Genomic DNA, 144179 nt, shown 5'->3' with positions numbered 1-144179 from the left:
ATGAAGAACAAGCCATGAGCACAGTAAAAAGTTCAAAGTTTCTCAAATGTCCCACATCTCACGTAGACGGGAGAAGGAAGAAAAACTCTCCCTGCCATGCCCGACCGCAGTCCGACTCTGAGTCATCCGAAAACTTCGAGCCTCTGATCAGCCCTCTGACACCAAGTACTGAGCACCATCTCTATCCGAACGATTCGACCTCAGTCTCGGTCGCCAGCAGCAGGCAAAGCCGGGGATTTTGGGGCCTTCCCTCTGGAAGATTCTCGATCGCCCGGTAACAGCGACAGTGAACCGGCATTTCAGAAATTTCTCCAGATGTTCCTCTGTGCCTTCACGTCTGTCTCCATCAAATCAGAATTGTCCATGGCCCCCAATTAAGATAAAACTTAAGCAAGAGAAAATCTGCAGGTGCTGAAGTAAAGAGCTGGGAAGTAAATTGGTAAAAGAGACAGAAGGCCGTGGAAAAAAGAAAAGGTGGGAGGAGCACCAGAGGGTGGCAATAGGCAGCCAAGGAGATAAGGTGAGAGGGAAAAGGGGATGGAAAATGGTGAAGCGGTGGGGGGGGGGGGGAAGTCTTTGGGGCATTACCAGAAGTTCAAGAAATCGATGATCATGCCATTAGGTTGGAAGGTACCCAAATGGATTATAAGGTGTTGTTCCACCAACCTAATTGTGGCTTCATCATGACAGTGGAGGAGGCTATGGATCAACCTATCGGAATGGGGATGGGGAGTGGAATTAAAATGGGTGGCCACGAGGTGAAACCGCTTTTTCAGGCAGAGGGAGTGTAGGTGCTTGGCAAAGTGGTCTCCCCATCTACGTCAGGTCCCACAAGTATACAGGAGGCCATACCGGGAGCACTGGAGGCAGTACATGACCCCAACAGGCTCACATGTGAAGTGTCACCTCAACTGGACAGACTGTTTAGGCGGTGAGGGAGGCGGTGTAGGGGCAAGTGTAGCACTTGTTCCGCTTGCAGGGATAAGTGCTGGGAAGATCAGTAAGCAGTTCTTCATCCTCAAACATATTCAGTAAAGAGAAAAAGAGTCAAAGGTAACATGAGAACTCCAGAAGAGAACATAGAATTTACTCCTAGAACTTAAAACAAATAAGACATCTGGAAGAAACGGCTGGTTGGCTGAACTGTAGTTGGCTCTTTGGACTTGAATCAGTCCAATATATTATGATGCCTCAAATCGGCAGTATGTCATTATCCCTGAGGGAGGAATATCATTCCCCTCCTCTACCTGCAGAAGGAGGAGAGGCAATAAATCACTAAAGAACCACTGTTGCAAGATGTGCCCAGAGTATTAGAAACTGAGTGAAGTATTTTTCAGAGCTGGTAATTCATCAGGGTCGATGGTTCTGTAACCTGCAGGAAGATCGCTGACAATTTTGCATTCCTATGATTGTCCAGCTACAGGATAGGGCGGTGGTCATTTACCAGGTCACTTTTAATCAGAAGAAAGCTTTTAATGTGGAATGCTCTCCAAGGTGGTGTCTGGGAAGGGAATCTATCCTTGGATATGACTGTTCTGTACAAATATTGCTAGCACAGTCCTAATCAATGGATGGGAAACAGAAAGCTTCCTGATCAAATCTGGAGATGGAGGATACTGGCCTCTTCACTATTTCAGCTATATCTTGTATAATGTCTATGATTGGAGCCCAGTACGAAGGATACAGGCATAAAAAGTGTGATAATCCCAGACATTCTCTGTACATGGGCAACATTACAGTTTTATGCTCTGAACCACCTGTAACCAATCTGAACAGGCCTCAGTGAGCAGAGTAAATGCCAGCAAAAGCAAGGCCACACTCTTTGTGAAACGATCTGTCTGATCATCCATTCCCTTCATTATCAGGTCCGGTTGCCTGAAGGTACCAGGACTGGGTTTGGAGGAGTGTGGCGCTTTCAAGAAAAGGCTGGAGCAAATAGATCAGGTAAAGAAATAAACTGGAATCCTGGTAACAACACTTGCTTTCAATATTGAGAAAGAATTAGATGATCGGTATGCTGTGCACACAGTGAAGGTTCGATACACAACCCACTCCTGCACCTCTGCTGTCACCAAGGCTTTGTCATATTTATCTGGAGCTCAAAATGCATTGTATTAGTAGAGACACAGTATACAAATCTCCCTGGAGAGGGGAAATAATGTGTCCAAACTGGTCGTCCATCTGAGGAATACCTTTGAATGTGGCTTCATCAAGTTGAGTGTATCTCAAGCACCAAGATCGCTGAGGCTCTGAGATCCCCAATGTTATAAAGGATGAGTCTGATCCCGTGGTTGTAAAACATCCCTCAATACATTGTGCTGCACTACCTGTCTCACACAGAAACATGACCCCGTAAGAATAGTTTCAATTGCAACTCAGTCAGGCAGAAGTCCAAACAAAATGTCAACAAAGCCTTACCGCAAAGGGAGATGATGGCTCCAGCTGAATGCTTTCCTCAGCAGAATATTATCATCATCTGGCAGAGTGCTTCATCACTTTTGCTACCAGGATGTTGATTGGCTGGAAGTGAGAAAGGGTTCTGTCAGACCTTAAATGTACTACTGACCTTTCTATGAAGCACATTGCTCTCAAAACCTCTTCACTGGAGATGAGACCATCATCCATCTTCTGGATTGTGCGTTTACCAAGAAGCTCTGGGAAGCAAAACATCTTGAACAGACGCATACAGGACTCTTCCCAGGGGTGTACAATTAAGAACTGGCATCCTGCCATTGTTTAGCAATTGGATGAGCTTTACTTGTGCTGAAAATGCTACCTTACATTATGTGCATTTTCAAATTTTAATAAATAAAAAATAGCTTTGAAGAAAAGGTCGCTGATCTGCTGCTCAGCTCAGTGGTGAGTCAAGCAGCAGAGTGAGAGATCGGGTCCATTAGCATCTGACCTCCATCTTGTCTGAGACTTTGGTGAACATACGTGCAAGTCTGACATGACCTGAGCCATGAGGGACTAACGGTGGCCTGTTCTCTATATGATGACAGTCAGCTCGATTCAGACTTCAAATATCATTAGCATTAATATTCCTGAGTTAGGAAAAATAGGACTGAGACATCTGAAGCCTGGACACTACAAATTGATCTCTGCAAAATTGATCTCTGGTTGTCAAATGAACAGACTTGAATATAAACCCATTATTCTATTTGCTGTAAAATAGCTCTTGGTTAAGCATAACAGGGGTTCAAAGATTAATTTTATCCTTACAAATCAATGTGAAAAAAGCAAATCTTTGAAATATAAAACAAACCCAAGAAAATATCTTTTTAAACATTGGAACATTTTGAAAAAATCCAGAAGGTTACATGTACATAGTCATCTGAAATAAAAAGAAGGAAAATTTAACATGTCTGATAGTGACTGACCTTTGGAACACATGCAGAAATACAAATTTCACAGACCTAATGAAGTATCTCTGTGATAATCACTAATCTGATCACTTTTTCAACAGTGCACAACTGTGTTTTTCCAGTATTCCCTGTCAATATTTGTACTTTCTTGTTTGGTTTAACTATTTTTGACTGATTTCTTGCTATTATTCATGAGGCAACATTCCATGGAAATCAGACCCCATGGAACTTCTCTTAAATAACAGAAAGAAGAAACATTTCCGGCACGGTCTCCTTATATTGTCTTGGCCATCTGCCACCAAACCATTTGAATTTAGCCTAGTGTTTTCTCTTTTGTAAGACATGTTCTCTCCTCTCCCCAGTGTAAATTTTCTCTCCTGTGAAGGTAGATTAGCTATAAAGGAATAAATATAGACTATATATTGTTGATAAGATTTTTGAATTTCTAATCAAGATTGGCATCCTCTTAATTAATTAGGGCTGCACAGTAGCGTAGTGGTTAGCACAACACGTTATAGTACCAGCAACCCAGGCTCATTTCCTGCCATTGTATGTAAGAAGTTTGTACGTTCGCTCTGTGACCGCGTGTTCTTCCTCTGGTGCTCCAGATACCTCCCACAGTCCAAAGATGTACCAGTTGGTAGGTTAATTGGTTTTTATAACTTGTCCCATGATAAGGCTAGGGTTAAATCGGGTTATACTGGGCGCCAGGCTCGAAGAGCCGGAAGGGCCTATTCTGCGCTGTATCTCAATAAATTTGAACTCTTACATTTCCTGTTAGCAAAGTGAGAAAAAGGAAAGTACTTTGCAATCCTAAACTAGCAATTGTACTGTGGCCATTACACAAAAGCTAATGATATGTGACAAAGGAGAACTACACACAAATTATTCACTCCTTAAATTAACAAATATTATGTCAACATTGGGTGACGGGAGCTACTCGTGCAGAACTCAATGCTGTCCTTAATCAAAAAGGAGTTAGCGCAACATCAGAGTATCAATGGATATTTTCATTTGGGGTAGGAAATTAAATACAAACATGAGGGAAAGCAAATGAAGTTGATAATCTCTGACCCCTATCAATGTATTTCCTTGTTAATAAACCAAAATTTAACTAAACAGCCTTACTAACCCTCTATGATTTCTCCCTCCATAAACCTGTAACTTTCTGTAGGCAGCCCTTCATCACTACAAATATTAGTGCTATTCTAATTGTGGCCTCTTGATCATCCCCTAAATTTAACCACTGTATATTGGCAATCAAAACTTCAACTGCCAATTTTTTATGACGTGAAATAAAAACACAAAATGCTGGAAACATTCATCAAGTCAGGCAGCATCTGTGGAAAGAGAAACGGAGCTAACGTTTCTGATGTGGGATTCCTAACCCAACCTGAAACATTAATTCCGTTTCTTTTTCCACAGACACGTCCTCAAGTTGCTAAGAGATTCTGGCATTGTTTTTTGGTTTTTATTTCAAATTTTAGGTATTTCTAGCATCTACTATATAAGCTAATATATGGCCACACTCAATCAGTTCTTCTTCTTAAACCCATCACCCCAAGTGGGACAGCTGATAGATACTTCCTCTCCCAAGGATGGAGTTTTTGGAGCTCCTGCTGGCTCTCCTGTAGCTCTAGGTTTTATGAGATGGATTTGTTAGCCCATTCCTGACCCTTCTTCTTTCACAGCCGGGCTTGGGACTGTCCATGGCAGGGTTACACTCAGTTACTTGTACATTGTGTCTTACAGGATAGCTTTAAAATTTATATTTATTGTGTGTTCTTTATGCTTATTGTGCTTTTATGCTGCCTCGGATCTGGAGTAACAATCATTTTGTTCTCCTTTACACCTGTGTACCAAAGAATGACAATAAACAATCTTGAATCTGGAATCTGCAGTTTCTTTTTGTTGATGTTCATTTAACCTAAGGTCTGAAATTGGCTCATTCAGTCCTTCTAGCCCTCGTTTCACCTCCCTCCTTTTTTAAGGTCTGCTCCTGTGTGGAACTTTTGATGATCTACCATAAAATGTGCTCTGATGTGAAATTTTGCTCCTGTGAAGCTTCTTCAAACATTTTTGTTACATCAAAAACAATATAATTACATTTTTACTGCTCTTATTAAGAGGAAATAAAATATACATCGAGTGGCATTCAAATTAAGAGATCACATATCAAATTTGGTGGTATGCCAAATAATCATATAATCATAATAACAAACAAGGTTGGTAAGTGAAAAGAGGTGCTAATAAAATAAAAACAGGAATGATGGGTTTTTGCATCAGTTGAGAAGGGGCAGTGAGTGAAAGGTCTTTTCTCCATCATTGGGGATGGGGTGGGATGTACATTGGTGGGATCTACATTATTAAGAAAGATTGAAACCAGGAGCACTTGAGAAAAACAATAGACCTGTAAGTGAAATGTGTGATTTGTACAGAGAGAGAGAAAAATATATAAGTCACTTTGAATTCAAAATATTCACAAAGAGGGAAAAAATATTCATGCAGGCTGACAAATCATTTTCAAGTATCGTGAAAAATTTAGCTTTTCCTAAATGACATTGTGCTTATGCTGTTAAAGTGGGCATTACTTCCCCTTTAGCACCAGCTCATTTAACAACATGCGGGCAAAGATTACTAAAATTATAAGATTATGGTTCAGAGCAGCTGAATTAGGGCACAGTATTAAGGAATAGAAGTGTTCAGATTGGAACATAGTCCAGAAGGTCTTGATCAGAGAATAAGGCTTTGTCAGAAAAATCTATGAAAAGATGTTTATTTGATTTTTATTCATGCTAATTCAGTGTTATATTGCAATTTTCATACCAATGCTCCAATATATTCAATAAGAAGTTTTTATGTTGACTGCCAGTATATTATTTCTACTTGTATTGAGATCCACTGAAACAAAGTTGGTGATAAAAGGTATGAGCTTTTGAGCAAAGCCCATCCTCTGGGCATATTGGATTCAAGATTGTTTAATGTTGTTTCCAGTACACAAGTGTAATGGAGAATGAAATAACTGTTACTCCGCACAACAAAATACAATAAGATAAAGAACACAATAATAAAAACACAATAACTATAAATACATAAGGTAGCTTACATACAGAGATTGATTGCATGTCTCTGAGGTGATACCAGGCACAGAGAGTGTCTGCACAATAGATGATAATAAGGATACTTTACACACCATGGACAGCTGCAGACCTATTGACAGTTTTGCCTTTTGTGTGTTGTATGCAGAACTTTCAGTTTCAATCACAGAGAAACAATTAAAGATATCTCATTCTGCAAATTTACAATGGCTTGGTCTGTCATCCAGGCTACCTTGGTTACTAAGCTGCAAAATGAGAGTTCTAGTTGATTACTAGACAAACACCTGATTAGATGAATAGAGAAGCATATTTTCTCTACAACTGTTTTGAGATTTGCTTCTCACATGGTAAAAATACACTGAAATATGCAGTATTTAATCAACTTCTTATATAGAAGAACCAGAACTGATTATCAAAACATCCTGATCTTTAATGACTAGACTGGCTACCAGAAAATTAAATCACCAGGGATCCCAGCTCACCTCAAACAAGTAGATTTTTTACACCTGTTCAACGTGATGTTATTGTAGTACTTAGAAATTAGTTGAGAGAAAAGTCAGTCCTCTTGAATCACACAGTGTTCATTCTTTCCATCATACGTTCACCATGGTTACGGTTCAAGTTCAACTGAATACAAGTATACCCCCAAGTGAAGCAATGTTCCTCCAGACCAAGGTTCACAACACAGTACATATAACTCACTCACCACACTTAAGGTAAAATTGCCACAAATAAACTAACAAATAATAAGGTAATATTTATGACAAAAGTAAAAAAGTAAACAGTAAGTGTTACTATGCAATGAAACCTAGGTGGTGGGTGGCGAGTCAGTAGATTCACAACCTGGGGGAAGAAGCAGTTTCCCATCCTAACAGAGTGCACAAGCATTAGTCATTTCCTTCTTAGAGATACCATCAAGGCCAAGGACGACTTCTGTGGTGTTTTCTGGGTTCTGAAACAATTGAAGAATCTTAAATGAGATCAACAGACTCTGCCAAAGGCAGAGTAGGTGCAACTTGATGGGGCAGGTGTGCAGGTTGGTTGTAATATTGAAGGATAAATACCTTTGTAAGGATTAGCTTTATTTGTCACATGTACATTGAAATATTGAAGCATACAGTGAAATGCGCCATTTATGTCAAGGATGCGCTGGAGGCAGTCCGCAAGTGTTGATTGACATGTTTCCAGCACCAACCTAGCACGGCCACAACTAACTAACCCTGACTCGTAGACCTTTGGAATGTGGGAGGAAACCGAAGCACTGAAATAAAACCCAGAGGGTTATGGGGAGAACATATATACTCATTACAGGCAGCAGTGTGAATCGAACCTGGATCTTACAGCTGATACTGTAAGGCACCTCAGGGACTGCAGCGGTTCAAGAAGGCAGATCATCACCACCTTCTCAAGGTCAACCAGGGATGGGCAATAAGTGCCAGCCTAGCTGGCGAAGCCCACATCCCGTAAATGAATAGATTTTAAGAATGATAGTACTGAGCAACCCTTCCGCTCTTTGTGCGGCTGTGTGCTCCTGACGTAAAAACTTCAGTTGCTGAACACCCTCCTGAATGGCCCTTCTCCACTTTCCCTGAGGACATTTCACTCAGTTGGTGAGGATATTGCATTTTCTCAAGGAGATTTTCAGAACGAACTTGAAGCATTTTCTTTGCTTTCTTGTACGTTTCTTCACATGATGGAGCTCAGTGTAGAGTCCTCTTCATGAGTAGTTTGACAACATCTCAGCCCACTTCATCATCTACTACCAGGAAGGACAAGACTAATGATATCATCGGGACAGCTCTAGGCCTCTCTTCATGGAACTCCCCATCCTGGCATGCACACACAATTGCAATCCCATCATTGTTACTGACTTGTAGCTCTTTACCAACATTCCCTCTTATTTGTAATGACCAGCGTGTGCAAAAATCTTGTGCTCTGCAATTTTTTTCTGCCCAGTGACAACAAGATGTGCACACTGAATAATTTCTTCAATAAAAACAGTATGAATAAGCCAGTTCTAAAAATTGCAGACAAACCATCACAATCTTCATGCTGTCAACACCGCCGCATCAGAAACCGGTAAAGTAAATGTAATTATGTACAATTGTGAAATATACTTAACATGCCAATGAGGTAGAGGGGTGACAACCTTTTGTGCGCAGTTTAAATTCCTTCATTCACCAGTAGCAAAAGATGAGTGTGGGTGTACATGCACACAACTTAAAGGGAACATTGTCCTCAACCCACTGAAATTTGTCACATTAGTAGTACTTTTTCCACTGAGGCAAGGGGAGAAAAAAACCAGAGGACATGGGTTAAGGGTGAGGGGGGAAAAGTTTAAAGGGAACATTAGGGGGGGCTTCTTCACACAGAGAGTGGTGGGAGTATGGAATGAGCTGCCAGACGAGGTGGTAAATGTGGGTTTTTTTTATCATTTAAGAATAAATTGGACAGATACATGGATGGGAGGTGTATGGAGGGATATGGTCCGTGTGCAGGTCAGTGGGACTAGGCAGAAAATGGTTCAGCACAGCCAAGAAGGGCCAAAAGGCCTGTTTCTGTGCTGTAGTTTCTATGGCTTCTATGGTTTCTATGAGATGACTCACCATTATCAAGGATGTTAACTAACATGTTTTCCTTGCTAGAATTATTCACATTTCAAAAACTGGATAAAATAAGGATCAATTTGGTCTGAGTTACATGTTCTATTCCAGATACAACTCAATGGTTGACACAGCATCAATAGCAGATGTTTGATAAAAATTTGCTCTGTTGGTAGCATCCATTACGTCAAAGCACACCATCAATTATCTACAAGCACTGATGGAGTCCTACATTGCTGGAGATGCTGTAATTAAGATTGGCCAATAAGTTCTATTTGCCAATTTGTGTGGAGGGAACATGGATGAGAGTAGTATTCCTTCTAGATAATTTTCCCTTATTCATACGCTCTTCGTGGGCAGGGAATGAATGGCGTTTGCTTGAGGAGGTGGAAAATGAGGCTGTTGTCATCACCTGTCTACAGCTAGCTCATCAGAAACAAGAAAATGCAGCATGTGCAGATAAAAGTACCAAGGAAAATAAGACATTGTCCATTCCAAAAAAAAACACAGCAATTATTTACTTCCTGTCAACACCAGATCCTGCTCAGCCTGAGAGCATGACTTGAACTGTGCCTTTTTTCTCTCTTCAATTGAATCCCCGAGAAACAAACAAAAAGCATGAAACACAGCTGCCATGCTGTACCAAGTGAAGAAGATAACTTGTTTCTGGTGGAAGTGGAAGGGTTTTATTTGTTGGCTGGGATGTATATAAAGACCCAAAATGGTGATTTCTTATTTCTTCCTGTGGACGTGGTCTGACCTGCTGAGTGTTTCCAGCATTTTCTGCTTTTGTTTTTGTTTTTTAGACGTTCAGCAACTGCTGTTTTTTTAGTTACTTCAATTTCTTCGTTACTGCAAGACTTTTTTTAACAGCGAATTAGTCCCAACCATCATGTTCTTTCATGCAGCTTCAAACTAAGATAAGGTGATAAAAATGACAAGAATTAGTTTTGTGGTCCCCTGACCATCGTAACTCTAATAGATGATCAACAAATAACCTTCAGTTTAGGTTCTTGTCGATATTTTGCCAATAAAAACAGAGTAAACTGTATGAAATTCTGTGGAATTTTCCCACAAAAGTCCCAGACTGAAACCATCATGTTCCATTAAACTGTTTACATCACTATTCTGCTAATAATTCTACCAGTCAGAATTCTTTTCTTACCAAATAGTTAATGATTACAAGATCTGCAATTGGACATTCTCTTAGTGACAAAGCAGTACATGGTTCTGCTAACAATGTAATATGTAAGGAATGAAGTATAATTATGATGTATTATTGGTATTTGCAATTATTATTCAAGAACATGGTGTATGCTTAAAGAGCATTTAAATCATCAAATTTGTGAATAGTTGATGACATCTGTTCATAATGCTTAATGCCTATTTGTTAGATTTGCTATGGAGGAAAGAGGTAATTAAATCAGGTCACATTTTAGCTACGCCTAACAGTTCAAAAGGGCAAAAGGTGATTTCAGTGCTCATTTAATGGAATCTGTACAAGGATTGACCTTCTATTATTTCAGTAAGCTTGTCACATGTTCCCTAGTGAGGAGGGCTGAAATCCCATGTGGAACCCCATACAATGCAGGAATGTGAGTGAAGTGGCTGGAAGATGATGATGTATGAGGAAAGTCAAGTTCTGTAGAGTGGGAAATCCTATTGATGCCATGTACTGTATCTTATGTTATCTAATTTGGAACATTATGCTTTCCTTTAAGATGAGGTTGCCATCTATGTATTGCCTCAGTTTGAATCTGGACAGTCCAACATGATCCATCATGGGCAAATGAGCCATACATTCTTCTCTATTGCCTAGGACCACTTTTCAAAGACTCCATCGAGAAGGTATAGATCCCAATGGAAATCAGCACAAAGTCTGTGCTTGAATTTTCCTTTTGCCTCCATTGATTCCCACATGGAAAGCAGAATGAACACTGGGCCTATACCCTGTTTTGCTTCTTATTTTTCTTCAATCCATTCTCTCACAGCTGCCCCTAAAACCCCTCTGCATTGCCTCCAATCCCACATTAGCGGCAATTGTCTCAATGGCGAGCACTGCCTTGGAATGATGGAAGAAACTGGAGCATCTGGAAGAAGGCCATTGAGTCACAGGGAGAACTTCACACAGAGATCACCAGAAGTTACAATTAAACATACATCCTTGGGGCTATGAGCAGCTATGCTACTTGTAACAACTCAGTTCCACTATTGTCATGATAGACAAAATCTATCTATGTGTCCGTTTCTTGAAAATACTCAGTCACTGAGAGAACACAAAGTTTTGGATAGAGAATTCTTTATACTCAGGTAAAGAAATTCCTCACCACTTTGCTGGATGAGACAATAGTTACAACTGGTTACACCTGATTTCTGTAGACACCTGAAAACCCTGGAACAATACCACCTCAGAACCTTACGAGAAATTTTTGAGGATCATCTGGAAGGACAGATGCACTAACAGCAGCATACTGGAGGAGGCCAACATGAACAACATCTCCACCACGATAAAGCAACACCAACTCCGATGGATCGGTCATGTCATTCAGGTGCCTAACTCACCTCTTCCCAAATATATCCCTTGAAGGAAGTTCAAGAAACTCAGCATTACATCTAAAATCTGGAAAGACATTGCACTCAATAGATACACCTGCAGGAATTCTGTTCAAGCGGAAGCTACGCTACGTGAGAACGACCTTCGCTGTGCCACAGAGAACAAGCGGCAGCTGAGAAAGGAGAGACTGAACAACCAAAAGACCCAACCTCTAAACACAACCACCACTTGCTCTTGTCTAAACACAACCACCACTTGCTCTTGCCCACCTTGCAGCAGAATATGTAGACCCCAGAATGGCCTCTATAGCCACCTGCGGACCCACCCGTAGACAACCCTTACTCGACTCGAGTGATCACACTACTACTAGTTACATATGTTTCTAGAGACACTAGGTAGGAAGTGTTGGCACCTGGCCAAGTGGTTAAGTCGTCGGTCTAGTGATCTGAAGGTCACTAGTTCGAGCCTCAGCTGAGGCAGCGTGTTGTGTCCTTGAGTAAGGCACTTAACCACACATTGCTCTGCGACGACACTGGTGCCAAGCTGTATCGGCCCTAGTGCCCTTCCCTTGGACAACATCGGTGGTGTGGAGAGGGGAGACTTGCAGCATGGGCAACTGCTGGTCTTCCATACAACCTTGTGCAGGTCTGCGCCCTGGAAACCTTTCATGGTGCAAATCCATGGTCTCATGAGACTAACGGATGTCTAAACAAAAAGGTAGGGAAAAGTTTGTCCCAGCATCTAATTTCTTAAGCCCCTTAATAACTCTGGATGTTTCAACATGATCATCTCACATTCTGCTAGACTCTGTTTAAAAATAAACCAGCACAAAATGGTAAGAGTGAAAAAGATACATCTGCTTGGATTCCTCCAAATGCGTCGTGTTTGCCTGTTCATTTATTACTGAACAGCAGAGAAAATATTTGTAGAATACGAATTGGCAACGTTGTCATGCACATATCATACTTAACATGTATAAAATGTTGTTATCCATTATTTTAACAGAGTTTCAATTAACATGACAAGCAAAACTGAAAAGTTATTGCCAGGACAATCTAATCTTTAATACAAGGCATATCAACACAGTAGATAAGCATCCCACATTCGATACTTTAAACATTGAAGCACTAAATCTGCTCAGCATGAGTTTGTCTGAGTAAAGAAGCAGAACTTTAGCTATCATGCCCTGTAGTCTGTCTAGTGCTTTCTTTCTGGATACTCACATGCACATGTAAAATAATACAGGAAGATAAGGAGAAGCTAAACTGTATTGATGAAAATCAAGCACAATTTTAAAATGAATTATATCAAAGCAAGTGATTTTTTTAAAACTGGAGAATGAAAGAACTAGCATGAGAAAGAGATTTTATGTTAAAAGGTGACTTTTCTTCAGAATAAAAGGAGTTCTGTTGCAAAGATTCTATTGCTCTTCATTGGCCGTATTTGGTGCTAAAGAGGTGTTGAGTTGGTTCCATCATTTATTGCCAGGTATATTTTGTACTGCTGTCATACTTGCTCCATCTTGATACAGCTGCCACTCTGAGTGGCACCCAGGCACACTGGAAGAGTGGATAATGACTTCCGTCAGTATTGGAAACTGACTTGGCTCCAGATTTGCCAAACTGGAGCTTCATACTCCAGCTAACAAACTCCTGACCTCACACAGTCATTCATCATATGAAAGGCACAAAGGGGGTATTTCTAGGGATTCTTGTGGGGGTTGGAGGGAACTGCATTGTAGAACATCTCCACTTGGCCTACACTTGTGCCCTGACATTTCCACCCTCTGACTCCTGCACTGTTGTAATGAAAGTCATGCTTGAGGAAGAGCTCCATTTGGCATGTTGCAGCCAGCTAAAAATTTGCCACTCTCATTTATGCCTCTTCAAAACCATTTTACAACATGTCCTGATGAAGGGTCTCGGCCTGAAACGTCGACTGCACCTCTTCCTCGAGATGCTGCCTGGCCTGCTGCGTTCACCAGCAACTTTTATGTGTGTTGCTTGAATTTCCAGCATCTGCAGAATTCCTGTTGTTTACAACATGTTCGCTCTTTTTCTCTCTCCAAGTTGCTACCTGAAGAGCTGAGTATTATTTTTCTACTTGAAGCTCAGCCTCTGACAGATTCCTCCATTTTGTGGCAAAAATTCAACAAAAAATTTGGCTCTTTCTAAGATTGTTTAAGTTATTGGGTGTACTGAATGCTGGAGACTGTTAATTCCACATTAACCCTTTGTTCCCAGATACGAATTCTTTGTAAGGAGTGGGAGTAGAAGGAAGGAGAGAGAACCTCACATAATGTACAGGAGCTTGAAAGCCAAGACATCCTGATTTAAGGATAGCTCTTTTCCTACTGCTATTACACTTCTAAACCATTCACCACTCTCAGTTTGTGCATGCTTAATTCTATCCCTCTCATTATTCCATTATTGTCACTTCAGAACTTCTTTCTGAACGACTTCACACTGCACTGCAAGTTTAGCACCGTTCCTGTTTTGCACTCATTGTGGTGTTTGTTATTGCTGTTTAGTCTGTGAGCTGAATGTGAGCAAGGAGTGTTATTGCACCCTGGTGTATATGATATTAAACTAATCTGAATCTGATTCTCTTCCTTGCTTGGATTTTTTTTTCCTTGAAGACCTTTGGTGGATAAAGCAACATGAATTGGGTGTCCATTGTCCCTGCCTGCTCTTCCTCATGTCCGCAGACCTCGACTCCAGCCCGTCCCCTTTGGTTCAGTCCCTTCCCACCTACATCCGTGACACTTCTCATGCTCTCGATCTCCTCACTAACTTTCAAATTCCTGGCCCTGACCACCTTATTTTCACCATGGATGTCCAGTCCCTATACACTTCTATTCCCCATCAAGAAGGCCTCAAATCTCTCTGCTTTTATCTCAATAAAAGAACCAAACAGTTTCTTTCTGCCACCACCCTCCTCCGTCTGGTAGAACTAGTCCTCACCCTCAACAATTTCTCCTTCGGGTCCTCCCACTTTTTCCAGACTCGAGGAGTAGCCATGGGCTCCAGCTATGCCTGCCTTTTTGTTGGCTACATAGAACAGTCCAATGTTCCCCAACTCTTCCTCTGGTACATTGACAACTGCATTGGTGTTGCTTCCTGTATCCATGCCGAGCTCATCAATTTCATCAACTTTGCCTCCAACTTCCACCCTGCCCTTAAATTCACTTGGTCCACTTCTGACACCTCCCTCCTCTTTCTTGATCTCTCTGTCTCCACCTCTGGAAACAAACTGTCAACTTACATCTTTTATAAACCTACTGATTCCTACAGATATTTTAATATTTTAATTTTTCTGGCGGGAGGAGGCGATAGCAGCGTGCCGCGCGCGCAGTTCTCCAGTGAAAATGATATTGTATCCGTTAAATAGGGGCTGTGGAAAATTCTCATTTGATGGAGACAGACGTGAAAGCACAGAGGAACATCTGGAGAAATTTCTGAAACGCCAGTTCGCTGCCGTTGTTACTGCACGATTGAGAATCTTCCGGAGGGAAGGCCTCAAAATCCCTGGCTTTGTCTGCTGTTGGCCACCGAGACTGAGGTCGAATCGTTCAGATAGAGATGGTGCTCGGTGCTCGGTGTCAGAGGGCTGATCGGAGGCTCGAAGTTTTCGGACAACTCAGAGTCGCTCTGTGGTCGGGCATGGCAGGGAGAGTTTTCTTCCTTCTCCTGTCTGTGTGAGATGTGGGACTTTTGAGAAACTTTGAACTCTTTTACTGTGCCATGGACTGTTCTTCATCAAGTTATGGTATTGTTGCACTGTTGTAACTATATGTTATAATTATGTGGTTTTGTTAGTTTTTTTCAGTCTTGGTCTGTCCTGTGTTTTGTGATATCACACCAGAGGAATATTATATCATTTCTTAATGCATACATTACTAAATGACAATAAAAGAGGACTGCGTGTCCTCATAATCTAATCTAATATACATCTTCCTGCCCTGGCCGCTGTAAAAATGCTATTCCCTTTTCTCAGTTCCTTTGTCTTCACTGCATCTATTCCCAGGATGTGGCTTTCTTACCAAGGTATCAGAAATGTCCTCCTTCTTAAAAGAACAGAGTTTCCCATTCTCCACCATTGATGCTGCCTTCACCTGCATTTCCTCCATTTCCCAGATATTTCTGCTCACTCCATCTTCTCGCCACCTTAACAATGACAGAGTTCCTCTTGGATTGAGCGGACGAGACCAATGGAAGGTCCAACGGTCAAGAAGGCGGTCTCTGTAAGCGTCGTGGAATGCATAGAGTAAGACAAGACACCAGAAGATGTCCTGGTCATCCACTGCGCCTAGTCCCATCTCCAGCCGTCTCAACTCCTGTCTTGCCACTGGATCTAGATGAGAATTGGGAAGAGAGATTGAGACTGACACTGCGCAACTCTCTCTCACTTAAATCCAAATCAAGTGCTAGTCTCGGCACCATCATAAGCCGGCTGGTGGCGAAGTGACATCAGCGCTGGACTCCAGGAGCAAATGTTCCCAAGTTCGAATCCAGTCGAGCCGCTCCCAGGCACGCTTTCCATCCGTGCTGGGTTGAGTGTCAAGCTAGCAACTCGACCTCGTAAGAAGTACTAATGGTGTCGAGGTCTTCATCGATGATGATGGACGAACCTTGTCCTTACGTACCATCCCATGAGTCTCTGCATCTAAAACGTCATCCCCTGCAACTTCCACCATCTCCAAAGGAATCCTACCACTAAACACTTCATTACAGGTCCCCTCACTCTCTGCTTTCTGTAGGGATTGATCCCTCTGTGATTCTCTTGTCCATTCATCCCTCCCCACTAACCTCCTCCCAGCACTTATCCCTGCAAGCAGCCAAAGTGCTACAAATGCCCATTTCACCTCCTCCCTCACCTCCATTCAAGGTTCCAAACAGTTCCTCCAGGTGAGGCAACACTTCACCAGTGAACCTGCTGGGATAGTCTATTGTACCCAGTGGTCCCAATGTGGCCTATATTGGTGAGACCCATTGTAAATTGGGGAACTTCTTCGTCGAGCACCTCCACTTCATCTGCCAAAGGGCAACTTCCCGGTGGCCAAACATTTTAATTCTGACTCCCTTTCGTGTTCTGACATGGTGTTCTACGGCCTTCTCTTGTGCCATGATGAGGCTGGCCTCTGGGAAGAGGAGCAGCACCTCATATTCTGTCTGGCTAGCCTCCAACCTGATGGGATGAATATCAATTTCTCCTTCTGGTGAAAAAAATCTTCCCCCTCCCTCCTCTTTTTTTCTATTCCCCACTCTGGCCTCTTACCTCTTCTCACCTGCCTGGGCCCCCTGGTGCCCGTCCTCCTTCCCTTTCTCTCCTACGGTGCACTCTCTTCTCCTATGAGATTCCTTCTTCTCCAGTCCTTGAACTTTCCCACCTGCCTGGTTTCACCTATCACCTTCAGCTAGCCTCTTCACACCTTTTTATTCTGGTTTCTTCCCCCTTTCTTTCCAGTCATGAAGAAGGGTCTAGGCCCAAAATGGCAAACGTTTATTCATTTCCATAGATACTGCTTGGCCCCCACTGAGTTCCTCAAATATTTTGCATGTGTTGCTTTGAAATTTCAACGTTTGTGGAATTTCTTAGGTTTATGTATTGGGGGAAATTCTTCCTTAATTAAGCATCCCCTCTCTGAAATCTGTCATATACTTCAACCAACCTTACATGGGGAAAAATAGCTATCATAGCAAAGAACTTTTGTTACCTTCAAACTTGTAAATGGAAATATCTGAAGAGTTTTACATTCACTATTATGTAAGTCAAGCCCCTGATGTATTGTATCCCCAGAAAGCTGGATGCTTTACTTCCTCTCCGCTCTTTCTGGAGAATTAAACATCTTCATCCCCACTACACAAGATACTGGAGGAACTCAGAAGGCCAGGCAGCATCTAGGAAAAGAGTACAGTCAACGTTTCAGTCCAAAATGTTGACTGTACTCTTTTCCTAGATGTTGCCTGGCCTGCTGAGTTCCTCCAGCATTTTGTGTGTGCTGCTTGGATTTCCAGCATTTGCAAATTTTCTCCTCTTTATCCTCACTTGCTGGAGAGGAATGAACTCCTATGTTACAGAATTAGAAGCTTCTTCGTGGGTGCACACACTTGCAAGATGTGTCTTTCATAGCTGAGTAGCTGGTAAGGTGGTGAGTTATGAATGTAAAGTTTGCAGCTATGTTAACTGCATGAGGGCTGACGGAATACAGCCAGAAATGTGGTCCGATAGATATTTTTAGCATGTGCAAGGGAGGAGTGTCATGAAATTTGTTGTTTTGTGGCAGCATTTCAGACCAAGACTGAAAAATCATAACAAATTACAATAGTAAATAAAGCATTAGACTAATAACTAGATGGTGTTTATAGCTTCATGGATTGTTCAGAATGCACATCTGCATTTTTTTTAGATTATGAGGACACGCAGTCCTCTTTTATTGTCATTTAGTAATGCATGCATTAAGAAATGATACAATGTTCCTCCAGGATGATATCACAGAAACACAGGACAAACAAGACTGAAAAATTGACAAAAACCACTTAATTATAACATATAGTTACAACAGTGCAAAGCAATACCGTAATTTGATAAGAACAGACCATGGGCACGGTAAAAAAAAGTCTCAAAGTCTCTCAGAAGTCCCATCATCTCACGCAGACAGAGAAGGAAGAAAAACTCTCCCTGCCATGAGCTTCCAGCCCCGCAAACTTGCCAATGCAGCGCCCTGGAAGCACCCGACCACAGCCGACTCTTGAGTCCGTCCGAAAACTTCGAGCCTCCGACCAGCCCTCCGAAACCGAGCACCATCTCTGCCGAGTGCTTCGACCCCAACCCCGGCAACAGGCAAAGCGCAAAGCCGAGGATTTGGGGCCTTCCCCTCCGGAGATTCTCAATCACACAGTAGCAGCGGCAGCGAAGCGGGCATCTCAGAAGTTTCTCCAGATGTTCTTCCGTGCTTCTCACGTCTGCCTCCATCAAATCAGGATTGTGCACGGCATCCTACTTACAAATATGATATCATTTCAGAGTGGCCGCGCATTGTGCCGCCATCTTCTCTTCCCCTAATCTACATTAGATAATAGAGAGAGACACCAACATACCTGTCGATCACTGGAGACGTATGTATTGGCAAATAGTGATGCCAGTCAGTGTGCAACACTAATTTGGTGCCAGTGCTACCGCATAGGTAAATGACATGCCACCACTGTGTTAAGATTCCACGATGGATCCTGTTGCAGGAAAGACCTTAACCTAGCTGCCTGAATGAGTTAGTGGGATCATTGTTTATTGTAGATATGTTACTCATTCACATACAAGGTAGGTTCATTGCCAGTACATATTACAACCCAATTTCCCTTTCTACAATGGCTTCATGGAATAAATTCCCTTATTGTCTTGCTAACCGCCGTGGATCCGATTGACAAAAGGATAAAAGACAATGCCAACCCACACTTGTAATTTCCAACATGACAAGCAGTGTACAAACATCAAATAACCACTCAGAAGTATTCCCGTAGCTCTACTCTTTTGTGTTGCTTTACCCATTCCAGCGGCTGCTAAGTGCTCAGTGTTGAAACCGACCTTGCATCTACCACTTGTGCTGGCAGCTCGTTCCACACTCTCACCACCCTCTGAGTGAAGAAGTTCCCCTCATGTTCCCCTTAAACGTTTCACCATTCACTCTTAACCCACGACCTCTAATTCTAGTCTCACGCAACCTCAGTGGAGAAAGCCGTTTGCATTTAGGCTATCTATACCCTTCATAGTTTTGTATATCTCTATCAAATCTCCACTCGGTCTTCTACTTTCTACGCAATAAAGTCCTAACCTATTCAAACTTTCCCTATAGTTCAGTCCAGTCCCTGCAACATCCTTGTCATTATTTTCTCCACTTTTTTAAGCTTTTTTACATCTTCCCTGTAGGTAGGTGACCAAAACTGTACACAATACTCCAACACCAACAATGCACCGCTGTCTTTTAATATCTCAGCTCCTGCACTCAATATATTGATTTATGAAGGCCAATGTGCCAAAAGGTTTCTTTATGATCCTATTTACCTGTGATGCCATTTTCAAGGAATTATTGATCTGTATTCCCAGATTCCTCTGTTATACCACTCACCGTGTTCAAAGTTCAAAGTGAATTTATTATCTAAGTACCTACTGTATGTGTCACCATACACAACCCTGAAATTCATTGTCTTGTGGGCATACTCAATAAATACATAGAATAATACCCATAACAGAATCAACGAAAGACAACACTGACTTGGGCATTTAACCAGTCTGCCAAAGACAAAAGACCATAAAAATACAAAAAAAAAGATAGATAAATAAATAAATAGATAGATAAATATTGAGAACATGAAATGAAGAGTCCTTGGAAGTGAGTGCATAGGTTGTAGGAACATTTTAATGATGGGGCAAGTGAATCTGAGTGAAGTTATCTCCATTGATTCAAGGGCCTGGTAGCTGAGGGGTAATAACTGTTCCTGAACCTGGTGATGTGAGTTCTGAGGCTCCTGTACCTCCTTCCTGATGGCAGCAAGAAGCGAGCATGTCCTGGGTGGTGGGGTCTCTGATGATGGATGCTGCTTTCCCGCGACAATGCTTCGTGTAGATGTGCCCAACAGTGGGGAGAGCTTTACCCATGAGGGACTGGGCCGTAACCACTATGTATTGTAGGATTTTCAGTTCAAGGGCATTGGTTTTTCCATACCAGGCTGTGATGCAGCCAGTTAATATAATCTCCACTGCACATCTATAGAAGTTTGTCAAAGTTTTAGATGTCATGCTGAATCTTTTCAAACTCCTAAGGAGATAGAGGCACTGCTGTGCTTTCTTCATAATTGCACTTACATGCTGGGCCCAGGTTAGGTCGTCTAAAATAATAACACCGATGAATTTAAAGTCCTGGCTCTCTCCACCTCTGGTCCTCTGATGAGGATTGGCTCATGGACCTCTGGTTTCCTTCTCCTGATGTCAGTAATCAGCTCCTTGGTCTTGCTGACACAGAGTAAGATGTTGTTATAGCACCACTCAGCCAGATTTTCAATCTCCCTCCTCTATGCTGATCATCACCACCTTTGATTCAGCCCCTGGGGTTTATCCACATTAATTTTTTGCTGCCGCTGTTACTGTGTGATCCGCAATCTCCGGAGGGGAAGGCCCCGAGTCCTCGGCTTTGCTTGCTGCTCGGCAGCCGGGGTGGGGTCAAAGCGCTCGGCAGAGATGGTGCTCGGTGCTCGGTGTTGAAGGGCTGGTCAGAGGCTCGAAGTTTTCGGACGGACTCAGAGTTGGCTGTGGTCAGGTGCTTCCAATGCATCGACAGTTGTTGGTGCCTGGAGGTTTATGGCAGAGAGAGTCTCTCCCTTCTGCCGCCTGCTATCGGGGACTATCAGGAGTCAATCGGAACTTTGAGACTTTTTTTCTACCGTTCCCATGGTCTGCTCTTTATCAAATTATGGTATTGCTTTGCACTGCTGTAATTATATGTTATAATTATGTGGTCTTGTCAGTGTTAGTCTTTGGTTTGGCTTGTTTTTTTGTGATATCACTCTGGAGGAACATTGTATCATTTCTTAATGCATGCATGCATTTCTAAATGACAATAAACGAGGACTGAGTGTCCTCATAATCCAAAAATAAACTTTGCCTCAAGCCACCTCCTCCTCTGTAATCTGTAGTTGCTCAATGACCTCACTGCTATAGACTCTGTGTCCGTCTCCCAAGTAAATACAGATGCAAAATCCTTTAAGATCCCCTATCTCTCTCAGCTCAATGCATAGATGACCAATTTGATCTTCCAGAGGGACCGATTTTGTCCATTGCTATCCTTTTGCTCTTATTATATCTGTAGAAGCCCTTAGGATTCCCACTCACCTTGTCTGCTAGAGGACCTCATGACTTCTTTTTGCCCTCCTGATTTCTTAAGTGTTCTCTTGCATTTCTTATACTCTTCAAATACCTCATTCATTCCTGTCTGCCTATATCTGCTGTATATCTCCTTTTTCTTAATCAGGGCCTCAAACATCTCTTGAGAAAAGGTTTCCTGAACCTGTTATCAATGTCTTTTATACTGACAGGGACATATATAGTCCATACTCTCAAAATTTCACTTATGAAGGCCCCCCACTTACTACGCACACCTTTTCCTGAAAACAACCTGTTCCAGTTATCTCTTGCCAGATCCTGTGTTACAATCAAAGCTGGCTTTTCTCCAGTTTAGAACCTCAACCTGACGACCAGACCTATCTTTTTCCATAATTACCTGGAAACTAATGGCATCATGATCACAAGATGCAAAGTGTTCCCTACACAAACTCCTGACACCTGCCCTGTCTCATTCCCTAATAGCAGATCCAGTATTGCACTCTCTCTAGTTGGGCCTCTATGTACTGATTAAGGAAACTTTCCTGAACATATTTGACAAAATCTTTCCCATCCAGTCCTTTTACAGTATGGGAGTGCCAGTCAGTATATGGAAAGTTAAAATCACCCACAATCACAACCTTATGTTTCTTGCAACAGTCTGCGACCTGTCTACAAATTTGCTCCTCTAAATCCCACAGACTGTTGGGTGATCTATAATATAATCCCATTATCGTGGTCATACCTTTTTTATTCCTCAGTTCTACCCATAAAGCCTCACTAAACAAGCTCTCTAATCTGTACTGAATGAGTACTGCCATGGAATTTTCCCTAACCAGTAACGCCACCCCTCCCCTTGTAATCCCTGTTACTCTATTACGTCTAAAACAAAGGAACCATGGAACATTGAGCTGCCAGTCCTGCCGCTCCTGCAACCAAGACTCACTAATGGTTACAATGTCATAATTCCACATGCTGAGTTTATCCGCCTTTTCTACAACACTCCTTGTACTGAACATTAGTTCCACTATGCTGGACCTTCCAATTCCTGACTTTGTATGTAGTCTTAACAACATCTTATTCCAGAACCACTCTACTATCTGTACTGGCACTCTGGTTCCCATCCTCCTGCAACTCTTTTTTAAAACCTACACCCTGTACAGCACTAGCCAGACCTCCCGCTAGTTCCCCACCCCCAGTTCAGGTGCAAACGTTCCCTCTGTACAGGTCCCACCTTCCTGGAAGAGAGCCCAATGATTCAAAAATCTGAAGCCCTCCAACCTGCACCAACTCCATAGACATGTGTTAAACTTTATGACCTTCCTTTTTCTGGCCTCACTAGCATGTGGCATAGGTAGCAATCCTCATGTGACAACCCTGGAAGTCCCGTCCTTTAACTTAACACCCAACTCATTGAACTCACTTTGCAGGAGCTCGTCACCCCTCCTACCCATGTCATTGGTACTGATGTGGATCATGGCCTCTGTCTGCCTACTCTCCTACTTCAGGACTCTTGTGGACTTGATCTGAGGTGTCCCCCGACCGCGGCACTCAGGAGGCTACAAACCATCTGGGAATCTCGTTCTTGTCCACAGAGCCTCATTTCTGTTCCCTTAACCAACTGAGAAAATATGGTTGGCTTCAGAAGTGATGCAAAGGCCATGTAAGTCCTTCAAACTCTCAATGAGTCGCACCAATTCCTCCCTCGACACTACCCAGCCCCTTACTCTGAGAGTCTGCTAGGGAAGGTGAAGAAGCCTGGTGTCTGCAGGCCTAAGTCTGTGTCCACTGGAAACTGGAGTCTCTAGGCCTGCCCTGGTGTTCAAGGACTGTGCTAGTGCGTGAATGGGAGGGAGGCACAGGGGCTGTTTTTGCAGTTAATGTTTGTTGCTTGTGTTGTGAGTTGTTCTGTCGGGCATTATGGGCACACTATGTTGGTGCTGGAATGAGTGGCAACATTTGCAGGCCCCAGCACACCTTTGGGTGTGTTGGTCATTAAGGCAAACGATGCATTTCACTGTATGTAGGACAGAGGAGAAGATGGCAGTGCGACCGTTCCGAATGGTATAGAATGTGTTAACTAGGAGGCCATGCACAATCCTGATTTGATGGAGACAGCCGTGAGAAGCATGGAGGAACACCTGGAGAAACTTCTGAGATGCCCGCTTCGCTGCCGCTGCTACTGTGCGATCGAAAATCTCCGGAGGTGAAGGCCCCAGATCCTCGGCTTTGCCTATTGCTTGTTGCCAGGGCCGGAGTCGAAGCGCTTGGCAGAGATGGTGCTCAGTGCTCGGTGTTGGAGTGCTGGTCGGAGGCTCGAAGTTTTCGGACGGACTCGGAGTTGGCTGTGGTCGGATGCCTCCAGGATGCTGCATCGGCAAGTTGGCGGCGCTGGAGGTTTACCGTCTGCGTGAGATGATGGGACTTTCGAGAGACTTTGAGACTTTTACCATGCCCATTGTCTGTTCTTATCAAATTATGGTATTGCTTTGCACTGTTGTAACTATATGTTATAATTAAATGGTCTTTGTCAGTTTTTCAGTCTTGTTTGTCATGTGTTTCTGTGATATCATTCTGGAAAAACATTGTATCATTTCTTAATGCATGCATTACTAAATGACAATAAAAGAGGATTGTGTGTCCTCATAATCTAATCTAATCTGATGTTTCAATATATACAGGACAAATAAACCCAAATTGTGTATCTGCTCTGTGTTTCTTAATTTTATGTGCAAGCTATTTGTCAAAGATGAAAACATATCATTGTGATAACCCATTGTCCTTAGGTTGGCTGTCCCATAAAAATCTACTACTGAGTCCTCTGCAGCGGAAATTACATGCAAATTCAACCATGGGAGCGTGGTTAGTGCCTGAGCTGGTTTTTCTCCTTCTCCTCGGTTCGTGCTTCTCATATAATGAGCCTCAGCAGATCCTTCCTCTACTCCAACCACTGAAGTATGGAAAATGCCAGTATCAAGGATCTAGGATCAATTTTATTCACCATATACATTTACATGGGATTAGGAATTTGTTGTGGTGTGTTTGCAACAACATTCAACAATTATATAGGGTGGTGGGGTGGAGATACGTCTCTGGCAAAGGAGGTGTAAGGCACTCCTTCCCTCTGCTAGCCTGCAGGTCACGCTTGGGCAAGGTACAGCGCCTGCTTAGAACCACCGATCAGGGTCACGTGAAGCCATAGGAGCTGGTGGCGGATGGTCGTATGAGCAGTTGGGTCATATCACAAAACCTGTTTATGCTACCACTGATGCCAGGAAGACAATCTCCGAAGAATATTGATCTGAGGGGGTCAAGTAACAGTGCCTATTAGGAAATAGTGGTTCAGTTGAATTATTCCCAGTTTATGCCTGTACCTCAGCAGTTTTTGTGAGATGCAGTCAAATGTAGGGTTCAAAGTTTGACTCAATGAGCATTGTGGTACATTCCAGAAGGAGGCAATGGCAAACCACTCCTGTAGAAAAATTTGCCAAGAACAATCATGATCATGGAAAGACCAAAGACCATGATTATCCATGCCATATGACACAGCACACAATGAACAAATGAACGAGAATGATATAAAAAAGTTAGAGGTCAAAGTACAGATACGGAATTGAATGTGATGAATAAAATCAAATGTATCTGAGCTGGTGGGGGCAAGCATCAGTCCGATTGGCAGATGAACTTCTTCACTTTGTCACTGCTGAACAGCTACCAGGCCAAGTGCATTGGTTGATCAAATGAGAGACAGAAGGTACAAGAGTATGGCGAGCGGAGAAGGGGTAGAGATGGATTGAAAGTTAAATGCTCATATTGTCTGGACAAGTAGGATGTGAGGAGGTCAAGTATCAGTACATCAACAATGATCTTAACGACATTCATGGCCAAGATACAGTGTCTATTAGGAAATAGTGGTTCAGTTGAATTATTCCTAGTTTATGCCTGTACCTCAGTTTTTGTGAGATGCAGGCAAATGTGTGGTTCAAAGTTTGACTCAATGAGCATTGTGGTACATTCCAGATTAAGCTTGGGGAAAGTGACTGGATGTAACATCTTGCTTAAACTTCTTTTCCAGTGAAGGGATTTAAAAGGTTAGTTGCCAAACCAAAAAATAAACTTACACACGATACACTTCCCTTGAACTTTCTTTCTGGCTCTTTTGAAACACTTCAGAAGCTTCCGCAGATAATTTGTAGAATCCTGGGAAAAATAGTATCCATGGATAAAAATAGGCAGTCCTGCAATTTCCCCAAGGTTCCTGGGCCAATTGCCATCCTATTACTTTTAAAAACAAAGCCTCATCATGTTTTCTCTTCACTGGTCTTGAATCGTAAGTTCAATGTTTCACTTTACAAACTGATGATCAAGCTGTGAGACTAGTCGTCCAAACCGACATGGGAATTCATATTCTAGTAGACAAGGACATATTGGGAGAAATGACAGATGGTAGTTTGATTAACTGATATTTGAAGCTAGAAGAGAAATATAGCAAGGGAATGTTGACAATACAAACAGTTAAGTATGGCTTTTCACTTCATCCTGTTTCATTGTTTGCTGCTGCCTATGGAGGAGCTTAGATAGAAATTCTAAAACTACACTGAGGAGTAACACAGTATTTTTTTAAATCTGCTGCTTGGCAACAACAAAATGTAGTTAGAGACTTCTGTAATAGTGACAAGGGCCTCACAAACAGCAATAGAAGCATACATTGAATATTGCATCAAACCAGTTCACCTTATTGAGCCTCTTTGATTTTTTATTATTTGAGAGAATTGCCATTGATTTTTAACAAAGTGAACTAACCAGCTTCTCAGAAAATTTTATTAAAATTGAGAACATTCTAATAATATCAAAACATTTAAATCTTCTTTATCGGCAGAACTAGAAGGTATTATAACAAGAAATTTATGATGGAACATGCAAAACTTTTCCAGAATTTGGTGTCTAGAAAAAAATGTGTTTTCATTAAGGTGCCTGAATCTTACAGACACAGCTTTGTTGGTAGCTCACTCTCCCCATAAACCGACTTACTCTACAATCTGAACACAAACGTGAATACCATTGGAGTTGTTGTATTTTGTAACTCAAGTTCCAAGCTACATTTTCAAGAAACACACATAAAACTTGCTGGTGAACGCAGCAGGCCAGGCAGCATCTCTAGGAAGAGGTACAGTCGACATTTCGGGTCGCGACCCTTCGTTAGGACTGACTGAAAGAAGAGCTAGTAAGCGATTTGAAAGTGGAAAGGGGAGGGGGAGATCCAAAATGATAGGAGAAGACAGGAGGGGGAGGGATGGAGCCAAGAGCTGGACAGTTGATTGGCAAAAGGGATATGAGAGGATCATGGGACAGGAGGCCTAGGGAGAAAGAAAAGGGGGAGGGGGGAAAACCAGAGGATGGGCAAGGGGTATAGTCAGAGGGACAGAGGGAGAAAAAGGAGAGAGAGAAAAAGAATGTGTGTATATAAACAAATAACGGATGGGGTACGAGGGGGAGGTGGGGCATTAGCGGAAGTTTGAGAAGTCAATGTTCATGCCATCAGGTTGGAGGCTAGCCAGACGGAATATAAGGTGTTGTTCCTCCAACCTGAGTGTGGCTTCATCTCAGAGGAGGCCGTGGATAGACATGTCAGAATGGGAATGGGACGTGGAATTAAAATATGTGGCCACTGGGAGGTCCTGCTTTCTCTCGTGGACAGAGCGTAGGTGTTCAGCGAAACGATCTCCCAGTCTGTGTCGGGTCTCACCAATAAATAGAAGGCTACATCGGGATCACCGGATGCAGTATATCACCCCAGCTGACTTACAGGTGAAGTGTCGCCTCACCTGGAAGGACTGTCTGGGGCCCTGAACGGTAGTGAGGGAGGAAGTGTAAGGGCGTGTGTAGCACTTGTTCCGCTTACAAGGAAATGTGCTGAGAGGGAGATTGGTGGGACGGGATGGGGGGGACGAAGCCTCCAACCTGATGGCATGAATATTGACTTCTCAAACTTCCGCTAATGCCCTACCTCCCCCTCGTACCCCATCTGTTATTTATTTATATACACACATACTTTTTCTCTCTCTCCTTTTTCTCCCTCTGCCCCCCTCACTATACCCCTTGCCCATCCTCTGGTTTCCCCCCCTCCCCCTTTCTTTCTCCCTGGGCCTCCTGTCCCATGATCCTCTCATATCCCTTTTGCCAATCACCTGTCCAGCTCTTGGCTCCAGCCCACCCCCTCCTGTCTTCTCCTATCGTTTCGGATCTCCCCCTCCCCCTCCCACTTTCAACTCTCTTACTAGCTCTTCCTTCAGTTAGTCCTGATGAAGGGTCTCAACCTGAAACGTCTACTGTACCTCTTCCTAGAGATGCTGCCTGGCCTGCTGCGTTCACCAGCAACTTTTATGTGTGTTGCTTGAAATTCCAGCATCTGCAGATTTCCTCGTGTTTACATTTTCAAGAACTGTTTTGACAAGTGCAGAGGAATAATTCCAAGAATATTGGACAATACTCAAACTTGAATGAATATTTCTAAAACAGACAACCTTGCTAATGTCGTATTGCTGTTTATCATGTGTGCAAATTGGCACCAATTTTCCAGTAAGACTGGTTACACCTCAAAAGAACTCAGTTGACTGTAAATGAAGTTAGAATCTCCTGAAAGGATGTGAAAGGTGTCATATAAATAGAAAACTTCCTCTTTCTGTGGGAAGTCTGTATTTAGAAAGTTTGCATTTTCAAAACTTCAAACAAATCCCTTGATATTATAAATATTTTTCACATATGTAACACAGCAGTTGGGTAAGGTCATTGAAGACATACTTTGAATAAGTCTTGCGCAGAATTATCTCCATTTAATTTTCTAGTTGGTGAGCTTCTCATATATTTTAATGGCTTGAAGATATTAAGATTAGATATCCTGCTGATTGAAAAGGGGAGGACATCCTCATAGAAGTATCCTAGGCAATGAAGAAGGGTAAGCATCAGTTTTAGAAGAGACTTGAAAGCAAAGATAAATAATAAGAGAAACGTTGTCCTTTCCCAAACCTTCAGTCAAAGATCTATTCTGGATATGGATGCACAACCATAACCTACTACCCATATCATCAGCTGCTTAAATGTTTCTGAACAGAGATATTAAAATTTCATAAATCCTTCTGGTGTGTTTACATATATTTCCAGCTCAGTTTAAGATTAAAAATAACTGTAGATGCTGTAAGTTTGAAGTAAAAACAAAACAAAAAAAAAACCATGGTAACCTTAATTGGTCAGACAATGTCAGTGGAAAGAGAAACGGTTAATATTTTACGTCCTCCAACTTTAGATAATTTATTCCTTCTTTATATCTGTATCACAACTGGCCATTTCTGTCTTCCATTATTTTGGCTCAGTTTTTCTTACTCTTTCGTCATTGACTGACCTCCTTCATGTCCCAACAGTGCACAAATATACTTACTGTATACTGCCCCCATTAATTCATTTTCTCTTTCTCTCACCCATCTTCTACCTCACTGACACCGAACTTGTTTTCTCTTTCCTAGTTCTTGGACTGAAATGTTACCTGGTTCTTTTTTGGTACATGTTGCTTGACCTGCTAAGCAGTTCCAGCATTTTCTCTTTTATTAATGTTTTAAAGTGGTGAGATACAGAAAGCATCCCAGGGATGTACGTAAAGCAAAGAAAATTACTTCCATTTCCAATAAATAGCAGAAATGAACATACGATCTATAGGACCAAAAAACAGGTTTTTCAAAATTGCAATGTACAATATAAAATCAATAAAAATAGATCATTCATTCTTATCTGGTCAACATTTAACACAGAGAAGTTAACGTCCATTTTAGTAAGGGACCCGGTGTTTAAGAATTAACAAGTGATAGTGATGACAGGTAAATCGAATTGCTTGCCTTTTAGCTAATGTTCTTATAGAACATAGAACATAGAATAGTACAGCACAGTACAGGCCCTTCGGCCCACAATGTTGTGCCGACTCTCAAACCCTGCCTCCCATATAAGCCTCCACCTTAAATTCCTCCATACACCTGTCTAGTAGTCTCTTAAACTTCACTAGTGTATCTGCCTCCACCACCGACTCAGGCAGTGCATTCCACGCACCAACCGCTCTCTGAGTGAAAAACCTTCCTCTAATATCCCCCTTGAACTTCCCACCCCTTACCTTAAAGCCATGTCCTCTTGTATTGAGCAGTGGTGCCCTGGGGAAAAGGTGCTGGCTATCCACTCTATCGATCTCTTATTATCTTGTACACCTCTATCATGTCTCCTCTCATCCTCCTTCTCTCCAAAGAGTAAAGCCCTAGCTCCCTTAATCTCTGATCATAATCCATACTCTCTAAACCAGGCAGCATCCTGGTAAATCTCCTCTGTACCCTTTCCAATGCTTCCACATCCTTCCTATAGTGAAGCGACCAGAATTGGACACAGTACTCCAAGTGTGGCCTAATCAGAGTTCTATAGAGCTGCATCATTACATCGCGACTCTTAAACTCTATCCCTCGACTTATGAAAGCTAACACCCCATAAGCTTTCTTAACTACCCTATCCACCTGTGAGGCAACTTTCAGGGATCTGTGGACATGTACCCTCAGATCCCTCTGCTCCTCCACACTACCAAGTATCCTGCCATTTACTTTGTACTCTTCCTTGGAGTTTGTCCTTCTAATGTGTACCACCTCACACTTCTCCGGGTTGAACTCCGTCTGCCACTTCTCAGCCCACTTCTGCATCCTATCAATGTCTCCGCAATCTTTGACAATCCTCTACACTATCTACAACACCACCAACCTTTGTGTCGTTTGCAAACTTGCCAACCCACCCTTCTACCCCCACATCCAGGTCGTTAATAAAAATCACGAAAAGTAGAGATCCCAGAACAGATCCTTGTGGGACACCACTAGACACAATCCTTCAATTTGAATGTACTCCCTCCACCACGACCCTCTGCCTTCTGCAGGCAAGCCAATTCTGAATCCACCTGGCCAAACTTCCCTGGATCCCATGCCTTCTGACTTTATGAATAAGCCTACGGTGTGGAACCTTGTCAAATGTTAATAGAATCCATATAGATCACATCCACTGCACTACCCTCATCTATATGCTTGGTCACCTCCTCAAATAACTCTATCAGGCTTGTTAGACATGATCTGCCCTTCACAAAGCCATGCTGACTGTCCCTGATCAGACCATGATTCTCTAAATGCCCAGAGATCCTATCTCAGAGAATCTTTTCCAACAGCTTTCCCACCACAGACGTAAGGCTCACTGGTCTATAATTACCCAGACTATCCCTACTACCTTTTTTGAACAAGGGGACAACATTCGCCTCCCTCCAATCCTCCGGTACCATTCCTGTGGACAACGAGGACATAAAGATCCTAGCCAGAGGCTCAGCAATCTCTTCCCTCGCTTCGTGGAGCAGCCTGGGGAATATTCCATCAGGTTCCGGGGACTTATCCGTCCTAATGTATTTTAACAACTTCAACACCTCCTCTCCCTTAATATCAACATGCTCCAGAACATCAACCTCACTCATATTGTCCTCACTATCATCAAGTTCCCTCTTATTGGTGAATACTGAAGAGAAGTATTCGTTGAGGACCTCACTCACTTCCACAGTCTCCAGGCACATCTTCCCACCTTTATCTGTAATCGGTCCTACCTTCACTCCTGTCATCCTTTTTTTTCACATAATTGAAGAATGCCTTGGGGTTTTCCTTTACCCTACTCGCCAAAGCCTTCTCATGCCCCCTTCTTGCTCTTCTCAGCCCCTTCTTAAGCTCCTTTCTTGCTTCCCTATATTCCTCAACAGACCCATCTGATCCTTGCTTCCTAAACCTCATGTATGTTGCCTTCTTCCCCCTGACTAGATTTTCCACCTCACTTGTCACCCATGGTTCCTTCACCCTACCATTCTTTATCTTCCTCACCGGGACAAATTTATCCCTAACATCCTGCAAGAGATCTCTAAACGTCGACCACATGTCCATAGTACATTTCCCTGCAAAAACATCATCCCAATTCATACCCGCAAGTTCTAGCCTTATAGCCTCATAATTTTCCCTTCCCCAATTAAAAATGTTCCTGTCCTTTCTGATTCTATCCTTTTCCATGATAATGCTAAGGGCCAGGGAGCGGTGGTCACTGGCCCCCAGATGCTCACCCACTGAGAGATCTGTGACCTGACCCGGTTCATTACCTAGTACTAGATCTAGTATGGCATTCCCCCTAGTTGGCCTGTCCACATACTGTGACAGGAATCCATCCTGGACACACTTAACAAACTCTGCCCCATCTAAACCCTTGGAAATAATTAGGTGCCAATCAATATTAGGGAAGTTAAAGTCACCCATGATAACAACCCTGTTATTTTTGCACCTTTCCAAAATCTGCCTGCCAATCTTCTCTGTATCTCTGCTGCTACCAGGGGGCCTATAGAATAACCTCAATAGAGTAACTGCTCCCTTCCTGTTCTTTACTTCCACCCATACTGACTCAAAAGAGGATCCCGTTACATTACCCGCCCTTTCTGTAGCTGTAATAGTATCCCTGACCAGTAATGCCTCCACTCCTCCCCCTTTTCCACCCTTTCTATCCCTTTTAAAGCACTGAAATCCAGGAATATTGAGAATCCATTCCTGCCCTGGTGCCAGCCAAGTCTCTGTAATGGCCACTACATCATAATTCCATGTATGTATCCAAGCTCTCAGTTCATCACCTTTGTTCCTGATGCTTCTTGCATTGAGGTACACACATTTCAGCCCTTCTACCTTACTGTTTTTACACCGTTTATTCTGCTTCTCTTTCCTCAAAGCCTCTCTGTATGTTAGACCTGGCTTTACTCCATGCACTTCTTTCACTGCTCTATCGCTCTGGGTCCCATCCCCCTTGCAAATTAGTTTAAACCCTCCAGAACCATGCTAGCAAACCTCCCCCTCGAGTTCAGGTGCAACCCATCCAATCGGTACAGGTCCCACCTTCCCCAGAAGAGATCCCAATGATCCAAAAATCTAAAACTCAGCTCCCTACACCATCTCCTCAGCCACGCATTCAACTGCCATCTCCTCCAATTCTTACCATCACTGTCACGTAGCACTGGCAGCAATCCTGAGAACGCTACCCTTGAGGTCCTGTTCTTCAGCCTTCCGCCTAGTTCCCGAAACTCACTCTTCAGGACCTCATCCCTCTTCCTGCCTATGTCGTTGGTCCCAACATATATCACAACTTCTTTCCCTCTCGTACCAGGATGTCGTGCACCCAGTCAGAGACATCCCGGACCCTGGCACCCAGGAGGCAACAAACCATATGGGTGTCCTTCTCACGCCCACAAAATCTAATGTCTGCTACCTTGACTATAGAGTCTTCAATGACGACAGCTCTCCTTTTCTCTGTCCCACCCTTCTGCACCACCGGGTCAGACTCAGTGCCAGAGGCCCTGCCACCATGGCTCACACCTGGTCAGCCGTCCCCGTCAACAGTATCCAGGACGGTAAACTTATTATTCAGGGGAATGGCTACAGGGGTGCTCTGCACCATCTGTCTGCTCACCTTCGCTTTCCCCCTAATGTTCTTGTTGAAGCACTATTTGGCTTTCAGAATGTATACTGAAGCAGGTATACACTCTGTATGCCTGTACACCTGCTCTTTAATGGAAATTTCTAATCAGCTAATCAGATGGCAGGAACTCAATGCATAAAAGCATGCAGACATAGTCAAGATGTACAGTTATCCAGAGCAAACATCAGAATGGGGAAGAAATGTGATCTGAGTGGCTTTGACCGTGGAGTGATTATTGGTGGCAGATGGGATGGTCTGAGGATCTCAGAAACTGGCGACCTCCTGGCGTTTTCATGTACAACAGTCTCTGGAGTTTACAGAGAATGCTGCAAAAAAACAAAAGAAATCCAGTAGCAGCAGTTCTGTGGACAAAATGCTTTGTTAATAAGAGAGGACGGAGGAGAATGGCCAGACTGGTTCAAGTGGACAGGAAGATGACAGTAACTCAAATAACAAGTGTTACAACAGTGATGTCAGAAGCGCATCTCTGAATGCATAACACATAGAACTTGAAGTAGATGAGCTACAGCAGCAGGAGACCATGAACTTACACTCAGTGGCCACCGGTACAGTGGGTACCTTTTAAAGTGGCCACTGAGCGTATACCTTAACGTTTCAACTATATGGAATATATACATTAACTTGAAGTTACTACTCTTGGACAGAATGTAGCTGGTAAGCATTAAGATTGTTCAGCTTTTTTGCTGGAAGTCAAACTGTTAAAGGATTAAAATCATTAATCAAATCTGTGCGGAGTCCTAACATTGGTTTTATATTCTGCATATCTTTTTTTAAGAGAAGCCTTTTCAAGCAGACTGCTGTTTCTAACGAGAGCAGCAGGGTAATTTTATCATGATAAACACTGGTGGAAGGGAAGAATTATCTGGTCACAGTTGCTTGCAAGGAAACAAATCTTCCGCGTCATTAGAATTCAACAATAAAGAATTGTAGTCATTGTTGTGCTTTACTGTGATGTCTCATTGGCTACCTCAGAAATGGCATGGAAGCAAGTTATCCTCAATCGTAAGAAGTAGTTGTAAAGAGGGGAAAAATACATTTAAAGTGACAATTAAAATATTTTTAGTGCTCTAAACAACTCTTGAGGTAAAATTCAATTCAATGGATTGAAACAAAATATTGTTCAAGACAATATTTAACGAGTAAGCATTGACAAAGCAAGATCTACGATCTTGACAAGCTTAGAGTGAACACTAATCCTGTGTTTATACTCTAAAGTGCACATAAAAGATGTCGTGGCATAGGTTCGCAGAACAGCAAGATTGTGCTTGTTGAAGTAATTTCTCAGCCAAGAACTAAAAACATATTTTCTGGTCAGAGTACGTTTTGTGGAGATGATGTGTATAAATTATTGCTGACATTACAACATAAACTGTGGTCAAATCATCTGACTGAACACGTGCTCATGGTCCCTGGCCATGATGATGGCCAACAATGAAAATGCCAAACTCTCAGCTGAGTTCAGAAGGCTGACATCGCAGCATTGACCATCTTTCATTGGAATGTCATGTGACCAGTCCTTGTGCACCTATGATGTCACTTCCTTCATTTCACAGTGACTGTTGTGGTAGCCTTGCTGGGGTCTCTAATCTCTGATCTTTTTGGGGTTGTTTGTGGCCTCATGCCCAACTGAACAATCCAAAACAAGGACCTAGCTAAGAAACGTTCCAACATTAGTTGCTTGGGAGAAAGGAGCAGCTTAAAAAAAAACTTTCAAAAAATTGTCAAAATATCAGGACAGATTCTGTTGTCATTTGCGCAACTATCTTCACCTCATAAATTACTGGTTTTAGCAAGCAATAACATGGTCAATATTTATTAAATTCACTTAGTTATACCCTCGTACCCATCCTGGGAGCCAGAGAACTCAGGGAAGCCAGCACTGATGTTGGCTTGCTTATCTTTCCACCGTCTCTGGAAAAGTGTGTGGATAGTGTTGGTGGAAATCCCTGCCCATTTATCATCAACATATTACCTGCAGCACCAGAGTTCCTAACACACTAAACTACTGCTGTAATAAGGTAAGGAATGCCTACCATTCCATGCCCAGACTGCATTTTGGGAAATCTGATCACTTGCCTATCCTTCTCTTACCTGCATGCAGGTAGGGGTCAAAGTGCAAGGCTCCAGAGATTGTTTTTTTTTCTCTTGTATCCCGAAATGCCTATCATAAATAATTCATATATCAGTATCATATGGAAAGGCAGGAATCACTACTGCTGCATTCACCATAAGTCTGATGCTAAGTCTGAGGTCTTGATCTTCAAAAACCCTTTTCCTCAATCAACCAAAGGCAACGGTGGTGGTGGTAACTTTCATCATTAATGTCTGTCTTCATCAAAAGGAGCCCCTCAAAATCTGGGAGGTGATGCACATGATCTAGATCACATTGCTGGGGGGTAGTATGGTGCAGTAGGAGCCTGTTGATGTAGGAAATTGACTGTAAGACATATTTCTACATTTCAGCAAAATTATTGATGATGGATTGGAGCTCCAATTCTGCACCTGCACAAACTAACTCATCAGCATCTGAAGAAGGGTACTGTCCCAAAATGTCAGCTGCCTATTTATTTCCATAGATGCTGCCTCTCCTGCTGAGTTACTCCAGCATTTTGTGTGCATTACCAGCTAATTGCGTCTCAACCCCTTGGGACTGGGTAACCTTGGTTCTGGAGTGTAGTCACTGCAAGCTGAGCTGCTTCCCATTAATTCTAAGTTTTACTTCCAGTCTTGTGGGATGAGAAGGTGAGAAGTTGATAATGGCATGAAAATTTCAAAACGTGTTAGGCATCGATATGTCTTCTTTGATACTCGTTTTCACTGAAAGTGGTTCTTGTCGACCCATTAATAAACACAGTGACTCACATGCAGCTATGGAACAAACTTAAGATGAGGATGAATTTCTATGGGCAGCTGAATTTGAAGAGTCACTTTTGAATGGTGAAGCCACAGGCTTTGGTAAGGTATTAATTGCTGCCATTGCTGATATTCCCTGTACCATATCCACTGATTTTCCCATATCTATTTACCTGTTATACCTTTAAAAATACTCCAATAGCTCTATCAGACACAATCTTCTTTTAATTAATCCATGTTGACTTTGACCAATCTTGCTACTGCTCTGTTTTCAAGTCCTTTGCAAAAGATTTCAGCTCTTCACCCACTAATGATGTAAATTAGGCAGTCAGTAGTTCTCTCCTGCTTTACATAGTGGAGTTATGTTTGCTATCATCCATTATGTAGGAACTATTATATAATCTATGGAAGATGAATAGCAATACATCCACTATTTCCATGGTTACTACTTCCAGTGCTCTGGATTTCAGATTATCAAGTCTTGTGTATTTATTGGCTTTAAGTCCCATTGATTTCTCCAGCAATTCTTTTCACTAATACTAATCTCTTTTCCTTCTCAATAGTCTCTTGCCTTCTTCATGTTTCTAGGAAGTTACGTGCATCCTTTTTTGTGAAGACACAAGCAAAACATCTGTTCAATTACTCTGGCTTTTGAGCTTGTTACTGTACAGATATCTCTGGGTCTCTGTGTACAAGGCATTGGTGAGGCCAAGTTTGGAATATTGTGTACAGTTCTGGTCACCGAATTACAGGAAAAATGTTAACAAAATAGAGAGAGTACCGAGGGTATTTACTAGAATGTTACCTGGGTTTCAGCACCTAAGTTACAGAGAAAGGTTGAACAAGTTAGGTCTTTATTCTTTGGAGCGTAGAAGGTTGAGGGGGGAGATGATAGAGGTATTTAAAATTATGAGTGGGATAGATAGAGTTGACGTGGATAGGCTTTTTCCTTTGAGAGTAGGGGAGAATCAAACAAGAGGACATCAGTTGAGAGTTAAAGGGCAAAAGTTTAGGGGTAACACGAGGGGGAACTTCTTTACTTAGAGAGTGGTAGCTGTGTGGAACGAGCTTCCAGTAGAAGTGGTAGAGGCAGGTTTGATTTTGTCATTTATAAAAAAATTGGATAGCTATATGGACAGGAAAGGAATGGAGGGTTATGGGCTGAGTGCAGGTCGGTGGGACTAAGTGAGAGTAAGCGTTCGGCACGGACTAGAAGGGCCGAGATGGCCTGATTCCATGCTGTAATTGTTTATATATAGTTATATGGTCAGAGATATCCGTGTAGCCAAACAAAAAGGTAGAGACAATAGCTTCCATCTCATCTAGGAGATGACAGGGGAGACCATGGGATTTTGGTGGTCTGTCACCTCATGAATTAGGTGCTGACAATGCTTTGCATTGCTCTGTTCTCACTGTGATGGCCAGGATGCAGCCCTGAACCCCACATCTCAGTACTGAACAGCAGCACCAATTCCCCTAACTCACTCAACAATGGCTGTTGGAGACAGCATCTCCACTCTGGGACAATTCATTGTTGGATTTGTGCCAACTTCCTAGCTCAGCAGCAGGAAGGCTGGTAGAATGCAGGAGATTGTAACAGGAACAGAGGGATCTTGGGGTCCACGTGCATGGATCCCTCAAAGTTGTTGCGCAAGTTGATAGGGTAGTTGAAAAGGCTTATGGTGTGTTGGCCTTCATTAGTTGGGGGATTGAGTTCAAGAACAACAATGTAATGTTGCAGCCTTATAAAACTCTGATTAGGTCACACTTGGAGTATTGTGTTGAATTCTGGTCACCTTGTTTTAGAGAGGGTGCAGAGGACATTTACCAAGATGATGCCTGGATTAGAGAACATATCTTAAGATGATAAGTTGTGTGAGCTAAGGCTTTTCTCCTGGGAGTGAAGGAGGTTGAAAGCTGACTTGATAGAGATATAAAATCTAGTAGAATATCTAGCAGTTTTGTGAGCTGCCCACAAAACATCGCTGTGTGTCATCAGCACCATCTTGGAATTTCTTTGATCTATTGAGAATGAATCTGAGAGTACATACTTTGATAATAAATTTACTTTGAGGATTGAAGTTTTTGAACTTTTTACATAAAATGGTAAGAGGCATAGATAGAGAGGACAGCCAGCGCCTTCATTCCCAGAGTGGAAGTGGCTGCTGATACAAGAGGGCATAATTTTAGGTGGTTGGAGGAAAGTATGGGGTGGGGTGGGGTGGATGTCATGAGCGGGTTCTTTACATAGAGAGTGGTGGGTGCATGAAGCACACCACCAGGGGTGGTGATAAGCCAGATACTTTCAGGACATTGAAGAGAATCTAAGATGGGCAATTGGATGAAAGAAAGATGGAGGGCTAAGTAGAAAGGAGGGGTTAGGTGGATCTCGGGTAGGTTAAAAGGTCAGCAACAACAGTGAAGGGCCTGTACTGCGCTGTAATGTTTTATGTATGTTCTCACACAGAAGTGCTTAGATTTGCATCTGTATATTTATAACAATCCCTTTTAATACTGCTCCCATTAACACTCGCATTCCTGAAATAAATCCTGGATGCTTTACAATGCACCAGTGCTGTTTCTCTAGCTCCTGTTAACCACCATTGGGGAACAAAACAGTTAACTTTCAATGTCATTTGCATTCTAATCCAATAGCCCTTGGACTGTTCACGATGGCTCGAACAGCCAGAACTGAGCAAATAACTCCCTTGTTCCTGGCCTTCTCACATGTTTACTTTGGTCAAATGTTTTGTAGGCTTTGCCATGCTGTAAACATTGTTGAACATAATTTTATTCACATATATTTAAATTGCAATTCATACAGTAAATTTATATAACTGCAACTCTTACAATGGGTGATCCTACACAGTCAAATAATTGCACAGAAACATGATTAACAATGAATGAGAACACTAGAGGCTGTTGCTCATGGTAACTATGCTTCTAAAACTTACCTCTCCATTATTTTACCTCTGAGAGCTCAGCTTTCATGACTGAAGCCTCTTCACTCTTTGCTTCAGTTCTGGAGAAGAGTTCCTGGCCTGAAAAGTAAACTGGTTTCTTGTTCCACAGCTGCTGCTTGACTGACTAAGTTCTTTCCTCACTTCCGCTTGTGTTACAATTTTAGTCTCTTCAAAAAGAATAAAGAGGCTAATTAAAGAATTTATTATTACAGATAGAACAACGAAGTGCAGAAAAAGGGCTATTCATCCCATTATGTTTGTGTCAATTCTTTAAAAGAACAGCCTATTTGTCCAATTCAAGATCTTTTTCCATCTCACATTCAAAACATTTTCTTATGCCTTTATCTGAGTGTTATTACTTAATCTTTTTCTATCCATTATATTTCACAACAGATTTCGGCATAATTATTTTACCTGATCTTCAATTACAAGATTGGATACATAAAGTTAATACTTAAAAGTTAATGCAACACATCCATTGGTTCATGACAGTCCTTGTGTTCCTAGTAACTCATCCTTTTTAATACTCCAGAAATTTTATCTGTGTGGGTGTTATTTTGGCAGAGTTGTGACAGGGATAGAGTTCCAGCCATTTTGCAGAAAAGGGAGTTCTGACTATGTTTTGGGTAATTAGAGGTTAAGGGGAGAGAATTCTATCAATATTGAGCAGTAGATTTTGGTTTTATTCCCAGCCATGTGGGGAAATTAAATCTGAAATGCAACTGATAAGCAGCTTCAGATAATACATGTTTGCAGAGAACAGGCAGATCCACTGGGTTCACTGTGAAACTCAGGAATAGTGACTGATGGGTCTGAGGAAAAAAAAGCTGATTCTTTCTCCTTTTTAAACCATGTGCCTTCTTACGTGCCCTTTTAAACCACAGGAGCACATTCTGAGATTCCATTGATTATGGAGTTCACATGTCTAATGTCCTCAGGAGCTGGGATAATGCCAGCAGCGAGTAAAAGCCTTATGGTGGAGTTCTACCCCTTTGCTACTGGTGCATAGGATTCCTGGACTCTGGTTTGGCCTTGAATGCTTCCTATATATTGTACGAATATAAAAAGTTTGGAATAAAAAAAAACAAAGCAACAAATTAATCTTGGAATGATTGTGCATATTCTGCATGAATATTCCTTGCTGCCCAAAAGAAATCAATCGAAATGTATCTACACAATTCATCCTGGTCCTGCATCCCACCACAGTCAACAGTCAGGAGGACAGCAATCGTTATCCTCTGTAGAATATTTCAGCACGTCAGTCTGTCATTGTCAGATCTGACACCATCAGAAACCAGATTGGTCAAAGCTGAAAAATACGCTTCACACATCCTCTCAGTTACCTTCTTTTCTTTTAGCCATCTTCTCCCAAATTCCCAGTTCCGCCCTTTTGTGGCACTCTAAATCCTGCAAATATTGAACTTTTAATATTCTCAACTGGTATTGTATAGCCAGAAGTTGCCAGTAATTTGCATTTTAAATATAAATTAAATGATTCTTACTAACATTAACATTTTGACTTGCAAAATGAAGAAATCTGCAGTAAATTATTCACTATGCTTTTGGTCTGCACTGCAGAACAGTCTGTTGAATTTTTCCCTTCCCTACCAAACACGTTTTCTTAATCTGATTACATGCAAACTGCATTACTCATCAGTTTCTAAACTCCCTCAAAGCTCTTCATGCACCTGCCAAATTAATTCACCAAAGCATGCAACATCTTAGTAGCTTTGCATATAGTTAATTAATTTTTCCCCAAATGAAAAGCAGGAAATACTGGAGGCACTCAGCAAGTTAACCACCATCCGTGAAAAGTAAACCAGGGTTACTGTTTCAGACTGAACACCCTTGCAGGGGTTCCCGGCCGTTTTTATGCCATGGACCCCTACCTTTAACTGAGGAGTCCATGGACGCCAGAATGAGAACCCCTGCCTTATCGGAATAAGGAAAGAGGGAAAACACTAGTTTTAAGTTGTAGAGAGTGGAGGAGGGATGAAAGAAAGATGAAGGAAACATCTCTGTTATCAGGGATGAAGTCAGGAATAGCATGGCAACGAACAGTTGATGAAAGCCATTTGCTTGATATATTGGTGAAGGCAGTAAGAAAGAGAAAGAAAACGAAGGGAATATAAAAACTGTGTAATGCAGGGCAGAGAGAGAGAAAAAGAGAAATTTCCAGCTTGCTCGACTGTCAGTGGAGAGAGAATAAAATAATATTGCATGTTGATAATCAGAAGAGTGTTTCTAATACCTGAAACTATTGTCTTTGAGAATGAATTAGGAAGGCTGTAGTATGTCCAGACTGAAGAAGAGGTGCAGATCCTTGCACAGAAAGAGCATGAATAAGGCAATTGATTGCATTAGTTGTGGATTACAGGGTGCAATGCCGACACTACCTCAAGAAGTTGAACAGATTTATAGTCTTGGGTGGATTCAAATTGTAAAGGGTGGGATTTCAGTTAAAATACGCATAGGATTAGATGGAGTTGTACAAATATCTTGTTTAAGGTGTGACAGTCCAAGTGATAATTAGTCAAAAGCCTGTCAAGGACATGAAAGCAACCAGAACCATGAAGGGTGAATGAGGCAAAAGAGACAGAGTGGAGAGGAGTTTTCAAGATTCTCATTCAGTCATTATATACATGTTCTCCTTGAGTTTCCTGACCTTTTGTGAAAATGTCTGGACTAACAACATGACGACTAATTCTAACTTAACCTCTTACAATGGCTCAATGGCCTCGCTTCACAAAGTCAACAATATTTGTAATAGGGTGCCAGAATAGCTTTGTTACTCCTGCTCCTCCAACTTCATATCTGCTTAAAATCTGACCAATGATCCACACAGCTAAATACTCTTTTGTTCTTGAACCCTGCAAAGAGCATGTTTGTAATAAATGCTCTTAACATTTTGTTTTTTAATGAACGTTGTTGTCGTATCATCATCAGCTTCATCATCTACTAGAAAATCCACACTTCACTGAGGTTTCTTGAGATGATCACTCCACTGCCCTTAACACAATCATGTTAATTCCGCAACCATCATCGATTCCTCCTTCACTGTTGGGCACAAAGTCTAACTTTTCCAACTTTCCAAACTTTCTCTATGGACAAATTCACTTGTCACATGAGTGCCACTTACCTCTGGCCTTGTTGATATACAATGATTCTAATAAACTGAATTCAAAATCCTTCCCCTCCCTTACAAGTCAGCTTGTAATGGAAATTTCCTAAAGCTTCAATGAGGTGATTTCCTTCTCCTGGCTGTCTGCTTGTGTAAGATCCGTCTCCATCTTTGGAGACAGAATCTTGAGGAATCTCTGACTTACACTCAGCAACCTGATGTGTTATTAGTTCTGCCTTTGCTGGCAAAACTTCCTCAAGAGCTCTGCTTCTGATCAGCTCCCTTAACTCAGCCAATAATGCAAAACATCTGTTCTGATTCTCATTTGTTAAATGTCTCAGGAAATTTATTAAATTAATGATGCAATTTGTTGCTACAATGTTTAATGACCTTGAAATCCTTCAGAGGTTCCTTTGGTGTCTTGCCATGAACCACCAAGGCACCAATGAAAGTGTTATGAAAACAGTGCAAACAGCCAAGAAACAAACGTAAATGCTAGAAGTTATAAAAAAAAACATTTGAGAGTTCTAGCAACTGAGATAACAGAGTTGAAAGGAGAACCTATGGAATATCAGGATTTAGCAGGAGATCAGAACAACCCATGCAGAACACTCATAATTTAACATATACCAAAGTTCGACCATTTACAGATACAAACTGATAGCTAAAGATCAAACTTAAACTTATTTTGTATTTAGTGGAGCTTTTGGCCTAATTTTATTACACACGTCATTTGATGATTGGTGTTGGTATTAGAATTCTCCTGGGACACTGCTCATACTGCTATAAATACGTTCAGTGGCAACTTTATTAGGAACCTCCCGTACCTAATATCTTGGCCACTGATTGTACGTACATGATCTTCTGCTGCTGTAGCCCATCCATTTCAAAGTTTGACATGTTGTGCATCCAGAGATGCTCTTTCGCACACGCATGTTGCAACGTGTGTTTATTTGAGTTACTGTCTCTTTCCTGTTAACTTGAGCCAGTCTGGCTATTCTCCTCCGAGCTCTCACATTAACAAGGCATGTTCACCCCCAGAAAAGTTGCTCACTGGATGCTTTTTTTGTTTTTCACACCATTCTCTATAAACTCTGTTGTGCATTAAAATCCCAGGAGATCAACAGTTTCTGAGATACTCAAACCATGCTGCCAGGCACCAACAAACATTTTGCAGTCAAAGTCACTTAGATCACATTTCTTTCCCATTCTAATGTTTGGTTTGAACAACAACTCAACCTATTGACTATGTCTGCATGTTTTTATGGATTAAGTTTACTGCAACATGATTGGTTGATTAGATGTTTGCACAACGAACAGATGTACAGGCATATCTAATAAAGTGTATGTTTTTGGTTCTGGCCAGAGTAAAATAAGGCTGTACTCGTGCACGAAAGGCTGTTGTATAGTTGATTATTCCTACTCTGGCTGCTGAGGACTCACTGTTTGCACAATGTACAAGAGATAATGGGAAAGGTGTGGGTCAGTCATTTTGTTTTAATATCCATGACTTTGTCTACTGGAACAAAAGGCAAATTGTTTTCACGCCCTCAGAAACTTGATTTGGTGTGCCCACTGGAGGACTCCCTGTTGCTCCTGAGAAATTGAATTAATGTTCCCCGGGTATCAGTTCTGACAGCGAACTTTCTTATTTTGAAACAAAGAACTAAACACTTAAATTATGCTTTTATCATCCTGATTTGTATACCACAGCAGAAATAACTGGACTGCTCTAACCATAACTTTGAATCCAGGAAGAGAATGTGGGTCAAACCGGTGTGGGGCTACAGATGCACTTCCTGCATATCAATCATATCTTGACTAAAATCATCAAAGAGAAAAACACTGCTACTTTACACAGTGACTAACTTTGCAAAAAATATTGCAATAGAAAAGTAACTGCTGTGCCCTAGGTTTAATATTAACCTAATAATTGGCTGTTACTCTGGCCCTAGTTGTAAATAAATTATCAAATAATGTTTTTATCTTTAAGCAGCTTCAGCGCAATTAAAGCATGACAGAAGATATAAGAAGATGTATTGAAATCAGAAATGTCTCTTCAGTCTATAAATATTTATTCCATAAAAACCATTTCCAAACAATGCTGCTAAATGCACTATATAATCGAGTCAGCTTTGAAGTTTATTCAAGTGACTTCCTGTACATGACAGAAAAAGAGATCTGTAAAGCAAACTGTCTTTCACAGCCATTCTGATATTTTACTGTAATTTACATAGAAAGGTAAATAGATTTTTTTCCCACTTCAAGAGGTAAAATAAGCTAAATAAGTATTATCAAAAAATAATCTTTTAAAAGTTGTTTTTTTTTATATAAGCTCACAGTTCTCTGGATAAAAAATGCATATTTATTGCAATAATATTGACATATTCCCAGAATTTGCTTGAACTGACTTAGAGTCATGAAATGAGATTATGTAATTCTCTTAACAGATGAAAGAATATACAACGTATATGAGATTACACAGAAGCTTGATGTACGATTTCTGTCTCGGATTCCAAAAATATACCAAGTAGCTCAATGTGACAACTTCTCAAGATCTGGGCTGACCACTCTAGACGGGAGTGATCACTACTTCGCTGTTGGTAATCCACTGGACTTGCTTACTAACTCACAGTGACCTCTGATCTTTATAAAATTAAACATAAACCACAAACTGTGTCACTTAAGCGTAAAACAAATATTGGTTTGTTGCCTTCCTTTTTTTCCGTTCAAAGATCATGCACACTAGAATCAAACATTGGTTTTTTTTAACATGGAATTGAATACCCGGAATAACACTCTTTTGGTGTTGCTATAAAATTGAATTGAATTGAATTGAATTGCATTGCATTGACTTACATCCTTCATATACATGAGGAGTAAAAATCTTTACATTGAGTCTGTCTAAATGTACAATGTGCAATTTATAGTAATTTATAATAAATAGTATGTTCAACAGGATAGTCGATATAACATAGAAATAGAGTTGTGTCAGCATGAATTAATCAGTCTGATGGCCTGGTGGAAGAAGCTGTCCCGGAGCTTGCTGGTCCTGGCTTTTATGCTGTGGTACTGTTTCCCAGATGGTAGAGGCTGGAACAGTTTGTGGTTGGGGTGACGGGTCCCCAATAACCTTTTGGGCCCTTTTTACACACTGGTCTTTGTAAATGTTCTGAATAGGGAGAAGTTCAAACTACAGATGCACTGGGCCATCTGGCCATCTGCACCACTCTCTGCAGAGTCATACAATTGAGGGAAGTACAGCTCCCATACCAGACAGTGATGCAGCCAGTCAGGATGCTCTCAATTGAGCTCCTGTAGAAAGTTCTTAGGATTTGGGGGCCCATATCAAACTTCTTCAACTGTCTGAGATGAAAGAGGTGCTGTTGTGCTTTATTCGCCACACAGCTGGTATGCACTCGTGAGATCTTCGATGATGTATATGCTGAGGAACTTAAAGCTGTTCACCCTCTCAACCCCAGATACATTGATGTCAATAGGGGTTAGCCTGTCTCCATTCCTCCTGTAATCCACAGCCAGCTCCTTTGTTTTTACAACATTGAGGAAGAAGTTGTTTTCTTCACATCACTGTGTCAGGTTGATGACTTCTCTGTAGGCTGCCTCATTTTTGTTTGAGATTAGGCCAATCAATGTAGTATCGCCAGCAAATTTAATTAGCAGATTGGAGCTGTGGGTGGTGACACAGTCATGGGTGTACAGAGAGTAAAGGAGGGGGCTCAGGACATAGCCCTGAGGGGCACCTGTGTTGCGGGTCAGAGGGGCAGAGGTGAGGGAACCCACTCTTACCACCCGCCGACAAACTGACAGGAATATATCAAGGTCACACATTACAATTTATAGAGACAAAATTTTCAGTTCAATTGTGAGGTTTCAAGAAGCATTTTAAGAGAAGCATGGAGCTAAACGGGCTGGGATACAGAATTCTAGAGCTCAGGGCCTGGAAGCTGGTCCAGAAGATTAATGCCCCATGAGATTCATGGTAAGTGGTTAAATTGGATTCAAACTTGCTTGGTCACAGAAGACAGTGGGTAGATGGGTCATTTTCTGAATGGAGGTCTGTGACTTGTGGTGTTCTGCAAGGGTCCGACCAAGATCTTTTTGTAATATGTATTAATGTTTTGGATGAAAAAGTAGATGGCCTGATTAGTAATTTTGCAGGTGACATGAAAACTTGTGGAGTTATAGATACTGAGGAAGATTGTCAAAGGATACAGGAATATATATATATCAATTGGAAATCTGGGTCAGAGTAATAGTAGATGGAATTAAATCTGGACAAATGTGAAATGATGTAGTCTGGGAGGTCAAATGCAAGGGGAAAGTATGTAGTAATTTGCAGAATCTTTAGGATCTCTGATGTACAGAGGGATCTTGGGGTGCAATTCCTAAACTTCCTGAATCTGGCAACAGAAGTTGATAGAATAGTAAGGAGAGTGTACACCATGCTTGTCTTCACTAGTCAGGGTGTTGTTTTGGATGTCTTATAAAATTTTGGTTAGGCCAGACGTGGAGTATTGTGTGCAATCTCGTCTACATTACAGGAAGCAAGTGGAGGCTTTAGAGGGGGTGACAAGAGTTTCACCTGGATGATGCCCAAATTGTATTAGCTATAAGGAGAGGACAAACTGGGATTGTCCTCTACGGAGTGTCGAAGGCTAAAGAGCAAATAGATAGCATATAAAATTATGAGGGGTATAGAAAGGATAAATAATCAGAGCATGGGAATGTCAAATTCTAGAAGGGAATTTGTGAGGCAATTTTTTTTTCAGAGTGATAGACTTCGGAATGTGCTGTCAGAGGAGGTGATAATAGAAGATATTATTACAGTGTTTAAGAGGAACCTGCCCAAGCACTTGAACTGGCAGGGATTGGAAAGACATGGGCCACGTGTAGGCAGATGGGATTAGTTCAGATTGACATCATGGTGGGTTGAAGAACCTGCTCCTGTGCTGTACTGTTCTAAGTTCTATGACTGAAGGCATAGATCTTATTGATAAGGTCAAGAAAACAGGGAAGCTCCACTGAATGCAATATGATTGTAGCTACTAGAACTTTAAAATCTGCCCAAGTACATAATTGTTTATAAAGGGGAATGAATAATTCATAAAATGTTATTATTTTTGAGTGGAACTCTTCATCTTATTTTTTAAAATTTAATTTCTACTTATTCATTTTATAGGTGTGAGTTTCTCTTGCAAGGCCAGCATCTATTACCCATCCCTATTGCCCACGAGAGTTGTCTTCTTGAACATTTGCAGATCTTCTGATGAAGGTACATCCCACCATATTGCTGGGCAGGGAGATCCAACATGATGGAGAAATGGCAGTTGTACTTTTTTGTTCGGCTGATGTGTGGCTTGAAGGCGTGGTGGAGCTCTGATGAACCTGCTGCCCTTTGTTCTTCTAAATAATAGATGTTATGGGTTTGGGATGTCCTGTCAAGTAACTAAAGGCAAAAGATGTTCAACTATTCAGATGGCATCCAATAATCTCATAGTTCACTCCTAGTGGAAGGGCTAAATCTTTGGGATTTTGGTGCAGTTTAGTCCAGGAACTTCTTGACCGGTTGCAGCTGCACTCTTTCAGCCAAGGGAAAACATTCCAGCACAATATTAATATGTGTTGTGGTTGGTGAAAAGCCAGGAGTTGATTCATTTGTCATTGTAAAACCAGTACCTGACTTGCTTTTGCAGCCACAATAATTATGTATTGTGCTCCGGTTGAGTTTTTGCTCAATAGTTAATCAAGGATGTTGATGGTGAGAGACTTTGTGAGGATATTACCATTGAATGTCTATGGTAGACACTTAAGCTGCTTCTTGTAGGATGCAGTCAATCCCTAGCACTAGTGTGTTGTGAATGTAACTTTTCATGAATGTACTCATGCCTGGATATCGTCTATGTGTTACTGCATGGTATGGTTATCAGGAAACATCCCATCTTCTGACCTCTTGATAGAAGATATACAGACATCAGCCTGAGGAAATCCTATTGTGTTCTGGAGTTGATTGACCTCTAGAGTCCTCAACCATCTTCCTTTGTGCAAGGTATGAGTCCAACCAGTAGAGCATTTCCCAAGCCCCAAAGCTTGACCTGAAACTTTGACAATTCCTTTGAATTCCCATTGAGTTCGAGCTGATTATTTGCTGTTCCAAATTCCAGCATCTTCAGTCTTTTGTGTCTCCATTGGATTGGAGACTTTCCCTTGATGTTCATCTTATAAGGACTGTTTGAGGCCGTACTTGGCCAAGGGCTGCCATGATGTTAAGGATAATCATTGTCACTCAGCTCTAGAATTGATCCATATTTGTATTAAAGGAGTAATGAGTGCTTGTGTCATGTGGTGAGAGGGTCATGGAAAGAAACTGGTTCTCAGCAGCACTCTAAATTACACCCTCCATCACTTTGCTGAGTAGAGAAATTGGATAGTAGTTACCTGAAATGAATGCATTCTGCTTTTTCGTACAGGAGACAACCAGGCACATTTCAGCGCCTGCATTATGACTACAGGAAAGTACATTATTATTATTATGATTATGATTATGAGGACACGCAGTCCCCTTTTATTGTCATTTAGTAATGCATGCATTAGGAAATGATAAAAATGTTTTTCCAGGATGATATCACGAAAACACATGACAAACCGACTCAAAAACTAACAAAAACCACATAATTATAACATATAGTTACAACAGTGCAAAGCAATACCGTAATTTGATAAGAACAGACCATGGCACAGTAAAAGTCACAGAGTCTCTTGAAAGTCCCATCATCTCACACAGACGGTAAATCTCCAGTGCTGCCAACTTGCCAATGCAGCATCCCGGAAGCATCTGACCACAGTCCAACTCCGAGTCCGTCCGAAAAACTCTGAGCCTCCGACCTCCTATTCGACACCGAGCACCATCTCTTCCGAGCGCTTCGACCCCGGCCCCGGCAACAGGCGATACGCAAAGCCGAGGATTTGGGGCCTTCGTCTCCGAAGATTCTCGACTGCACAGTAGCAGCGGCAGCGAAGCAGGCATTTCAGAAGTTACTCCAGATGTTCCTCTGCGTTTTCACGACTGTCCCCATCAAATCCGGATTGTGCACGGCACCCCTAGTTACACATATCGATATTCATTCAGAACGGCCGCGCGTTAGTTACATCCATGACTGGGTCATGACCATAAATATTCTGGTCTCAACATGACATGTGCTGTTGTAGGAAAGCAGCATCCCTCATCAGGGTCCCCCACCATCCAGGCTACACTCTCTTCTCACTGCTGCCGTCAGGAAGGGGGTACAGAAGCCTAAGTCCCACAGCACCAGGTTCAGGAACAGTTACTACCCTTCAACCATCAGGTTCTTGAACCAGCGTGGATAACTTCACTCACCCCAACAAGCTATGGATTCACTTTCAAGGACTTAAAACTCATGTTCTCAATATTTATTCCTTATTTATTTATTAGCATTATTTTCTTTTCTGTTTTCTATTTGCACAATTGTTTGTTGTTTGCACATTGATTGTTCGCCCATCCTTGTTTTGTGCAGCTTTCATTGATTCGATTGTGTCTCTTTGTGTTTACTATGAATGCCTGCAAATAAATAAATCTCTGGGTAGTATATGATGACATATATGTACTTTGACGATAAATTTACTTTGAACTTTAATGTTGTCTCAGTCATTAACTTAAAGATATGATTCCGTGATACAAGTGAAACCCCTTTTTACCGGGCATTTCTAGAGATGTGGCTTGTTAGCCCGTCGTTAACAGCCACTGGACTCAGCGGTGAGAAAATCACCTTTCTCGGGCTCTGTACGTCTATGATTTGGGTCCGACCAAGCCTGGGAGGTTGGGATGTCTCTCCCACCCAAACCCCGATCTGTGTGAATACTGTGTAATTACTGCCCCCATGCAACCGCCCGTCGGCAAGAGATAACAGACTGTACACTGCATACAATTGTAAAGAAAGTATATTTACAAATTTCAGCTTTATTGAACAGTTAGTAAGAAGAAGACAAAAAATAAATAAAAAGGGTTCATTACAGTTAACCCAATCCAAATGTGCACATAAGTTGGAGTTCATCTTGAAGTTGTCTGTAACTCACGTGCTGGACCCACAGTCTGTGTGAAAGCACACACCACCTTCTGAATGTTGCTCGAAATCCATCTTGAACAAACAGGCTCCCCCACGGAAGTACCAGTCCTTCCTCCTCAAAGCCATTCATCTGCACAAAGCACCTTGTGCAACAGGAACAGCATTCTTAGCCATCTTCCCTCCCATCTTCTCCCAGCTCCTGCCAAGAAAACCTTGACCTACACAGGTGTCCATCACAAAAACCTCTCTGCCCAGCGTTCTCTAGAACCTTCTCCCAATTCCACCATCCTGAATAGATGACACTACTTTCCTAAGCGTGAATATCACAACTCCTTATCTTAAGCTCAAACTCAAACATGCTGAAAGCAGAACAGACTGCCCTTACAGAACTGCTAAAACGAAATACCTACAGCATAACAGTAAAAATGTTACCCAAGGCATTATACAAGTTAATTGGTCCATTGTCTGTGGACAGCTCTCCTGACTCCGACACCATTTCCGAGGCGTTCACAAAGAGCAATTTGCCGTGTACAAAAGCAGTAATGGGGCTATAGCCAAGAAGACCATTCAACTTTATGTTTATTATGCTTTAACAGAGTGACATGTTAAGCCATTTCCAAGGGCAGTAAAAAGTTAATGACATTGTTGTATGTCTGGAGTCATAACAGGCCTGACTAATGATGCACAGCGGGTATCCATTCCTGAATAATGCCCATTGAAAAGATGGATTTTTATGATCATTTAATTGCTTCATGGAAACCATAACTGAAACAACTTTGTTTAAAAATGTAGATTACTTAACTGATCGACTTAAATTTTGCATTCACCATAATGAAATATAAACTCAGGCTGTCCAGGATTGTTGGATTATTATTACCAACTTCTGGTTCACAAGTCCAGCATTTTAATCATTGTACTGCCTTTCCCATTGTGCCATGGAGAGCAATTGGCCCAAGAGTGCTATCATGCAATGTAATATTATATTGTGGCATTTTGGTTTTTAGACGTATATGGGGAGCAAGAAGAAACGATGACAAATCTTTCCTCAAGAGAATAAAAGATTGGGAGGAGATCATAACGACATAAAGTCCATGACTGGTGTAATGAAATGAATGACTCTTATTTACTAAATTTAACATTTTATTTTAACACCAGACTTTAAAGTGTTATGGCTTCTACAAATTCTGCACAGCAGAACTTTACAAGGCTAGTAGTGTTGATACCAGTTTAAACCAACAGTAAATATGTACTCTTTGTGAAATAATATTTCTCCCAATCTTTGAACACAGAACATCAGTTGTAGACCTACAAACTCAAGAAATTCTATTGCAAACTACTTTTGTACAATGTATTACTTTGAATTTAATCATACGATTTAAACCTTTGATGGTAGGTGATGTGACTAACATTTCTTTCTTCCACAGCTGAAGTCATAAATAAGCTGGCACTCCAGCATGTAGGCTCCTTATGCACCAAACAGTTTGCTATGGAAACTGATAAAGGAGAAAGAACTGTTGAATGAAAAGTGATAAAGGGATTCTGCAAAAGGAATGTATAATGCAGTACGTCATTCAGCCAGGATGATAATTAGAGAGATGAAACAAGATTAATATTTTCTGTTTTTCATTTACAAGGGTAGGCAGTTATGTAGATCCTTGGGCAATTTTCTTTTGACTAAGGTCTACTGTCAATAGGTTTTTGCATGAGAATCAATAATTAAATGTTTGATGATTTTTAGCACAACCTCTGAGATCAGGGACATGCATTGCACTGAATTGCTATCTGACTTCATGGATCACTGTAAGAACTCATCTGCATGAAGGCTGTAAAATCTAGTGCAGTGTACTACCACACAGGAGTAGTTTCCACTTTGCGTGCAATCAAGAAATTCCATCCTAAATACTCTTGAAATTTTGATTTGTGGATTACAGATCATTTGCATAATCATTGATATACAATTAAAAACAGGCAGTGCAAATAAAAAGCTAATGGTTATTTTCTCAATTAAATAATATCCTTTAGCACATTTAAGAGATGTAACCTGGTGCAATTTTAATGATCGATCTGAAAATGCTTTTCTTCAAAAATAAGTATCTAATTAGCATTGTCCTCTGCTTCTGGGCAACATAATTTAACAACTGTGCAACTAATTTTCAAAATTGTACTGGGCGTCAGCATCCACTAATTAGTTTCTTTGTCAATTATATATTTGTAATAATTGAGTCATGGAATTGTTGAGACAGCAATAACTACTTGTAGACCAATCGCTATCAAACAACCCCAGGTTTCTCTGCAAATATTTATCATTCAAGTGCTTAATCAATTCTCTTTGAAGGATCTGATTGAATGCTTCCATCACCATTAGAAAACAATGGATACCTCAATACAACCATCCTCTGGAGAAAGAAGCTTTTCCTTATATTATCTGTACACTTTTGCCCATAACTTCATATTTGCAAACAACTTGTCTTTTAGATAAACCCGTCATATTCCTGCTTCCGCTAGGTCAATTTGCTTTCAACCATTTTGGTTTTAGGAGACACAGCCCCACCTTCTCCAGTATAATAGCTGAAAATCCATTAAGGCAAATATCTATTTCATTCTTTTCACCCTCCATTACTAAATGAACAGAATTCAATCAGGTTAGTCAAACATAACTTATTTTAATGAATCCTTGCTGATTCTTTTTTTATTAACTCAAACCTCCCCAAGAACCTACAGTTTTTTTCCTTCTGACCATCATTTCTCTATGCTCTCAGAGCGAAGTTAAACTGATCAGCCTGTGGTTACCAAGATACAGGTTTCCCCCGCCACCCGAAGGTAGAGCATTCCTATGAAACGGTTCGTAAGCCGAAACGTCGTAAAGCGAAGAAGCAATTACCATTTATTTATATGGGAAAATTTTGTGAGCGTTCGCAGACCCAAAAATAACCTACCAAATCATGCCAAATAACACATAAAACCTAAAATAATAGTAACATATAGTAAAAGCAGGAATCATATGATAAATACACAGCCTATATAAAGTAGAAATACTTCTCTACAATGATTGCCTGCACAAATCTCCGTGCGAAAATCTCACGCGAGCGCTTTCGGCAGAAAATCTCACGCAAGCACTGTTGGCGTAAACGCGCTCTCCAGTAACCTTTAAATTATGAAGCTGCCAAATCTACCAAATAACATGTAAAAATACACAGTCTATATAAAGTAGAAATAACGTATGTACAGTGTAGTATCACTTACCGGAATTGGGAAAACAGCGCCGAACACACTGATGATGGTGTGTAAGACTGAGTCGTCGCAGGCTGGCTGGTGCAGTGGCCCCCACCCTCCAGGCCGCCGACCCGATACCTTGCTGTGAAGAACACAGTGGTAGCTGGGAGGCGCCCAGCACATCTTTAAGAAAAAAACCAAAATAAACATGCTAATTAATTAAGTGCTGCCCGGCATGTAAACGTCGGCGCAGATCAGAGGCGATTGCCTGATTGTATCGCCTCTGATCTGGGCAGACAATTACGTGCCGGGCGGCACCTAATTAATTAGCATGTTTATTTCGGCTTATTTCTTAAAGATGTGCTGTGTGCCTCCCGGCTACCGTTGCGTTCTTCGCGAATCGGTAAAGTATCTGTCCCGGGCCCAGGTGTTGGGGTGGTGGGACACGGGGTTGTTATCTCATCATCGATCAGGGCAGGCAGCTCATCTTCTCCTATGAATGCCTGCCTCGATGTCGAAGGTTGAGGTTCATCGTCTGCTGTGGCTGATGTGGAAGACTTGCTTGACTGCTGAGCCTCGCGCATTTTTCTATCATACAGTTGTTTGTAAGCACTCAAACCATCCTGCAAATATCCCATAAACCTATGTACCCTTTCAAAATTAAAGTCGTACTTTATCATTGCAGCGAAAATCTCACACAGTTGCTTCACTTTCTGCATTCGGTTGCATTCGGTTTTGATTGTTATCCTTTCCTCTTCCAATTGCATCAGCTCTTCATCTATCAGTTCTTGGTCATGGGATGCCAAAACCTCTTCAACATCATCTTCGTCATCTTCCACAAGCCAAACTCACTTTGTCCTTGCTTCGTTCACCACGATTGAAACGCTTAATTATGTCTAGTTTTATGCTAAGTGTAACACCCTTACTCTTTCAGGCTTTTCCGACACTTTAGAATTCATCTTGCTAACGGCTGCTCACAGACATCCCACCTCTCCTGGAACTTCCGGGAGTCTCCCGCATATTAGTAGTGGCTCCCTGATGCCTGCAAATTATATACAATGTCCCAGAAATTGATTTTTTTTGAGAGCGAGCGTGAGAGAACGCTCGAGAAAGAGCGAGAGAACGAGTGCAAGAGCAAGAAAGCAAGCACGAGTCAGCGAGCGCGAGTGAAAGAGCGTGAGAGCGAGAGTGAGAGAGTGAGCGTGAGTGAGAGTGACCGCGAGAGAGAGAGCGAGAGCGAGAGTGAGAGAGTGAGCGTGAGTGAGAGTGACCGCGAGAGAGAGAGCGAGAGAGTTCCAAAAAAAGTCAGAGTAGCAGAATGTTCCAAAAAAAGAAAATATAAAACGTACGTCACCCCAGACTACCCTAAAGTGTACCCCTGCCTAATAGGGGTCAAAATAATGACAGTGTTGCTCGCTGCACTGTTTGCAACAGTGACTTTTCTATTGCCCATGGTGGGTTAAGACTGTAAAAGACATGTTGAGGTGAGTTTAACAGGTGTCATTCATTCATTAGCATAGCTAACGTTATTTAAACTAGCTGGCTAGCTGCTCAGGAGCTACTCTATTACAGACATCACACCTCTTCCGGAAGTCTCCTGCAAATTGATGGTGCTACCTCCCTGAAATGAGATTTTGCGGGGTGGGATGTCTGTGCTCAATGCAACGTGTTTAAGCAACGCCGTTCCGAATCCGGGGCAGAGCGGCAGCTTGGGGCGCGCGCTGCCTTTTATTGCACGCTGATTTTTTCGCGTGCTGATTTTTTATCGCCCGCTGCCATTCTTCATAACAGTGAAAACACCTTCTGAAAGCGAAAACAGGGTACTAATGTAGGTCTTTTGTAACAGTGAGGTTTCGTAAAGCAAATGTTCGAAAAGCGGGGGACACGTGTGTGTGTGTGTGTGTGTGTGTGTGTGTGTGTGTGTGTGTGTGTGTATATGTGTGTGTGTGTATATATATATTTATATATACAATTTTTGAACAAGTATGTCATTTTTAATGGAAAAATGTCCATAAATATTTATGTTACCTATGAAAATGAATGAAACTTTAAAAATATTTCCTTTGCAACTTGCAACAATATGGTCATTTTTTGGCAGGAGTTCAATCCAAGAATTTTTTTTTTTGGTTAACACTAAAAAGACTACCAAAAACGTGAATACAACTGATCCTAATCTTTAACATTTCTGTTGTGTTGTTTTAACTGATTCTGTTTGAAATAACTTGACATTCTTGCATTTGTAAATGCAAGCTCTATCATTGTCCTGAGACATGCAGACATACGAGAGGAACTAATGTTGACTGTGCTTGAGTTCCAGAAAGCCAAAGAGCCAGGGCTGAAGATCTGATCTCAAATTGGAAAGATGTGTCCACAATAGAGTTAAGAAGATGCTTCTGTGGTTGCTAATTTATTGTTTCCACCCATTGTGAGCTCAGACATGTTTTTCTCTATTGTACGTAAACAAACTGATGGCAACTTCTGCAAGGAGCACTATTGAGCTAGATTTCTTTGGAACTGAAGTCTTACCAAAACGTCTTGGAAGCTGAGAAATGGACTATCTGAAAAGTGGAAAGGGCAGATCCATTACTGCGATTTGGAATCTTCCATCAAAGCTTCAGTTTATTCTGCTGGATGCCCAAGCAGACAGATTACTATTGATTTGTAATGGCCTGGTCTGCCTGCACTCAGGTTTTCCAGAATAGTTAAGTGATTTAATACTTCAAAGTCCTTTTCTTTTATGCAATTAGTAAGAAATACAATTTAATTCCAGTATAACAATATATTCATCTCCTTGCCCATTTTCTTCTTGACAATCTTGCATAAGAAAGGAAAGGAGAAATTAGATCAACTAAGTCACTATGATTTTGGTCAAAAAATTATGTTTGACAAAAAGAACATCATAAATAGATCACTTTCCAAAGCTCAATTTGTCAGCGTGTGTCCACTGCATCATAAGGAATATATATTTCAGCATTTCACTTTGCTTGGCATTACTTTGCAATTTCCATGGAACTTGAGAACCCCTTAACCTCTTCCAGTTCACTTGTTTAACGTGAATCTGATAATTTTGTTATTACACCTTATGTTCAATGACTATTCATTGCTCTGTTACGTACCCCGTAACTGGGTTGCCAAACCAGCAGAAATGGATCACTCAGTTGGAGTCTGGATTACTAGAACTAAGAAAGTTTTATTAAAGAAACAAGCAACACAGTAATCGAAAGGATAATAAATGCAACAGTTCAGCAATGATAAACACACATGTGCACAGAATTAAGATAACAGCATCAATCAAGCTCTATCGTTGTCTAGGGGTAAATGACCAATTTCAAAGTGACACAAAGTTCAGTCCAATTTAGTTCAGTTCGCAGTAATCGTTGCCATGGCGATGGACAACGTGGGGGGAGGGAGAGAGAGAACGGGAACGATTGATCATTCAGAACGGCTTCCACTCACAGACCGGCGATATTGCTCACAAGCAGCTTTCGGGCGAGTCCTTTGTGATATCACCTGGGGTCACCGACTGTGACCCCTCCTCCAGATGCGGTCGATCCTCTGCAGTGAACCCGGCACCCAAGCGAGGGTGGACACACACCGGGTTCCCGCTGATTGTACCTTTCCACCCAGTGCGTTTAAGGCTGATCCCCCGATCAGCCGTCCAAGAGCTTTCCACCGACTTGTGAGAGGCGCACCGCTTCCAGGGTCTCGTTACCTCGGGTGTCGTGTGTGTTGCCTCAGCGAACTGTCCCTTTTTATCCCCCTGCTGGGGTATCGCCTGTCCATCACTTCAAACAGTTCAGGGTTCAAAGGGGGAGCCGCTCTAGACAGCTCTCTCTCCTGTCCCTTCATTACACATCTCCAGATGCTGCTTCATTGTTCCTTATCTCTCCTTCCCCTGAGGACAGGTGGCAGACCAACTGCTGATGCCACTGATGCTAGCCCAGGCCAGCAAACATCTTAATTTATGTGTATTTTCGTCACAGCTCTATAAACAAGAACAGAACAACTCAATTGATTTGTTTCCTTGTCACGCAATTCAGACTCACATGCAATTAACACAGGAGTTTGAAGGAGGCAAAAATGCACACAAATATATTAAATTATATGCAAATAAACGTAATGTTCTGTAGTGATTGTATATATTAGATCAATAAAACTAATTTGTTACCAGGGAATCAATGAGGTTCAAAGAGAAAATTTGACAATGTTATTGTCATGATTGGATACTATTCTACTGACTGCAGGGTACTGAACTGGATTATTCATTGAGAGAACTAGGGCAACTGAGATACATAAAAAATCTGTTTGCTGGTTATGATAGTGGAATGTGTCCAGAAAGTTGCATTCCCATTTATAGTGAGACTTCCAGAAATCTGTATTTTATTCCGATAAATTCTTGGTGAATCAAACCAGTACTCACCTTTCCTTTCTGGTCGTTGCATTATTCAACAATAATGGAACTTCTGATAATTCATAAGAATCAGTCACCATCAATAAGACTTGTCTATGAGATGAGGAAAACCTCTTGACAAAGAACTTTGGGAACTTTGTCAAATATCATCGACTTCTTCCAAGCATGACTGACCTACTGGATAATAGATCAATCACTGTGCTCTGTTCTCTTTTAATTAGAATAGTCATGGAGTTGTGGAGTTGCACAGCACCGTCTTGGAGTTGTGGAGTTGTACAGCACAGAAGGCCCTTCGGTCCATCATTTCTAGGCTGATTTTTTGACCATCTACACGAATCCCATCAGACCACAATAGGAACCTATCCTTCTCTGCCTTGACTACTTAAGTGTCTAAGTGTTTTTAACAAGTAGTAAATGTATTTTATTGGATCACCTCCTCTGAAAGTGTGTTGCAGATATTGATCACTTTCTGTGCAAATAATTACTCCACAGTTCCCTTGAAAACTCCTTTCTCACCTTAAAGTTATGCCCTTTTGCTTTTGATGTCCTTAGCATGGGAAAAAGATTTGGACTATATATTACAACTCTTCCTCTCATTATTTTTCCAATACTGCGCCAAAGTGTAAGGCACATACATATAGCTTGAGTGCCTAAGACTTCTGCACAGTATTGTAGTAATTTTAAGTATTGCACTGTACTGCTGCAAAAAAAAAACTCATGACATATGTCAGTGATGATAAACGTGATCCTGATATGGGTTTCAATTGTGGACTGAGAGTGGGAATGGGGCAGGGAGAGGGGGATCAAGTTGTGAAAAGGGGAAGGGAGAAGAGAGGGGGCAGGAAGCACCAAAAAGACATTCTGTACTGATCAATAAACTTTGTTTTTTACTCCAACACGCCTTGCACAGTAATAAGACAGACGGTGTCGTGCCCCACCATACAGTCTCTCTGGGCTTCCAAATCTGATGCTAAGTGGTACACAGGAGTGTAACAGACTTAGCGGATAAGGAAGCTGCCCCACAGTGACAGCTAACTAGTCTAGTGACGCCATCCATTAACCAGCACTCTGGTTCCTCCGCATGCCACCAAGGTGGCTGTACCATTGACCCTTTTGGATTCATCTGCCACAGACACCATCAGACGCCCTGCTGCTGGCGTCCTCGTCGGGTGCAGCCTTTGCCTGAAGGGGCATAACCTACAAAGTAGCAAAGGCATGCTTACCTCCTTGACTTAGCTACCCACGATCCTACTACTAGATGTAGTCTAGTAGTATACCGATGGAACATCACCTTCACGGCTCGGTTAGACCTGCCAGAGAACGAATCTCCACCGTACTTCACTGATGTTCAGCCAGTGTCACTCCTACGCCATGGTGAGGCGCCAAGGTAGGATTTTGTAGGAGGATCAATAAACTAATTGTTAGGCATCAAATAACCTTGGCTGGTGTCTCAGGGCCGGGTGCATCTGCAGCTGCGCCAACGCCAATCCCTGGCACTCGGTCTCTGCCTCCTGTCCCACAGACCTCCTGCAACACTCCACCCTCGCCATTCCCAACAGCCTTTGCTCCCACCAAACTTGCTCTCCGCTCCACATTGACAAACACGGTACTGTACAAAGTCTCAGGCATCCTAGCTTTATATATATGTACCTCAGACTTTTGCACCACACTGTATATTTCTATCAGGTCATCCATTAGCCTCCTTCATTCCAGGGAAAGAAGCACAGCTGATCTAATCTCTCCCTATGACTAAAGTCCTTCAATCAAGCACAGTAATTTGTCCTGATACCCTATTAATATTATATATTATTACAAGGCACAAAGCTGCTCCTGTTGCAATCATCATCATCATCATCATCATCAGGTGCCGTGCCCAGTTTGAGCTTTGACTGCCATGGCCCACACACTCCTGTTTCGGTTCAAGTGGATCAATTCATTGGCATTCATTTCCAGTTCTCTGGCTGCTGTCTCCATCATCATTTGTCTTTGTCTTCTTCTTGCTTTCTTTCCTTCAATCTTTCCCATAATTACCGTGCATTCTAACTCCTCTTTCCTAATCACATGTCCAATGAAGTTACGTTGCCTTTTCATGATCTCATACATTATTTCTCTTTTTGTGTTTGCTCTGTTCATGACATCCTCATTAGATATTCGTTTTGTCCATGATATTCTTTGTATCCTCCTCAAAAACCACATCTCTGCTGCTACAGTTCGTTTCCTCATGTTACTAGATATTGTCCAACATTCTGAGCCATATAACATAACTGGATAAACGTAACATTTCAGTACTCTGAGGGGGGTTGTCATGCCTAGTTTAGCATTGGTCAGTATACTCTTCAATACTGTTGCAATACTGTAATGATTTTCAGCTGTTCAAAAGAAATCCCATTTAGGAGCGCAAACACGAGGAAATCTGCAGATGCTGGAATTTCAAGGAACACACATAAAAGTTGCTGGTGAACACAGCAGGCCAGGCAGTGTCTCTAGGAAGAGGTACAGTCGATGTTTCGGGCTGAGACCCTTCGTCAGGACTAACTGAAAGAAGAGCTGCCTGGCCTGCTGCGTTCACCAGCAACTTTTATGTGTGTTCCCATTTAGGAGCGTAGTTTTCCACCCCACTTCTGCCAGACTGAAGGTACAAAGTGATCTGTAATTCCTTATACTTAAATTGCAGGAGATTAGAGTTCTGATTACAATGGCATCCCTCTTAGCACTCAGGACGTATTCCCGGAAGTGATAACGCTAATGGAATTAGAGCTAAGGCAGGTCATCGTAGCACGTAAAAACAGCAATGTCCTGGAATGGAAAAGGCTACTGCAAGTGGTGGTCACAACCCAGTCATCCTCCACACCAATGAGTGCATTTACATGGAGCAGGGCAGCACCCATCATCAAAGACCCCTAACATCCAGGCCCCTCTTCTTACTACTACCATCAGACAAGCTTTAGATCCCAAACCACCAGGTTCAGGGACAGTTATTACCCTATGACCATCAGGCTCCTGAACCTTAGTGAAGATACATTAACTTACCACCACTCTGAACTGATTCTACCACCCTGGGTGATGGGGGTCTTCAATAATGGACCACCTTTCTGAGGCACCGCTCCTTGAGGATGTCTTGGATTCTATGGAGGATGGTACCCAAGATGGAGCTGACTAATTTTACAACTTTCTGTATCTTCTTTCCATCCTGTGCGGTAGCCCCCCCTCCACCCCTACCCTCCTACCAGATAGTGATGCAACCTGTCAGAATGCTCTCCACGGTACATCTATAAAAGTTTTCGAGTGTTTTAGGTAAAAAACTGAATCTCTTCAAACTCCTAATGAAATATAGTCACTGTCTTGCCTTCTTTATTACTGCTTTATAGCTGTAAATGTTATTGTATTCCTTTTTTCCAGTGAATGCCTGCAAGAACATGAATCTCAAAGTACTATATGGTAACATATACGTATTTTGATAATAAATTTACATTCAACTTTGAACATTATTTGTAGAGATGTGTTACTGACAGTGTGAGCGTACCCGGGACTTGGCACAAGCTCTGTCCTTTCCATTGCTCCTGTGCCCACCACCTTACACAAACCCAGCAAAGAATCACTCTGAGGCTTGGGTGGGGAAGCTGCCCGCGAGGGTTCACTTTGGGCAAATGAGACAGGCAGTGCAGTTGCTCAGGGTTGAGATGTGTGACCCAAGTGTGAGCATTGGTTGGCATAGTAACTACAAAGGCTCACAATATGGCTCTCTACTGGGGGACTATATATGACTATTTGACAATCACCCAGACCCTAAATCTGTTTCATCTCTACCTCTTAGTTATCTCTCCATCTCTATGTGTGGCCAAGTGGTTAAGGCATTCGTCTAGTGATTTGAAGGTCACCAGTTCGAGCCTCAGCTGTGGCAGTGTGTTTGTGTCCTTGAGCAAGGCACTTAATCATACATTTCTCTACTCTGTGTGAGGAGTGGCGCCCCACACAGACTTCCAATCTGCGCCTTGTAAGGCATGAAAATGCCTGACGCAGGCCTCTCATGGTCTGAGTTGACCTTCCCTCTCCTCTATGTGTGGCTGCATAGTTCTGCCCAGCCCTGAAATTTCTTTGTGGTAGAATCCTCTACAGGTAGAGAAATCTATAAGGATAAATAGTGTGCTGTAATAATTACATTCTTAATAAAGGTTCTCTTATTCTGAAAATCCTGGTTGTAAATGTGTAGCTTGGATGGTCTATTCCTGATTTTTCAATGGGTTTGCAGGAAATACAGGTTGCAGTGAGACATTTGGTGGACATCATTAAAATCAACCTTAACAGGAAATATTCATGCTAAATGACGAAGATTATTTTTTAGCTAATCAGAACGATAATGTTCTCACCTGTTTGTTAATAAGGACAAGTACAATGAAAGTCATTGCCAGAATGACACAAGAACATAGGAATAGAAGAGCAGGAATAGACGAATAGCCTGTAATGCCTGCTCCAACATTCACCAATTCATTCAAAATCTTCTACCTTAACATCATTTTCCTGCACTATCCTTCAGTTTTCTTACTATCCAAAAGTCTGTTGATCTCTGTTTCAAATGAACTCAATAACTGCGCTCCACAACTTCCTGGAGTAGATTCACAACCCTCTGAGTGAAGAAATTTCTCCTCATCTGACTTATGAATGATTTGCCCCTTGTTCTGAGAGTGTGACTCCTCGCTTCTGGCTCAGTCCATGGAAAAAGATCCCCTGCATCTATTCTCTTGAGCCCCATAAAACTTTTTGGAAATTTTAATGAGATCTCTTCTCTCTCCAGAGTGCATGGTCCTGCTCTATCAAATTATCTTCATACTAGAACCAGTCAGTGAATCTCTGCTGCACACTCTTTATGTTAACTACTGTATATCCTTTCTCGGGATTGGTAACCTATATTGTATACAGTACACTGCCTGCTTGCTGCACCTGCATAATTTGTGTACAAGGACACCAGTGTCCATTTCAGCATCAAGTCTACACAATCCTTCACAACTTATAAAATACTCTGCCTATCTGTCATGTACACCAAAGTGGACGACTTTATATTTACCACATTATAGACTAAGGTCCTTTGGAGTCTGCAGGCCTCTCCTTCAAATGTTCTACCAGTATGTTGTCACTAGTTCAACCTTCTATGCGGTGATGTGCTGAGGCAATGGCATCAACATGGATGATGCCAGCAGTCTCAATAAATTGATTAGAAAGACTGGCTCTCTTATAGGAGTCAAACTGGACACACTGGAGGCTGTGGTAGAACAAAGGACCATACGGAAAATCTAGGCAATTCTAAACAATGTTTCTCACCCTCTGCATGTCACCTTGGCTGAACACAGGAGCACTTTTAGTAATAGACTAAGACAACCTTGCTGCTCTAAAGAGCAATATATGAGGTCATTCATACCCTCAGCCATTAGGCTCTATAATGCATCAACCCATAGCTGGGGAAGTGATGATCCCCTCCTGTTAGACTGTTTGAGGTAACTTAATATTTTTAATTCTTTCTTACTTCTCTTCTAATATTTTTATATTTGTATATCTGTGCACTTGTAATGCTACTGTGACACCGTAATTTCCTTTGGTATCAGTAAAGTATCTATCTCTCTACCATGTTCTTGCCCAATTACTTCATTTGCCTATATCTCCTTGAAACTCTTCTATTTTCTCAATACTCAAAATTCTAACTATATCATCAGAAAACTAAGAAAAACATTATTTGGATTTCTCAGCCAAATTGTTGATACAGATCATGAATAATCAGAATCAGATTTAATATCAGTAGCATACAGTGGTATGCAAAAGTTTGGGCACCCCGGTCAAAATTTCTGTTACCGTGAATAGTTAAGTGAGTAGAAGATGAACTGATCTCCAAAAGTCATAAAGTTAAAGATGAAACATTCTTTTCAACATTTTGAGCAAGATTAGAGTATTATTTTTGTTTTGTACAATTCTAGAGTGAAAAAAAGGAAAGGAGCACCATGCAAAAGTTTGGGCACCCCAAGAGATTTGAGCTCTCAGATGACTTTTACCAAGGTCTCAGACCTTAATTAGCTTGTTAGGGCTATGGCTTGTTCACAGTCATCGTTAGGAAAGGCCAGGTGATGCAAATTTCAAAGCTTTATAAATACTCTGACTCCTCAAACCTTGTCCCAACAATCAGCAGCCATGGGCTCCTCTAAACAGCTGCCTAGCACTCTGAAAATTAAAATAGATGATGCCCACAAAGCAGGAGAAGGCTATAAGAAGATAGCAAAGTGTTTTCAGGTAGCCGTTTCCTCAGTTCGTAACGTAATTAAGAAATAGCAGTTAACAGGAACAGCGGAGGTCAAGTTGAGGTCTAGAAGACCAAGAAAACTTTCCGAGAGAACTGCTCGTAGGATTGCTGGAAAGGCAAATCAAAACCCCCGTTTGACTGCAAAAGACCTTCAGGAAGATTTAGCAGACACTGGAGTGGTGGTGCACTGTTCTACTGTTCAGCAACACCTGCACGAATATGACCTTCATGGAAGAGTCATCAGAAGAAAACCTTTCCTGCGTCCTCACCACAAAATTCAGTGTCAGAAGTTTGCAAAGGAACATCTAAACAAGCCTGATGCATTTTGGAAACAAGTCCTGTGGGCTGATGAGGTTAAAATATAACTTTTTGGCTGCAATGAGCAAAGGTATATTTGGAGAAAAAAGGGTGCAGAATTTCATGAAAAGAACATCTCTCCAAATGTTAAGCACGGGGGTAGATAGATCATGCTTTGGGTTTGTGTTGCAGCCAGTGGCACGGGAAACATTTCACTGGTAGAGGGAAGAATGAATTCAATTAAATACCAGCAAATTCTGGAAGCAAACATCACACCATCTGTAAAAAAGCTGAAGATGAAAAGATGGCTTCTACAATAGGATAATGATTCTAAACATACCTCAAAATCCACAATGGACTACCTCAAGATGCGCAAGCTGAAGGTTTTGCCATGGCCCTCACAGTCCCCCGACCTAAACATCATCGAGAATCTGTGGATAGACCTCAAAAGATCAGTGCATGCAAGACAGCCCAAGAATCTCACAGTACTGGAAGTCTTTTGCAAGGAAGAATGGGCGAAAAATCCCCCAAACAAGAATTGAAAGACTCTTAGCTGGCTACAGAAAGCGTTTACAAGCTGTGATATTTGCCAAAGGGGGTGTTACTAAGTATTGACCATGCAGAGTGCTCAAACTTTTGCTTCGGGCCCTTTTCCATTTCTGTTATTTTGAAACTGTAAAAGATGGAAATAAAAAAGTATTCTTGCTTAGAATATTAAAGAAATGTGTCATCTTTAGACTATAAGACCATAAGACCATAAGACAAAGGAGCAGAAGTCGGACATTCGGCCCATCGGGTCTGCTCCGCTATTTTATCATGAGCCGATCCATTCTCCCATTTAGTCCCACTCCCCCGCCTTCTCACCATAACCTTTGATGCCCTGGCCACTCAGATACCTATCTTTAACTTTATGCCTTTTGGAAATCAGGCCATCTTTTACTCACTTAACTATTCACAGTAACAGAAATTTTGACCAGGAGTGCCCAAACTTTTGCATGCCACTGTAAGTGTGAAATTTGTTAACTTTGCAGCAGCAGTACAATGCAATATCTAATAATAGAGCAAAGTACTGAATTGCAGTAAGTATATACACATTAAATAATTAAATTATATAAGTAGTGCAAAAAATAGAAAAAAAAGTAGAGGTAGTGTTCATGGGTTCAATGACCATTCAGACATGGATTGGCAGAGGAGAAGAAGCTGCTCCTGATTTGTTGAGTGTCAACTTTCATGCTTCTGTACCTCCTTCCTGAAGGTAGCTATGAGAAGAGGGCATGCCCTGGGTGATGGGGACACCGCCTTTTTGAGACATCACTCCTTGAAGATGTCGGAGATACTACGGAGGCTAGTACCCCCGATGGAACTGATCAAGTTTTTAACCCTCTGCAGCTTACTTCAATCCTGTGCTGTAGCTCGTGCATACCAGATAGTGATGCAGCCAGTTAGAACGCTTTTCACAGTACATCTGCAGAAAGTTGCAAGTGTTTTAGGTGACAAACCAAGTACAGGTTTCCCCTGCCATCCGAAGGTAGAGTGTTCCTATGAAACAGTTTGTAAGCCGGAATGTCGTAAAGCGAAGAAGTAATTACCATTTATTTTTATGGGAAAAATTTGTGAGCGTTCGCAGACCCAAAAATAATCTACCAAATCATGCCAAATAACACATAAAACCTAAAATAACAGTAACATATAGTAAAAGCAGGAATGATATGATGAATACACAGCCTATATAAAGTAGAAATACTTTTCCACAGTAATTGCCTGCACTGTTCTCCGTAGCGAAAATCTCACGCAAGTGCTCTCGGCAAAAACACGGCACAAGCGCTCTCCAGTAACCTTTAATCTATGAAGCTGCCAAATCATACCAAATAACACGTAAAAATACACAGCCTATATAAAGTAGAAATAATGTATGTACAGTGTAGTATCACTTACCGAAATCAGGAAGACAGCACCGAGCACACTGTTGATGGTGTGTTAGGCTGAGTCGTCAGAGGTTGGGTGGTGCAGTGGCCCCCACCCTCTGGGCAGTGAACCAATACCGATCCGCAAAGCATGCAGGGGTCCAGCGGTAGCCGGGAGGCACACAGCACGTCTTTAAGAAAAAAGCCAAAGTAAACAAGCTAATTAATTAGGTGCTGCCCGGCACATAAATGTCGGCCCAGATCAGAGGAGATTGCCGATTGTGTTGCCTCTGATTTGGGCCGACAATTACGTGTCGGGCAGCATCTAATTAATTAGCTTGTTTATTTCGGCTTTTTTCTTAAAGATGTGCTGGATGCCTCCCGGCTACCGCTGCATTCTCCGCGAATCGGTATCTGTCCGTGGCCTGGGGTTTGGGGTGGTGGGACATTGGGGTGTCAACTCATCGTCTATCTCCATGAGGGTAGGCAGGTCATCTTCTTCTATGTCTGCCTGCCTCGATGTCGAAGGTCGAAGTTCGTCATCTGCTATGGCTGATGTGGAAGGCTTGCTTGACTGCTTAGCCTCGTGCATTTTTAGATGATACAGTTCTTTGTAACCATCCTGCAAATATGCCCTAAACCGACGTACCCTTTCAAAATTAAAGTCGTACTTTATCATTGCAGCGAAAATCTCAGGTAGTTGCCTCACATTCAGTTATTGGACGACTTCACTTTCGCTCCATTCGCTACTGCGTTCGGTTTTGATTGTTATCCTTTCCTCTTCCAATTGCATCTGCTGTTCATCTACCAGTTCTCGGTCATGGGATGCCAATACCTCTTCAACATCATCTTCGTCAACTTCCACAAGCCAAACTCACTTTGTCCTTACTTCGTTCACCACAATCGAAACGCTTAATTATGTCTAGTTTTAGGCTAAGTGTAACACTCTTACGAGCTCTTTCAGGCTTTTCCAATACCTTAGAACTCACCTTGCTAACGGCTGCTCACAGGCACGTGTTTAAGCAATGCCGTTCCGAATCCGGGGGAGAGCAGCTGCTCGGGGCGCACGTTGCTTTTTTTCCTAACAGTAAAAACACCTTCTGTTAGTGAAAACAGGTAACTAATGTAGGTCTTTTGTAACAGAGAGGTTTCGTAAAGTGAATGTTCGAAAAGCGGGGGACACCTGTATCCTCAAGCACCTAATAAAATATAGCCACTGTAATGTCTTCTTTGTAGCTGTGTCGATACGTTGGGTTCAGGTTGGGTGCTCAAAGATATTGAAACCTCCGTGATATTACGACTTCTGATCCCTCCATGAGGACTGGTGTGTGTTTCCTCGTCCTACCCTTTCTGAAGTCTGCAATCAGTTCTTTGGTCTTAATGACACTGAGCGCAAGGTTGTTGCTGTGACACTACTCAACTACTGGTATATCTCGTGCCTATGCACTCTCTCGTCACCATCTGGGATTCCGCCAACAATAGTTGTGTCATGAGCAAATTTATAGATGGCATTTGAGCTGTGCCTAGCCATACAGTCATGGGTGTAGAGAGAGCAGAGCAGTGGGCTAAGCACTCATCCCTGAGGTGCACCAGCGTTGATTGTCAGCAAGGTGGAAATTTTATTTCTAATCCACACAGATTGTGGTCTTCCGGTTAGGAAGTCAAGATCCCTTTGGTTCTCCACTAGTTACACACCCCCAGCCCTACTCCCAGTCTTAGCTTTGAGTACAAACACTATTTCTCAATCCCTGCCGGTCAATTGTTCCCAATTCTGTGTGCTCTAACCTTGCTGAATAGCTTCCTGTGCAGAATTTCAACAAAAGCCTTTTTAGAAGTCTAAATACACCATACCCACTGGCTCCCTCTTATGTACTCTTGTCGTCACATCCCCAAAGAACTCTATACATTATTCAGACATGACTTTTCTTACATTAATCCCTATTGACTATGTTTAATCATATTACCTTTTCAAAGTTTCCTGTTATTTCATCCTTCATTATGTATTCCATTTTCTGTACTGCTGACATTGGGTTAATGTAAAATCTACTTTATACTTCATTGTCACCAAACAATTGGTACTAGAACGTACAATCGTCACAGTGATATTTGATTCTGCGCTTCCCACTCCCTGGATTACAAATATTAAATATCAAAAATAGTAAAAATTAGTAAATATTAAAAATTTAAATTATAAATCATAAATAGAAAATAGAAAAATGAAAAGTAAGGTAGTGCAAAAAAACCGAGATGCAGGTCCGGATATTTGGAGGGTACGGCCCAGATCTGGGTCAGGATCCGTTCAGCAGTCTTATCACAGTTGGAAAGAAACTGTTCCCAAATCTGGCCATACGAGTCTTCAAGCTCCTGAGCCTTCTCCCAGAGGGAGAAGTGTGTTGGCTGGGTGGATCATGTCCTTTGTTATCCTGGCAGCACTGCTCCGACAGCGTGCGGTGTAAAGTGAGTCCAAGGACAGAAGATTGGTTTGTGTGATGTGCTGGGCTGTGTTCACGATCTTCTGCAGCTTCTTTTGGTCTTGGACAGGACAACTTCCATACCAGCTTGTGATGCCCCTTTGAAGAATGCTTTCTACGGTGCATCTATAAAAATTAGTGAGGGCTTTAGGGGACAGGCCAAATTTCTTTAGCTTTCTCAGGAAGTAAAGGTGCTGGTGGGCCTTCTTGTCAGTGGACTCTGCTTGGTTGGACCAAGTCAGGTCATTTGTGATATTGACCCCAAGGAACTTAAAGCTTTTGACCTGTTCCACTTGCGCACCGCGGATGTAAATTGGGTCGTGCGGTCCGCTACTCCTTCTGAAGTCAACAACCAATTCCTTCGTCTTGCTGATGTTGAGGGATAAGTTATTGCCATCGCACCATGCCACCAGGTTCTTAATTTCCTCTCTGTACTCAAACTCATCATTACCCGAGATACGGCCTACAATTGTTGTGTCATCAGCAAACTTATATATTGAGTTTGATGGAAACTTTGCTACACAATCATGGGTGTACAGTGAGTACAGCAGGGGGCTGAGTACACAGCCTTGTGGGGCACCGGTGCTCAGAGTGATTGTAGAGGAGAGCTTGTCCCCTATTTTTAGAACCTGGGTCCTGTCTGTGAGGAAGTTGAATATCCAGCTGCAGATCTGAGTGCTAAGGCCCAGGTTCCAGAGCTTAGGAATCAGTTTATTTGGAATGATGGTATTAAAGGCAGAGCTATAGTCAATGAAAAGGAGCCTTATGCATGCGTCTTTATTCTCCAGGTGTTCTAAGGAGAAATGTAGGGCCAGAGAGATGGCATCTGCCGTTGACCTGTTGCTCCGGTAGGTGAATTGCAAAGCGTCAAGGTTGACCGGTAGGCTGTGGTTGATGTGTGCCATAACCAATCTCTCGAAGCACTTCATAGTAATTGATGTCAGAGCCACAGGTCAATAGTCAGTCAGGCATGCCATCTATCTTATATGTTCAAGATGAAGCAAAATCTATCAAGCTTTTCCAGAATTTTAAAGTCTTGCAACTAATTTGGAATTGCAGAGAAATGTGTACAAGTACTTGTGATCTATCCTCACCATTGTAAACTCCAAACAAATATTTATACATGATGGGACAGTAACCCAAACTCTGTGTGGTCCATATCTATTGCTTAGGAGATCATAATCAAAAGATTTATTTTATATTGGGTGAATATTTTAATTTATTTTTGCAGTGTATAACTTCACTAGGCCTTCATTAATGTGGGAACACATTGACAAGGATTCTGTTTGTTCCTCGAAATATTCTGCTTTTATCAGGTAGGTCTTTAATTTGAAGGTTTGCTTTATCTCTCCATCCACAGACAATGTCTGCCTGGCCTGCTGTGTTTCACAACCTCTTTTGATTTTAATTCAGATTTCCAGCACCCACAATATTTTGTTTGATGATTTTTAGACATTGTGTCTTTATTTTCATTTGCACTGTTCATAGCATGTTTCATAATTATACCTTTGTTTTTCCCCTGGGTTTGGACAACTCTCGATCATTTCACTCAGTCTGTCATAGCCCAGTCTTTCACTAACTCAAAGATCACATAAAATAGTGAAATAGTGACTACCTAGAAATCATTTGAATGATCTAAAATATATTTTCACTATAAGTGTGAATAAATATATATCAAGTACCAGCACATGAAAAATTGACCTTTATCAATTTGGTCTCAAGAGTTACTGTCCATTCATATCAAGTTCCACATTCAGTAATATTCTCTAATGAGCAAATATCAAATTTGCTTATCTGTTCAAGATGAAGCAAAATCATGATTCCACCTACCCAATCTATTGTTCTGTCTGTCATACATTTCAAAGTTCAAAGTAAAATTTATTAGCAGAGTACATACACGTCACCACGTACAATCCTGAGGTTCTTTATCAGCGGGCGTACTCAACAAATCTATAGAATAGTAACTGTAAACAGGATCAATGAAAGAGCAAGAGCATAGAAAACAACAACTGTACAAATGCAAATATAAATAAACAGCAATAAATAATGAGAGTATGAAATAACAAGATAAAGAGTCCTTAAAGTGAGCTCATTGGTCATCTATCTCAATAGAGGAGTGTATTTATCCCCTTTTGTTCAAGAACCTGATGGTTGAGAGGTAGTAACTGATCTTGAACCTGGCGGTGCGAGTCCCAAGGCACTGGCAGCAGCAAGTAAAGAGCATGGCCTGGGTGGTGAGGATCTTTGTTGATAGAGGCTGCTTTTCTACAGCAACGTTTCATGTAGATGTGCTCAGTGGTTGGAATGGCTTTTATTGTGGATATTGGCCGCTTGGGACAGCACTCCCCATGGAATCTGCCATGACCTCATTAACCGAAGGAGCAAACTCGATCGGGCCACATGAACTTACCCTGCCTCTAATTTGCATGTTCATAGGGATCATTATTGAATTTAAACCTTTTCTATTAATAACATAGCTTTATAAAACCTGGTAAATTTTAATTCTGCTTTGAAAAATCAAAATACTGTTTCTCTTTAGGCTTGTTTTTGGTGGATTTTGGAAGATTTTTGGAGCTTTGTACAAAGATCGGTGTACTTTGTGTTGTTAAAAATTGCTTTGAGTTGCAGCATCCTTTGAATTGCTATAAAGCACAAATAAATTGAAATCAACAATAATGACAATAGACAGATTAGTACAAATGTTAGTTTTAATTACTGCTTTGACACAATCACTGCTTTCTTTCCTGTAACTACTAACAGCTGTTGCCTTTCAGCTTACTTCTGTTTAGTCTTCCAGCCCTTTGTCCCACCAGCACACTTCTGACCAGCTTTTCTTTCCAACAAATGGGAATGATCAGTATTCTGTATCCAATATGAGTATGTTGAAAACTTGTTTAGCAGCCTTAACATAATGCAAATGGAAACGTAAAATCTAGGTGGTTGACTTTTCTTCACAGACACAATATTTATTCAGTGCAAAAAAAAATGATTTGCAGCTAAGCTTTGAAGATTTTTTTTAGATTAGATTATGAGGACACGCAGTCCCCTTTTATTGTCATTTAGTAATGCATGCATTAAGGAATGATACAATGTTTTTCCAGAATGATATCATGGAAACACATGACATACCGACTTAAAAACTAACAAAAACCACATAATTATAACATATAGTTACAACGGTGCAAATACCGTAATTTGATAAGAACAAACCATGGCACGGTAAAAGTCTCAGAGTCTCTTGAAAGTCCCATCATCTCACGCAGACGGTAAACCTCCAGTGCCACCAACTTGCCGATGCAGCATACTGGAAGCATTCGACCACAGTCCAACTCCGAGTCCGTCCGAAAACTCCGAGCCTCCGACCACCTCTCTGACACCGAACACCAAGCACCATCTCTGCCGATCCTTCCAACCCCGGCCCCGGCAACAGGCAATAGGCAAAGCTGAGGATTTGGGGCCTTCGTCTCTGGAGATTCTCGATCGCACAGTAGCAGCGGCAGCAAAGCAGGCATTTCAGAAGTTTCTCCAGATGATCCTCCGTGCTTCTCATGGCTGTCTCCATCAAATCCGGATCAAAAATTAATCACTAGCTATGATCTTAACATTACTTTAAACTTTCAATCAATGTGCCTTTAGTTAAGAAGAGCTGCATGGACAAACCAGGGAACTACAGGCCAGTAAGCCCTACATCAGTGGGAAACTTGCCATAAGGGAGTCTGAGGAACAGGATATACTTACACTTGGAAAGGCAAGGACTGATTAGGGATGGGTAACATAGCTTTGTTCATGGGGGATTATGTCTTACAAACTTGATTGAATTTATTGAACAGTAAGTACTCCTGCTTGAGTACTGTTGGGGGTGGGGGGGGGGGCGGGCAGCCTACCTGTGGCTCAGAAGGGAAGGGAGAGGCAGACGGCAGCAGTGATAGGGAACTCTATAGTTAGGGGGTCAGACAGGCGATTTTGTAGACGCAGGAAAGGAACCTGGATGGTAGTTTGCCTCCCAGGTTCCAGGGTCCGTGATGTTTCTGATCGCGTCCACGATATCCTGAAGTGGGAAGGTGAACAGCCGGAGGTCGTGGTACACATTGGTACCAACGACATAGGTAGGAAAAGGGTGGAGGTCCTGAAAACAGACTACAGGGAGTTAGGAAGGAAGTTGAGAAGCAGGACCTCTAAGGTAGTAATCTTGGGATTACTGCCTGTGCCATACGACAATGAGTATAGGAATTGAGTGAGGTGGAGGACAAATGCGTGGCTGAGGGGGCAGGGATTCAGATTTCTGGATTATTGGGACCTCTTTTGGGACAGACGTGAACTGTACAAGAAGGACAGGTTGCACTTGAATCCCAGGGGGACTAATATCCTGGCAAGGAGGTTTGCTAAGGCTATTGGGGAGAGTTTAAACTAGAATTGCTGAGGGGTGGGAACAGAACTGAAGAGATGGAGGAAAGGGCCGTTGGCTCACAAATAGAGAAAGCTTGGAGACAGTGCAAGAGGGAGGATAGGCAGGTGATAGAGCAGAGATGTGCTCAGACCGATGGTTTGAGATGTGTCTATTTTAATACAAGCATCCTGAACAAAGCAGATGAGCTTAGGGTGTGGAACAGTACTTGGAGCTATGATGTTGTGGTCATTGCAGAGACTTGGATGGCTCAGGGACAGGAATGGTTAATAGAGTGCCAGGCTTTAGATGTTTCAGAAAAGAGAGGGAGGCAAAAGAGGTGGGGACGTGGCACTGCTGATCAGAGATAGTATCACGGCTGCACAAAAGGAGGAACTCATGGTTGGATTGTCTATTGAGTCTCTGTGGATGGAAGTTAGAAACAGGAAGGGGTCAATAACTCAACTGGATGTTTTTTATAGAACACCCAATAGGAACAGGCACATCAAGGAGCAGATAGGGAGACAGATTCTGGAAAGGGGTAATAATAACAGGGTTGTCGTGGTGGGAGATTTTAATTTTCCAAATATTGATTGACATCTCTCTAGAGTGAGGGGTTTAGATAGGGTAGAGATTGTTCGTTGTGTTCAGGAAGGTTTACTGACACAATATGTAGATAAGCCACAAAAGGAGAGGCTATACTTGATCTGGTATTGGGAAATGAACCTGGTCAGGTGTCAGGTCTCTCAGTGGGAGAGCATTTTGGAGATAGTGATCACAATTCTATCTCCTTTACCATAGCATTGGAGAGGGATAGGAACAGACAAGTTAGGAAAGTGTTTAATTGGAGTAAGGGGAAATATGAAGTTATCAGGCAGGAACCTGGAAGCATAAATTGGGAACAGATGTTCTCAGGGAAATGTACGGAAGAAATGTAGCAAATGTTCAAGAGATATTTGCATGGTGTTCTGCACTGGTACATTACAATGCGACAGGGAAAGGATGGTAGGGTACAGGAACCATGGTGTACAAACACTGTTGAAAATCTACTCAAGAAGAAAAGCTTACGAAAGGTTCAAAAAACTATTAATGATAGAGATCTAGAAGATTATAAGGCTAGCAAGAAGGAGCTTAATAATGAAATTAGGAGAACCAGAAGGGGCGATGAGAAAGCCCTGGCAAGCAGGTTTAAAGAAAGCCCCAAGGCATTCTACAAATATATGAAGAGCAAGGGGATAAGACGTGAGAGAATAGGACCAATCATGTGTGACAGTGGAAAAGTGTGTATGGAACTGGAGGAGGTAGAAGAGAGACTTAATGAATACTTTGCTTCAGTATTCACTATGGACAAGGATCTTGGCGATTGCAGGGATGACTTACAGCAGATTGAAAAGCTTGAGCATACAGACATTAAGAAAGAGGATGTGCTGGTGCTTTTGGAAAGAATCAAGTTGGATAAGTCTCTGGGACTGGATGAGATGTACCCCAAGCTACTGTGGGAGGCAAGGGAGGAGATTGCTGAGTCCCTGGCAATGATCTTTGCATCTTCAGTGGGGACTGGAGAGGTTCCGGAGAATTGGAGGGTTGCAGATGTTATTCCCTTATTCAAGAAAGGGAGTAAAGGTAGCCCAGAAAATTATAGACCAGTGAGTCTTACTTCAGTGGTTGGTAATTTAATGGAAAAGATCCTGAGAGCAGGATTTATGAACATTTGGAGAGGCATAATATGACTAGGAAGTGTCAGCATGACTTTGTCAAAGGCAGGTCATGCCTTATGAGCCTGATTGAAATTTTTGAGGATGTAACTAAATTGATGAAGTTAGAGCAGTAGATATAGTGTGTATGAATTTCAGCAAGGTATTTGATAAGGTACCCCACACAAGGCTTATTGAGAAAGTAAGGAGGCATGGGATCCAAGGGGACCTTGCTTTGTGGAACCAGAATTGGCTTGCTCACAGAAAGCAAAGAGTGGTTGTAGATGGGTCATACTCTGCATGGAGGTCGGTGACCAGTGGTGTGCCTCAGCGATCTGTTCTGGGACCGCTTCTCTTGGTGATTTTTATAAATGACCTGGATGAGGAAGTGGAGGGATGGGTTAGTAAATTTGCTGATGACACAAAGGTTGGGGGTGTTGTGGATAGTGTGGAGGGCTGTCAGAGGTTACAGTGGGACATTGATAGGATGCAAAGCTGGGCAGAGAAGTGGCAGATGGAGTTCAACTCAGATAAGTGTGAGGTGGTTCATTTTAGTAGGTCAAGTATGATGGCAAAATATAGTATAAATGGTAAGACTCTTGGTAGTGTGGAGGATTAGTGGGATCTTAGGATCCGAGTCCATAGGACACTCAAAGCTGCTGTGCAGGTTGATTCTGTGGTTAAAAAGGCATAAGGTGCATTGGCCTTCAATCGTGGGATTGAGTTCAAGAGCCGAGAGATAATGTTACAGCTATATAGGACCTTGGTCAGACCCCACCTGGAGTACTGCGCTCAGTTCTGGTCACCTCACTACAGGAAGGATGTGGAAACCATAGAAAGGGTGCAGAGGAGATTTACAAAGATGTTGCCTGGTTTGGGGAGCATGCCTTATGAGAATGCCTCGGCCTTTTCCCCTTGGAGCGTCGGAGGATGAGAGGTGACCTGATAGAGGTGTATAAGATGATGAGAGGCATTGATCGTGTGGATAGTCAGAGGCTTTTTCCCAGGGTTGAAATGACTAGCACGAGAGGGCACGGTTTTAAGGTGCTTGGAAGTAGGTACAGAGGAGATGTCAGGGGCAAGTTTTTTACGCAGCGAGTGGTGAGTGCGTGGAATGGGCTGCCGGCAACGGTGGTGGAGGCGGATACGATAGGGTCTTTTACGAGACTCCTGGATAGGTACATGGATCTTAGAAAAATAGAGGGCTATGGGTAACCTTAGGTAATTTCTAAAGTAAGTACATGTTCAGCACAGTATCGTGGGCCGAAGGGCCTATATTGTGCTGTAGGTTTTCTAAGTTTTCTAAAAGATGACCGAGACAATTGACAAAGGCAATGCAGTGGATGCTATTTTCATGGACTTTAAATTGGATCCATGGTAAAATAGCAAATTAGCTCTGTGGAAGGAGTCACAGGAGTAGTGGACAATTGATTTTCAGAAGCCTCTGACCAGTGATACACTGCAGAGATCAGTCTTGATTCTCATGTTGTGCATCGGAAATATCAATAATTTGGAAGGTAATGTACGTGGTAACTAAGATTATCAACTTTGCAGATGACACCAAAGTTAGTGGTATAGGGGACAGCGAATAAGCATGTCTAAGTTTACAATAGGTTCTAGATTAACAGGATGGACAATGGAACGGAGGACGGAATTTAACTCAGAGAAGAGTGAAGGAAAACATTTTGGGCAGTTAAACTAGGGCGGGACATACAGAGTGAATGGAAGGGCTCTGGGAAGTGTTATTGTTTAACAAGAACTAGGGGTAGAAGGTTTCCTTCACCACTCTGTCTACCTGTTTTACAAATTTCAGGGGTAGGGGTTTGAAAAACCTGTTTAAAACAGGTAGACAGAGTGGTGAAGGAAACGTATACTATTCTTGCCTTCATCAGCCAAGACTTTGGGATGCCATGTTACAGTTTCCAAATCATTGGATGGGCCCCACTTGAGACCAGAGCAGGTGCAGAAAAACACTTACAAGAATATTGCCTGATCTGGAGTGCTTGAGTTATCAGGAGATTGGATAGGCTTGGACTATGTTCGCTGGAGTGAAGGAGGCATAGGAATGACTTCAGGGAGGTTTATAAAATTTTGAGAGTTATAGTAGGTTAGATAGTCACAGTCTTTTTTTTCTGGGTGGGGAGTCAAAGAACGAGTAGGTATAGGTTTCAGTTGAGAGGGGAAAGATTTAAAGAATCTGAGAGACAACTTTTTCCACACAAAGGGTGGGGGAGGTTAGGGGAGGTGGTAGAAACGAGTACAATTACAACATTTTTAAAAAACATTTGGACAGTTACATTGATGGTAAATGTTTGGAGGAATATGGGTCAAAGGCAGTCAAATGGGATTAGTGCAGACAGGCATCTTAGTTGCCACTGACAAATTGGGTTGAAGGAATATTCCTGTGCTGTATAACTCTAAGAAACATTTTGGTATTAAAATACAGAAATACTTGAGAGGAACTAACCACAGAGTTCAAACAGTATCCATTAATCATCCAAGCTTTGCTGTTGTTATATACGACAAGACAAATTCAGATCAATAAGGTTTAAAAATAAAAGTTTAAAATATTCTAGTTTTTGGAAGTGAAGTATATTGATACTGTAAAATTTACTCATTGCCAGTCAACTTCCTGCTACGAGATAGTCACTGTCAAAAATAGAAAAAGAAACAACTGTCTCTGCTTGTGTCTACCTTCTTTTTAATATATATGCTCTACCTCCATCTCCCTCCACTGTCTCTCTGTTAGTATGACAGCTTTTATTTTGTTTCTTTCAATGCCTTTTCTTCACTATAAATTTCTATGATTCTTTTCTATCATTTCAATAGTCTATTGATCATCTTTTTCAAAATCATTTTAATGATTTAGGGACTGTGGTGAATTATAGAATTGTTACAGTATAGAAGGAGGGCATTTTGCCCACTAGTCTGTGTTAGTTCCTGTTACAGCAATTCCATCAATCCAATTCCCACTCTTTCTGCATAACACTGCAAATCATTTTAAGTGCCTATTAAATTCACTTTTCCAGGTATCAATTGATTTCGCTTTTCACAGGCAATGAATTCCAGATAAATTTTCCCTCCCACCTCCTTGCATTCTTAGTCCAAGTATATTAATCTGTCCCTTCTAGTCCTTGTAGCTGTGTGGACTACCTTGGCAGCCGGAGAATTTAAATTGAAGTAATTAGGAAATTTTGGAATTGGGGTTAATCTTGATTGCACTAATTGTGAATTGATCATGTTGTTGTAAAAACCTCTTGGGTTCACCACTTCCCTTCAGGGAGGAAGTCTGCCATCTTTACCTGATCGGATCTATAAACAACACTAGACTCACTGATGTGGTTCAGCCTCTTCAGTACATAGACAATTAAGGATTAACAATAAATGACAATACATGCCCTGTATGAATAAATAAGAAATCTATTGCCTTCCCTTCTGTTATGCTATCTAAACTAGTTAGAATTTTGTACAGCTCCAACAAATCCCCTCCCTTTGTTCCAAGGTGAATAACACCATCTTCTTTATTGTTACCACAGAGCTTAAAAATCCCATTTTTTGGTGTCATTGTATCAAGTGTTTTCTGTTTCCTCTCCAGGACTTCACACTCTTCCCAAGATATATTGAGCACAACTGGGTACAGGATGCAATATTCTAATTGTGGCTCAACCAGAACAGAGGGTGATGAGTGCAGGCATTAAATGGAACACTAGTCTGTTAGACAAAGAGCAAAGGGAACAGGTGGTGGCCTATTGGAAGCAACTGGATAGACAAAAAAATTAGGAATATCATTTGTGGGACTGGAAAAGGTTTGGAGCATTGGGTAACTGAAAGAGTTGACAGTTCTGGAGCAGCTTCTGTGATGCAAGACTGATGAGAACCAAAGGGAGAAATCTGAAGAGGCAGTCACGAAAGGAGCTTTTCAGGTTTTCCAAATGATACTCAAGTTTAACCTCCAAGGGGACCACCACCTTGCCATTGTTTGGAGGTTTGCATGTCCCAATGACCCTGTGAGCTATGTTGGCTGGAACCAGGGCTTTATCCTTTGGCTGTTGGTAGGGTCATCCATGTCAAATAGGTCAAAGGGTAGAGGCAAGACTAAGAGTGGTCCACTGGTCCTCCAGGTTTGGGGGTTCAGCTCAGGGCAGACAACCCTTTCTGGAAAGGGTTACAAAACTGTTACAGAAACAGCAATAAAGAACTCTTCTGTACCTGAATGGCCAAGGACAGAAGGAAATGGAGGACTTTTACTGCTACCCTAAATGCCAGCGGCGTAACAAGCAATAAGTACTCAAGTTTTATAATAATTTGGACACAAACTTCAGTCACTTCAACACTGAACTGATTCCGCAAACCACAAACTTGTGCTGTGTATGATTGTTGGTACTGTGCTTTGCACTTTGGCCCTGGCAGAATGCTGTTTTGTTTGGCTGTTTCATGTATGACTGAATGATAATTGAACTTGAACTTGAGACTCAATTTCAAAGGCTCTACAACTTGTTTTCTTAGTATTAATCATATTTGTTTTCACAATTTGTCATCTTTTGCACATTGGTTGTTTATCAGTCTTTATGTATAATATTTCATAAATTGGATTGTATTTATTTTCCTCTAAGTGCCTGCAAGAAAATGGATCTCAAGGTAGTACATGGTGACATACTGTATATGTACCTTGATAATAAATTTACTTTGATTTTTGACTATTATAATGAAAATCATTTTGTGAGAATTAATGATGAATAGTTAAAGTACTTGCAAATCAACTGAACTTGATTCCTCAATAGACTTGTGACCATGAAGTTACCACAGCAAATGGTGGGAAGTCACCTTGGACCTATTGGTAGCAAGGACATCAAATACAGGGAATGGGGTATAAAAATAGAATGGAACTCCCAGAAGATCAGTTTTAATGAAAAGTCATATTGTAACTAACTGCTTTGAGTTTGGATTTCCTGCAAACATAACATAAACACGAGAAAGGCTGCAGATGCTGGAAATCCAAAGCAACACACAGAAAATGCTGGAGGAATTCAGCAGGTCAGGCGTGAAAACGAATAAACAGTTGATGTTTTGGGCTGAGACCCTTCCTGGGCTGAGAAGAAAGGGGGAAGATGCCAGAATAAAAAGGTGTGGTGGGGGCAGGGAAGGAGGCTAGCTGGAAGTTGATAGGTGGGTGGGAAAGGGCAAGGGTTGGAGAGGAAGGAATCTGATAGAAAAGGAGAGTGGACCATAGGAGAAAGGGAAGGAGGAGGGGAACCAGGTGGAAGCAATAGGCATGTGTGAAGAGGTAAAAGGTCAGAGTGGGGGGGGCAGTTCCTTTACTGGAAGAAGAAATCAATATTCATGCCATCAGGTTGGAGGCTACCTAGATGGAATGTAAGATGTTGCTCCTCCACCATGAGAGTGGCCTCATCTTGGCACAAGACGAGTCCATGGACTGACATGTTGTAACAGGAATGGAAATGAGAATTAAAATGTTTGGCCACTGGGAACTCCTGCTTGTGGCAGATGGTGCAGAGCTGCTCGACGAAGCAGTCCTCCAATTTATGATGGATCTCACCAATGTAGAGGAGGCTGCATGGGGAGCACTAGACACAACAGACAACCCTAGCAGATTCACAGGTGAAGTGTTGCCTCACCTGGAAGGACTGCCTGGGGCCCTGAATGGAGGTTTAGTGGTAGGATCCCTTTGGAGATGGTGGAAGTGCTTATGATAATGTGTTGGAAGTGAAGGCTGATAGGGTGGTAGGTAAGGACAAGAGGGACTATCACTTTTAAGGCAGTGGGAAGATGTGGTGACCACGGATGTACAGGAAATGGAGGAGATGGGGGTGAGGGCAGCATCAATAGTGGAGGGAGGGAAACATCATTCATTAAAGAAGGAGGAGACCTCCGGAGTGACATTTTTTGCTTTGGTAGGTTGATTAGTAAATTACTGGACACACTCAGCATCACAAGATCGAAGGGTATAGGGAGGAGCTGGTGAGACAAGGCAGGGGGAGAATTGAAGACAGATTCTTACAGGCAACATTGAAAAGATTTTGAGAACTTGAAGGCAGTGATAACTTGCATGATCTCAGGATCCTGAGGAGGTTTTCATTTGAGGGATGGGGAGAAGAGTCTGCATGTGTTGGAAAATAGAGCTGGAAAGGGGAGTAGAGGATGAGCTCAATTTTGCTCTGAGCATCACCTACATTACCTAAACATCACAAGTGTTTATATATCACCCCCACTGTAACTGGACAGCTCATAAATCAAATCCTATTCTAAACCAACTTTCCCACATTTTTATTGTATCTCTGGATATATTTATAGAGCTAACCAGTATCTTTGCACTGTATAAAAAAGCAACGTTTTAAAATAAACTGTCGTTCGAACAAGATTCCTTTCCTATATTTTGCTGTTCCGTGAGGCTAGAATAAAAGCTACTGAAACTTCTACAGACTTAAAGCACACAACTACACCTTACAGCCTGAGAGAGAGGGACGGGCACATTGGAAATTAGCTTACAAAGGGACTTGACCTAACATCATCTTTTAAACATGGTAGCAATTTGTGAAGGTGTATTTCTGTGAACGTTTTTTTTCCTATTTTCAAGTAAAACTCTTGATGTTACTTTTGTAACAGAACTCCACCTCCCACTCCAGTAGTGTCGACTTTATAAGCTACTCTAGATGCGAGCCACTGTGTCGAGCTCCAGTCCGGGGCTGCACTTTCCCGCACAACTTTTATCACCAACTGGCAGTCGGGAGAAGAGCGAATGTTTGAAGAGCAGCGCTTGTATAAACAAATCGCCGGAGCTCAGTTAAGGGCAGAAGGTAAACAGAAACAGTAAAGGATGGTGGTTTGAAGCTGGGAAGAGACATGGTTTAAGTTGCAGTGAAACTAACGACAGCAGCGAGGCACCGCCAAGCGTCACACATGTCAGTGAGGCTGGACTCTCACATGGAAAGATATGCAGTTGCATGCACTTTGCAAAGCGACGAGCCGCACGTCCTGGGGACTGCGAGTGTAAATGTTTATTTCATCGGCTGGAGAAGTTAATCTGTTTTATGTGGAGGGACAAGACGTCAAGCATCGAATAGGAAAACGGCGCGAACGCAGCAACTTCCTCCTTTATTTAGTGTCTGTGTGCAAAAGGTTGTTTTTTTGCTTTTCGGTCTGTGGTCTTTCAGCAGCGCAGATGCATTTTGCTAACATTGGATTGATGCGCCCTAGTTTATGAAGATACTGTATATCTGGAACTTGAAGACCCTCAATTCCAATTAATGGTTCTGCTCGATTCCACTCCCAGCAGCCGAACGGAAGGAAAATCCAGGGAAGGGACGAAGATTGCTTTATCTGTCTGAGACTAGTCTGGGCATTTTGCAATGCTGCTGTGGGCTCCCGCAATTTGCATTGTGTCGCTGGCTGTGCTCGGTCTGTTTGCGAGATTGTATTTCGGTCAATATTTCAAAGGCCGATTGGACCCGAACAGTCGATGCCACCGGGACGATGAGGTCAACGATGCCCCGAAGATGATCTGCAAACCTTCGGCCCTGGCCAAATACCTGCTCAAAACCTGCCTGACTGTCAGCGCGGGACCCCAGACCCGGTGGATCTGGAGGAAGTTTCCTCACCTGCAAACGGTCTGGAATGCAATCTGGCCCACAGGCTCGGCGATGCAGTTTACCCGGGATTACCTGCAGTTGTCGGACGAGGGTCTGGTGGCACTAGACTGGGCAGTGACAGCCAAAGGAGGCAGGAGAAGAGCCTCCAGCAACTCGCCAGCACCCATTGTCCTCGTCATCCCCAACTCCTTCGGGAAGATCACCAGGAATATTATCCAGGTGAGACCCAAGTTCTAAAGCCACGCCGGCGCTCTCCCGAACAGGTACAGAAATGATGATAAACGTGTAACTGAGCAGGACTGTAGAAAATTGCTCTTTTATTGAGCAGGGACTAAGGCTGAAGACACTCCTGTCCGCGTTGAATGTGTGTGTGTGTGTGTGTGTGTGTGTGTGTGTGCACTTTGAGAAATAGATGCTTTATACCGTTGCCCGCTCGGTATATTTTCAGCGGTTTAATCTTGAATCGTGCCAAAACGACACCTTCACCCATCTGTAAACCTGCAAACAGCTCTGCTGTGGAGTCTTTGCGAAAAATCACCTGTAGCCCGGACTTTGCATTGGACTTACAACGATGAAGAATCTAATTTAAACCACCCCTCCCTCCCAAAACATTCCACCGCCCTTCAGCCCCAGAACACAGTTACACACATTTATTAAGAGCTCTTCCTTACATATCGGAATCAAAACAGGATTTAAGAGCACATATATTGAAAACAAGTTTATCCAAAATCAATGATAAAGACCAAATCAAAACTGAATAAAATAAAATGAAATAAAGGTGGTTTATATAGTTGTAAAACCCTGCAAGACACTTTTGCCTAGATGCCTGGTTCAATCCCAGCAGAGCCCCGGCTTCTGACGGTGAAAAGCCGATCAGTCTGCTCAGTATGAAGGTGGATCTTTGACTCGGTGCTATTAAATGCGATGTTCTGGTGTAATTTAAGATCAGTGGCTGCGTGTCAGCGGCTGGTGGTTGTTCCTCGCAGACTTGTTAATCGCCTATCTAAGGGCGTTGCACGGTTACAAGAGTCAGTCCAGCGGTGCAAATATTGACATGCTGAGTTCTCAGATCCAAAGTGAAACGGAAGCAAATCAAAGCAGTCCTGACCAACAGCGCTGCCCCATTCATTGAGTCCACTCAGTGAGCCAACAGTTAAGTGAGTCCAAATCATAGATCCAAACACCGGCATCCAATTCCGGAAAGAAAGTTCTGCTCCGGATGGAAGAACGTTTGAGTTCTGCACACACCTTTTGCCATCCACTGTGTTAAGAACAGCTTGGTTGGGATTTCCAGTTTTAACCGCTTCTGCTTACTGGGGAATTTGACAATTGTTTTTCTGACCTTTAAGAAAATTGCTGGCAGGGAGTCTGGAGAATCCCAGTGTCCCCAGATCGAAACCATGAAGCTTTGCATTTACCGTCGAACGATTCGTGGGAGGAAGAGCTTTGCGGCCTGCCGGGAGGATGAGAGCATGAGAAGAAGAGATGGAGATTTGGCTCTTCAGGTCTGCGCTGTCATTCAGTACGATCCTAGATGATCTCTCTCGGCGCTACCTGCCTGCGCGGTTGTCCATTTACTTAGGAACTCGTCATTGACAATGCCCTTCGGTAGACGGTAGCAAATGGTAACTATCCTCTCGGTTAAGAAAAGTCTTCAAATCTCCATCCACTCTTTGTTTGCTGTCCCTAAAACAATCATTAATTCATTGCCCCCCCCCCAATATTCATGGGCCTAATTTACTTTATAATCTCTTGTTTGGCACCTTATCAAAGAGCTACTGAACATCTAAGTTCCTCTTAGCTATTTTTCAAAGTATGACCGTTAAAACTCGTAACAGATTTGTCAAACGTGATTTCTTTTCATGAAACCCCGTTAACTCCCCTCAATCCAATAGTTCATCTGATTGCCCTGTTGTTGTCCTTAATAATAGGTTTAGCATTTTCCCTTCATACTGACTGCAAGTTTAGTTGCCTTTGGCTCTCTCCTTCCTTGCTTAAAATTTGCTGGATTTACACTAGCTACCGTCCAATCTGAGGGAACTACTGTATATAGAATCAAGAAGCTGGAACACTTGCTAACGACACACAAACTTACAACAGTGTTAGCAAATTCTTCCTCAGAGTGTAATCACCCGAGGAATGGTTGATTATGTGAGTTATTATATGAATGACGACACTTGCGGGCTGCCCCCAGCACACCCTCTGGTGTGTTGGTTGTTAAACGCAATGACACGTTTCACTGTATGTTTCAATGTGAGGCCCTCCATTGGTCGAGGTCGAGCATAGATGTTGCGTCTCAGCTGTCTACGTGATACACAAGCCTGGCGAGTATGATATGCAGAGCAAGCTGTCTCTAAGTAGAAGGTTGCCCCTCTCCATGCAGCTGATGAATCTAAAGGAACAGTATGGACCAATACAGTTTGGCACCAATGGCATCGCAGAAGTTGCCAGTCAGCATTGAAGAACTTAACATAGTACCGTCTTAGGGACTTCAGCTCTGGGTTTTTCTTTGGGGTCTACTCCCAAAGCCTTTCCCACGAATGGGTATAACCACAAGCGAAGTTTGAGATCTCTCTAGATGGGCTGCCAACTACACCTGACAAGTCCCATCTGCCCGAAGTGACTAGTTTTAAGGCGCCAGAAACCTGTGTTTGGCCCTTCTTCTGCCAGTAGAAATGGTTCCGCCGGGCTTAGTAGCTAAGCCACTCATGAAGGGCAGGAGCTGGACTTGGTTGTTAGAGGCTATTTAAGACATACACTATTGGAAGCATTTAATGCATGGTGGGAGCTTATCTCCATACCAACCGCAGCTATAACAATCAAAAGGAATCAAGCACTGTGCTTTGATGTACATGTGATAAATAAATTTGAATCTTGAATCTTGAGTGGCCTCCCTCCATGTCCAGCAGCACAGCACTTGCCATCCAACCCATGAGCCTATTAGGGCTGACTTTTATGATCAGTAGATCAAAGTAGAACTGGTATTATACTGATAATATGTTTGAGACACAGAACATCATGCCCACTAGATATATAACCCACAAGTTTTGACATTTATTTTTTTTTGGTGGGAGGAGGACATTTTGGGCAAAGCTAACATGTATCACCCTTGAGAAGGTGGGAATAAGCTACATATTAAACCATTGCGGTTCTTCTGATGAAGATAACCCATGGTGTTGATAGCTAGTTCCAGTACAGGTGAAGGAACAGTTATATGTTTCCTAGGCTATTATGCAACAGCCACTAAATAGTTGAGATTCATGTTAATGCTACTTCAGACTACCACCTCGTATAGTTCAGAAAATATTCCCATTGGCATAAATTCTGCTTCTCTTTGCAGGTGGTATAAAATATAACATGAAATAAATAACTTGCTATCACATTTGTCATACCAGCTAGGAGACAGATGGCAGGAAGGCAGGAACATTTTAATGTCTTACTTTGTCAAAGTAAAAACAATGAAATTGACATTGAAATATTGTGATTAAAATGTGATCTTCTTATTTCTTTATGAGATGCTTTCTCACATAATATTTTTATTGTTACTTGTGGTTCAGTCTCTGAGTTGAAAGATGATGACTTCTGATGTGATTGCAACGATTAAGAGAAGTTTGGGGAAGTACCTGGAGAGGAGGGTTATGGAGAGATATAGTCCAGCTGGAGGAGGATGGGACAACATGGTTTAGATGGGCCAAAGGGCCTGCTTCTGCACCACAGTGCTCTACAACTCTATGACTACAAGTTGATATCCAGTGATCTAAGCTCAAACATCCAGATTTACACTACAATGCATCAAAGAACGGATCTAACACTGTCTTTTGCATGAGATATTAAACCAAGGGTTGTCTGCTCTACCAGATGGATGCAGAGGGTACTTTGGCATTAAATCACAAAGAGTGGATATAACTCTTAACATGATGAAAAGATTATTTGATCATTATCACACTGTTTTGTGAACTGAAGTTCACTGGGAATAAATTGTCAATGAGTTTTCCTTCCTTTCAGTAATTAATAAGTGAAGGTTGTTTGAGCAGCAGCTCTTCCTGATACTGATCATTCTCTGTGGGAAGAAGTGGCTGTTATTGATCCATCATGATAAACAAGTTGTGTTCTAGCTACTCAATGATCTTAGGTGAAACAAATGTAAACCTTACTTACAGACTCAATGCAATTTATGCATCAGTGCTGTGAAATATCCTGAGGCCATGAAAGATGTGACATAACTGTAAGTCTTTCCTCTTCTTCAGCATGCTCATGGAGTCCGCTCAGGAAAGCAATTTTTCTTTAAGCTGAATTTGGTTTAATTGGGTTATCCATTTCCAGAACAATCAAGGATAAGGATCAAGGTTAAAAAAGAACTTACATAATGATTCATATTTGGGAATCTGTGGGTAACCATATCCATTTTTTATTTATATGGGAACGGTTGTGTGCCTCTGGGTGAAGAAGAAAAAACAGAGCTTCCCAATTGTATTTCCTCAAGAATGGTGCTAGAAATTTTCATGCATGTTAGACATCTGACCTGAACTAGGCTGAGCTAATATTCCTTAATGGTTTGCTGATACTTGTGTTAGGCATCAAAAGTGGTCGTCTTGTTATCAACATTGTTTGCGACAACTGGAAAGTAATATATTAAAATACCCCTGCCTTCTGGAGTATCAGAGAGAAAGTTGGGGAAGAAATTACCATAGGCTTGGTTCCACCCAGCAATCTCCGTAACAGTTGTGTCTCTCCTTAAGTAGATCTCAGACAGCCTTGCGCTGCTGAGGGACACCATCGCCTACGTGCAGGACAGGGGGGTGAACGCCTGCCTGGTCAGCTTGGACCAGGAGAAAGCCTTCGACAGGATATCGCACACGTACATGGCGGACGTGCTCTCCGAAATGGGATTTGGGGAGGGAATCCGGAATTGGATTAGACTGCTCTACACAGACATCCGTAGTGCAGTCCAGGTCAACGGGTGGGAAACAGACAGCTTCCCCATCAGGTCTGGAGTCAGGCAGGGCTGTCCCCTCTCCCCTGTCTTGTTTGTCTGCTGCATAGAACCCTTTGCGGAAGCCATCAGGAGGGATGAGGGCATAAGAGGGGTGACGCTGCCAGGCAGTGGATGGACCCAAGTGAAAACCTCCCTGTACATGGACGACATCACCGTCTTCTGCTCTGATCCAAGGTCAGTTCACCAGTTGATTGGCACCTGCGAACAGTTTGAGCTAGCGTCGGGGGCCAGGGTCAACCGCACGAAGAGTGAAGCCATGCTCTTCGGCAACTGGCCCGACCGATCCAGTGACCCCTTCACCATCAGGTCTGATCACGTGAAAGTGTTGGGGATCTGGTTCGGAGGGGCTGAGGCGTGCAACAAGAACTGGCAGGAGCGGACTGCCAAGGTGAAACAGAAACTGGGACTGTGGGGAGGGCGCTCCCTGTCGATAACGGGCAAGAACCTGGTCATCAGGTGTGAGGTGCTCTCAGGGCTGCTGTACTTGGCGCAGGTGTGGCCCGTCCCCCGCTCCTACAGCTCGGAAATGACCCGAGCTGTCTTCAGATTTGTCTGGGGATCCAAGATGGAGCGGGTGAGACGGACCGTCATGCACAAGTCCCTGGACAACGGGGGCAAGAACGTCCCCAATGTCACCCTCACCCTGATGGCCAGCTTCGTATGTGGCTGCATCAGGTTGTGTGTAGAACCCAGGTATGTGGGCACCAAGTACCACTATGTGCCCAGGTTCTACCTGTTGCCCTGGCTACGAAGGATGGGTCTGGCCCCACTCCCGCGCAATGCCCCAGTCAGCTGGTTGTTGCCGGCATACCTGTCCTACGTAGCAAAGTTCTTCCAGGAGAATGCCTTTGACCACAGGGCCATCAGGCAGTGGTCGGCACGTAGTGTCTTGCAGGCATTGCAGGAGAAGGACGTGATGGACACAGTGGGGTGGTTCCCTGAGCAGACTGTCCAGTTCATCTGGCAAAATGCCTCATCGCCAGATCTCACCAACAGGCACCAAGACCTCGCCTGGCTGGCGGTGAGAGGGGCCCTCCCAGTCAGAGTCCTCCTGTACGCCCGGAACGTCGTCGCCGCACCCTACTGCCCACGGGAGGACTGCAGTGAGGAGGAGTCTGTGACCCACCTCTTTGCACACTGCCAGTTCGCAAAGAGGGTGTGGAGGAGGATAGACGGGCTAGTGTCACGTTTTATCCCCAGCAGTGGCGTAACAGAGGACTCTCTGATCTACGGGCTGTTCCCGGGGATGCACACGGAGACCAACATCCGGTGCTGCTGGCAGATCATCAACTCGGTGAAAGACGCTCTTTGGTGATGATCTACTAGCACATGGAGATGTCTGTGGGAGAGTGCTGCCGACTGGCACATTCTCGGCTGCAGGAGTACGTGCTGAGGGACGCACTGAAACTCGGTGCAGCCACCGCAAGGGCCTGGTGGGGAAGGACCACAGTATAGGTTTCTCCACCCGTGGGAGTGGGAGGGGTCGGGGGGGGCGGGGAGTATACCCCTCAACAATGATATGGTAAGCTGAACTACTAGAGTGCCACGTGGGTGGCTATAAATACGGATATGTACTGACTATAATGGAAACGTATGCAAAGGATGAAAAGTTATTGAATGATTTATTGTATATATTTATTTTTGAATAAAGTATATTTTGAAATTAAAAAAAAACATTTCTCAAAGGTGGCAACGGTGGCAAGAACAGCATTCAATGCTCATCCCTAGATGTACTTAAGATGCAAGTATTGAGTCCCACTTTTTCAACTTCTTCCATTATTGTGAAGTACACGCAGAGTTCTCTTTGATAAAGGGCCAGACTTTGTTCAGTGCTGTGGAAGATTCCAAGACAATTTGTTGATAGGTGGTAAACACTGGAGACTCTGTACCAGTGGCTTAAGGAATGGATGTTTCAGGTAATTGGTTACATAGTTCATATGTGTGTTACCATGGAGAGGTTTGAATTATAATGGTTTTTCTGCTTGCTGAATAAATTCAACACAAATGAATATCTTTGTAACATAGGAATGGGACTAGACTGGGTAATTACTGGCTTGTTTTACCGTTTAGGAAGATCATGGGTGTTATGTGACTTAACTGCTTGTGTTGGCTTTTGCCATTAAAAGCTTTGGTCAATAAAATATATATAAATCTGAAATTTACAATTAGCAAATGACTCATTGCAAGAGTTCCAAACTTCTGCCACCCTCTTCATAAGTTTATGCAGAAAAGGCCAGATTCTAATTTTTAGATTTTGCCTCCCATACACCTGGTGTCTTAGATTGCACAAACAGAGAAAATGGTTTTTCTCTGCCTGCTCCATTAGATCCCTAAACATCTTGTAAACCTTACTTCAACTAACTTTTGATTGATGCATCATGTACAGCCTGGACTGTGTAAAATTAGATTAAATTCTGAATTTCAACCAGATTAAGCTGTGGTAATAATCAAATAGGATAATATAAAACTATTTTAAAATTAAAGATAGAAACAACAACTATAATAATCCTGTACTCTATTTGATTATGTACACGTGGAGGTAGTGCAGTGGGGCAGTAGACTAACAATTCTAAAATCTGAATGCAGAATAGGTTTAATTAATATAACCTGGAATTTTTAAAGGAACCGCAGTTTTCATAAAGGTGAGCAGAAAACTATGAGATTGCCGGAAAGCCCATCCCTCATCAAAAGGGAGGAAATCTGTCACACAGTCTGATATATACCCTGACGAAGGGTCTTGGCCCAAAACGTCGACTGTACCTCTTCCTATAGATACTGCCTGGCCTGCTGCGTTCACCAGCAATTTTTATGTGTGTTGCTTGAAATTCCAGCATCTGCAGATTTCCACGTAAGAGCATTGATAAATTGTGTTTTTCTCAGAAGCCCCGCTCACTTCTGCCCTTACCAGAATTCTTGTGCTGAACTTGACACATAAACCGGTACAAGGGTGTAGCAGGAGGTCAGACGTGGCCAGATCTAGCCTTAAGTGTGTTCCAGATTTGCATACTATAGAACTATTCATGAGCCACTGGGGCCTTTAGGCTTATTAAACAAGTTGGAGGAACTAACTGTTAGCCCAGTGCATTTCTGGGGAGGAAAATTTAGTTTGTTTAATGGATTGGATTTACGTCACTGACACCAAAACTGCAGTGATGTTATGTACATGATCCACAGAGCTCTATATAATTTACAAGTAGCAACTGGTGGCTGCTTTGAGTGGCATAGAAAAAAGTTAAAGAAGAAGGCAGTTCCTTATGTTTACAATCCATTGTGGGAGGAAGAACCAGCTGTCACCAGCCTATCATTATACACAAGGTGTGAATCAGCTATTCAATCAATTTAGGTTGAATGCGTGTAAGCTTTACTTCCAGATTCAATGCAGGATTAGTGCCGCATAGTGTATCATCCACTAGTATTTTAGAACATTCCAAGGTTACAAAAGATACTACATATATAGAAGATTCCCTTCCATTCCGTAGGAAGTCTGCTCATAAAAAGCATTCCTCCTTTAAACTGACTCTACCTAAACCAGATTAACATATTATGAATCTCAGTAGAAAAATTAATCTATTTTAGGAAAATATCTTTTGGGATAGGTTAAGTCTGTTATTCAGAGTTCAAATTACTTGCTATAAAGCGTCAACCCAAATAGACTAAACAGATATTGTTGGAAATAAAAAGCAAGATTGCACTTGTGCAGAGAGGAACATTTTCATTAGAACCGACCAGAAATGCCAATGGCTACCTGTTATGGTTTGTACAACACTTTGGTCAACTTGGGTTGTTTTTAAATGTGCTTTATACATAAATTTGACTTGACTTGGTGTTTCTTACTACACATTTCCAGTTATTATTTCAGATATCTAGTTTATAATTTAGTTTATCTTTTGTCATATAGAAATATAATTCCTCTCAAGTTGAAAGTCTTGAATAATTAATGTCAGAGTAGGAATGGCATTTCCTGAATCTTTCAGGCAGGGGCTGTTTTAGAGAATACTTAAACAATTTCACATCGTTTTTTCATCTCTTCAGAAATTAATCGTCTGTGAGTTTGCATTTACACACTTAACGTGAATAATGCCCAAATCAAATAGAGCTAAAATCAAAAGGCAAATAGATTTAATCCAACACAAATATGAATTGAAATCTAGACTCCCCATTATAAACGTAAACATGAGGAATTCTGCAGATGCTGGAAATTCAAGCAACACCCATCAAAGTTGCTGGTGAAAGCAGCAGGCCAGGCAGCATCTCTAGGAAGAGCTACAGTCGACGTTTCGGGCTGAGACCCTTCGTGAGTCCTGACGAAGGGTCTCGGCCCGAAACGTCGACTGTACCTCTTCCTAGAGATGCTGACTGGCCTGCTGCGTTCACCAGAAACTTTGATGGGTGTTGCTCCCCATTATAAGCAGTTTCAATTGACTATTGAATCGTAACAGGGGGAACCTGATTGTTCCTGATTCACAGCTGCATTTATTTATGCATTAATACGTAGATTCTAATTTCACCTTCATTTACAATGTAGCTTAAACAATGAAAGTGTTTTAGTCACTTAAAAATATTTGGGAAATTTTTCCATTAAAAAATAAATTTTGCCCATTGGTGTTCAGAAGAGACCATTACAGAAGGGCTTCTGTGATTTATTTACAATGCCTATATAAAGTATTCAGCCCCCTTGGAAGTTTTCAAGTTTTATTATTTTACAACACTGAATCACTGTGGATTTAATTTGTTTTTCTTTAACACTGATCAACAGAAAAAGACATGTCAAAGTGAAAACAAATTTCTACAAATTGGTCTAAATTTAGTACAATTATAAAACACAAAAGAATTGATTACTTAATTACTCACCCCCTTCAAGTCAGTATTCAGTATATGCACCTCAATTAGAGCCTTGAGTCTGTGTGGATAGATCTCTATTAGCTTTGCACATCTGGACCCTGCAATTTTTCCCCATTCATTTTTACAAAACTGCTCAAACTCTGTCAGATTGCATGGGGATCATGAGCGAACAGCCCTTTTCAAGTCCAGCCTCAAACTCTCAATTGGATTGAGGTCTGGACTCTGACTTGGCCACTCCAGGACATTAACTTTGTTGTTTTTAAGCCATTCCTGTGTAGCTTTGGCTTTATGCTTGGGGTCATGGTCTTGCTGTAAAACAAATCTCCCAACTCCCAAGTTGCAGTTCTCTTACAGATTGCATGAAGTTTTCCTCAGACCATAGAACCTTCTTTCAGCTGACTTCAGAGTCTCCACATGCCTTCTGGCAAACTCTAGCCAAGATTTCATGTGAGTTTGTTTTAACAGTGGCTTTCTCTGTGCCACTCTCCCATAAAACTGCAACTGGTGAAGCAACCTGGCAACAGTTGTTATATGTGCAGCCCCTCTCATCTCAGCCACTGAAGCTTGTAACTCCTTCAGGTTTGTCATAGGTCTCTTGGTGGCCTCTCTCACTACACCCTTTCTTGTACAGTCACTCAGTTTTTGAGGACAGCTTGCTCAAGGCAGATTTACCGCTGTTGCATATTTTTTTCATTTCTTAATGATTGACCTGACTGTACTCTAAGGAGATTCAGTGACTTGGAAATGTTCTTGTATCCATTCCCTGGCTGGTGTGTTTCACTGACCTTTTCACGGAGTTACTTGGAGTGCTCTTTTGTCATCATAGTGTGGTTTTTGCCAGGATACTGACTGACCAGCAGTTGGACCTTCCAGATACAGGTGCATTTTTACTACAATCAATTGAAACACCTTGACTGCACACAGTTCTCTAAAAACAGACCTCCATTTAACTAATTATGTGACTTCTAAAACCAATTGGCTGCACCAGTGATGATTTGGTGTGTCATATTAAAAGGGGTGAATATTAAAGCAATCATTTATTTTGTTTATATATTTGTAATTAGATAACTTTGTAGAGATCTGTTTTCACTGTGACACAAAAGAGTCAAAAAAAGCCAAAAATCCACTGTGGTTCAATGTTGCAAAGCAACAAAACAGGAAATCTTCCAAAGGGGGTTGGGGGGGTGAATACTTTTTATAGGCACTGTATGTGCTCATGTCAAGTGGATGTAAGTTAAATTGGTGCATAGAACAACAAAATAGATTGTTACAAATTGATTTAAGCTATTGAGGGTTAGCTGAAATGGAATACCGTTTTGCATAATTACATGAGTTATATACCTTCACTGCCAAATTTCTCGTAAAGTTTTCAAGAATGTGCAAGCAGAATTCTCAGCAGAAAGTTAGCAGACAGTCGGACCTGGACCCTAGGCACAAATGAGTACTTTTCTTTAAACTTAGACCTCCAAGTCTTCCTTGGTGAAATTGTAATGAAGAAGTTCAGCAGCCAAACTGCAAGGTTGTCACTTGCGAGAGATGGCGATGGCACAAAGTGCAGTGTAGTAATGCCAAGGTTGCTGACCACAGGAGGTAAACCTGTGCTACAAGAAGTTAACCCATTGTAACTTTCTCAGTGCCATTATTGGCACACATTTGCACAGCTAAACCTCAAGAGAGTCAGAACATGGCCAGCCTTTGATCTTTGCCTTTGGAGTATCAAGCCAAACGTATTCCCAAGCAAATCAAAAGCACAGGGCACAAGACAACTTTCCACTTGAAGGCAGCTGCTCTGAGATAAGGGTTATGTCTTATAAGCAGCCTACCTACCACCTTATGATCCTGACTGTTAAGTTGCATTCTGCTGAGACATTGGAATAACTGAATGAGGGCACACATGCAAGAACTCAAGGCAGGAATGTTATAAATAGTTCATTCATCATTCATTTCCATAGATGCTGCCTGATCTGGAGTTCCTCCAGCATTTTGTGTGTGTTGTGTGTGCGATAGTTGTTTGCCTTAGGAATGGCATCTCTTGAATCTTTCAAGTTGGGGCGGTTTTTGAGAACTTCACTTGAGCCTGTGTTGTGAAAGTTAGTATGAATTGAAAATGCTCACAGCTTCACAACTTTGCCCAACAAAACGTAATAAGATCAAGGGGATTTTCAAATTCAGCAAAGGATAACTAAGCCAAAGTTATCAGTGCATTCAGCCCAAACCAAAAAGCAAAGGAGGTCTTCTACTCTGACCTTTAAAAAAAGTTTTGTTGAAAGGGTTAAGACTGATAAATCCTTGGACCTAGTGACATGCACTCCTAGATTTTTAAATAGTAGTACTATAAATTGCACATTGCTCATTTAGATGGAGATGTAACATAAAGATTTTTACTCCTCATGTATGTGAAAGATGTAAGAAATAAAGTCAATTCAATTCAAAATAGTCAGATTTTAGTATCTCCTGTAATGAAGACTACAAATGTAACCTCATCATTCAAGTACAATTGGGATAAGTAATTATTACAGGCTCCATTGCCTGATACCAGTAACAGGAAAATTGGTGGAATATACCATTTATGGTATAGTAGATTATTAAATTACTGGACACTATTATGAAAGGGAATCACATTTCATGAATTTTTTAGGAAGTCTTGAGGAAGTAACTAGCAAAGTTTTTCGAGATGAGAAAGTTATCCAACTAGGGAATTTTGATTATACAATCCCTGGAGTTTAGAAGAATGAGAGATGATTTGAAAATAAATTTAATGAAGTGTGACATGGCTGATGTCAAGAAGATGAGTAGAATCTCAGAATAAAAGATCTGTCACTTAAGGACTGAATTTGGGGAATTGTGTATCTGTGAGATTCTCTTTCCTCAATGCTTGAAGAGGAAAAAAGAACCTTGTTGAAAATCTGAACTAAAAACAGAAAATGCTGCAAGTACTCGGCAGGCCAGATAACATCTGTCTCGAGAGGAATAGAGTAAATTTTCAGGTCAAGGGCCCTTTGTCTTAATTGAAAAATTGAGAAAAATAGATCACTTCCATTTGTAGAGAAGGCGTATAGGGAAGGGAGGAAATAAAGGAATGACTTTGATAGGATGGAGACTAAGACAATAAGATATAGGAGCAGAATTAGGCCATTTGGCCCATTGCTTCTGCATCATCCAATTTTCCTCTCATCCCCAATCTCCTGCCTTCTCCCCATATCCCTCAATGCCCTGACCAATCAAGAAAACCTTTACCTTAAATATACATAAATACTTGGCCTCCACAGCTGCCTGTGGCAAAAAATTCCACAGATTCACCACTCTCTGGCTAAAGAAATTCCTCTTCATCTCTGTTTTAAAAAGACACTCCTATATTCTGAGGCTGTGTCCTCTGGTCTTATACTCTCCCACCATAGGGAACATCCTTTCCACTTCTCTGTCTCCACTCTATCAAGGCCTTTCACCATTTGATAAGTTTCAATGAGGTCACCCCTCATTTTTCTGAATTCTAGTGAATACAGGCCCAGAGCCATCAAAAGTTCTTCATATGACAAGCCATTTAAACCTGGGTCATTTTCGTGAACCTCCTTTAAACCTTCTTCTGCTTCAGCACATCCTTTTTTAAGGTAAGTGGCCCAAACCTGCTCACAATACTCCAAGTGAGGCCTCACCAGTGCTTTATAAGGTCTCAAGATTACATCCTTACTTTTATCTTCTAGTCCTGTTGAAATGAATGGTAACATTGCATTTGCCTTCCTCACCACAGACTCAATCTGCTAAGTCTCTTTGCACCTCAGATTTTTGCATTTTCTCTCCATTTAGAAAATAGCCAACCCTTTCATTTCTTCTACCAAAATGTATGACCATACATTTCCCAACACAGTATTCCATCTTATATTTCTTTACCCATTTTCCTAATCTGTCTAGGTCCTTTTGTAGCCTCTGTACTTCCTCAAAACTATCTGCCTCTCCACCTATTGTTGTATCATCTGCAAACTTTGCAACAAAGCCGTTAATTCCATCATTCAAATCATTGACATATAATGTAAAAAGAAGCGATCCCAACACAGACCCCTGTGGACCTCCATTAGTCACTGCCAGCAAGCCAGAAAATGCTCCCTTTATTCCCACTGTTTGCCTCCTACCAATCAGCCACAGCTTTACCCATGCTAGAATCTTTCCTGTAATACTTGTTAAGCAGCCTCATGTGCAGCGCCTTGACAAAGCCCTTCTGAAAATCCAAGTATACGACATCAACTGGTTCTCCTTTGTCTACGCTGCTTGTTATTTCTTCAAAGAATTCCAACAGATTTGCCAGGCAAGATTTTCCCTTGAGGAAACCATGCTGACTATTGCCTATTTTATCATGTGCATCTAAGAGCCCTGAGACCTCATACTTAATATTTGACTCCAATATCTTCCCAACCACTGTGGTCAGTTTAATTGGCCAAAAGTTTCTTTTCCTTTGCCTCTTTCCCTTCTTGAAGAGTGGAGTGACATTGGAAATTTTCCAGTCTTCTGGAACCATTCAGAATCTAGTGATTCTTGAAAGATCATTGCTAATGCCTCCATGATCTCCTCAGCCACCACTTTCAGAACTTTGGGGTGTACGCCATCTGGTTCTGGTGACTTTTCTCCCTTCAGTCCTTTCAGTTTCCCAAGAAATTTCTCTCTAGTTGTGGTAACTTCACACACTTTATATCCCCCGACACCTGGAACTTCCACCATACATCTAGTATATTTGCTGATGCAAAATACTTATTCAGTTTGTCCACCATTTTGTTGTCCCCCATTACTACTTCTCCAGTATTGTTTTCCAGTGGTCCAATATCCGCCCTTGCCTCTTTGTTGCACTTAATGTGTCTGAAGAAACTTTTGGTATCCTCTTCAATATTATGGGCTAGCTTACTTTCGTATTCCATCTTTACCTCCTTAATGACTTCTTTAGTTGCCTTCTGTTGGCTTTTAAGAGCTTCCCGGTCCTCTAATTTCACACTAATTTTTGCTCTAAGGTGAATGCTTGTCTGTTACGTATGTTAGAGAGAATGCAAACTAAAAAAATTAATGGAGCTGTGAATAGTGCAGAAAGGTGTTTGGGAAGAAGATTAGGGAAGATTTTACTGAAGTTGAACAAGCCGAAAAACCTAATTGCCTGCAGCTGAACCTACTTCTTAGAGCCTATTACTTCTTTAATGGGATGCGGGCATGACTAACTAGGCCAGCATTTGGATTGTGTGAGGAATGTCAGGAAGAGGAGTCAGTAGAACATGTAGTTCTGAGTTGCAGGAAGTATGGGATACAGAGAGAGATGATGAGAAATAAATTAAGGGAGTTGGGGATGCAGGAATTCACATTAAAAGGGTTGCTGGGCATGGGTGAGAGAGCACAAGTCCGGGTATTTTTAGCGTTTTTAAGGGGGACAGGGGTTTTTTTTATAGAATATGACGAATAAACAGGAATAGGATACTAGGATGGTCAAAGATGGGAGGGTGAAGTGTAGGTTTGTGTGTGTGTGTGTGTGTGATTGGGTGAAGGGATTTAGAATGTATGTCTAGTGCACATTCTGGAGCAGAGGGTGGCGGTAATGCACCATTAAGCTGGATGCCAACCGCCGTAAAACAAGATACAGACAGACAGAATAGCTATTCCAAACACTACAGTATCTGTGCTGAAGTTACTCCCTATGTGCTGATAGTTGCCAGGTTCGAGGATTTTAACCCAGAGACAATGAAGGAACATCTGATGTACTACCAAGTCAGTATGATGTGCGGCATGAAGGAAAAAGTGTGGAGACGGTGGTGTTCCCATGTCCCAGTGCTTTTGTCAAGAGTTATACAGCTTGGAAGTAGGCCTTTTGGCCTAACTTGCCCTTGCCAACCAATGTGTCTATCTGAGCCAGTCGCATTTGTCCGTCTTTGTCCCATATCCCTCTCAATCTTTTCTATCCATGTAGCTGTCTAAATATCTCTGGTATTTAGGCTGTTAGAATTTGGGAAGAGCTGTCAGACAAGGCTTGGCAAGATGTTGCACTGTATTTTGTAGATGTGCACACTAAAGCCATAGTGGTGGAGGGAGTGCATGTTCAACACAGTGTATGGCGTCAGCCTTTCTCCCAGTTGGCTGCATCTTATTGGAGGGTAGTCCTTTGCACTTTTCCCTTATTGAAAAGTTTCTAGGAGCCAGGAAGTGAGTCACTTGCCACAGAATACTCAGTTTTTGACTTGCTGTTGCAGTCAGAATATTTGGAGAGCCAGCCTACTTGAGTTTCTGGTTTATTGTGACCTCCCTAGGATTTCAAAGGTATAGCAGTGGCAGCACTTTGAAATCCAAGGGGAAATGACTGCATGTTCTCTTGCCCAGATGGTCATTACCTGGCACGGCATGGTAGGGTTGCAGTTAGCGCAATTGCTTTATAAATGAACCCTGATTATCACTGATCAGGGTTCATTTCCTGCCTCTGACTGTAAGTAGTCTGTACATTTTCCCTTGACTGTGTGGCTTTCCTCCAGGTGCTCTGGTTTCCCCCCACAGTCCAAAGATATACTGTTAGTGTTAGTGAGTGGTAGGCTTGCTATGTTGGCACTGAAGGGGTGGCGATCTTTGCTGGCTGCCCTCCAGTACATCATAAAAAACAAATGACGGCATAAATGACACATTTCGCTGCATGTTTCAAAGTACATGTGACAAATAGAGCTAATCTTATGTCTCACATTACTTGCCACTTAGTATTCAGTACCTGGCTGTTGTCTGGATCCTGTTGAATTTGGACATGGTGTTACTTGATTATTTTGAATAGTTCTGAATGGAAGTAAACATTGCACAATTATCTGTAAATATGCCAATTTGGGCCCAGTGATTTTGAAAAGATCATTGATGAAGCAGCTAAAGGGCTTCAGAATTTGTGCTTTGATTTTCTGGAGCTGAGATGATTGCCCATAACCATCTTTTGTGACGGGTATAGTTATAGACAGTGGAGTGTTTTTCCCTTGATTTAAACTGATTTATATTTTAGTATGACTTCTTCATGTCATACTCAGTGAAATGCTGCTTTGATGATAATGACAGCCATTATTACCTTGCTTTTGGAATCGTCCATATTTGGACCTGGGCTATAATAAGGTTTGAAGCTGCCATTTCTGCCAGAATATAATGTGAGCATCAGTGAATGGGTTATTGTAGTGAAGTTCTGATACACTGGTTTGGTGATGAGTGACTGTTGAGGCAAAAATTAGGCAGAAAAGATATTTTCTCTTTTAAAAATTGTGTTTTTATGTACGAGGTATTGTCTAAATTACTCTGAATGTGTCATAGATGGAATCATGTAGCATGCAAACTGGCTTTTTGGTTCAGCAAGTCTACAAGTCAGCAAGTCCAAATCAGCATTAGTTTTACACTAATCGTATATAAATTTATTTTACTCTCAGATTTCCATCATCTTTTTGTAGTTTCTACACTTTTCCACGCACTCAGGGCAACTTACAATGGTCAGTTAGCCAACCAACCCACAATCTTTGGGATGTGAGACAAAACTAGACTCAGATGAGGAGAAATGTTTTCAGCCAGAAGCCGGTGAATTGGTGGAATTCATTGCCGCAGGTGACGTCGGGTATATCTAAAACGGAGGTCAAGTCATCGGGTATATCTAAAACGGAGGTTCGTTGGTTCTTGATTAGCAAGGGTGTCAAAGGTCAAGGGGAGAAATTAGGAGAGTGGGGTTGAGACGGATAATAAATCAGCCATGATGGAGTGGCAGAAATGGCTTGATGGGCTGAATGGCCTAATTTTGCTTCTGTGTCTTATGGTCTATGTGAGTGGATGGGGTAGAGAGTTTGAACTAAGGTAGTAGTTCTACAAGTTGTACCACTGGGCCATCCAAATGAGTGTAAAACCAGGAGGCTCATGAGACCTTAAATGCATCTGGTTCCAAATCAGACCAGTAGAAATTTGGAAGGGTCAGAAAGTCCAGGGAAACTTGATTACGTTATTGGGATCATGTGTGATTTTCCCATGCACTGAAGTGCCAAACATAATAGTATGGTGTCATTTCATGCCTCCTGCTGAAAAGATTAAAGTTTGCTATCTACTGCGAAGTTCAGGTCGCTCGTCTGTTCTCCAAATAATCATCAGCTCAGTGAAAGATGCCCTTTGGTTTACCCAGAACTTGTCAGTCCGCCAGCACATCGAGATGTCCGTGGAGGAATGGTCCCGACTGGCACATTCCAGGCTGTAGGAGAACACGCTGAGGGATGCACTGAAGCTTGGTGTAGCCAATGCAAGTGCTTAGCGGGTGGGGAAGGATCGCAGTGTAGGGTGCTTCTCCTACTGTAGAAGGAGGGGTTGGGTTGGGTGAGGAAGCCCCTCATTTATTTTAGTAACGTACTACCCCAGAGTGCCACATGAGTGAGGGAAGTGCGATAGATGTATATTGATGCAGTAAAATAATAGCGAAAGCATTGACTATGAAAGAATGAAAAGGCACCGAAAGTTTATTCTTGTAAATATTTTTTATTATGAGTAAAGTTTATTTTGTTAAAATTCTGTTCTCCATAAAATACAACTACATGATTTAGAGAAGGTGAAAATATAAAAAGTAGTCAAGAGCTGACATTGGAAGTCCAAGGAGCACACACAAGTTGCTGGAGGAACTCAGCAGGCCAGGCAGCATCTATAGAAAAAATACAGCCGTCGTTTCGGGTCAAAGCCCTTCAGTAGGACTGACGAAGGGTCTCAGCCCAAAATGTCAACTGTGCTTTTTTCCATAGATGCTGCCTCCCCAGTTGAGTACCTCCAGCATTTTGTGCGTGTTGCAAGAGCAACTTTGTGAAGTCTTTGCCGCTCTGACATAAATGATTTAAAATCATTTTGGCTTACACATTATTTGATTCTCAGAGTACATAGAACTCCCAGTTTGCCTCCAGAATTCTCTGGCACAACATTTATATAACGGGAGTATTTAAGCTTTTCTCTTTAAACTGGAGGTGATGGACATTAAAAGGTCAAGGCAACGCCAAGAGTTTCATTGTTTCATTGTGCAATTCACACTTTGTTTAGCACAAAACAGGTGAAATGAGAAACAGTTTTCCTTTTATAACTAACTTACATTTTTTTACTAATTACACTGGGAGGTATTAGTGATGAAATGCACCATTGTCCTTGGAGCATCTGAGGAAAAGACAGTTTAAAGATGAAGACCTGAAACCTGGCAGAAATTCGTAGTCCACAGGGCAGCAGTACTCTCTGTCCTACTGAATGCTCCAAAGATCTAGACGAGCTACATCAGGAACTTCAAAGTACTGGAGAGGTACCAGTGTTCTCTCTGCAAAAGCTTCCAAATGCACAGACAAAATAAGCCAGCCATTGCTTGTGTCCTTACTCATGCCAACATCTCCAGCATCAGGACCCTGATTACACCCAGCGTCTCCAGTGAGTACGCCATGTCACTCACATGTCTAACACCAAACTTCCGAGACAACCTCTCTCAGGGCAAGTTGATTATCAGATGGACAGAGTAAACAGTTCAAGGATGTTTTTATAGACTCCTTGTGAAAGAGACAGTCCTAGTAGGTTCATGGGGATCCTTGGTCATAACCATTTTGACTGAAGGAAGAGCATTTGGATAGCGCAGAGAACCTTATATTCATTTGGTAGGAACATACAGAAGTCTCGTGTAAAGTTCTAATGGAGTAGTACCTCCCAAGTAGCACCCCAGTCCATCCTATCAAGCACCTCCTGCACCATTTATGGCAATCTGTAGGCGCCATATTAGCTTCCTCAGTCACTGTAGAATCCACCTCATGGTATTGTCGAAGAGTGAGGAGGAGGAAGAAATGAGTATAAAAAGGCTGATAGGGCAGGTCCCAGAGTGTTAAATGGCGACCTGGATAAATGTTTGCGCGGTGTAATGGAATTTGGTAAATTGGTTTATTATTTATTTTGAAAAGTTATTTGGAGATGCCGTGTAGAACGAGCTGCACCACCCAGCAACTTAACTATTTGACATTAGCCTAATCACAGGATAGTTTACAATGATGAATTAACTTACTAACCGGTACATCTTTGGAATGTAGGGAAAAGCTGGAGCTCCCAAAGGAAACCCATGCAGTCACGGGGAGAATATTCAAACTCCTGACAGATGTTGCTGGAATTGAACCTCAAATCCTGGAGTACCCCAAGCTGCATTAGCGTCACACTAATTGCTATGCTATCTGTGCTGCCAGTTGTCATATGTACCGAGGTAGAGTGAAAAACTTGTCTTGCATATTGTCCATTCAGATCAATTCATTGCAACAGTGTAAAATTGTACAAGATTTAAAAAAAAGTGCAGAATAATGTTTTTCATACAGCGAAAGTGCAATTCAGGTAGACTGTAAGGTGCAAAGTCACAATGAAGTAGATTTTGAGATTAAGAATCCATCTTATTGTACCAGGATATCATTCAATAGTCTTATAACAGTCCTCCTGGGCCTGGTGGTACATGCTTTCAAGCTTTTGTATTTTTTGCCTTTTGGGAAGGGAGTGATGAGAGAATGTCTGGGATGGGTGAGACCTTTGCTAATACTGGCTGTTTTACTGAGGTTGTGGGAAGTGTGGACAGAGTCTGGTTTCCCTGATGATCTGTGTCCATAGCTCCTGGCAGTTTCTTATGATCTTGGGCAGAGCAGTTGCTATATCATGCCGTAATGCATCTGGATAGGGTTGATAAAATTTGTGAGGGTCATAGGGGACATGCCAAATTTCTTTATTTCCCCTCCCCCCTGAAGAAATAGATGAGTTGGTAACATTTCTTGTCCATGACATCAACGTGGTTACTGGAAACTTGAAACTCTCGACCCTCTTGACCTCAGCACTGTTGACATAAACAGGAGCATGTGCACTGCCCCTCCTGAAGTCAGTGACAAGCTCACTTGCTGGCGGTGACAGGAAGGTTGTTGTCATGACACCCAGTCACTGGACGTTCTATCTCCGTGCAACACGTTTCCAGCATCTACAGATGTTCTCACCTTTGTGCTCTGTCTCCTTGGTCATCATCCCAACTCATCATTGAGATTTGGTCCACTACATTGGTTTCACCTGCAAACTGATAGATGGAGTCAGAGCAGAACCTGACTATGCTGTCATAAATGTAGTGGGAGTCGAGTAGGGGGCTGAGTTTGCAGCATTCTGAGGCGCCGGTGCTGAGAATACTTGTGGCAGAGCTATTGGTGCCTATTACAGCACTGAAGCAGAGCTGTTGTCAATAAAGAACAGCTAGGCATTATTGATTAGTGAAATAATCATATTAGGTGTTACATTTTGACAGGATGGTGGTTATCAGAAGATGTGCACTTCATCAGTATTGACAGACAAATACTGTATTTGTAAAACCAGACCATGTGAAAACTAAGTGTAAGTGTCATACAATGAAGATGGCAGGAAGATAATAACATTGCCTCATCTCTCAGCCCTTTCAATTCTGTAACTCGTACATGAAGCTGTGTAACCTTTTACCTTCAGTTTGATAAGGCAGTCTGAAAGATCCACATCTGGGACACAATTGCATAAAACCGCATCAGCTTGAGAAACCACTACCAGGATTACAGCAGATATACGCTCAGTAGCCACCTTAATGGGAATCTCCTGTACCTAATCAAGTGGCCATGGAGTGTATGTTTGTGGTCTTCTGCTGCTATAGTCCATCCATTTCAAAGCTCGACATGTTGTGTGCTTAGAGTTGCTCTTCTGCACACTACTGTTTTAATGTGTGTTTATTTGAGTTATTTTCAGCCTACCTATCAGTGTAAATCAGTCTGGACATTCTCCTCTGTCCTCTCTCATTAACAAGGCATTTTCACCCACAGAACTGCCACTCACTAGATGATTTTTGGTTTTTGTGGCATTTTCTACAAATTCTAGAGATTGTCATGCATGAAAATCCCAGGATTTCGGCAGTTTCTGAGATACTCAAACCACTCTGTCTGGCACCAACAAAGTCACTGAAGTGACATTTCTTCTCCACCCTAATGTTTGGTCTGAATAAGTCAACCTCTTGACCATGTCTGCATGCCTTTATGCATTGAGTTGCTGCCACATGATTGGCTGATTGGATACCTGTGCTAAAGAGCAGGTATACAAATGCACCTCATAAAGTGACCACTGAGGTATTGGGAGGTTGCTCTGTGGATAATTAACATTATGTATTTTCTTTAGCCCCAAATGACCATAATATATGTTAATACATATATGATTAAAATTACAACTCCAAGCAGACATTTTGAAAACTCACTAGTTTAATATTTCAGAAGTTGTAGTTTATCATTACCACTAAAACATTTGGTATGATTTTTGAAAATATTACAAGTTACCGAATCTGTAGAAATACAGCACTGGTTTGACGTGTTTCAGTGAAATAACCCCATTAGATGTTAAACTTTGACGGTATGGTGGTTATCAGAGGATGTATAGTACAACAGTAATGACAACCAGATAAACACTTGCAGAATCTGACCACATGAAAACACATTCATTTCAGATGACAGGAAGCCACTGATCTGGGCTCCTTGGTTATTTTTTCTGGTGCATTTTCCATTTTACTAGAAATTTGTCATTTGATGTATTTTTTACCGTTTGTGACATGAATTTTATCTCGAAATAACTTCAGTGAAGTTGCGAGTTATTTTGCATTGTCCCGTTTTTCTTATTTGTAGTCTAGTTTAACCTCCCCAAATGGCAGATTTAATTAGTATCAAGAAGCCGTTTACTGTAGCCATATTAGAACCTAACGTATTTTAGGATGGGGTTGTCCAGTTTTGAAAGTGACTTTCTTTCACTTCCCTGAGTTCAGCCTGAATCTGCACAGGTGGGGAAAATCTGGTCAAGGTTCACAGAACACAACCCAGAGCTCTAAAATAGTTTAATAAAGCTGAGCAAGACAGCACAGATAACATACTATAAAGACAAACACTACAAATAATGTGACATGAAGCTACTGTTATATGAAATAATTGATATGATGTAAAACATGTCAATTGTTGTTTGTTAGTATGCCCTTTGAATTCTGTACCTCCCACAGCTTTGACCATTAACTGTAATCTATAGCATTCAACAGTAACAGGCAGACAAACACTTGTAAAATCAGACCACATGAAAGCTGAATCTAAGCATCATGCAAATCAGGTGACGGGAAGTAAAATTAAAAATGCTCATTTCTCAACCCTTTCAATTCTGCAACATGTAACTGAAGCTGTACAGTATAACTACGTACAGCATTCTTTATGTTTAAGCAATGTTCACTCTTTAAAGTTACAGCTGGTCAATTTGCATATCCCTTGCAAGAAGTTGAAACTGTCCTGAACTCTCTTTGTTTTGTGATCCCACTATCGCACTGTGACAGTTTGATTGGCATAGCCTTCTTTTAATTGTCCTACCTTCATCTTGTTTGCCTGCTGCAAGGAATGTTTGATGACCAACCATTAGCACAACAAAGATACTTTGATCAGTGGTTCAATTTAATATCAGAGAAACCTGATACTCTTACTCTTTGCAGACATCCATGAAACAGAAGAAAAATCTGAAAGAATGAATGACAGAAAAGGTTAGAACCTCATTCATGTCATTCATAGAGCCTCACAGTTAGATAGGGTAGTTAAGAAAGCTTATGGAGTGTTAGCTTTCATAAGTCAAGGGACAGAGTTTAAGAGTCACGAGGTAATGATGCAGCTCTATAAAACTCTGGTTAGGCCACACTTGGAGTACTGTGTCCAGTTCTGGTCGCCTCACTATTGGAAGGATGTGGAAGCATTGGAAAGGGTGCAGAGGAGGTTTACCAGGATGCTGCCTGGTTTAGAGAGTATGCATTATGATCAGAGATTAAGGGAGCTAGGGCTTTACTCTTTGGAGAGAAGGAGGATGAGAGGAGACATGATAGAGGTATACAAGATATTAAGAGGAATAGATAGAGTGGATAGCCAGCGCCTCTTCCCCAGGGCACCACTGCTCAATACAAGGGGCATGGCTTTAAGCTAAGGGGTGGGAAGTTCAAGGGGGATATTAGAGGAAGGTTTTTTACTCAGAGAGTGGTTGGTGTGTGGAATCAGTAATGGAGGCAGATACACTAGTGAAATTTAAGAGACTACTAGACAGGTATATGGAGGAATTTAAGGTGGGGGATTATATGGGAGACAGGGTTTGAGGGTCAGCACAACAATGTGGGCCAAAGGGCCTGTACTGTGCTGTACTGTTCTATGTTCTATGTTCTTAACCCCAAAGCACCCCATGCACAGACAGCAGCCCTCCCAACACTTGCTTCAGCAAAAGCATTGACCTTCTGCCACCCACCATGCAAACAACAGCAGAGCCCCCAGAGACCATCGTCTAGAGTCTATCAAAGAACACTGTTCACCCAATAGTTCAACATGCCACAGGCTCTCTCTCTCACTAATGCTGTTTCGATGTTACAACCGACAGCATTGCCTAGTTCGACAGCAGCATTCACTGCTGTCTCGATGTTTTAGTCTCCCGTGACACTTCTGTCGGCGACACTGACGAGGAATCGGATCATCCTCAAAGGCATATCTCTTCCTGGCCGCTCCTGGAGATACTGGAAATGCTAGTTCGCTTGGCGACTTCTGTGAGAGAGAACCTACCTACAAATGTAAAGAACCGTAGTTTGAATGTAGCTGTAGATCACAGTCTCTGACAGGACCCCAGCCACCTTGAAAAGAAAAGAAATTAAACTGTTTTGTGGATGAACTAGAAGGAGTTGCCCTTTGGCACCATCTGTAGCTCTTCTTCTTGAGCTTATCATCACTCTTAAAGGTTGTTAGTTAAAGTTGAAGTCAATTTTATTGTCATATGCACATATTTCATTATATCTTATTTCCAGGTATAGTGAAAATCTTGTAATAGCACCATAGGCACATAGTATCGTAAAAACAGAATTCACAGGAAAATATGATATCGACCTAAGTTATACACTTTGTTTTTTTGTTCTAATTGTGTTATTTTGTAAAATAAAGTCAATTTTAGTGCAAGGTGGTCAAAGTGTTTGTAATGTTGTGATTAAGGTTTTACTGTTCGGTTCAGCAACCAAGTGGTTGAAGGGAAGTAGCCGTTCTTGAACCTGCTGGAGTGTACTTCCTGTCACACGCTGGCTGTGAAAAGATGGCATGGCCAGGCTGGTGGGGGCCTTTGGTGATAGATGTTGCATTTTTGAGGCAGCACCCCCCGTAAGTATTACCAGTGGTGGGGAGGGATGTGTCCAGGGTGTATGAGGTAGAGTCCACTACCTTCCAGGACCTTTGAGTTGCTGTACAAAACCTTGTTGCCAACAGTTAGAATACGTTCAATAGCACATGTGTGGCAGCTTGTTAGAGCGTTTGATGACAAACCAAACTTCCTTGACCTCCTAAGAAAGTAAATGCTGGTGTCCTTTCCTTATGATTACATCTACATACTGGGCCCAGGACATGGTATCAAATATGTTAACACCCAGGAATTTAATACTTTTGACTTCCTCCACTGCTGCTTCCCCAATGTAAGCTAGCATTTGTTTGCCCTCCTTCTCTATCCTGAAGTGGACAATCGGCTCTTTAGTTGTGGTGACGTTGAGCAAGGGGTTGTTTCTGCGGCACCACTCAACCAGGTAACCTGTCAGCATCTGTGATTCATCGAACAATGGTTGAGCTGTGAGCAAATTTGATAATGGCATTAGAATTGTGCTTAGCCACATGGCTATGTGTGTATACAGAGTAGAGCAGGGGGCTAATCACACACCCTTGAAGTGCATCTGTGTTGATGGTCAGTAAGAAGGAGGTGTTACTGTTCCTCACTGATTCAGGTCTGCTGATGATAAAGTTGAGTATCCAGTTGCAGAGTTAGGCACAGAGGCCCAGGCCTTGAAGCTTCATGATGAGTTTAGATGTAATCATGGTGTTGAACGCCAAATTGTGGTCAATGAATAGAAGCCTAACATGTGAGTTCCAGTTGTCCAGTTGGTCTAGAGCGCATTGAAGAGACAGAGAAACTGCATCTGCTGTTGACCTGTTGTGGAGGTAGGCAAATTGGAGTGGAGGCAGCATTTGTTTTGTACCAAAACCATAAGTTTATTATGGTTGATGTACGTAGGTGCTACTAGATGGTAGTCATCGGGACAGGTCACCACACTCTTCCTGGGCACTGGTACAACACCTGCCTTTTTGGAGCAGCTGGAAACCTCAGACCACAGAGAGTTCTGTCTGTAAATACTAGAGACAGTTTGTGTGCACAGATCTTCAGTACTCGGCCTGGTACGCCATATAGATCCATCCTCTTGAAGGATGCCTGGACATCGCCCACAGGGACTGATATTGCAGGGTACTCTGGAGATATGGGGGCTTGTGTAGATGCGTCAGGCTCTTCTCATCAAGGCATACATAAAAGGTATTGAGCTGATTCTGGAGCGATGGGTCATTGCCACTTAAACTACCCGAGCTTGCCTCGTAGGAAGACCTGCCATGGCTGTCGGGTATTCATCTGTGTTTCCAGTTAGTCCATAAGTGCTGCTTTGTACTCCCACTGGCTTCCAAAGATCATACCAGGATTTCTTATGTAACACTAGGTTGTCAGCCAGCTCAGTCTAATGATGTTTACCACTTTCAAACATTGCTGGGGCCGGAGAGAGCTGCACCATATCCATTTTGCTATTTATACCATGGCTTGTTTGTCCTGATAACATCAACGCAGCAGGGGATCCTGAAGAAAAGCTTGTGCTTAAATAGACAAAAACTCCAACATTTCATTTCAGTTTTGTTTGAAGGATCCTGCACTGGCACTGAGTTTCCCAGAGTATCTTGGGATAGAAATTTTAATTATTTCATCCGCCAAGAGTTAAGCATTCCTGCTGAAATCACCTGACAATTTCTCCAGCAACATTTTACAAAATGGCACAGCATGGCACTCAGATCTCAAATGTAAAGCTAATGCAATATAATTTCACTGATACCTTGCAAATTATATTGCTTGGGCTTATTCAGACCTTCAGCTCTTGCAAATAATTCCTAACTTAGGTAAGGGAATGCATCACAGCTTTTCCCTCTGTGTCTGCGTTGCACATTAGAATAGAGAATGCTTAGGTTTTTTATGGTTTAAACTGTGGAGAGCATCTCTTTTGAAGTTAAACGTAGGGGAAATGGAACAACATTTGCTGTCTTAAGTATGATCCATTTCCTTACAAAAGTTTCAGAACCTACCAAATTAATAATTTGAGTTCAAGGCAAACATCTGTCATTAATTGACATTTTATGTTTTCAGTCTGAAAGCAGCAAAAACATGGTAGCTGCTGCAATGTTTTGCTGTGCAGAAGAGAATATCTATTATTGTGAACAAAATTGTCCTGCTGTGAAGGCTGCATATCCGACTCATAGCTCTCACTAAATAGATTGTGGATTCAAGCAGAGACTAGCACAAAGTGTCAAGGTCAGTACTGAGGGAGCTATTCTGATGAAAGGTTAATCCGAGGCCTCTTCTGATAAGTAGAGTGCATGTAAAAGATCTTGTAATATTACCAGGAAAAATAGCAGGAGATTCTGCCAGTGGACTTCAGAATGTGATATGCTTATTCTTCTGATGTTCCCTGTGACTTGAAGCTCGCATCTGAAGTGCAGCACGGGATCTTAGAGAATGCTTCTGCTCAAGGCATCAGCTAGTTCGCAATATTCCCTACTGACCCTGCCAAGTTTCACAAAGGAAAGGACTTGTCCCTTTAATTGAATAGGCCTGTGTGGCCTAGGCACAAACATTGATCAAAGCTGCTACAAGTCATGGAGGAAGTGGCTCCTTGCATCCCCTTCCTATCAACAGAAGGAACTTTGACTTCTCTCCTCAGAAGTTTATTGACTTATTGAGTAAAGGCTCATGTGACTATTCATCAACATAGTCATAGTCATAGTCATACTTTATTGATCCCGGGGGAAATTGGTTTTCGTTACAGTTGCACCATAAATAATAAATAGTAATAAAACCATAAATAGTTAAATAGTAATATGTAAATATGTAAATTGTGCCAGGAAATAAGTCCAGGACCAGCCTATTGGTTCAGGGTGTCTGACCCTCCAAGGGAGGAGTTGTAAAGTTTGATGGCAACAGGCAGGAATGACTTCCTATGATGCTCTGTGTTGCATCTCGGTGGAATGAGTCTCTGGCTGAATGTACTCCTGTGCCCACCCAGTCCATTATGTAGTGGATGGGAGACATTGTCCAAGATGGCATGCAACTTGGACAGCATCCTCTTTTCAGACACCACCATCAGAGAGTCCAGTTCCATCCCCACAACATCACTGGCCTTACGAATGAGTTTGTTGATTCTGTTGGTGTCTGCTACCCTCAGCCTGCTGCCCCAGCACACAACAGCAAACATGATAGCACTGGCCACCACAGACTCGTAGAACATCCTCAGCATCATCTGGCAGATGTTAAAGGACCTCAGTCTTCTCAGGAAATAGAGACGGCTCTGACCCTTCCTGTAGACAGCCTCAGTGTTCCTTGACCAGTCCATTTTATTGTCAATTCGTATCCCCAGGTATTTGTAATCCTCCACCATGTCCACACTGACCCCCTGGATGGAAACAGGGGTCACCGTACCTTAGCTCTCCTCAGGTCTACCACCAGCTCCTTAGTCTTTTTCACATTAAGCTGCAGATAATTCTGCTCACACCGTGTGACAAAGTTTCCTACCGTAGCCCTGTACTCAGCCTCATCTCCCTTGCTGATGCATCCAACTATGGCAGAGTCATCAGAAAACTTTTGAAGATGACAAGATTCTGTGCAGTAGTTGAAGTCCGAGGTGTAAATGGTGAAGAGAAAGGGAGACAAGACAGTCCCCTGTGGAGCCCCAGTGCTGCTGATCACTCTGTCGGACACACAGTGTTGCAAGCACACGTACTGTGGTCTGCCAGTCAGGTATTCAAGAATCCATGATGCCAGGGAAGCATCCACCTGCATCGCTGTCAGCTTCTCCCCCAGAAGAGCAGGGCGGATGGTGTTGAACGCATTGGAGAAGTCAAAAAACATAACCCTCACAGTGCTCGCTAGCTTGTCCAGGTGGGCGTAGACACGGTTCAGCAGGTAGACGATGGCATCTCCAACTCCTAGTCGGGGCTGGTAGGCAAACTGGAGGGGATCTAAATGTGGCCTGACCATAGGCTGGAGCAGCTCCAGAACAAGTCTCTCCAGGGTCTTCATGATGTGGGAGGTCAATGCCACCGGTCTGTAGTCATTGAGGCCGCTGGGGCACGGCGTCTTCGACACAGGGACTATTAGCATGAACTATTACCAGTGCCATGCCAGAACCAATCATATGGGAAGTCTTAAGAATTAGGAGGACCAATCTTATCCAATAATAATATAAAAATAGATCTCAACTATCCTAAAGCTATTGGCAGTGGCTAACCCCCAGGGTGTGATTATATTAGCGTATCAGACACAAATTGCTGGAGGAACTCTACAGGTCAGGCAGCATCTATGGAAATGAATAAACAGTCAGAGTTTTGGGCTGAGACCCTTCAACAGGACTGGAAATGAGGAGGGAAGATGCCAGAATAAAGAAGTGGGGAGAGGGGAAGGAGGACAAGCTAGAAGGTGATAGGTAAAAGCAGGTGGGAGGAGAGAGATAAAGGGCTGGAGAAGAAGGAATCTGTTAGGAGAGGAGAGTGGGTCATGGGAGAAAGGAAGAAGGTGGGGCACCAGAGGGAGGTGATAGGAAGGTGAGAAGAAGCGATAAGAGGCGAGAGTGGTGAATGGGAGAAGAGAGAAGTAGGAGGGATATTTATGTTTTTAACCGGAAGGAGAAATCAATGTTCATGCTATCATGTTGAAAAGGAAAGCCACATACAGTACTGGGAACAGATGAAGGAACTAAGAAAAGGATATAGCATTTTTACAGGAGCCAGGGTGGGAAGATGTATAGTCAAGATAACTGTGGGATAACTATGCGGGTGCTCAAGCCTACTCCTTGAGTCTGGAGAAAGTAGGATGAGTTAAAGGAGAAATTGTTGAGCTTGAGAACCAGTTCTGCCAGACGGAGGAGAGTGCTGGTGGAGGGGAACTGGTTGGGTCTTTTGTTGAGAAAGAAGCAGAGAGCTTTAAGGGCTTCTTGCTGGGGTATAGAATACTGGGCATCCATGGTACTTATATTCCCCATCAAGAAGGCCTTAAAGACTTCTACCCCCCATGAAGAAGGGCTTAAAGCCACGGATGTCTAGTCCCTTTACACTTCTTTGTCTTCTCAAGAGGGTCTTAAAGCAATGGATGTCCAGTACTGCTCTGGATTTTTAGCGTCTGCAGAATCTCTTGTGTTAATACTAGGTTATGATTAACCACAGGAAGAACCTAATGGGTTCATGCAGTAGCAATGTGAGAGAGCTTTACTGGCCAATTCTGCGTCAAAGGAAGCATTTGAACTCTTCCCATATAAAGTTGCGCTAGATTTACAGAATTTATTGGCAAGGCTGAAATTTGATTGTTGTCAAAGCAACTTGGCAATGTTAGTTTTCAAATAAGCAGTTATATTGCACTCTGCCCAGAATAACATATCACGGCCCACAAATAAACTTAAACATCACATTTAAAGAGAATAATTTACATTTTGCTTTTCACCAACCATCTGTTATAATGTCAATGTAAAATCTAATGCACCGAGCATATTTACTAAAGCAACATGTAATCTTATAACGACAGAGGGTCTGTATTTCAATTCACATGTTCACATTCAAACTAAATTGAATTTACTATATCATTTCCTTTGCATGCTGTGATTCACAAAATAATCAGAAAAAAATCAAATGCTATGATGTTCCTTCAAAGGCTCCTGAAATGTGCCTGCATTGGTATGACTCATTTCCCATCTGCTTTTTGTACAGTCTCTTTGATTTGACATGTTGTAACATGGTGCTTTTTAAGACAGTTAATTAAAATAGAAGGTGGGTCTTCGTTTTTTTGGACGTTGGCAACATTGCCCATTGAGCTTTCATTGCTCTTCCCTAATTGCCCACAAGGAGGCAGTGGTGAGCTATCTTTTTGAGATGCTGCAGTCTTTCAGATGAATTTATTTTCCTAATACAGTTGAATGGGGAGGGCCAAGATTACACTAGATGCAGTCATAATGAAGAAACGGTTTTATATCTACAAGTTATGAAATTGTACAACTCGGAGCAGTATCAGCATATATGTAAAACCCTTGCTTTTTTTTGTGGTAATGGCTGACAGTTTGTGAAGCGTTGCAGGAGGATCTTGAGCGAGCAACTGCTGTGGAATTTTTGGGTGATTCACATTTTACCCAGTTTGTGCCGGTGGAGGAGGGAATGAATATTGTCAGGTTATACCAGCCAGTTTTGTGTGCACGATGTCGAGCTTCTTGATACTTATTGTAAATTGCACAATTCCAGGTGGAGAACATTCCGGCTTCTAGAGTGTGGAAAGGCTTTGAGATGTGAGGAGTGATTAATCATTGAAGTATAACTTGTGTATGAGCAACTCTAGTAGCTGTGGTATTCATGGGGGCTGGTTCAGTTTGAGTTTCTGGCTCATAACATCAGGGGTATGAATAGCATGGTCATGCCATTGCCAAAGGATGGTGGCTAGACTCTATACCTGTAGTTGGATTTGGTGTGGCGCACATGTTGCTGAGATCTTGCTAAATGTAGGTGTGAACTTTTCTACCTGCTGTGCCATTCAGTAAGAACTTAGTTCATTCCTACCTTTAAGTACACTTTCTCACCCAAGCCTTGTGTTCCTTCGAGGGAATTTAAAAAATACTAGCATGAATAATCTTGATTGTACTCAATGACAAATCATTCACATCCGTCTGGGGAAGAAAACAAAGATTCTCAATCCTATAAGCCACAAAGAATCTCCTGTTCTGTGGTTTTTAAGGCTTACACTTTAACCCTGAGACCATGTAACCTAGTTTTGTCACAGCACCCAAAGAAAGCAGCCTCGCAGTATTGAACTTCTCAAAGCCACTCAAATGTTACGTTTCAGTGAGATTACTTCTCATTCTTCCAAATTACAAGGCTGTAGGCCTATATCAGTTAATGTATCTCTGCAGCACAAGTCATTCAGCCCTGGTGTATAGAACTCTGCTCTGTACACTAGACATGGACAGCCATAAAGCTAATGGGGCAGATATGAAGTATATCCAGTACTTTGCTGAACAACAGATCTGATATTTTCTTAGTAGTGGCTCCAACGGATGACTAGAAGGTCAGACATGCTGAAGCTCGCCTCCAGTGCGTGTAGAACAACTACTAGGACGGTAAAGCATATGGGTGCAATGGTACACTGCCAACATAGAGAGTGTCCTCACATCAGCCATTACTATCTGGTTTGGTGCAGGATCCTCTCACAGTACACCAAACCTAGAGCGAACTGTCAGGTAGGCTGAAAAGGTCATAGGCTACAGTCTACCAACTCTGCAGGAGTTGTCCAGGACAAAGAAGTGGGCAACAAAAAACATTGCAGACAGACGTCGTCGTGGCTATCCCTCGAGGTCGAGGATGATGGTCTTCGATCTGTTGATCTACCTATGGGCTCTCAAGTGGCTTATGAGTCCAATCTTGGCTTTGAAAATTCTTCCGCATTCAGGACAGGTAGTTCCAGATGGCAGATCAGGCTTTGGTTGTTGCTGCCTCTCTTTCCATTTTCTTCTCTTTTCTTCTAATTCTGCACATCTGTTGGCTTCGAAAGTTGCTGTTCCTTCTCGGATGATGGCTTGCCAGAGTTTCCTGTCCTTGGCATTGGTTTCCCAGTTGTTGATGTTGATGTTACATTTCTTCATGTTGGCTTTTAAGACATCTTTGAGTCTCTTCTGTTGTCTGCCTCTTTTATGTTTGCCTTCATTGCAGACAGTATACACCCATTGAATTGCTTTTGCTGAAAGTGCCCTTTTGGAAAGCGCTAAAGGGCTATTAGAATAAAAAATGTCACGCCATCTTGAAAGTTTTGTCCCCCAGTCAGTTAATCTGATCAACCATTCTAGTTAGCTCCCCGCCCCCCTCTATCTTTTACTTCAGTCAATGCACTGCACTCTAAAACACTTTAAACCACTTTTCATAAAGCTGTTTAATTTGTAAATACATGCTGGCTTATATGCATTTTGCACATTTATTCTGTATCTCTACTTCCAACTTCATGGATATATAATTCTTTAATCTTCGTCATTGTTGAAAGTTGTTTTTCTGTAGCATGTCATGCCACAACACCACAGGAAATGCCTAATACATGTAAATATAGATGGTGAATAAGTTGATCCTTTGCAGTGTGGAGAGGCGGAGAGGCAGAAAGGCAGGGAAGTGCTGTTAGCAAGCCATCCCCTATCCAATGACCACCTTGTAGTTCAATACCATCTGGGTCATTAATCCAGATTGTAATTAGCTGTTTTCCCACTGCTGAACCTGCAAGCTTAAGAAGGACAGGCTTAGTTCTAAATCTTGCATTATGGAATATTTTCAGGAAAGACAGCGAAGGATACAAAGAAGGAGAGAGGAAGGGTGGTGGTAGCATTTGCATATGAGACAGCTGCCAAGTTGGAGAGAGATGATTTCATGGAATGATCAAGGACTGAAGCTGTTTGTTCAGAATAAACAACTAATAGAGAGAAGCATCAATGTGTTAGATTAGATTAGCTTATGAGGACACTCAGTCCTCGTATATTGTCATTTAGAAATGCATGCATTAAAAAATGATACAAAGTTCCTCCAGTATGATATCACAGAAACACAAGACAGTCCAAGACTAAAACTGACAAAAACCACATAAATATAACATATAGTTACAACAGTGCAAAGCAATACCGTAATTTGATAAGAGCAGACCATGGGCACGGTAAAAAAAAAGTCTCAAAGTCCCGATAGCCCCAACATCTCACGTAGACGGTAGAAGGGAGAAACTCTCCCTGCCATGAGCTTCCAGCACCGCAAACTTGCCGATGCAGCACCCTGGAAGCACCTGACCACAGCCGGCTCTGAGTCCATCCGAAAACTTCGAGCTTCTGACCAGCCCTCCGACATTGAGCACTGAGCACTATCTCTGCCGAGTGCTTCGACCCCGGCTCCAGCCACCAAGCAACAGGCAAAGCCAAGGATTCAGGGCTTTCCCCTCCGGAGATTTCGGATCACACAGTAGCAGCGGTAGCGAAACAGGCATTTCAGAAGTTTCACCAGATGTTCCTCCGTGCTCTCACATCTGCCTCCATCAAATCAGAATTGTGCACGGCCTCCTACTTGACAGATTACAGATATTCATCACCGGAGAGGCCATGTGCGCTGTGTTAGAGAGAATTCTATCAGCTGCGAACCACTCAGGAGGATATTGAGGACTGAATTTGCCTGTAAATTGGAGAGATGTGCAAAAGGCATTCAGGAGTAAAGGTGTAGCCTTTAACTCTGACCAAACTCATTGACAGAAGCGACCCGATGGCAAATTCATGTTAGATCAATATAATATAAGCAGATTTATTGAGATATGGTGCAGAATAGGGCATTCCAGCCCTTTGAGCCATGTTGCCCAGCAACTCCCCCAATTTAATCCCAGTCTAATCACAGGGCAATTTACAATGACCAGTTAACCTACCAACCAGTAGGTCTTTGGACTGTGGGAGGAAACCGGAGCACCAGGAGGAAACCCACACGGTCATGGGAAGAACATACAAACTCCCTATAGGCAGTAGTGGAGTTGAACCCTGGTAGCTGGTACTGTAGAGCAGGGGTCCCCAACCTTTTTTGCGCTGCGGACCGGTTTAATATTGACAATATTCTTGCAGACCGGCCGACCTGCGGGTGGGGGGTGGTAGGGTTGCCAATGGACAAGAGTAGCAGTCAAAAAATACGTTGTGTTTACCCCGAGAAAGACTACAATGACCATGAAGCCTTGCGCGGGCACCAGTGCGCATGTGTGACCTGCGCATGTGTGTACCTGCCGATATTATTCTCTGTAAATCTTTTTTGGCGATTCTGTTCAGGGGGCAGGTTGGGAGTTGTTAATCACGACCGGAATATTGGTAATAAGGGGCTAATACACTCAACTTCGTTTCTAAAAGGGTTTATCTAACGAATTTAATATTAAACACACAGCGCATATTTTCCTCGCATGAATATAGTGGTAAGTCAATCATCAGGGGAGGACGGGAAAGCTTGAAGTAAGTGCTGAAAGAACTTCCAGTAGACGTGGTGGAGGCAGGTTCGATATTATTTAAAGAAATATTGGATAGGTATATGGACAGGAAAGGAATGCAGGGTTATGGGCTGAGTGCAGGTCGGTGGGACTAGGTGAGAGTAGCTTTTGGCACGGACTAGAAGGGCCGAGATCGCCTGTTTCCGTGCTGTAATTGTTATATGGTTATATAAGTCACTTATCAGTCAATAGCATCATAACATTTTAAGTAATGTTTGGATATTAAACACGGCACATATTTTCCCAGTATGAACATATAAAATCATTGCAACACACCAATATCGCAGAATCAGTGGGAGTCCTGGGATTGTTTTCCTGCAACAAGACGGTCCTATCGAGGGGTGATGGGAGACAGCGATACTCGAAGGAGGTTCCTTATGTCCAGTCTATTCCGCAATTTAGTTTTCGTCGCATTCATTGCAGAGATATGTTGGAAATGGAAGCAATGTTTTCAGTGCTTTCGTGGTTATCTCAGGATATTTGGCCTTTACTTTGATTCAGAATGCCGGCAGAGATGTTATGTCAAACATACTTTTCAGCCCACCATCATCTGCAAGCTCGAGGAGTTGATCTTCTTCCCGTGCTCACATGGATGACACGTGCGTAATGACCTCGCGTGTGTTCAAGCTCAACAGTGGGCGTGACAGGGAATGAGGAAAGGTGCAGCTGACTCATATCGCCAAATCATATCGTTTCTTCGCGGCCTGGTAGCAAATGCTCTGCGGCCCGGTACCAGTCCGCGGCCCGGTGGTTGGGGACCGCTGCTGTAGAGCGTTGTAGAGCGCTAACCACTACACTACTCTGCCGCCCCTGGTGCAGTACAATACCTATAGCAGTGGTTTGTGGCAAAATAGAAACAATTTTATTGAAGTTTTTAAAGGTGCCATTCTGCTTAAGTACTATATTGAAACACGTCTTTGCATTTTTCTTCAACTATAATCATATTATATTGCACACCAAGCCAATATAGTAAAAGTCTGTTTCAAAAATCAAAACAATAGCCAACATTCTAGAAGATTCTTCTTTATGATTTTTTGTAAGCTAAATATTTTAACTGACTAAAATCACTTAAGTTAAATGCAATAATTTAAAAAAAAATTTTCACTGAATTGGTAATGTTTAAATTTACGTCTATTGCTAGTTTGTACAAAACTACTAATATTTATCATATTATATTTAGTAGGTAATGCTATTCGCTCTGTGTTGTGTATGTTCAACTTCCCACTCTATATCAGTGCTCAGGAGCAAAAACATAACGATATTGTGGAATGCTCTTACCACTTTAATGATTTAATTGAGCATCATTCACCGTTTTAGTTAAAAGTTTCTAATACATAAATCTGTTCATTATCCTAGAATTCAGATGTGGCAGAATTGTGTCTCACAACAGACAATTTCCCTTTATCAGATCATGTCCAATATTTCTGGCGTATGTCGTGAAATTTATCTCCGCAGAGATAATTGCAATTACTTCAGAGGCCCAAAGGTCAGAAGCTTGCATTTATGTGGTGCATCCACGTTGTAAATGATAGCAGAGGCACATTGTCAAACAAAAGTAAACACGAGGTCACAAAAACAGTTACAAGAGTACATGTTTGCTGAAGGGGTAAAAAAGCAAATTCCTAAAGGAGGATTTGGATAACAGAGTGCTTAGATTCAAGGAAAAAACATCAGGTACTCTATAATTAAAGATGAAAGTCATCATTAGTTAGCAATTTAAATTGCTGAATAAGAAGGAACCCAGCACTGAAGGAACATGGATACGTATTTAGGAAAACGATATATCTGGAGATGCTTACTAAGATATTTTGCCGATGTGCCTTTGAGAGCATACTGACTGTGCGACGGTATAGTACACTGCAGCAAGATTGACCAGAAAACACTTCCTTGAGAGATCAGGGCTGGACAGAACATCATTGGGACACAACTCTCAGACATTACAACTCACACTGTCTACAGTGGGTTCACAACATCCTGATGGACTCAGCCAACCCCAGTGAACTCCTATTCAAGCTCCTACCATCTGGCAGGAGATATAGAAACATCTCTACCCAGATATCCCAACTTTTATCCCAGGACTGTCATGCAACTGAAAATGCAACCCCCCCCCCAACCCACCCATAGTCTCAAAGTGCAATACCTAGGCACGTGGGGTTAAATGGGCAGATAGCCCTCCTTGATTTAGAAACTCTTTGCTTTCTTTAATTTCAGTTTTAATTCTGATCACCCCACTATAGGAGGCTTTGAGGCTTTGGAGAAGGTGCAGAAATGGTTTACCAGGAGGGCATGTGCCATCACGAGAGATAACCTTGGGTTGTTTTCTCTGGAGCGGTAGAGGCTGAGAGAAGATCCGATTGAGGCTTATAAGAGGCATAGACAGAGTAGACGGAGAGTATCTGTTTTGCAGGGTTGAAATGGCTAATACCAGAGGACATGCGTTGAAGGTGAGAGGTGGTAGGTTTAAGGGGGATGTGAGGGGTAAGGTTTTGACTCAGAGAGTGGTGGATGCCTGGAAACGCACTGCCTGTACAGCACTGTCTGTGGCGGCCAGTGCCATCATGTTTGCTGTTGTGTGCTGGGGAAGCAGGCTGAGGGTAGCAGATACCAACAGAATCAACAAACTCATTCGTAAGGCCAGTGATGTTGTGGGGATGGAACTGGACTCTCTGACGGTGGTGTCTGAAAAGGGGATGCTGTCCAAGTTGCATGCCGTCTTGGACAATGTCTCCCATCCATTACATAATGGACTGGTTGGGCACAGGGGTACATTCAGCCAGAGACTCATTCCTCCGAGATGCAGCACTGAGCATCATAGGAAGTCATTCCTGCCTGTGGCCATCAAACTTTACAACTCCTCCCTTGGAGGGTCAGACACCCTGAGCCAATAGACTGGTCCTGGATTTATTTCCTGGCATAATTTACATATTACCATTTAATTATTTATGGTTTTATTACTATTTAATTATTTATGGTGCAACTGTAACGAAAACCTATTTCCCTCGGGATCAATAAAGTATAATTATGACTATGGTGTGGTGGTAGAGGCAAATATATTGGAGGCTCTTAAGAGACATTTAGATAGGCACATGGATGTAAGGAAGATGGAGGGATATGGACATTGTGTAGATAGGAGGGATTAGTACTTGGGTGTTTATCATTTGATTTTTAGCTGATTCAGCACAATGTCATGGCCCAAAGAACCTGTTCTTGTACTATACTGTTCTATGTTCTATGTTAATTCTTGATGCTAGTTACAACACTTAAACCGGACAGCCACTGTTAATTTAAATTGTAGATATGTTTGTTTTTAATTCAATTGTAACTTAGATGTCATTCTAAGTAACTCGGATGTTATTTTAAATTTAGTCATTGTGTTTTTAGTAATTGAATTGCCAGTCTGCTGTTTTGTACTAAATGGAGTCCTCACCATTGATAGTAAAGCTCTAACAAGGGTTAGAGATCAGCCTATGAAAGGTTGAAAACAAGGATAAGAATTTTAAAATTAAGGTATCGCTTCATTATGTAAAATCTTACCTTTAGCTGTGAACTTGTAATTTTAGACCATAGGACCATAAGACAAAGGAGCAGAAGTAGGCCATTCGGCCCATCAGGTCTGCTCCTCCATTTTATCATGAGCTGATCCATTCTCCTGTTTAGTCCCACTCCCCCGCCTTCTCACCATAACCTTTGATGCCCTGGCTACTCAGATACATATCAATCTCTGCCCTAAATACATCCAATGACTTGGCCTCCACTGCTGCCCGTGGCAACAAATTCCATAGATTCACCACTCTCTGACTAAAAAAATTTCTTCGCATTTCTGTTCTGAATGGGTGCCCTTCAATCCTTAAGTCATGCCCTCTCGTACTGGACTCCCCCATCATGGGAAACAACTTTGCCACATCCACTCTGTCCATGCCTTTTAACATTCGAAATGTTTCTATGAGGTCTCCCCTCATTCTTCTAAACTCCAAGGAATACAGTCCAAGAGCAGACAAACATTCCTCATATGTTAACCCTCTCATTCCCGGAATCATTCTAGTGAATCTTCTCTGAACCCTCTCCAACGTCAGCACATTCTTTCTTAAATAAGGAGACCAAAACTGCCCACAGTACTCCAAGTGAGGTCTCATCAGCGCCTTATAGAGCCTCAACATCACATCTCTGCTCCTATACTCTATTCCTCTAGAAATGAATGCCAACATTGCATTTGCCTTCTTCACTACTGACTCAACCTGGAGGTTAACTTTAAGGGTATCCTGTACAAGGACTCCCACGTCCCGTTGCATCTCAGAACTTTGAATTCTTTCCCCATTTAAATAATAGTCTGCCCGTTTATTTTTTCTGCCAAAGTGCATAACCATACACTTTCCAACATTGTACTTCATTTGCCACTTCTCTGCCCATTCTTCCAATCTATCCAAGTCTCTCTGCAGACTCTCCGTTTCCTCAGCATTACCGGCCCCTCCACCTATCTTCGTATCATCAGCAAACTTAGCCACAAAGCTATCTATTCCATAATCCAAATCGTTGATGTACAATGTAAAAAGAAGCGGCCCCAACATTGATCCCTGTGGAACACCACTAGTAACCGGCAGCCAACCAGAATAGGATCCCTTTATTCCCACTCTCTGTTTCCTGCCAATCAGCCAATGCTCTATCCACGTATGTAACTTTCCCGTAATTCCATGGGCTCTTATCTTGTTAAGTAGCCTCATGTGTGGCACCTTGTCAAAGGCCTTCTGAAAATCCAAATATACAACATCCACTGCATCTCCCTTGTCTAGCCTACTGGTAATTTCCTCAAAAAATTGTAATAGGTTTGTGAGGCAGGATTTTCCTTTAAGGAATCCATGCTGAGTTCTGCCTATCTTGTCATATGCCTCCAGGTACTCTGTAACCTCATCCTTGACAATCGACTCCAACAATTTCCCAACCACCGATGTCAAGCTAACAGGTCTATAATTTCCTTTTTGCTTCCTTGCCTCCTGCTTAAATAGCGGAGTGACATTTGCAATCTTCCAGTCTTCCGGAACCATGCCAGAATCTATCGACTTTTGAAAGATCATCGCTAATGCCTCCGTAATCTCCACAGCTACTTCCTTCAGAATACGAGAGTGCATTCCATCTGGTCCAGGAGATTTAACTACCTTTAGCCTATTCAGCTTCCTAAGTACTTCCTCTGTCGTAATTGTGACTGCGCACACTTCTCTTCCCTGCCACCCTTGAGTGTCCGGTATACTGCTGATGTCTTCCTCAGTGAAGACTGATGCAAAATACTCGTTCAGTTCCTCTGCCATCTCCTTATCTCCCATTACAATTTCTCCAGCATCATTTTCTATCGGTCCTATATCTACTCTCACCTGTCTTTTACTCTTTATATACTTGAAAAAGCTTTTAATATCCTCTTTGATATTATTTGCTAGCTTCCTTTCATAGTTAATCTTTTCTCTCTTAATGACCTTCTTGGTTTCCTTTTGTAAGGTTTTAAAAATTTCCCAACCCTCTGTCTTCCCACTAATTTTTGCTTCCTTGTATGGCCTCTCCTTTGCTTTAACTTTGGCTTTGACTTCTCTTGTCAACCATGGTTGCATCCTTTTTCCACTCGAAAATTTCTTCTTTTTTGGAATATACCTGTCTTGCACATTCCTCATTTCTCGCATAAACTCCAGCCACTGCTGCTCTGCTGTCTTTCCCGCCAGTGTCCCTTTCCAGTCAACGTTGGCCAGTTCCTCTCTCATGCCACTGTAATTTCCTTTACTCCACTGAAATACCGACACATCAGATTTCGGCTTCTCTTTTTCAGATTTCACAGTGAACTCAATCATGTTATGATCACTGCCTCCTAAGGGTTCCTTCACCTCAATCTCGCTAATCACCTCCGGTTCATTACACAATACCCAATCCGTACAGCTGATCCCCTAGTGGGCTCAACAACAAGCTGTTCTAAAAAGCCATCTTGCAGACATTCTACAAATTCTCTCTCTTGAGATCCAGTGCTGACCTGATTTTCCCAATCTACTCGCATGTTAAAATCCCCCACAATTATCATAACACTGCCCTTCTGACAAGCCTTTTCTATTTCCAGTTGTAATTTGTAGTCCACATCCCTGCAGCTGTTTGGAGGCCTATAAATAACTGCCATCAGGGTCCTTTTACCCCTGCTATTTCTTAGCTCAACCCATAAAGATTCTGCACCTTCCGATCCTATATCACCTCTTTCTAATGATTTAATATCATTTCTTACCAATAAAGCTACGCCTCCCCCTCGGCCTACCTTCCTATCCTTCCGATACACCGTGTATCCTTGGATGTTCAGCTCCCAGAGACATGCATCCTTTAGCCAGGTCTCAGTGATGGCCACAATATCATACCTGTCAATCTGTAGCTGTACAACAAGATCATCCACCTTATTCTTTATGCTGCGTGCATTTAAGTACAACACCTTAAGACCAGTATTTGATACTTTTTGCTTTGATTTCACTGCAACTTTATTGCATTGCAACTCATCCCAATGGCTACAAATTTGCCCCATCACCTGCCTGTCTTTCCTGACATCTTTACTGCTCACTATCTTAGATTTATTTCTGTTTTCCCCTTCCTCCGCTCTATCATTCCGATTCCCATCCCCCTGCCAAATTAGTTTAAACCCTCCCTAACAGCTCTATTAAACTTTCCCGCCAGGATATTGGTCCCCTTCGGGTTCAGGTGTAACCTGTCCTTTTTGAACAGGTCATACTTCCCCCAGAAGAGATCCCAATTATCCAAGAATCTGAAGCCCTGCCCCCTACACCAGTCTCTCAGCCAGGCATTCATCTGCCTGATCCGACTAGCACGTGGCACAGGTAGCAATCCCGAGATTACTACCCTGGAGGTCCTGCTTCTCAGCTTCCTTCCTAACTCCTGGAAATCTCTCTTCAGGACCTCCTCCTTTGTCCTATCTATGTCATTGGTACCAACATGTACCAAGACAACTGGCTGCTCACCCTCCCCCTTTAGAATATTCAGGACCCGATCCGAGACATCCCGTGCCCCAGCACCTGGGAAGCAACACACCATGCGGGTATCTCTGTCAGGCTCACAGAAACTCCTGTCTGTTCCCCTGACTATGGAATCCCCTACGACTACCGCATTTCTCTTCTCCCTCCTTCTCTCCTGCACAACAGCGCCAGGCTCAGAAATTTTTTCCAGAAATATGTTGCATGGTTCTTGAAACAGTGAGAGAGATTAGTTCTTTTTATTACCTGTAAAATGCCATTCAATTGTGTTTTGTGAAAAAAATTAAAATACCCTCATTTCTCTATTTAAATGATTACCACGTAACTTGGGATTTAATTATCGCTTAAAACACCTATAAATTAAAATGATGAGGATACCAAAAGAATCCAAATTGTAGAATAGTTTTCTTTGCTCTAACACAATTTCAAGATGTCAGTCATGATGTCATGTGATTGTGAGGCAGATTGGATAAATTCTTCCCTTCTTGCTTTGCCATATCAGCCTAGTCAAGTGCTGGCACATTTTAATAGAGCACAGTTATGCAGAAAAAAGTTAATGACAGATAATGGACAAACAGTTTAGTGACCTGCACTAATGAGCTAGACATCTGATTCAGATCCCCCCACGTCAGCGGGAAGACTAACATCAATTATTTAAATTTTAAAAATGGTAGCTATGACTATGAATGTGCCATATAACCTACAACTCCAATAAACTAGCACAGGGGTTTCCAGACTGACAAAGTTTCTCGATTGTTGGAATACCCCCAGCACGCATTTAATTCACTTTTGTCAAATGTTGCACACTAATATAAATTTTCCAGTGAACTCAGTAGGCATGAGAAACAAGACCCAACTTGCCCAGAAGGACACTTGAGAATTAAGAAGGAGGTATGCAGCATTTTAATAAGGACGTTCAAAGATGGCCATTATATAATGTCCTTCGTAGCATTGCACATGTTTGTGAATGAATAATCAGGGAAGTAATGAGTACAAAGTGTGGACTGAGGAAAGTATAGGAATGCTCACTTCAAGTAAGATGTTAGTAAATACAATTACAAAGCTGTTACTTTGTTAAACCTTCAGAAACAGATTAATTTTAGGAATTGTGAAATAGAAAAATTCTGAGTAAAAATGAGCATGTGTAAGCTGGCAACGCATGAGTGGATGAACCAAACCTTGTTGTTAATGTTTTTCTAACACAATTTCAACTGCCCTTTAAGAGTGCCATCTTGCTGAAATTATCTAAGAGAGGAATAATGAAGAAGAATCTGTGATTCGTAATGGTCTCTAACACTTGTGTAAACAGCAAAATAAACTTCTTGACCGTGTTTATTTATTTATTTCTTGACATACGGCCCTTCGATCCACACCGCCCAGCAATCCGCCAATTTAATCCTGGGACAATTTACAATGACCAATTAACCCTCCAAGAAGTAGGTCTTTGGAATGTGGGAGGAAACCCAAATGGTCACGGGAAGTACATATAAACTCCTTACAGACCGTGGCAGGAATTGAACCCGGGTCCGTGGTACTGTAAAGCGTTGTGCTAACCACTTACAGACCGTGGCGGGAATTGAATCCATACTGTAAAGTGTTGTGCTAACTGCGCGCTGCATTCCACCTGTAATATTAGAAGCAACGTACAGCTCAGCTGCATACACCATCACGCTGTTTGGAAACATGTTGTTCAACTAAATTATATTGTAAGTTGTGCTCATTCTTATTTTGTCTTTGAAGCTTTGTGCCTCAGCCCTGGAATGTGGTCATCGCCCAGTGATATTTAACAGAAGATGCCAGAATGGATGTCTTTTAACTACACTGAAGCTGCAGCAATTTGGTGATCCATCTGATCTGAGAGAAGCAGTCAGATACATTCGATACAAACATCCAAACGCCAGGCTGTTCACTGTAAGTGAGAGCACGGGGGCTGGGCTGTTGCTCTCCTATCTCGGCGAGTGTGGATCATCCAGTTACGTGACCTGCGCTGCCTGCATCTCACCCATCTTCAGATGCCAGGAATGGTTTGAGACAGGACCTCCCTGGCTTTATCATTGGCTTTTGCTCCTTTATCAAAAAACTTGGCTGAGCAGGTGAGTGTAACCTGACTTGCAAAGTATTTTTTATTTTACAGAGAACTGGTGTGAGATAGACAATGCTACATAATCAATATTCTTTCCTCAATATTGGAGTAGTCTGTTGGTTGTCAATACAAATGATACATTTCCCGTGATAAATTAACTTGAATCTTGGATTTCGAATTTTCTCCTCTGTTCTGGAAGCGGCTTTTCTTTTTCGACCAGGGCAGATTCAGGTTCAGATTAATTTCATTTAATCACGTAGACATCAAAACTTGCTGTGAAATCTGCCGTTCGTGTTAACAACCAACACAGCTGAGGATAAGCTGGGGGCAGCCCTGAAGTGTCGCTACTCATTGCGGCCTCAACATAGCATGCTCACAGTGCTCAGTAGAATAACGCAGAACACACAACAGGATGTCCTATTCCATTGTGCCTAGTCAGTGGCAAACAACTTACAAACGTAGCCATGGCTCCAGCAAAATTGAAAAGACACTTAACTATAAATCACAGCCATATGACATGTAAAATGCTGATTATTTTAACTGACTATTGGAATTTCAAAACAAACAGATTAAAGCACAGTCAGTAAAAAGATCCAGGAAGCAAGTTATTTAGTAGCTTTAAGACCAGTTCACACAAGAATGTTTAAAAATTTGTGTGAAAACCTGGACAAAACGCATGCAGTCTTTTGCTACACACAGAAATCCAGTGGCTTAACAGAGGAAGAGTTCTCAACAGGGTGTTTGAGCTGAAAGGTGAATTGCAGGAGTAGGTTCGAGAAAATAGTAGACTAGATTTTGCTGAGTGCTTTGGTGATGAAGAATGGCTGCAGAAACCAGCCTACTTATCAGACATTATTCATCGTCTGAACCAGTTGAACAAGTCTCTGCAAGGCCCTGGAGAAAACGTTTTGACTTCAGATGACAAAATTCTTGGATGTGAAAGGAAACTGAATCTTTGGAAAAATCATGTTGCAAAAGGAAATCTTGAAATGTTTCCACTGCTGCTTCGGCTTGAGAGTGAGGAAGGATATCAGAAAGTCTCAAGTCTTATTGAAAACCACCTAGAGGAACTGCAGAACAAAACTGAACAGTACTTTTCCTCCCTTTCAACACAAGTACATGACTGGGTGAGGAACCCTTTCTCTGAATCTTCTGCTCAGTCTGAGAAGTGACTTTGAGAAAAGAGGAAGAACTTTGTGAGCTGCACTCTGTTCATGCACTCAGGATGAGATTTACTGACCTGCCCCTGGACAAGTTCTGGATTTCTGTGAAGGAAGAGTATTCTGCCATTCATGGGAAAGCAATGAGCATTTTGCTGCAGTTTTCAATTTATTACAAGTGTGAGCAAACTTTCTTGTTTAACAAGCATCAAGAGCAAGGATAAAAATCGTCTCATTTCATTTGAAGGTGAAATCTGTATACTTATCTCAAGTTCAATCTCCAGAATTGAGAATTTGATTATGTTTGCCTCATGGGTTTTTAAAATTTATGAAAGGGAAAGAAAGAGATTAACTTCAAGAAAGGTAAGCTAAAAATCATTCTCTACTCAAAAGAGCATTGACAATTATTTTTGGATTATTATATCTGCAACTTACTGATCACACTAACGTATCGTGAGCAGTAGATATAATTATTTTTACACCTGAAAATTATTTCAAGGTTTCTTCCAGGGCAAAAGGTTGAGAAAGGCCGGATTAGAGTATAAAACTGTTAGTTTTCTTCTAGGAACATAGAACATAGAAAACACAGAAAACCTACAGCACAATACAGGCCCTTCAGCCCAGAAAGCTGTGCCAAACATATCCTTACCTTAGAAATTACCTAGGGTTACCTGTAGCCCTCTATTTTTCTGATCTCCATGTACCTGTCCAGGAGTCTCTTAAAAGACCCTATCATATCCACCTCCACCGCCGTCACTGGCAGCCCTTTCCATGCACTCACCACTCTTTGCGTAAAAAAACTTACCCCTGACATCTCCTCTGTACCTACTTCCAAGCACCTTAAAACTGTGCCCTCTCGTGCTAGCCATTTACCCCTGGGAAAAAGCCTCTGACTATCCACACGATCAATGCCTCTCATCATCTTATACACCTCTATCAGGTCACCTCTCATCCTCCGTCTCTCCAAGGAAAAAAGGCCGAGTTCACTCAACCTATTCTCATAACGCATGCTCCCCAATCCAGGCAACATCCTTGTAAATCTCCTCTACAACCTTTCTATGGTTTCTACATTCTAGTCTATCTTTAGTGTACTTATAAGTGTATATGATTACTTATATGTATGGGATAGTTCAGTGAATTTTCAATAATTGCAGTTTATCAGTCTGTGTGTCAGGCCCCTGAATCTGACAATTTCAAAGGTTACCTCTTATCATTGGAATGTGCTTTATCTCTGTACTGAGCTGGTTTTTAGTGCAAGATGACCACAACTTCCTTGTTCTTTGTCTTCTCCTTGTCCCCCACCCCCTGCCTTCGCTTTTGTGCTCTCATACAGTATAATGAGTTGGTTACTGTTATGTTTTATAGTTATGAGCATCTAATAAAACGGGTATAATTACAAGATTTATACCTTATTCTTAATGTCTGAAGAACCCGTGGGTCAATATCACCAAGTCCAACACAAGAAAAAGAGGTTGAGTAAATGAGCTGAAGTTTTCTCAATTGTTTGCTCTGTGAATGTTAACGTTCAGGGTGATAAGATAGAATTGTGCATTTGATTTAAGGTTATTTCTAATTGTCATGCGTACGATATCCAGATCTTAGTGTGGACTTGAGAATATTTCATAACTCTGCAAAGTAGTGAAGTTTAAATTAACTGTGGAGTGGTATTAAAAGCCTAAATATGAATTTCCTTGCCCTCTCCAGGTACACCACTGTGCTAGGAGAGATTGTTGACATGGATAAGTTGTTTGCCACTCAGACCTTGAAGGAATTTGAGGAGGTGCTCTTCTGTCAAACAAAGAAGAGCAGCTTGTGCTGGGACACGTACTGGGAGAAGAATGACCCTTTACGAGATGTAGATGAGGTCGCAGTGCCAGTGCTGTGTATTTGCAGCGAGGATGACCCCTGCCGAGGGGAGCCAGACACAACCGTGCCATTCGAACTCTTTGAAACTAACCCACATTTTTTCCTACTGCTGACGAAACATGGTGGCCACTGTGGCTTCTTGAAGAGCAGGTCCTCTGTGTGGAGCCATGAGGTATTACTGGAATATTTTAAATCTGTCAGTGAATTCTTTGCGACAGAGGAAAGAACAAAAAGCTTTTCAAAAAGAAAATATGCAGTGGCTGTAAACTCCATGCCTTATAAATGTGGCAGAGGCAACAGCTTCAAAGGCAACTCATTTTGCTCCCACAATATTCATGAAATTTTCAGCTGGCAGAGGTCCTACACCAGATGATTAACAATTGGGACTTGTGAGAAAATTATCGTTCTTGTTAATTAATACAGCTTGTTTTTGTCTGGACTATAAAATAACATTCCATCAACATGGACATGAGAGCAGCAATTTTAACTGTCCTTGAGGTTTAAACTTTTTACCTGGCAACATAAATTTCAAAGGTTCAAAAAAGTTCAGAGTTTGAAAGGTTAGTTTTATTGTCAAAGTATGCATGTACAATACAACTTTGATATTTGTCTTCTCCAGATAGCTGTGAAATACACATGAAAAGACAAAGAAACAAAACTTGTTGGCCTCAGATACCCCCACTCTCTCCCCACAGAGAAAAAAAACAGCAACTATAACAATTCCCAACCCCCTCACCTGCAGAACGAAAATATCAACAATACAATCCCTGACCCCTCAATCACAGAAAAATATGACGGCGACAAAAACAACACATCCCTAACCCCTCCCCTGCAGAAAATAAAACATCAACGATAGGAATCCCTGACCCCGTCACTCGCAAATAAGAACTGCAACAGTAGCACAAAAAAACCTTCACCCCACTCACACAAAAAGAACTAACAGATCACCCACCCGCCAATCCAAGAAAATGACAAAAAACTGAAGGAGACCAATATAAATTACAACAACTTCCAGGCAGCTTGGTAAAGAAGAACTTACCTGTTCTTTTTGATTATTTGATGGAAATGCTGTACAGCATTTCAATACTTTAAGCTACAATGTAATTTATATAACTAGGCTAGGATGATTGTAAGTTATAGAACTTGTCAATGTCTTTGTGAGTCTATTCCATAGTTTAAGATTTCTTCTAGGAATGGGATACAGTTTGCTATAGCAACAGCTCCTTGTAAATAGCTTTGACTTTTATACTCCATCCTAGGATGGAAACTGTAGTTGGCAATTAGCCTATTAACCTTCAATGAAACATCAAACAAGACTGCCAAGATCCAAAGGACAAGTTAGCCTTAGTTTTTATATTACCTGCAATCTATTTATTGAATTAAAAGTATCTATGGGTTACTGATTATTTGTGGCTTATTATGGTTGAGAAAATATGTATGTTTTCAATGATCTTATTTTGAGATTTAACAAATTTAACTATAAGTTCAAGGCAATGATATTGTTCTTATAAAATAAAGGTGTTACTTATATGAAAAAATATGTTTGCTTGTTAGAAACAACACAGAAATTTGTACATTTTATCTGTTTTGTAAAAAAAATGTAGCTATCTTGTTTCATACATCTTGTAGTTTTCTGACTATATTTGTTGTATCTGTGTAATGTGCTTAAACATTAATTTATTTCTAGGCATGAAATGCCCCTTTTTGAGGCAAAGTCTACATAGAAAGAAGTTTCCTTTACCATTTAATTTTCATCCTTGAAATAAAATTATCAGTACCACCGGCATTCTAGCACTGACTACTTAAGGAAAAACTAACAATCAACTGGCAAAAACTGGCTGTAAATATTCATATTACAAGAGAATTAGTAATATTATTTCAACTCCCAAGTAAACTGCAATCAAGTATAATTTTTATAGATTACATATATAAATACACACAAATATATATATAATGTTTGGATAAACAATCATAATCATTGCAACTGTAAAACAAATTTGCTTTGTTTTCAACCAGAACAGGCATCTTGTAAACCATCCAGAAACAATAAGTCCTGGTTTTAGATTCCCCATCATTTGGAAACATGCTTTACTAAACCATGTGCAATCTTCATTATGCAAGTAGCCCATAATTGAATGCAACATTTTGGATATGTTCTTACCAAAGGTTTATATGATATGGCAAGATTTCCTCACATTTATATTCCTACTTGTAGGCAATTAAGTCTGATATGCCACCTGTACTGTTACTTGTTCACTGTACCTACATGTTAATCTTCTTTAGCAACACCCTGCTGAAGGAATTCAGAGGGTCAGGGGCAGTGGGGAACAATTGTTGACATTTTGGGTCAAAATCCTGCGTCATGTCCAAGAGTGGAGAAAGGAGCCATCCAGTATAAAGAGAAGAGGGGGAGTGGTGAGACGGGTGCCAGAGGTGAACAATGAACTGAGGGGAAAGGGGTGAATGAAGACAAGGAGATCAAGCCAGGCTGGGGAGGGGATGGGAGATGACCTTCTGTCTTGTTTTTGAACAATTGGTCACTCATTTGTCATACCTGTGTAGCTTTCTATTGCAGAATAATGTTTTTCAGATGTACAAGTGTAACTAATACAACTGGCTGAAACGCATTTCATAAATTTTCTGTACTGTTACAAGTAGCACTCTAGTCCAAGAAAGGTAAGACTGGAAGGTAGAAATGGACCCACATTACTACAATCAGGAAAGAGGTGATGTTCATGAACCCATGATCACAACCTGTCTCTTTTTGTTTATATAGAATGTGTATTATTGTAATCTATAGTATATTAAATGTATTGCACTGCACTGCTGCCACAAAACAACAAAATTTCATGACAGATGTTGGTGATAATAAACCTGATGCAGAGTCTTAGAGGGGAAGATTACAATCATCAGGGAGGAAGTATAGGAGCCTAAAAATACACTCACAATGTTTTAGAAAACAGCATCTTTCATTCCACCATCACATTTTGAATGGCCCATGAAACCATGCACACTACCTCACTATTTCAAGATACATTTGTTATCAAAGAATGTATAAATTATACAACTTTACAGGCAGCCACAAGCAAGAAACCCAAATGAACCCAATTAAGTAAAAGACAAACACACAATGTGCAGAGAAAGAGAAAAGAAACACAAATCATGCAAAGTATAGAAGCAAGCGCAGCATTCTGAAGCAAGTTGAGTCCTTAGATCCGAATCCCCAGAGTAGGCCCAAAGCCTCGGTCTCAGTTCATCATATTAGCAGGGCAAATCATCGCAATGCTCACAGTCATGAAGCACAGCAGCTGGTGCCGTCTCACAGTCTCAGCATCGCGGAGACAGTAGTGAACATCACAGTAGGAGCAATCAAAATTGGCCTAACTGCCACCTCCGGTCCTGACACCCTGCCTTTCCAGTCCATCTGGGCTGGTGTTTAAATTGTCCAAACAGCGGATTGTGCCACGCATTAGGACCTCGGCCCCGTGCAGCAAAACACTCCTGGCCTAAACCACACCGCCCAACCCATAGCTGCTCTTCGCCTCTCCAAACCGGCTTAGAACGATCCAACCTCACACCTGGATTAGTTGGACATGTATCGAAACTCCTCTGCCTCGACGACTCCTCTTTGGATCGCTCGCTCCAACTTCATCTGTGTCAATTTTGCAACGCACCAGCACAGTTCATCCCTCGGATTTGCTCGTCTCTTCATTGTTTGCTGTGATAGTTTACCACAATTTATTTAAGAAAAGGCATTATTCAGAATGTTTTAAGTTGCATTTCTCGGCTTTCGAACTATCAATAAGCTGTCACCCGCCTTCAGCAGCACCATCTTAAATCTTGTTTGTTGTAAATGATGATGTATGTCAGTGATAATAGACCTGGTTCTGATTCCAATTCTCAGAGGGGAAGGGAGAGCTTGGGGAGTTTGATATTGGCGTAACGTTATGAAGGATATAGCAAAAAATGTTGAAATGGAAAAAATAGAGAAGAGGAAGTAGGAAAGGAAGGGACAACAACAGAAACAGGAGAAAGGTAAGGTGAAGGAGAAGGGTTGTGTAACGCTCTTCTATATTGGCTTGTATTTATCCAGGGGAAACCCCGTCCGCCACCCAACTTGTCTCCGGATTACGTTGGTTGCTGTGTAATGCCACCTGATTCGGCTTCAAACATCAATCATCAGTCAGCACACAATGTACATTTTACAAATTACACTTTATAAATCTTACTAGCACTATGAGATTAATGGAGATACAATGAAAAATGTGCCAAATTTATCAAAGTTCAATTTCTTCGTGCACACAGTTGGAGCTCGAGACCTTCTTTCTTCCCCCTGCGATCCACTCCGACCCCTCGACTCGCAGCTCGGGACAGCCAAAGTGATGGACCAGAGCACTCCCAGCACATCCGTCGTCCTCCCAGTCTCTCCTCCAACTCCCTGCCAAAACCCCCATTTCCCAGCCATATGAGACAGCATATCACCCCGAGAAAGAATAACACGGACACCCATTGGTTCATTCGCTCTATTATCACTAATATAAGCCAAGCAAGCTACTAGCGAGAAAACTTCCTCAGCATTAGCCATTTTGATTAACATATGCAGTAACATAAAAGAAGAAACTCCTTACAGTTGGAATTGGTTCGTAAGAACACATAAACCGGCTGGCCTGGTGCCAGTACGAGGAAAAATGTGAGTATTATTGAAGATGTAATAGCTAGGCATTTAGAAGACTTTCAAAGTGAGCATGAATTTATCAAAAATAAAATTATACTTGACATATTTACTAGAGACCTTTGAACTTGTAACCAGTAGAATGCCCGGGGCAGGGAGTGGTGTGGGGTGTGTGGATGTGATATATTAGACTTCTGAAAGGCTTTTGACAAGGGTCCTACATGAGAGATTGGTGTGCTAAATTAAAGCAGACATAATTGAGGTTCCTTAAACAGTTGGAGTAAATGGGTTTTTTACCAAGTGACAGGCAGCTAGTAGTTCAACACTGGGAAGAAGTACAGTTGACGTTTCGGGCTGAAACCTTTCAGCACAACTGGTTTCGACCTTAAAAGGGCGTCTGTGCTTTTTTCCATAGATGCCACCAGGCCTGCTGATTTCCTCCAGCATTTTGTGTGTGTTGCTTAGATATAGTTCTACTACTTTCATGCAGTTATTCAGTTTTAATCCTGACTAGGTTTGATGTTTGGGGTCTAATTTTATGGTTGTTCCCTCAGTAGATATAGTTCCTCTGCCCCTAATTTTTTCATCACATTAATAACCTTTAAAATATCTAACCCTGAGGATTTTCAAGCCATCTTTTCAGGGAATCCATTTGTAGAATTCCCAGAATGCTAGGAGAAACTTAGAGTTAGGTAGTGAGGATTTTTTTTTAAAATCCAGAATATCAAAATGAAGTTGTTGAAATGCCAGGTTAAATTGTGAAGACACAATGATTAATGGTTCAAAACCAGGGCAAGGACTGAGCCACCTGAAAAGGAAAGAAGACTACATGCTGGAAACAGCAACTCGTAAACAAATTATCATTATTTCCATAAAGTCCTGGGTAACTAATGTCCCTAACCTGCACAGGCTGTGGAATTCATTTTACTATGGCTTACAGAATAACTGTCTAGACCAGGGATTCACAACCTTTTTTATGCCATGGACTCCTACCATTAACCGGGGCTCTGTGGACCCTAGGTTGGGAAACCCTGCTTTAGATGGCTGTGAAAGCTATTCATTTCATTAAGTCATTCGGTGGGTAGGTTCTCTTTGTATTCCTTTTATAATTTCACTTCTGGAGTTACTGATCCTGATTCTCTCCAATCTTAAGTCTAAGAATTAAGTTGCATAGAGATGATTCTAAAAATGTGAAACTGGCAGATGTCAGTTAGAGGCCTAGGTAATTAACTTGCCTTAGGATTTTAATCAGAAGCAACACCTGTAGTAAATTAGCTTTTAATTATATGAAATCTGGCCTGATGTCTGACAGATGGGCCAAATTACAATGCTGACTTTTTGAAGCTTGTAAGTGCATCATTTAAAATGGAAACCTTTTGTGTTCAGTGGTGTTTGGTTGGCTGTGAGTTTGATGGGAAAGCAAATGAACAATAATATCTTGCCACAGCAATAGAATGGGTCATCATGAAGGCCTCATTGATGAATATTGGATACACATAGCCCTAGGCCTGTTCTACATCTATTCTGCAATGTCAACAGTATGCATGATGGCCACAATACTGAATGTGATGAAACAGCTTTGATAGGAAACAGTGGGCTGGATTAAATGGGGAAAATAGAGATCAAATCATACACCTCTAACAGATGTATTTTAATACGTATATCATAGACCTATAAACACAATGAAGCAGAATGGAGTTGAGAGCAACTCTGTAACCAAGATTCATCCTTATCAACATAGTCCAGTAGTTCAATGTAAAATTATAAATGAGAAAAATGGTATCACCTGGAGCTTCAGAATTAATATCAAATAAACTGATCACATTTATGAGGCAGTAGACAATAAGACCAGCATTGTCCCTTCAATATCAAGAAATAGTTGATGATTATTCATAAATAGATGACACTTGGAGAAGGTATTACACAATGAAATGAGGAAACCAATTAGTTTTTAATTGGTACTGCTAATATTCCTGGTGGAAAGGGTCTTTGAATGTTGAAAGATACATTTAAGTCCTGGCATTCTTGGGGTATACAGAGTGTGCTTGTTTCATTTACAGTATAGATTTAGCAAAATTGATCTGATTAGTAATTGAATCTTGGTTCAGTTACTAATTAACCCAATCAAGTGTGATGGATATTTGCTTCCCAGGCCTGTGACCCTCTTGGTTTTTTGTCAAGCTTAGCTTTCTAAACACAGCAGCTGTCACTTGAAAGATCAAACAGTGTAAGTTAAATTTCCAAATATATGCTATGTTTAGCCTCTGGGTGTAAATGGGAGCCAGTTTTCAACTCTTAAAATATAAATGGCAGTAATCAGTTTGAAGCTCTGTCTAGAGAGTAAACTGTTAGCCCACAACATCTAGTTTATTGCTGCTCAAAAGGTGCAGTTTAAGACAATGGCTTTTTAATTTGACTTGTTTCAAAACAGACATTGCTGGCTAAATTCGCAAACGAGGAAATCTGCAGATGCTGGAATTTCAAGCAGCACACATGAAAATTGCTGGTGAACACAGCAGGCCAGGCAGCATCTCTAGGGAGAGGTACAGTCGATGTTTCGGGCCGAGACTCTTCATCAGGACTAACTGAAAGAAGAGATAGTAAGAGATTTGGAAGTGGGAGGGGGAGGGGGAGGGGGAGACCCAAAATGATAGGAGAAGACAGGAGGGGGAAGAGATGGAGCTAAGAGCTGGCTAAGTAGTTTAGTTCAAGGAAGCTTGCAGACAGATGGAAACAGCTCTTAGCATATGAAATAACCAATGTGCTTATAGCTGGAAGTTTGCTTCACATCATTAATTGTGTGTAGCTCAGAATCTAGGTCTCCAAGAGTCTTTTGGATTGCTTGTGTAAAAAGGGTATCTGATGAAATATCATATATGTGTGAAGACACCCAAGTGTCAATGAAGCTGGGTAAATGTTGACAGCATTTCACGCTAATTAGCAATGGGACAAGGAACATCAAGAAACATGAAAGAAACACAGGGTGAACTAGAAACCATTCCTCTGGCCTGGATTTGTGCGATGGATGATTCATTTGTCTGCATCGCAGTATGTCTTTTCATTTATAGGACTTTTACCTAAGCTTTGAAAATGCTTTGTGTTTTAGAAGTAATTTGTAATTTGGAAATGTTGAAGATAGACATCCTCAGAGAGTTTTAAATGTGTTTTAGAAACGTTTGGTTTTTAAACATGTGTCACTGAAAATAAATGAACTGTGACTTAAACTATCTGTTTAGCTGTAAGTATCTTTTCCTTGGTAGGAAGAGGGGACAAACCGCTCAAATGGTGGATATTGGCAGTTAAACTTGCCATGGAGAATAAACGGGGAAGTGAACTAGTCTTTGAAGATTGGGTAGTTACAGTATAATCTCCCTTTAGTGAGAGTAGTCTTGGCAATTCTTATCCGATAGAACTTTGCGGTCAGCAAACCCAATGCCATCAGACAACTGCAATTTTGGATGAGGCTCTTCACTGGGAAAGCAGGTCATTATTTAAATGTTATTCAAATAGTTAAATGACAGTCTATCAATATCTGTCCTTCTCCCCTCCTGCATTTAAGAAGTCAGAAGCAACCTGAGACCATGAACTGATGTTGGTTGATGTGACATTATCATATATGTCCATCAAATACACTATTTAAAGAGCAAAAAAAAATCATAAATTGCACCTCTCATTCCATAATAGCCCTTAATTAAATAAAGGGAAGCATGAGTAGAAGAGCTCTAATCCTGGTGCCAACTAGCAAAGACAATAGTAAACCATTTTGCGGCAAAATTTACCATAATGTCTCAGCAATAGCAGAACCAAGGGCTGGGACTTTGGTCATCCAATCGGAAATCAGAGGGGAAGAGAAAAGAACTTAGAGCAGGTAGCTGGAGTCTCATCTCCACTTCCGGATCACCTCACAATTGCAGAGCAGAGATGAGTCGCCAGGGCGCAGCAAGCTCCAGAAGGGTGGATTGCCAACAGTGAGACGGGAAGTCACCCGCTGTGAGCTCTTAAGGGCCTGCAGCAACCTAAAGGAGAGTGCGCATGCTGGTGCGTGTGCACGTATGACAATGCTGAATATCCTTTTACCATGGATGACAGGTGGTTGCAACAGCGAACTGGTGAACAAAGACACAACACATCAGAGCTTTCATCACTATCTGGCACCAAAGATTAAAGTAAATTTAGTGATCACTCTTGGAGTGTCAAAGTAATTTATCTCATGCTGCACAGACTTCTTCCTCATACCTTTGCCTCAGTCTAAGTAATTAATCCCTTCACAGCTTGTCATGTCATTAGGGATGAATTCACACCACCAACAGCTCAGACTTCTTTGTTTCACTTCTTAATATCTTTCTTGGCCATATTTTCATCTTCTATTAACCAGGCTAATATATAACAGGGACTGAAAGCCTTTGTCCGAGTCACATATTAGCTCACACCCTCTAGGAGAACTTGGAACTCAATAGAAGGAAGAAGAAATCATCACTGAGGAGGGATCTCTGCATTACAAAGAACCGAGTGCTTCATAATGAATACATCTCAAGTTGAAGTTCAAGATCAGTTTATTGTCATTCAACCGTGGACATGTATACCGCCAAACGAAACAACGTTCCTCTGGACCAAAGTGCTCAACACAGTACAGTACATAAAACTCACACACGCACAACACGTAAAGTAATATTACCACAAATAAATTAACAAATAATAAGGAGCACTTACAACACAATTTATTTATTTATTGAGATACAGTGTGGAAGAGGCTGTATCGGCCCTTCAAGCTGTGCCGCCCAGCAATCCCCCAATTTAATCCAGCCTAATCAAGGGACAATTTACAATGACCAATTAACCTACCAACTTGTAAGTTTTTGGACTCTGGTTGGAAACCGGAGCACCCGGAGGAAACCTATGCTGTCATGGGGAGAACGTATAAACTCCTAACGGGCAGTGGTGGGATTTGATCCCAGGTTGATACTGTAAAGTGTTGCCAAGTTAAAAAGTAAACAGTATAACACCACTGGCACTTCATACATGATGAGACCTGGGTGGTTCAGAGAGTTCAGTAGTCTTACAGCCTGGATGGGTTGAAGAGAAGCTCCGGAGATCCTCCTCAGAATCCTTTGTACGGTCTTGTGGTCAAGTGCCTTGCAATTCGCATACCAGATGGTGATGCGGCTGGTCAGGACACTGTTGATGGGTACTCCTGTAAAAATTGTTTAGAGAAGGGGCTCACTCAGTGTCCTCAGGAAGTGGAGACATTGCTGTGCTTCCAAGCAGAGATGTTAAGGGCCAGCTGAGATCGTCCATTATGAGCACTCCCAGAAACATAGTGCTCTTAACTCTTACCACAGAGGAGCCATTTATGCAGAGGGAGGAGGGGTCAGCCTGCACCTTCCTAAAGTCCACAATCACCTCTTTGGTCTCGTCCACCTTGAGACTAGAATTGTTATGCTCGCACCATTCACCCAGACGCTTTACCTCCTCCTGTACATCGTCTCGTTGTTCTTGTTGATGAGACCAACCATGCTGTGTGATCAGCAAACTTGATGACTCAGTTTGGACAGGACCTAGCAGTGGAGTCAGGCACCAGGAGCGAGCTGAGCACACAGTTCAGTGTGATGGAGATAGAAATATTTCCTCTATCTGTTGTCCATACATTCCCCCATCCATTTATTTAACTCACGGCAGAGGGGTGAGATAAACCACCAAGAGGAACGAGTGTTTACTCACTCTCAGTTGCTAAACAGCAGCAGAACATGACCCAACCAAAACACTGGTTGGTCCACATGTGGCGTGTTCTGTGTGCCATTCTAGACATCTCACAATAGGAAAGGTGTGGTTGTGTTGGAGTACAGAGGAAATTCACCAGGATGTTGCCTGAATAGAAGGACTTTAGGTATGGGGAGCAGCTTACTAGACTGGACGTGCTTTCACTGGAGTGAAGGAGACTGAGAGGTGACCTGATCCAGGTATAAGATGTGAGAGGCAAAGATAGAGCAGGTAGATAGAAAATCTTTCTTTCTCCTTGATAGGGGTATCAAAAGCAAAAGGGATTAGGTTTAAGGTGAGAGGAAAAGCTTTAAAGGGGATCTAAGGAGTAAGATTTTACACAGAAAATTGTTGAACATCTGGAACATGAGGTGGTAGAATTAGATACGATTACTATATATAAGAGGCTTAAATAGGGATAGGGTCGTTATGCAGGCAAGTGGGTTGATTGTGGATGGACTAAAAGGTTTGGCATGGACACTCTGGGCTGTTTCTGTTCGTGCGACTACAGTATATGACCTTACAGGCTGGATCCGTCCTTGGCAACAACCTGGACTCTTTTGAGTTAGTGGTGGAGAGGAGGTCACTAAACAAACTGCTATCCATTATGGACAATCAGGCACACCCTCTCCATGACCTACTGAATAAACAGTGGAGCACCCTTTCGAACAGGCTCACTCAGCTCCGCTGTCACAAGGATCGTTACAGAAGATCTTTCCGACCAAACGCAATAAGCAAACACAACAGTTCATCTCTGTGCGACAGGAGAACACACATCATAGTAAAAAAGTCTCTGTTTTATTATGACATACATTATTATTGCATAATATTGGGCATTGGTAAATTGTTATTGTGTATATTATTAATCTGTACTTTATTATGAATTATTATTATTATATTTATTACTATTACTAAGTGTGTCTTTAAATGTTGCTGCTGTAACAAAATAACTTCCAACTGGGAACAATACAGTGTAAAGTACTTATTATTATTATTATTTATATCTTGCAAATTAATTGAGAGTTGGAAGAAGACATGAGGACGGTGCAGGAGAGAGGGAACTGTAAGACAGGTTCTCCTGTCTGTGCTAAAGAAGATAGAGATGTAAAATTCAAAGACGGGATGGTCCTTTATCTCTTGTATTCTAAAACATGGGGTGATAGGTGGTTCTGAAAAATAGAAATATATATTGCATACCTGTGAGTAATTTTGTGCAACAATTCCAAATGAACAGTGGTGCACTTAAATAGGATTCAGAGAGTTTATCACAAGACGCAGGGCTTCCATCTCACATCTTGTTGTGTGATTTTATTTTTGGAGTTCTTCCAAGAGGTTTCCACCTGTCAACACTGATTTGATATGAAAAGTTAAGATTTTCACTTCTGAGTCACAATTTTGAATCATCAATTTAATATTGTTCCAGGAGCCTGATGCGGAACCAGCATTATTACTTAGCAAAGAGTGTTTGACATCATTTATTAGATTATTGACGGACAATTTATCACAGACATTACTCAGTGTTAGGGGTAACATTTTCCAAGCTTGATCTTCACACCACAGAATTCCTTTCTTTAAACTTTAAAAAATATAAAGAGGAAGTTTACCCAAAGAAACTAAGCTTAAAAAATCTAGAAGTGTACTAATCTTATCTAGCTGTTGGATAAGTATAATTAAATGGCAGTTACCTCTTCCGGGGAAATTGGCCTAGGCACGTTGATGCATCATTCATCTGAGTTGTTTCTTTCCGAATCTGGTCTCAAATGGGATCGTAAGGGCCAGCGTAAATTAAAGACTGTGCATCAACCTCTTTCAAAGTTCAAAGTACATATAGAGCACTGAGATTCTTTTTTTTTTTGCAGGCGTATTAGAAATCCACAATAGAACCAATGAAAGACTGCACCAGCTTGGGCATTCAACCAGTCTGCAAAAGACAACAAGCTGTGCAAATTCAAAAAGAAAGAAATAATAATAATAATAATGAAGTAATATATATCGAGAACATGAGATGAAGAGGACTTGAAAATGAGTCCATATGTTATGGGAACATTTCAGTGATGGGACAAGTAAGGTTGAGTGAAGCTATCCCCTTTGGTTCAAGAGCCTGATGGTTGAGGGGTTATAATTGTTCCTGAATCTGGCAGTGAGAGTCTTGAGGTTCCTGTACCTTCTTAAAGATGGCAGACGCGAGAGGAGAACATGTCGTGGGTGGTGGTGGTGGGGGGGGCGGGTGTGTCCCTGATGATGGATGCTGCTTTTTCGCACCAACGTTTTGTGTAGATAGATGTGCTCAATGGTGGGGAAAGTTTTACCTATGATGGACTAGGTCATAGTCACTACTTTTTGAAGGATTTTCCCTTCAAGGATATTAGTGTATCCATACCAGGAAAGATGCAGCCAGCATACTCTTTACCACACATCTATAGAAATTTGTCAAAGTTTTAGACGTTATGCCAAATCTTCACAAACTCCTAAGGAAGTAATTGTATTTATGTGCTGGGCTAAGTACTGGTCTTCTGAAATGACAACACCAAGGAATTTTAAATTGCTGACGCTCTCAACCTTTGATCCTCCAGTCAGGACAGTCTTCACTGAATATCTTAAGAAAACAAAAGAGCACATTTGCTGCAATCAGCTCTTTTGATAGCGTACACATTAGAACTACAGCTGTCGTCTCTGCCTTTGAGCACAGTGCATCTGTCATGGCATGAGGCTGGACAAGAGGAAATAGTCAGGGGGATGCTTGCACGCACAGATCATCATGACCCTCCCGCCCCCCACAAGCATTTTCTCTCACCACTATGACAACATTTCATGCAGTTGTTTTGTTTACAAGGCCACTAAAAATCCCAGACTGATTCCAACTCGACATTTGGGAGCTTATTAATTTTCCTTTTCTGGTTTTATGTATTGCTGGAAGTTTGATGATATGACATTGAACTAGGTAATGTACAAGTGCATAATGCTGGATCATGCGACGCCCATGGTTGCCCACAGTTTAGAAAGCTGTGCCAATTATGTGCATTTTCCTTAACTTCTCTTGGCAAATGAATGAGATTCTTGGCATGCATTTTATTTGTGATCTTCCAAAGTATTCCTAACATCTTGGAAAGATACCAGTGGGTGGAAAACTACAAAAGTAATACACTAACCAAAAAAAAAACAGAGGTAGAAAGTTGAAAACCGTAGACCATTTAGTGTAAGATCTGTCATGGGAAAAATGCCTCTGTACAAAGGAATCTATATGTCCTTGTACGTTAGAACATGAGGTTAGGATGCAAATACAGCCAGTAACTAGGAAGACTAGTGGAACATTGGCCTCTACTGCAAGAAAGATTGAAAATAAAAGTAGAGAAGTCGGTTTAAGATGGTACTGGTGAAGCCCAGTGACTACTTATCAGAGGCAAACTAAACAAAAATAACTACTAATTACTTTAATAGCAATTTATTAATAATGATCACCGCTAATAATGGAGAGACGAGCAGAGGCGAAGCAAGTTTGAGGCAAGCGGAGGAGGAGGTGAGGCAGAACCAAGGGAGAGTCAAGGCATCTGCCAGAACGAGGAAAGACCCGATGCTGGTCAATTTAAGCACTGGGCTGAACTGGAAAGGTCGGGTACGGGATGAATCATGGCGGCAGGTTCCAGGGCCCAGGGCAGTCCAAGAGCAAGGAACAACCCTATGTTTGGACAAGTTAAGCACCAGGACAGATTGAAAAGGTCAGGTCATTGGGACCAGAGGCAAGGAATGGGCCGGTTCTGTCCGGTTGTACTCCAATCAGTTCGTTTACTCGGCCCCGCACTGAACTGAGGCTCTGGCCTACTCCGACTGCAGTGGTACCTGGCTTAGTATCCTTGTAAAATGTCAATTCTGAAAGCTCTTTGCTTACTTCTATTGTTTGCACAATTTGTTATTTTTCTCTCTCTACACTGGGAGTTTGGTGGTCTTCTTTTTAATGGGCTCTGTGTGGGCTTCTTTGTCTTGTGGCTACCTGTAAGGAGGTGAATCTCAAGGCTGCATAATGTATACATACTTCGATAATAAATGTACAGGTATTTTGAACTTTGAACATGGCATTAGTGATGCCATAGCTGGAGTATTGAACACAATTTTACTGTCTTTATTAAGAGAAAGACATCATTATTTTATATATATTTCAAGATTCACTTGGTTAATTTCTGGAATGAAGGGTTTGCCATACGAGGCAAGGCTCCACAGATCGGGGCCTACATTCTTTGGAATTTGGAAGGCAGAGAGGTAATTTTATAAAAATAAATAAGATA

The 144179-nt window shown here is 41.8% G+C and overlaps 1 protein-coding gene across 1 annotated transcript; it reads left to right on the top strand.

The window, feature by feature from the left end:
• The first annotated feature begins 81426 nt into the window (after nt 1-81426).
• Nucleotides 81427-131248, top strand: LOC134336794 (protein ABHD15-like). Its single transcript, XM_063031254.1, has 3 exons — nt 81427-82583; nt 126102-126454; nt 129309-131248. Exons 1-3 carry the CDS (start codon nt 82125-82127, stop codon nt 129841-129843), a joined length of 1347 nt encoding a protein of 448 aa, XP_062887324.1. The 5' UTR covers nt 81427-82124; the 3' UTR covers nt 129844-131248.
• Nucleotides 131249-144179: the final 12931 nt, after the last annotated feature.

Source organism: Mobula hypostoma, chromosome 23 (genome assembly GCF_963921235.1).
Source record: "Mobula hypostoma chromosome 23, sMobHyp1.1, whole genome shotgun sequence".
NCBI lineage: Eukaryota > Metazoa > Chordata > Chondrichthyes > Myliobatiformes > Myliobatidae > Mobula > Mobula hypostoma.
This window is presented reverse-complemented; position numbering and strand designations above follow the sequence as displayed.

Excerpts from the sequence above, each read along its gene's own strand:
- LOC134336794 (XM_063031254.1), top strand. The coding sequence starts at position 82,125 with ATGCTGCTGTGGGCTCCCGCAATTTGCATTGTGTCGCTGGCTGTGCTC. Across the intron at positions 82,584-126,101 it reads TCACCAGGAATATTATCCAG|CTTTGTGCCTCAGCCCTGGA; the intron begins GTGAGACCCAAG and ends TTGTCTTTGAAG. Across the intron at positions 126,455-129,308 it reads CAAAAAACTTGGCTGAGCAG|GTACACCACTGTGCTAGGAG; the intron begins GTGAGTGTAACC and ends TGCCCTCTCCAG.